Source organism: Balearica regulorum, chromosome 3 (genome assembly GCF_011004875.1).
Source record: "Balearica regulorum gibbericeps isolate bBalReg1 chromosome 3, bBalReg1.pri, whole genome shotgun sequence".
Classification (NCBI taxonomy): domain Eukaryota; kingdom Metazoa; phylum Chordata; class Aves; order Gruiformes; family Gruidae; genus Balearica; species Balearica regulorum.
In genome coordinates, this window is record NC_046186.1 from 48,592,620 (window position 1) to 48,736,798 (window position 144,179).

At 39.2% G+C, this 144,179-nt stretch overlaps 1 protein-coding gene across 3 annotated transcripts; it reads right to left on the minus strand.

Annotated features, from left to right (window-relative positions):
- Positions 1-63,998: 63,998 nt before the first annotated feature.
- On the minus strand, positions 63,999-116,148 carry HACE1 (HECT domain and ankyrin repeat containing E3 ubiquitin protein ligase 1). Of its 3 annotated transcripts, none has more exons than XM_075747794.1 (24): positions 115,967-116,148; positions 111,425-111,479; positions 110,045-110,202; positions 108,229-108,333; positions 106,843-106,918; positions 106,439-106,570; positions 105,512-105,594; positions 103,175-103,271; positions 99,866-99,967; positions 97,310-97,416; positions 93,473-93,719; positions 87,448-87,785; positions 84,561-84,629; positions 83,811-83,898; positions 81,936-82,047; positions 81,750-81,847; positions 81,471-81,558; positions 80,225-80,374; positions 75,177-75,373; positions 71,522-71,653; positions 70,711-70,809; positions 70,354-70,424; positions 65,371-65,484; positions 63,999-64,913 (listed from the first exon to the last, which is right to left on the minus strand). In XM_075747794.1, the coding sequence occupies exons 5-24, from the start codon at positions 106,903-106,905 to the stop codon at positions 64,811-64,813; spliced, it is 2,490 nt and encodes an 829-aa protein (XP_075603909.1). In that variant the 5' UTR covers positions 106,906-106,918; positions 108,229-108,333; positions 110,045-110,202; positions 111,425-111,479; positions 115,967-116,148; the 3' UTR covers positions 63,999-64,810. The 3 variants fall into 3 exon arrangements, with proteins under 3 accessions (XP_075603909.1, XP_075603908.1, XP_075603907.1); XM_075747793.1 differs by having other exon boundaries at positions 93,569-93,719; positions 110,113-110,202; positions 115,967-116,144; XM_075747792.1 differs by having other exon boundaries at positions 110,113-110,202; positions 115,967-116,144.
- Positions 116,149-144,179: the final 28,031 nt, after the last annotated feature.

A 144,179-nucleotide genomic window follows, 5' to 3' on the forward strand; every position in this document is an offset into this window, starting at 1 on the left:
TGCCATGCAAGTCAGACTGTGTGCATTCAGTTCCTGCTGTACCCTCTCTTTCTGCTATCTCCTGCTGCCCGGGGAGAGTGGCCGCAAAGCCCCAGAAGGGCAGACTGGAGCGAGGGGCTGTGGTCAGCACAGAAGTGAAACAGGACAACTGCAGGTTGCCCTGAGTGGCAACCAAAAAGTGAAATGCGGACAATATATGAGGAAATTTTAACTAATCTGTCTGCAAACTGACAGAATATATGTTAATAGGCAAATGCTGAAGACAGATGTCTAAAATTCAGCACCTAGATCCATTTTTAAAAGTATCTATATAAAGCGCTCAAGTATCACAGATGAGGTACAGTGCACCAAAACTTTACAATCTTTCCCTCCTGAAATATATCATTTAACTCAGGAGGTTTCCCATTTCCTTTGGGACCATCCTGTTTGCTTTCCAGATCTCTAAGATTTTATGCTCCAAAACTAGAACAGCTGCTGCTCAGCTCCAGCAACCCAGCACTGCACTACTCTGTCTGCACCTTCTTTCATTTCCTTGAGAATTACTGTGGTGCCAAACTATATGGCTCACACTAACCCCACGGTTCCCCTGTGCTCTTGGACAAGACTGGCACAACAGGCAGAGTAAGGAACTTAATGTTTCACATTTGGGCACTTTGCTATAATTAAAATGACTCTTTTACATGAAATCTAAATACTGGCCATGATTTCTGCTCTGTATCTGTAGAGCATCCTCTAAAAACCCTGAAGTCTTTTTCTCTCTCTCATTACCTTAGGTTAATTTTGGGCTTGTTTCCTTCACATAAAAGGCATTATAGTACCGTCATTACAGAAAAGAGTGCAATGTGCTTCCTATTGTCATCACTAGACAATTAACCTTAGAGCTATTTAAACCTAATTGGGAAATTTTGTTTGAACAGGTGCTTTCATACCACCATCATGGTACAGCACTTCTGGCTACCATAAAAATATCTTTTGATGGCACAACTCACTTCTTTCAAAAATTATTCCAGTTTTATATACAAAATTCAGCACTACCATGTTCTTGTGTTGTAAAAGAATATAATGGGCTACAGGTTTTGCAAGGGCTTCTCTATCCACTTGCAAAAATGTGTGCCAATGTTCCACCACCACCTCAAGTGAATGTACAAATATTGAATGCACTAAGAAGTTGTCACTAGCAGTCCAGTGGAAGTGTCTAATTCTCTATGCAAGACAGTATATACATTTAGGAACCAGATCAATTGTTCTAACTTTTTGCATCTAATCTGAGGAGCGCCATCACTTAACTCTCTAACAAATGGATAAAAATAGGTAATTCCAGAAGGTGACGTGGGCTTTAGACAGCTGGAATTAGTTAGCTGACACCCACATGGGTGACTCTATAACATTGCCTGTTATAAAGAGATTGTGGAGGACTATGGTCTTATATTAAGAACTTTGGCTAAACATCTTGAAAAGATGAGGTAAATACAAACCTTCATGGCAAACAGCAAAATGCTTGTGCCAGCTGAAATTCATCTTACTCTTTGAGAACTACTGAATCAAATAGAGACATCAGCAGAAAATGGCCTATTAAGAGAAGCAGCTAGCCCTGCGAGTAATTCTACCTGTATGGACTCAACATTATTAACAGGTTTATATGCATTAGTATTGATGACATCGAATCCTAAATAATAGTTAACACTGACTTGGTTACCACACTCCAGTTCTTAATGCAATGAAAGAAATAGCCTTTAGCATTAGCCATCTAAGAATTAAAAATACTATTTAAAAATACTTGTATCACATTAAAAAGAATTTTAGGACAGTCTATTCACAAAGCTAATTTTACTTCACAGCTACAACCACCATGAAATGCTAAGTTTAATATATTTAATATCTGATTACAAAATTTTGATTTATGACTATAATTCTATCTGATTAAAAAACTTCAAACAACTGTCAAAATTATGGTTGATTAAGTTTAGATTAACATGGCCTTCTTGCCCCTCACCCAGAGAGTGGAAAAAGCTAAACATCTTCTCTGGATGCCTTTACCAACAAACCCACCCTTTTCTGCCAAACTGTGACATCAAGGGTGGATGATTACATCAGCTGAAACCTGTGAAGCTCCTTTCAGACTCATGGTCTATCTAGCCCCAGACCCAGTGGTTCACTCTTAAGCCTACTGTTTTATGAAACCCTAATTTACATTTTAATAAGGAGTTTCTCTTGTCTGCTTACTTTTTACTAGTATCATTTAGTTAAATAAAAGGTATTATCTCTCCCTACAAACCTTGCCTTTTTTTCAGCCCTTCAACCACAACAACCCTACCATTATCACAGCCCTTTCCTCTCCCAGGGCACTCCAGCCCTTCAGCCATGCAGCAGGGATGACCAGATTTCTATCTGCCTGCATCCAGCATCCCAGGATCCCCGAACTGATACAGTAGGTATCATGCTAAGGAGGCCTCTCTCATTGCCTAATAATCATTACACTGACGCATGCTCCTCCTCCTACCACCATCAGGCCCCAGAGCTGTGTTTCTAAAGACCTGGATGCTGCTCCCACTAAAGCAGTAAGCTTGCACACCAAGCAAACAAAACCTTTAAAAAGTACTTCATTTCCAGTGTATGCATATATGTGTGACATTCCTCTGCACTGACTGATTTTTAAAAGCCCAGTTTCTGACAGATGGAAGTCTTAAGCAGCTACATCCTTCTTATTTATGTGCAAAGATCCTCTGTGGAGATAGATAAAGATTCATTTGTTCTCCTGAAAAAAGTCTTCTAAATAAGGGGTAGGAATGCATTGCATACACTCAACTTTTTTCAAGTTTAATTTGTCTACACATTATCTCAAAGATCTACTCAAGCTGTTGACACAGAAATGCATAGCACTTTAGTGTACTATCACTTCATTTTCAAGAAGCATTATATGAATATTACCTGTGCAATAAACTGTCTGTCTGCTGCATTTTGTAGTTTGGCCTGAATTCCCAGAAACACCCCAGTGATTTAAGGTGCCTTGACTTTATATTTCCAAAAGCAAGCAACTGCAGGTTATTAGGTGTCCTTAACCTTAACAGCACCCATCTGCTATTTTGCCTTCTGTAGTAGAAGCCTGTCCACATCTACTGCTTGTGTGGGTGTTCAACACTTGGAACATCTCTCCCTGGCTCTGGGTCAGGTACGCAAAACCACACAATCCCATTTCTAAGTTGCTTTGTAATTATGGACTCAGAGACTTGTTCAGGCACGGGCAGTGGGGTTCAAAGCAGGAAGGACAATACAATTGAGGGAGTCCTTGTTTAAATCTGTATGCCACATAGCCAACACTCACTTTAACCAAGCTCAACTGAGGTTACGTTAACTCAGCATGTGCTGAGTTAAGAACTCATATCTGAAAATTTTTACAGTAAGTAAACAATAGTAGATATCAATTGTGTCACAAAAACATGATAGTTTGCCTGGAGGTAAAGCTGAAATGTTGATGAGTTGTAAAAGTGCCTGTTTAGTGACACATGCTATTACTTCAGTTATAAGAGGGGTTTTTTTGCTTGAGTAATATGTCATGGTTTAAGCCCAGCCAGCAACGAAGCACCACACAGCACCACACTAACTCCCCCTCAGTGAGATGGGGTAAAGAATTGAAAGGGTAAAAGTTTATCTCAACTCGTGGGTTGAGATAAAAATAACAGGTAAAGCAAAAACCACACAAACCAAAACAACGAATTCATTCCCCACTTCCCGTGGGCAGGCAGGTGTTCAGCCATCTCCAGGAAAGCAGGGGTCCATCACGAGTAACAGTTACTTGGGAAGACAAACACCATCACTCCAAACGTGTGTCTCCCCCCTTCTTCTTTCCCCAGCCTCTTATATGCTGAGCATGACATCATAGGGTATGGTATGTCCCTTTGGTCAGTTGGGGTTGGCTGGTCCGGCTGTGTCCCCTCCCAACTCCTTGTGCACCCCCAACCTCCTCGCTGGTGGGGTGGTGGGAGAAGCAGAAAAGCCTTTGGATCTGTGTGAGTACTGCTCAGCAGCAACTAAAACATCTCTATATTATCAACACTGTTTTCAGCACAAATCCAAAACATTGCCCCATACTAGCTACTATGAAGAAAATTAATTTTATCCCAGCCAAAACCAGTACAAGTAAGTTTGGCAATAAAATTTCCTTTTGTTTTTGTCATCTACAGTTCCATGAGCTGTATCATCTGCTTTCAAGCTTCATTGTTAAACTTATTCTGAAGGCAATTTAAAAATAACTAGATATCTGTTTTTACATCCATAGTTTCTATGATTACATATATGCCAATATACATCTGGATAAAAGGAGGAAGAACATCTGACTGTTGGCCTTTTAAAAAGGAGAGAATTATGTTCCACAGCCAAAAGCATGACTGAAGATCATTTCACCTGCTCTGCTCCAAGTCAGTGGAAGTAGAACTGAACTCCATGCCACCTTCTCTCCATCTCCCATGGACCACTGACCACCCTGCCTGGAAAAGCACCAGTGCTACCTCTGCATGAGTTGTCATGCCCAGCAGGGCAGGCAGGATGCTGCATTCACCAGGTACACGGGATGGACATCATGCCCCAGAGTGGTGCTCTGCACCTTCATGTACAGCACCTCAACCATCATTCCTCTTTCTGCTCCCTATCACACTTTCACTGCACGGTCTTCTGGTCTAAGGTATATGCATTCTGTGTCATCTCCTGTTTTGCTTTATTTTGCAAATAAGGGAGGGTCTATTTGCCCCCCTTTCCTCACACTTCGCTGCTTTTGGTAATTGAGATTTGACCTTATGGTTATTGACTCAGACATGCTTCAGTTTTCAGAAACACACAAGCCAGGTCTAGCAAGCTATCATTTAGTCCGAGGGTCAGCAGTGAATAGCATTTTGTGCTAAAACCGGTCCAGGTTGGCCATAATTTGGAGCAAGCAAGAAAAAAAGATCTAGAGGGATTTTGTGGCATTGTTTCTTTACAGCTGTTGTGGTTTAACTCCACATAGCCACTTGCTCACTCCTCCCCAGTGGGATGGGGAGAGAATCAAAAGAACAAAAGGCAGAAAACTCATGGGTTGAGATAAAGACAGTTCAATAAGAAAAAGAAAGAAAAGAAAAAAGACAAAAAAAAGAAAAAATAGCGATGAAAAAAAACCCAACCAAAAAAACACAATTTCTTACCACCAGCCAATCAATGCCCAGTCAGTCCCCAAGCAGTGGCAGCCCTGATAAACTTCCCCCCAAAGATTTTATTGCTAAGCACCATGTCATATGGTATGGAATATCCCTTTTGTCAGTTGGGGTTGGCTGTCCTGGCTGTGTCCCCTCCCAACTTCTTGTGCACCCCCAGCCTCCTCCCTGGTGGGGTGGGGTGAGAAGCAGAAAAGGCCTTGGTTCTGTGTGAGCATGCTCAGCAGTAACTAAAAGATCTCTGTATTATCAACACTGTTTTCAGTTTGTATGTTTTCCTCTACATAGCACGATACCAGCTACTACGAAGAAAATTAACTCTATCTATCTCAGTCAAAACCAGCGCAACAGTACTTTGCCACTTCCATGTTCCCAAATATCATAGTAATTCAGGTCATTAGTCATTATTTGAAGATTTATATTTTTGTTAATGTGGAGGAAAAGTAGTTACCTCTCAATTACATCTACTTTGAAAGATCAAATTCTGTAGCATTAGCACAAGGCATTGATCCTGGCACAAAGAGCTTAAGTGCATGTGAACTGGCTTCCAAGAGAAAAGGTGATTCCTCTGCTTGTTTTGCAAAATTATAGGACATTTTTTCTTAAATGGGCATAGTTCTTACCAGAGCACAAATCAATCATAAGAAGACTCTAGCTTGAGTGGTTTCAGAGAAAAACCTTACACTATTTTGTGCATCAAAATTATTGAAGCTGCTCCCTATTGCATACACAAGATGTAACCCTGGACAAGCCTCAGAGCAGAGAAGCTCCACAAATAAACTATTTCTCCCCATGAGCCAGAACCCATGGCAAAGCATACAACAGAGCCTTATGAGCTGATCTGACCAGACTGAGCAAGAAAAATTCCTTCTTTCTAACAATTATAGTGACCAGGTGAATTATGAATGTGCATGTGCTACCTCTTTATTATTCTCATCCAGAGTGAGACAGTAAGAGGAACCAAACGTTGAAAATCCCTCTCCTTTGAGAAACCTCCACACTACTTGTGTTTATGTTCTATTCCAGTGCCATGAAAATTAATATTAAAATTACACTGTATTAACACATTTGCACAAAGCCCGAACAAGGAGATAGTCATTACTGATATTAAGCTGCTGATATTTAAATAATTGCTTTCCTTTATGAGCCTTATTATCAAATGATCTTGTTACAGCTGAAGAATTACCTATAATCACTTGCACAGAGAGGATTTTAAGCCTGATCAGAAAAGAATCATTAAACATTAATTAAAATACTGCATGTGCACTCTGTATTTGGCTTGACAGCTTGCAGGAGCAGCCTGTTAAACAATTCCTGCTAAGTGCGGAGATAAAGCAAGGTGTGTCTGTACCAAGTGCACAACTGGGAACTGGAGACATGACTTTAGTCCATTTATAAAGTTTTCTCATTAGGTTTCAATTCAGGAGCAATGCCACAATGGTATTTAAAGGATATTCAATCACTCATGACAGAAAAGCTAGACTGACATTGCACAAATAGCGTTTGATTATTACCAATCTATCATGTCAGTTAGCAGGAGGACAAGATACATTTCAATTGATTTCAAAAGACCGCCGTGACAAATGTGTTCCAGGAAGCTGGGCAGCAACAGATTTCAGATCCTGATTAATCTGGTATACACACAACTGTACACCCTGGCCTTTTTTAAGCACACAACACACTCTTCAACAGAAAATTTGAGCAGCTACATGACCAAACACTGGATTATTTTCTTTCCAGTCTTTTATTTGATTCTTGTGTTTGTAGGCTCAAGCTGACCAGCACATTAGTCTGTTCAGCTCTCCAAGAGGCAGTGGTTGCAACATTCATTAAAAATCTGGACTTCTACTCATTTGTTATATTGTCACCATAAGCAAGAAGTAAAACAATGTCTTTGAGAAAATGACCCAAAATATTCTGGGACCATAAAAGTCAGTTGGATTACATAGGAGAAAGTAATGCAATCAGCCAGGCCATGCTCCAAACATGATGGAAAGGGAATGTTACCACCAGCAATGTGTTGCACGGTCTGCTACCTCCATCTGCTCTGAGGGGTACCAGGGTCTATCGAGGGGTCTTCCACAATAAGCAGGCCTGTTTGTCAAAGAAACATCTCCATTGAGTTATTTTTTCCTTGCTGTGGACACCGCCAGTGAAACCTGGTGTGTAGTATTCTCCAGAAACAACGTGCAGGTTTTCCCATGTCTTCTGTGTGCCCAGGTTTGTTCACCATATAAACACAGAAGAACTATTGACATTCCAAACATGAAGGAAACATGAAGCAAAAACAGTATCTTCAAATCCAACACTGCCCAAGCAGAGAGTATTTATACAGAGGTTACCAGCATATATGATTCCTTACAAAGGGTCCCGTTACAGCAGGGAAAGCCATGGAAGTAAGTTAGATTTATTTGTTAGATTATCTGGTGATTAAGACAAAAAAATTATCCTTGCAGGTATTCCCTTTTCTTTCCATATGGATAAGATAGCCAGACATTTTCCCAGTTGTTCTCCATTGAGGATACCACAGAGATACAGAATCTTTTTTTTTTTTTTTTTTAAAGGTCCCTTGAAAATATATTTTCATGGGTGGAGAAAGGAGGGGACAAGGGAGAATTTCTTCTATGCAGGCTATTGCCTGTCTAGTTAGAACCATGTGATTGGGGAGATGGCTTTGAATATTACTGTATGTCATGGAAGATTAAGTGCAAGAACTCGTAAAAACCACAAGCTCCTTCATCATGTTCCTTTCACATTAACTCTGATGGTCGGGGCAATCAACAGCAAGAGAAGAAGTGTTACCCCTTTTGCTAATGTGACTAATGATTAACTAAGACTATCTAGCACCGAGGGAAATATTCCAACAATTAATGGGGAAAGTGTGAAATGTAATCTGCTGGCTTCTTCGTTAGCTGAGGATCTTGAGAAAAGAAATAAGTTTAACAGTAATTGATGTGGGCTGATGTAGTGAAAAAACAGGAGAATTAATCCTATGGTTCAAAGTCTTGTTCTCTGACGCAGCGATGCAATCGTAGAAAAATATCCTTTGCCTTCACGCTGGGAAAATGAACCAGAATATGAATCAGTGTGAGGCAGTCTTTCATTAGAATGACTGTACATAGAGACCTTTCTGGCACTTCTACCACATTTCCTCCTTCTGGCAACTGGCCAGAAGCACAATACTGTTGGATGACTCCCAATAGATTGATCCATAACAAAGGCTTTGGGAAACTCCCTGAAGTCCAGATAGGGCTCCTGAATTCTGCATCATAAAGCAAAAAAGAAAGCAGGCAGCCCGCTTCCTTCCACACATTCCCATAGTTGCTGTTTTCTCACTGAGACTACCACTATGGCTGAATGTTTGAAAGTCTGATTTCAGATTTTTCTCAAGGCCGATTTCTCAGTACAGACATCTTTATTTCTAGCTGTAATGGCAACAACTTCCAGAAAATAACATCCCCAGTTTCCCTCACAGTGACACTGAGCTACAAGGTTTAATCATGATTAGCTAACAGGATGCTGAACACAGTTTCTCCTGGTCTTCCAAGGCTATAAAATCACAATCAGAAGCACAACAGCCATTTATTTTTCAGAACAAATTTTGCACTTTGATAAGCTTTTACTCATGTTTTCAGTGACACTGACCATAAAGTGAGGGACTGCTCAGTCAGAGTAAAGGAAGCAGAAATGAGATTTGTGATTGGCACCATCCTTGTAGTCATATCAACCACAGAAAGGCATCTCACTCCAACTGGGTCCTATGGGGTGTTCCGAGCGCATGTAAAAACTGAACTGCTGAACTAATTATTTCACATGTCTCATAAGAACAAAAAAACCCAAATCTACTCTTAGGTCTGAAGTCTTGTGTGACAAGTTCTAGTCCATTTACTAAAACCCCTTGATGTATGGAATTCATAACCACACTGACAGCCTTAGTTAAAAGTGTGCCATTTTAACCTGTCACTCAACATAACTATTACCCAAAAATGACGTTCCTGCGTATTCACTTTGTGAAATGTGGGCAGGTAGGGAAAGAGGAAGGGAGCTGGGATAGCATGGCATCTGAAGTGGGCTTCACTGTCTCACACCATTTGTTGAAAAATGCACTTTGAAGTTAATCACATTGCTTTCACCTCAATAACCAATGTAGACCCTGAATGTTTAATTATGCTACTGGTTTTATACCTAATCAATCTTTTTCATTAAAATCCAGTGAAGCAGACAACTGAGATAATTACTGAAGAATCATCTTAATTAAAAAATTTAGCTTCTAATTAAGAGTCATTGTTTACCTCATCAGAAAGCCATTAGGATTCAGGACAAGGTTGCCCTGTTCATTATGTTTTCACCTTTTTTTTTTTTTTTTTTAAAGCTTTGGGCAAAGAGGGTGATACAGGATTTTATGTTAAAAAAAGAATTATTGTAGTCACGAAAAGGGAGAATATGCACAAGCCAGTGTCACCATTTGTCAGAAGCCCCATAGCATATTTACATTCAGAGTAATTGCAGAATATCTTTGCATAGAAATTGACACTGCCTTGGTCCTTGAAGATAAAGCCATGTCTATACTTAAAATGGTCATGATCTCTTAAATGATTTCTTTATTACTTTCCAGCTACAATGAAGATAATTTTGAAATCCCTTAACGCTACTATCCTGCAATCAGGAACTTCTCTCTACTTCTCACTGTTGTTTTCACAAGCGTCTGACACTGACTGAGGTCAACTTCAACTTCAGGAAAGTACAATCAGGCATTTCAACTAGGGAATTAGAAATGCATAGCAATTAAACGACATCACCGAAGACGTGCTGCTTCACTACGCTCACACTCACTGCAAGGTATCAGCACCAGCTATACAGATGCAATGATACTTCAAGTGACAGAATTAATCAGGGAAAATTATTATCCAGTCCTAACCCTTGCAGGTTTCCCCTCTCTATATATTCCAAGGCAGAAGGCAAAAAACAAAGACATCTCCATATGGAAGCAAATTCATAAAAATCATGATGATATCAGACTAAGAAGCTGAGTTCCAAGTTCAGACATTTGGAATGCAAAGCTAAACATGCATAGCTGAAATGGTTGCTAATCAGCACTAAAAAAACCCCAACACAACCTATTTTATAGAAACATCTTGTTCCATGTTTTTATTTCTTTAGTTTCAGTGGCATCCTGCAGGATATGGTGTAAGGAACAATACAAATCTGTGGTTACACTTCTCAGCTGACAAGTATTTCTGACACAAGGAGTTCACACTTTGGAAAACTACTGATCCACGCTACCCGTGACAAATTGAGAAGATAGTATTAAACGTATGAAGAATTTCTTTTTCATGCAACTTCTCTGCAACCATTAAAGTAGGTAAGGGTGGAATGAATAGCTGCCAGGGAATTCCTGTAAAACTTTCAGGCACCGCCTGGGTGTTATTCATTTAAGTAACAATTGCCTCTATCAGTAGGAATTATATTTGCCAATAATAGAAGGTAGCCAGTTATGGTTCAGAAGAAAGTATCAGATTATAGGCTCATTTTAAGAGGGGGGAGAGAGAGAGAGACAGAGAGACAGAGAAAACAGAAGACATTTAAAAGAAATGACACAGAAGAGTAAATAGCAGCAGCTCCTAGCTGGTTTCAGACAAAGAACTCAGTTGTACTAGCTGGTGCCAGCACTTCTTAATCAGTCATACTTGCTCTAATGTTTTAATAAAGTCTGATTGCAGGAGGCTGAAACAGTCCTTGCTCTGCTCAGCAGGTAATTTGAGCATGCACAACTGAGCGGCAGGCAACCAGCTACAGTACAACGAAGTGGCACACCAAAGTGGTTTTAGGGGTCTGAAATGCCAGTAGGCACGCGTTTGCCTGGGAGACTCTCACACAGAGGAAAGACAAGATAAAATGTTCCATTTACAGATGCACCTGGGTGACCTCACTGAAGTTTCAGGTGACCTAATCCAAAACTTAGATGTTCAAGCTATTGTCAAATGCTGACTGTGCAATACCCAATGAACAAACATTTCTATTACACTGTCACTGAACTGACCCAAATGCCTTCTCCAGTAAGAGTCTCAAGCCCTCCTGGGAGGCTGCATTCTGTAAGCATGTTCAGATATCAGATATCAGGTTCAAACCGTGATTTTCTCTGACTTGGATGAGTAAGCAGAGGAAGACCCATACCATAACCTAGCTGTTAAGGAATTCAGACCTAACACAACATTTCACACTTCTGCACCCAAGTAAATATGGGATCTCATCACTGGGATCTTGGATGTAGAGGAAGGACAACCAAGAGCAGGAACAAATCAATCATTTTAAGAACCAATAAAGTCCCCTGGCTTCTGAAACAGGTTCACAACTGCTCATCCAAAAGGAATAGTGAAGCATTTCTTTCCCATCAAGGGTTGAGTGCTTGCCTACCCATGCTAGGGAACAGAAAGCTTTTCAGTACTGTATCTGCAGGAGCTTAGGCACCTCTTCACTCAACTTTCTTGATTCTGAGTTGTCAGCACTTTTACCTCCTCATGCACTACAGGGGAGCCTATCTAGCCTGATTTTACTACAGAAACTTTCTACTTACTAAGTTAACAAGACTTGTCCTTGTAAAGGTAAGCCCTATCCACCATTACAAGGTTGGCTGTGAGTCACTTTTACTGGTTACTTTATACTGTGCTTATATAAAGCTTTTATTGCAGTCACTAATGAAAAACACATGCCAAACTAGTTACTTATTACAGCTGTAAGAAAGCTAGTGACATAAAACAGGCACAGTGCCTTGCCACTGACCCCCTATAAAATTTCAGGCCTGCCATTTTAATTGGTGGAACTAAATCAATTTATCACTTAATTATGTGTCAACTTATGAAGAAAAGTGATTTTTAATTTGCTTGCAATCCTACCGATCAGGGCTGCAGTGGCTAGAAAGTCAGAGATTTAAATGTAAAAAACTCCCTCTTTGCTATACCCATTCACTTTTATGACTCCTTTAACAAAAGAAATTATGTGCTTACCCAAGAAATGAAATTTCAGAGGTTCTGAAATGCAATGGTACTGAAGACCAGTTGTAAGGAGTCATAAGGTAAATATGAAGATTTTCTAGGCTGGGAAAATATATTTACCGTTAGGGTAGATGAGCAAACATTATCCATCTCAGCCTTTTGCTATCTAGGAAGCCCTGAGACAAACAACAGAAGAAAAAACTCAGCCTTTTAAGCATTGGACTTACTTGAGCATAAGCAGCTTCAGACCCTCACATCCACGCCTGTAATCCAAACTTACAGAGGGACTTTGTAAAGTCTGAATAACACTTAACATAATATCCATGTGAGGCACGGGAACTGAAAGCACCCATGCTTGCTCTGTTCCTGGGGCTGGTTTGCTTGGTTGGTTGTAGGTCCTTGTCTCTGGGACAGTGATGGCAGTGCCCACTGCACAAACAGGTAGTTTCCATATATCAACTTGGGTCAGTTTGAGGAAGGAGAATTAGAGAGGCCTCTGACTACAGAAAAAGAGGGCTGTAGTTATCCTTTTGGTGGATGTGGTGGGTTGACCTTGGCTGAGGGCCAGGTGCCCACCAGAGCCGCTCTATCACTCCCCTCATTCACCAGACAGGGGAGAAAAGGTACAATGAAAAGCTTGTGGGTCGAGATAAGGACAGGGAGAGATCACTCACTAATTATCATCACGAGCAAAACAGAGTAGAGGAATGAGAAATAAAATCAACTCTTAAAACACCTCCCCCCACCCCTCCCATCTTCCCGGGCTCAACTTCACTCCCGGCTTCAACCTCCGCCCCCCTCAGCAGCACAGGGGGACGGGGAATGGGGGTTACGGTCAGTTCATCACGCGGTGTTTCTGCCACTTCTTCATCCTCAGGGGGAGGACTCCTCTCATCATTCCCCTGCTCCAGCATGGAGTCCCTCTCATGGGAGACAGTCCTTCACGAACTTCTCCAACGTGAGTCTCTCCCACAAGCTACAGTCCTTCACGAACTGCTCCAGCGTGGGTCTCTCCCATGGGGTGCAGACCTTCAGGACCAAACTGCTCCAGCATGGGGTCCCCCACAGGGTCACAAGTCCTGTGAGCAAACCTGCTCTGGCCTGGGCTCCTCTCTCCACAGGTCCACAGGTCCTGCCAGGAGCTTGCTCCAGCACAAGCTTCCCACAGGGCCACAGCCTCCTTCAGGTGCCTCCACCTGCTCCGGCGTGGGGTCCTCCATGGGCTGCAGGTGGAATCTCTACACCCCCTCATCCTCCCTCCATGGGCTGCAGGGGGACAGCCTGCTTCACCATGGTCTTCACCACGGACTGCAGGGAGATCTCTGCTCCGGCACCTGGAGCACCTCCTGCCCCTCCTTCTGCACTGACCTTGGTGTCTGCAGAGTTTCTTACATCTTCTCACTCCTCTCTCCAGCTGCAAAAAGCTCTCTCTCTAAGTGTTTTTTTTCCCTTCTTAAATATGTTATCACAGAGGGGCTGATTGGCTTGGCCTTGGCCAGCGGCGGGTCCATCTTGGAGCCGGCTGGCATTGGCTCTGTCAGACACAGGGGAAGCTTCTAGCAGCTTCTCACAGAAGCCACCCCTGCAGCCCCCCCGCTACCAAAACCTTGCCACGCAAACCCAACACAGTGGAAAGCTGATGGGATTTCCATTCGAGGGGCAATATCACCTGCCTGCCTGCCAACATCAGCCTGGGGATGGGCAAAGCACATCAAAATTAGTCCATGTGTGCTCACACTTGCCTTCAAGGTTGAGTGGCTACAAAGCTATGAAACGGAGTAAGAAAAGAGATTATAAGGAGCTACAGCTTAACAGGCGTCTTAATAGGTCCAGGAAAGGTCCTACCAACCCTCAAAGCTTCCAGAAAACATTAGTAAACTGTATCCTGGAAAGAGAATGAAAGAAGAGCCAAGTAGACATCTAAACCCAAGCACTGCATGTATGTGAATGACAACAGCAGAATACAGGAGGCATTTACTACACATAGCAGGGAAATACAGTCTTAAAGGAAAATTGTAAAATATCTAGATTTCATTCTGATTAGCACAACAAAAAAAAAAAACCAACAAAACATTTAGCAGTGAGACTGAAAGCTGCAAAAATCATTAATTTTGGCAATATACAGTGGAATCCACAGAAGGCCAGCTCAAGGCAGAGGAAATTAAGAGATTTACTGACGTGTTGGAGGGCATGGGACATCTGCAAAGACAATGAAGAACTCGAGCTATCACTGAGCACAGTGTCAGTGGTGCATGCAGAGTAATGCGCGTCAGTAACATTACGGCCAAAGTGGGAGAGCAGCTCCAGCATACAGCATAATTAAGTGTAATTGGAAAGGTGGAGGAATCCTCGGAATGGGTTGGCTGGATTGCTGCAAGTAATAAAAAAACAAACACATGCTGAGCCAGTCTGAATGTGTAAAGGCCCTTGGGACCCACATACAGCTAAAACGGGGAAAATTGTCCCACAGCCACCCTCACAGATGTAACTTGCAAGGGTTTCACAGAGGCTGGGTTCAGTGCGTAAGAACACATACAGTCTACTCTCATCTGCTGGGGGAAGCAGAGAGGTCATTACTTCCATTACTGCGTTACGAGGAAAGTGCTTCTATACATTAGCGGCACTTTGTATCTTAGAAAAGGCAATGAGATTAGGAGAGGGGAAGTGATCTGATCTAATCCTCAAAGGAGAAAACTTGCAAGGATTTAAAGCACCAACCTCCACAAAAAACTGAACAACACTGAGACTGTGGGCTCCCTGTTATTATTTACACAAAGATTAAGAGAAATGTCAGCACTTCAATGAGGTCTGAGGGATAGAAGAAGAGGGCAACTGGTAACGAAGGAGATGGACAAAAGCCTCAAAAATACAAAGGATGACAATCACACTCAAATGACTCAAATTAAAAGTCAAAAAAAGTGATAAAATCCTGTAGCAGCTGTCCCCTCATGCAGCAGGATGACGGCATACAAAGAGAAGGGACAAATGTTCACTCTCACCTATGATCTGCCAACAGAAGATGGGAAGGGAAGCACAGTGTGTAGATACCATTGATTTCTTTTTAATACATCCAATGAGACCTGGATATCAGGCACACAGCATGGTCACCAGAGATGTCTGGATTAAAAATAGATAAATAAATCAGGCTCTGCATGTGGGATATGAACAAGTCCAAAAGTGGTTTAAATTAAAAAACCAAGGGCTTCCAGAGCATATTTCCTCCAGACATGTGGAAGAAAGTCTGTGAGGGACAGTAAGATGTGGCCCTGTACAAAAGGCAAACGAGTGCACAGGAATTTTCCAGAAAGACTTCACAAGTAACATAAATTCCCCTAGACTGTTTTATTTATATGTAAAGTATCAGAAAAAACAGCAAGGAAGCAATGATAGTTCATGATGCACCTAATAGAGGCTTGGCAGCAATTGGTGCCTGATTTATATGAACATCAGCAGAACCACTACCTGCTGATACTTGATTATTACAGTCGTTTTGTCAAAGTAACTCAACTTAGAAACACATTATACAGCACTGCAATGAGTCAGACCACAGCAATATTCACCGGGCATAGTATTTACAGCAAGCTAATTTGGAATAATGGCTTGCAATACATTCCCAAGGAATTCCAAAAATTTGCAAAGGACAGTATTTCATACATACAACAAGCAGTTTGTATTAGCTGCAGTCCAATGGAATGGCTGAAAATACACATTTGCGTAACTGAGTAGACATTAGTAAAGACAAATGAAGAGGGGTTGAAATCCATACTTCAGTTTAGTACCTCCCCAAATCAAGTTGGGGAGTTTTTTCTGCACTGATGTTAAAAGTGCAAGAAGCGCCCTGTCTAAGAAAAGGTGTATCATCACCCAGAGGTGCAAATTACTGAATACTCTAGACTGTGGTGGACAAAAGATAACGGAAATTTCACTATGAAATGTCAGGCTGCTAAATCCTTTCACAAGCTACATCAGTGTCATAGTATCACATCCAGGCGATAAGGTGCAGTAACAGGAGGATAAGACTATTTCAGGTTCTTCTGTAATATAGAATATTGTAATATATATAGTTATATATACTATAACATAGAATACTACCTTATTTGCAGTTAATAGCAGCTCTTAGTCAGATGCACCCCATAAAGCGTCTACCAAACCCACCAACCCAGCTGATCAGTGAGAAGCTGTCACATTTGCTAATGCACCAGTACTGTTTCCTCGGGTTACATATTTCCCACTTGCAGCTGATGGGTCTTCTGTTATCTGACCAGATCTGCTTTGCAAAGCCTGCTGATAGCGCCGGACAAATGCTGCATCCTCACATATAACTATGGGTTTAATAGAAAATTAAATATAAACCAACACAGGAGTCAATATTAAGAGCATTAGAATACACTAAGATTCAAGCATTTGGTAGTTAGAGAATACCAAGGTAATGTTAATTCATGCACGTTTCATTCTGTCCTGGCAGGTATAAGCACTATGAAAAATTTAAATGTTCCTTTTGTTCCACACAAAAGTGGCAAAACCGGGGCTGCAGAAAGGGATTGGACCCAGAGGTGCTGTGCAAAGCATCCAGTTGTGAGGCATGTCCCACTCAAGTGTTTAGAGTTTAAAGTTACCAAACAAGAGCAGAAGGTAGAACAAAGGCAGAAGAAACTTACTTGGGGTCATGCACCATGTCAGTATTCAAACTGGGACCAACACTAGTCCTCCTGAACCCCAGTTCATAGTTTAGATGTTACATCATAAGAAAAGCCAACCATTGGCCAATAACTTGGGCACACCACAGGATGCCATGAAACCATTGATGTGGTTCCAAGTTTGACTGCAAGAACACCAGCATATTCATAGATAACCAATCCTTCCTCCCAAGGTCACAAGTCTTCCAGACTCAGTGGTAAAGTAAACTAGACCTGCTGGGAGTAAACAAGCCTTGGGCTCATAGCTATCTCACAGAAATTCAAATATTATTCAAATCTGTAAAATAATGAGGACTTAGGTTTTTAATATCTAAATAAAACAGAGAAGCAGACTAGAGGATGATGCCTTTCCCCAGACAGTTATAACCAATGACATATTTCCAGTAATACCCCAACAGCAGCCTGAATATGTAATAGATTAAAAGTACACTGAAAGAGATGATTAACAGACAGTCCATTATGGGCTCCCTAAAGTAACATTTTCTGAAATATTAATATTTAATTATGGAAGTGGCAGCAGGCTGCAGGGTTTCCCTTCTTTCTTTTCAATGTGTTCTCTTTATCTGTCACTAAAATATTAGAGATAATGAGAAATCATGTACCTGTGTAAACTCTAATAGCAGTAATATGGCAAAGCAGAACAGAAAAAGAAAAAAAGAAGATAGGCCTCAAGCTGTTCATGGGGGCTCTGGTAATTGGAAGAGTCAATGGCTATATGATTCAAGAAAATACCTTCCCTGGAGAAGGAGACTGATTGTCCCGCATTTATACAGCAGCTAACCAACACTAAGCAGGCTTTCCTTTGCATATTATTGGTGCCAGCCCAATGAGGCAGAAAATTGCATCGTGTCATTTAATTTCCCAATCTTTGTTTTCATTGTATTAATCTTTTGGCTTTACTTCACTTTATAATTTGAAGGCTCAGCAAGAAGCAAACCAAATGGAAATTCAGCTTACTTTCATGTCTAGCTGAATGTTCATTGCAGTTTTGGAAAGTTTAATTCTGCGTAATCTCACCCATGAATAATAATCATCTGGTTTTGTATGCAGACACATTAGTGGTTATTAAAGACTGCCTTAAAAATTCTTGGGATTGTGCCCAAAAGTCAGTCACCAAAACACGATTAACAAATAGGTTACAGGAAGAGAGCAGATATAGGTTTTTTAAGCAGAACTGTGTGCCCTGTTGTTATAGAAGAAAGTAAAGAAGTTGGCAAACTTCCTGAACTTGACTAATGATTTTAAAGTTTACAATTCCCAAACTGGAAATTCAGATACTGAGGATGTTGAGACAGAGTGGTTATCTTGGAAAAAGCACAGGAAATAATTATGGAGGTTTCACTTAGATATATGGAAGGGGAGGGGAAGGAAAAAAAAAAAAAAAAGAAAAAACCTACTGATTCTCTCCTTGTGCTTAGAGTTAGTTGGCTCAGCGAGGGCTGTGTTGTGCTGGGTACCACTCAGACAGCAAAGCCCTACCAAGGTCTTCTGTTCAGAAGCAGGAACAGATTAGCAGGATCATCTTGCAGAGAAGTTCCTTGCCTCCACCTCGGCCGTCATGTCAGGGCAAAGTGAGGAATAGATCTCAAGTCCAGGCCTCCAGCTCACTCTATTCCCCCCCAAAACCACACTGACTACTCCTAGAAGGTCTGAAGGCTCAATCAATCACCCTTGGGTGCCTTTTGTGTGTTACTCTTGTTTTCATTTATTGAATTATCATGAAGACACACTGCAAATTTATACAACACATCTAATATATATATTTCATGCTGTAGCTATATGATTCTCAGTTCATCCAAATAGGATTCATGAGCCATATCCAATGAACAAAACTATTTTAAAAATGAGATGTCTTTTTCACAATTCTGTCTCTGTTTTGTCAAAAAAGGTGATTTTTCTTTCAACCAGAATCTCTTGTAACCATGATGAAGAAGCTTCCCCTGCTCAGATCTCCAAGGACATGGTTTACCCAGAAAATTTTAGGGTTTTTTCCCTATTATCTTTCAATTGTGGGAAGTTTCAATGCTTGTATGCACTTTACTCATGTAAAAAGAGTGTATAGCAAATATTGCTGTCACTGCCTCAAGATACAATGAGCAATAATGAAGATCTAAACAAAAAGAAGTTTGTGTTTAAAAAAAAACAGGAGAGGGTCCTTTAAACATTCATGACTCGGGAGACAAAGGAAGAGCACTGTCAGTTAGACCCTGCAATTCAGTGCAGCTCTCCACGTCTCAGTAAGAGACATAAAACCTCTGACCTGATGCTAACTAACTGATGGTGAATGGAAGGACCCAAAGGAAACCACTATCTGACATGAGACTCATGAGAGCCAAGCTTCATTACATTAGTTTGGCCAACATATTTTGTCCCTGTCTGGGTGAGTACCCAGTCAGTTTTCTGTTTCCCAAAAAAAGCTGTCCTCATGGGACACCTCAGGAAGCTGGTTGTAATTAAAAGACTCCAAACATGCGCTGCTGCTGTCACTTCCTCTACCTGTGCCCCCTGAATGCACAAATTATGTAGAGGAGCGATTGCTTCTTGCTGCTGGAGCCTATTGCAGGTTTCTACGATTAAACACATGTAGAAGTACAATTAAACACATGTAGAAGTACCTGCTTATCACCACAAAGTAGATAAGATGTTTTAATGCCTCTCGTGAGATGGTCATCATTCAGAGAGATGTGTTTTGGAGTTTAAAATTTGATTCTTAAGCTTTTGATTCTGAAATAGACTGTTGAAAAGTTTAGGAAAACTTTGCTAGAGTCACCTATGCTCCAAATGCACCAGAAGTTACTGGACTTGAGCATAAAATATGTCAGGAAATTCTGTATCTATAGTATTCTAGATGCATAATCAGATAGTCATAATGTTCCCTGTAGCTCCCAGATTTCACAGGAAAAGATGAGCATCAACTCAGAGCCCCATTCGTCTTACTGAAATCCTAGAAACACAGTCCTCTCTCATCTAAGTTAATCTAGCCTCAAGCAAACTCAGAGCATTTGCGGCTGCTTCAGTTTGCACATTGAAATAATCATTCTTCTCCCACTGTAGACTCCCTGTGAGCTCATTTAAAACAGATAACAGGTACCCAAAATAGTTTAATAGACCTCAAAACATGAATTCAAATACTCCACAGAGTCAGTTCAATTAAGTTTCCAAAGTTCATTAACACCAAGAATTTATTTTAATTCCATATATCTGGAATGAAACAAATTCCAGTAACAAAAGGAATTGACATTTTTCAGATTCTGACTTAAATTGTCAAGAAATGTGGCCTGTTTCACCAAATTGTAATTGAGGAGATAGATGGACAATTGTCAGATATGATATGGTACAGATTTAAAGGGTCTTCTTACATAAAGGATGATGTGTCTCTGAAAGTTAATTACTAGTATTTTGTGCAAATTGTCAAGCAGTTTTCATAGCCAGGACCTGTCATGAATATATTGCTGATATTTAATTGCAGAACTGACAGAAGAGGGAACACGTATCAAGACAACTAAATTATGAATGACAGTTACAAGTCCTGAAGTAGGTAATTTCTGTTTTTCTTCTGCACTTGATATTACTTTTTAGTGGACTTCCTGCTTTCTGTAAGAATGTTTTTCTGTTTAACTTGTCTTTTCCAAACACTTGTTTTTCCTTGTTATCATGATTTGATGCAGAAAGGATGACACTTTTCTTTTTTTTCAATCTTTGCTGCAGAAGTAGGATGGGTATTTTGGGGCTGCATTACTGGAGGAGGAAAAATAATGCACACCTTACCCTCTTCTTCCCACTCTACTTGAGAAGACCCCAGGATGAATCCATCAATCTCCAAACACCTCTTTCCCACTCTCCTCATAAAATGTGAGTAAATTACCTCTTTTCAACTCCTTCCTCTAATTTACCCTGTCGACAAACCTGCTGAAAAGCAAGAATTTTAGATACCAGCCTTTTGCAGCACCAGAGAATGCCTGGTGTATCTCCAACCTGGGCACCAGCTGAGGACAAGATGAGCCTGAGCCTTTCCAGCAGCCAAGGAGAGCAGGCACAGGTGTAGGGCAGCAGCACCAGTACATGGGGATGATGAGAGAAAGACGTGGGATAACCCTGGTACAAAAGGTTTTCTGCTATGGCTCAGCTTAGATGTTAAGGATAGAAGTGCAAAAAATGAAGTGTTAGCCTTCCCCAAAAGCCTTTCCCAAAGACTTCACTTGGCAGTTAATTTATAGTTTCATGAAGATCTATATGTGTGTAGATATATTCATCAATAGCTTAAGGCGACCACGAATACATAACTATAACTATATAATAATGAAGCAAACAGAATTACAACATTAAGAAGGTTGTGGACATCTTGGGAAAAGAATAAAAGGACTGTGCAAAATGTTAAATAATCTAAATACACTCACAGACACTGACATGTTGTACAACAGATTAACCTCCATGAGAGATTACGTGTAGTGGTATAGCTTAATAAATGCATTCATTATAATAAAAAAAAAAAAAAGTTGTTGGCAAAAAACTTCATAAGAAGTATCATTACCATTATAATTATGTAGGAATCTTTCTTTTTCATTATGCCAATTATTACCAGATTGCATTAAGTGAAAAAATGGAAGCAGACTTGGTCAGCCAGTCTTCTAATCTAAATGAATTAGTAAAGACTTGTTTGGTATCAGAATTAAGGGGTGCTATCCTTTTTTCAAGCCCAGTTCCCTGAAACACAGGCAAATCATTTAACAGCCATTTAAGTCCTAAACAGTTAACAGATGGTCTTCTTAATGCACCACAAGTCACAGAGCCTTGCTAACAAACCTAACAGCTCATGCCAAAAAAAAAAAAAAAAAAAAAAAACACCCACAAACAAAAAAACCCCCCACCAAGCCATAAACTACAAGGTAGCAAAGCAAGAAAAGAGTGCAGACATCATCACCTTTTTACGTCCCCATAATAACAGGATATTCATTAAGAGGTAAAATCCTATTCGCCCTGGAAAATGAGCAAGCAACAAGGAAGTGTTCACACTGGCAGAGAGCACTCAAAAGAAGTGATGTTAGGAAACTATTTACATGTAAAATTATGGTAGCTTTTTTAATTCTTTTAGTTGGCAGAGTTCAAATTTGGTCTCTAAGACTCACTGACAGTATGCTTTAGCATACATAAATATATACTTGTTCCTCGCTTATCTGGAGATAAAGGTTCAAAGGATCTGATATTAAAGAAACAATTCACAGCTTCAGAAAGCAGCTTTCAAAGTGTTTGCAGTGGAAATTACAGCAGTGTTTCCAGAATTTGTATCTAATTGCTCTTTCAAAGCCAAAACTCTCATACTCTCCCATCTATCTTCTGGATGGACTATAATTTTGTTTTACAATTAAAAACAAAGGGGGAAAGATTATGGGAGCTTTCATTTCTTGAGGGGGGGAGGTGTACCTTCTGTGTAAGCCACAAGAAACAGATGTTATAGCTAACAGCAATGAAAATAGTAGCTTTTGGTTTCCCGTGTTTTCAGAGCTTTGTATGGGTGCATCAGGGACAGTATGCCGCTTCATTTGTTTTTAAATTTCTACAGAATGCAGAATATCTTTGTACTTTTCCACCACTGTAACACTCTGCCTTAAATAGTTAGCATGGCAAAATACCTTCAAGCTTTAAAATATTGAAGAAACTTGAACAGTTTTAGATTGCTCAACGCTGTGCCCTTGAGACCCCTGTAGCCTTGCCATGCCAATAGAAATGATCTTTTGGCTTTTCTGGACTTTCAATCAGAGCCTGAAAGTATAGTTTCAGTTCTGATTAATTGGCTCAGATGAAAGGGAATGATGATAACCATTGCCTGAAGTCTTGGACCCATATGTGCTTCCATGAGGTATAGATATTAGTGCTGAAACCCTGTATACCTTGTGGCTCTGCCCTCTGACACCTCTTTTTTAGGAAGACTGTCACATTCAATAGCACTGGCAAGCTCTAAACCATAAGGGATTCCTGATGGGAATGAGGAAAGATACTGAAGTTACAGCTACAGGCAAGTGCTATTTTATTGCTCCATAAATACCTGAATTTTGGAGCCTCAGTCTGGAGCAGATCCCCTCCCAGAGAGTCTGTCCTTATCGTCCGCCACAGCTTGTAGATGACTGCCGCGGTATTTACGCTGGTGTGCACTGCCGCCCTACCATGTCCCACAACCACCCTGGGACTTGCAGCTTCTTAGTCCTGCTCTATTTGGGAACATCACGTCTCCTACAATGTGAGAAAAGGCCAACAACAACAACAAAAGAGAAGTTCTGCTAATAAGCATTATGGTCTGCATTTCACACAAGGGGAAACTAGAACAGAGAGATTTGTTTGCCTGAAATCACGGAAGAAATCTATGCCAGAACCAAAAACTGGAACCAGGCTCCATGCTTTGCCTGTAACCAACCTATCCTCAGGTAGGTATTACCCACACCCTGCGGGGTGCCTTCAGTCACTAGCCAAATTACCTCTGATACCAGAGAAAACACAGGGAGCGTTGATGGTACTACGTAAAAATCCTCAACCCAGGACTGCCAGGGTGGCTTTTTCCTTCTCCAGAAGATATGTATCACTCCATGGCAGGGTTGGAGTGCGGAGACTAGGACACCACACTCATCCCAACATGGAGGCACTGCGTGGGGACAACGAGGTGGGCGCTTTCAGGGAGATGAGGGAGTGTGTTGGTAGGAACAAGAGGCAGCCCTGCCCTGCCAAGCACTCTGCCAGAGAGCCACATCCCCCAACCAGGGAAGAAAGGAGAAGCAAGAGGTGGGAACCAGCTGGAACTATAAGGAGATTCATGGAAGAAGTGCAATTGAAAAAGTTAACCTCTCAACTAGAAAGAATTTGGTAGTTGGGAAATAGGAAGAGGTCCACCCTCCACATTTTATGCAAAAAATTTGGACCATTTGGAACAAACATTTTGAGTTTGCATTTAAATTTAAATTGGGAGAGACAGCAAATAATAAGAAACAATGCAGACAGATAAAGAAGGTCTTAGAGTAGATATTTTAAATACCAACACAGCTAATAAATGCAAATGAAGTTCAGTGCAGATAAGCACAGAATTATGAGACTGAAAGCAAAGAATAAAAAGGAGGAACTATCTGCTTAGTGGCAATCAGCTGCACTGTAATGACCAAGAATGAGATCTGGGGAATTATTGTGAAAGAAATCCCTAAAGCTTTCAGCCCAGTGAGGAAATGATTGAAATAAACAAGATGATAGGCTTTATTAAACCACCAGAGTATAATGTTCAGCTTCCAAACCCTGCAAAGGGTAGGAGTGAAATGCACCAAAGCGAAAGGATTAAAGCCAAAAAAGTAGCACTAACCTCATAGACTAAGACGGATTTTTTTGCCCTTGGCTTTTGTCTGGAGTCTGAATCTTCTCAATTGCTCTGCTTCTTTGTTACAATAATGTCCTCTTTTATTATTTCTCTTCCTTTTATTATTTTTTAATCTGTCATATAAAACTTTATGAGAACTTAGCCAAGAAAGGACAACATCTCCTTCACAATCACTGTAATCTATTGTTCAGGTCAGGCAGATTCTTAAAACATAAATCCAAATTCCACGTTGGACGCCTGCCTGGGTTACCAGATGACCTCAGAATTATTTGCAGGAACAAAATTAAAAGCAGTATTACTGCCGTATAGCAACGTTCAGAGGAGGTGTCAGCAGAGCCTGGGATGTGGCAAGGAGGAAGGAGGTTGGACAGAAGGAGAGAAGGACTTGCACTGTCAAAGTTCTGGTGTGGAGATTATACAAGAACTATATGCAGAGGAAGCCTATCACTCCAGCAAGACAGTTTGCCCAGCCATCTCTCATCACAGGCCCTCCAGTACTGACTGGGCAGCTCCTGGCAGCCATTGGCATCTTCTGGCACAACCTGATGCCTCTTCATCATCATCCCTCACCCTCATTTGTGGCAGAACAGAAGAATGGACATAGCATGGCAGCCTGAAATTCATTTAGCTCAGACGTGCTAAAGGGTCAAGCACAGAGCAAACATGCAGCAATATTTTCCCAGGACTTTTTCGAGCCACTAAATAAATTACTGTTGTTCAAACAGGACACTTTGTTTCCATTTAGTTTGTCAGGTTAACTTTTAAACTCGTGTAAACTTTTAGCATCCACAAAATCTGGTGGCAAGAAATTCCATGGGTCCACCCAAAATAAGACTATTATTCTAGCTGAGGCCTTTCTAGTGATGAGCAGAACAGAGGATAAAATTTTCCTGCCTTTTTTTATGTTTCTGTACCCTGCCTCAAGAACATTCAGCTTGTGGTCCACAACATCCTAGATTTTTTTCCACAGAACCGGATCCCACACATTTGTTCTTAATCCTGATTTTGGCAGCAGTAAGCAACTGCACTGAGCATGGAGCCCTGCTTTTGTCATTATCTTTTTTGTGTGTTTACACTTTTTCTGCATGTTGCAAACACCATTTAATCTGTTCCTCACATGGCTGCTCTCCCCTCTGCATTTTGCTTCAACTTTAAATATGATAGGATATTTCCTATCCCCCAAGTAGGACATCAATGACAGCATTGACTTGTACCTGAACAAGAACAGGCTCCTGCAGATACATTTCCATTCTGTCAGTGAAATATTGTCTGAGTAGTTTTCTAATGTGTTTTGCATCTACCTTGCAGTAATTTCATCCAGTCCATAATTCCCAGTGTGCTTCCAAGAATGCTGTAAAAACAGACTCAGAAGCCTCACAAACTTCGAGGGGTTTGGTTTTGTTTTGTTTTGGTTTGGTTTGGTTTGGTTGTTTTTTTTCCAGTAGGTACTTGTACGTAGTTCATCTACTCCTGTATTTTCCCGCAGTTGACTTCAGGTTGACTGGCCCTCAGCAGCTCTTCCACCCATTTTATCCTTCATGAAAAAAGACACTCTACCTGCCCTTCTTCCAGAACCTCACCCACACTCCCTGAGCTCTCAGAGACAACTTCCTATAGCTTCAGGATCATTTTGGGCTCTAACCATCCTAATGCTAAACTTCCTACTGCCCACCAGGAGCAGCAAATTCAAAAGCTTGAACTTCACATAACTATTCTCTACCTTCCCAAACTTAATTAGGGTGTACCTGAACCTGCAGTGAAAATGAAAAAGCAAAAGGCTTTGGGCACTCTATTTTGATGACAATTTTTGTCCACAGCCTTCCTGCTCTGTTGAGCAACAAACCAGCCTTTTCCTTGGGCATCATCTCCTGCAGCAAGTATGCCTGAAGAATGATTTCTTGCTGCTTCTTATGTCTCCTACTAGTCAAGTCGATTCTTTTCATGTGGAAGAGTAACAGGCAACTAAAATGACAGTGACACGTCGCTGATGTGATCAGAGTTCAAACTGCTGAGCTACAGGTGCAGCTCCCCCACTGCCTGGTGATGTATTAAAAATGCCTCCTCTGGTCTATTCCTGCAGACAGCTGTTTTCAGATGGATTCCCGCATAATTGCACTTTCCAGGGCATATTGCTTCTCATTCTGTTCTAATCCTTCTATTTTGGTCAGTCCAGTGCACGAAAGCTAAATCGAACATTTTCAGGCTGTCACAAAGGTTAAAAAACCTATTTACCACAAAATTAGACTCTCACTTGCAGAAGATGCCAAGCTCCTCTGGACTCAGCAGGGCTCCAGTCTTTATTAGGACCTCTGAAAAGAGCCATACTCCTAATCAGAAGATCTCAAGGCTGGGTCTTTTTGTCTCAGCAAGGCTACTTTGAGCTCCTCTACTTGAAAAATGAAGCCCAAAACTCAGAATCAGAGCTGCCTGGGCATTTCTAGAGGGCACAAATCCTCTGTAAACATGTCTAGCACTTTGCCTAGGTGTTCCCAAAACAGTAGTACAGAGCTGCTTTCTTTACCCCTTTGAGTCCTTGTGTATTTAGAGGGAGCTCCCAAAGGTCAGAGTGATGCCATAGTAACTTTTGCATCACCACCAAACCACTCAAACGTCTGCAAAATGTGCCTGGGTCAGGGTCAGCTGCGGCTCAGCAGCCCCAAGGGGAGCTGGCACATGTCAGAGCAAACCCAGAGGTGGGAGGAGTGAGCCTTGGAGGGGGCTAATATCCCATCTTTAGCACCTCTTAGGCACAGCTCTGCCTTTGGGTGATTGACTTTGTGACTTTCTTCACACTGGGGGGGGGGGGGGGGGGGGGGAGGAATTAAGGAAGGACATGGTGAAACATAAGCAATTGAAAAGTATACCTTGAATAGCCTCTCCTGGACAGAATCAGCTGAACTCAGACACAAAACTGCTTTTTGCCAAACTGCATGAAAGCATCATAAGATCTCATTTTATCTCTGTTCTCTAGATTTATCTTAGTGATGCCCTCTCATACTTCCACTCCAAAAAGCATTCCCATTATAAACCTCCCTTTTTCAAAGATTTTAACTCATCTCCGTATGTGCATGATGCTGTAGCTTGGCATACAAAGTCCTTAGTCCAGATGTGATATTTTTTTTAAAGAGGCTAAAATGAGTTCTGCAGTTTTTGATTTACAGACCCATAAAAACTATAAGATTTACACTTTAAAGAGCTAGGAAGACTATCTGAAAAACAGAAATGATTGAAACTGGGGGAAAAAATGAACTAGCCAAGATTTTAATCCTGGAATCATCTATTTGAAAGGCAAAATATTTTTTCTCAGACCGCATCTTCTGGGCATCTACTATTTTTAAATATAGCAAAGGCTAAATTGATTCCACCTGCGATAAAGGTGCTGGGGGGTAATATAGTAGGAACAGAGCATTTTGCCTGTGATACATGGTATGAGGGAACAATTTTGGTATTTGTAGTTATGATTCAAGGAGTTACAAGGTATGACCAAAGGAACGAATATCATGTCACCAGACACAGACAACAGCAATATGACATGCTAGCAAAACTGGCACTGTATGCAAAAGGTAACAGCTTCTGAGAAGTAAAATGCATGGTGGCTGATCCCTTAGAAATACAGCTGCTAACAAGATGTCCACACACGCACATTGGGCAGTTTTTTGTGTGTGGTCTGAGCCCAGTTCAGTGTTCCAGGTAGCCCCTATAAAGCCAATTCAGTTTTGCTGAGAAGCAAAATCTGCTACACGCCAGTACTCAAGACACTCCAAAGGGGGCTGTCGGTGCCACAAAGCAAAGAAGGGTCCACCTCTGCTTTCCTGCAGTACTGCCTGAGTCCATCCCCAACTGTTCAAACAAATGGGTATAAAAGTCTTAAAGAGTTAGTTTACAGCAAAAAGGAACAAGATGCAGCTGGTAAAGGACCTAAAAAGCAGTGTTCCCACATTAGCTGTTGAAAACATCTTGCATAATTTTATAACCCACGTGGTGCTTTCCATATTCAGCAAATGAAACTGTCACCGAAATCCGGGCATAAACCTTGTAACACCAATGTAGTGTTAAAAGGCAGGCATTCTTTATTGCAGCGCTGGATGCACGGGGGATAGCTCCACCCAATGTGCATGCCAGGTGATCACCAACACACAGGTTATGTAGGATCAAAACATACATATTCACCGTTTTTCTCAGAAAAGGCAGTCCTATGATAATCATTTCTTAGAATTCATTTCCATATTCTCCTCCCCGTCACGCATGCTCAGTGATTTGAGTCGGTGGTCCTCAAGGGTCTCAGGTGGTCGTCAGTGGTCTTGCACCCCTGTCCGCTGGGTGACCCTCTTCTTGTGTGCATGCGCAGTACCCTTGCTGTGGATGCACCTGTCCATAACGACTTCATAAGATTAATACCTCCAAACCTATTGTTCAGTTTGGTAGGGACTGTACACGGAACATAGCAGCATTGTACCTTGCCATGGTCAGTTAGCTTCATTACCTGTTACCTTCGTTACAAACTAATTATCTCAACCTGATTCTATAGTTTCTGTTTCACGGCCCCTATCCCACGGTTACAAAACCACCAGTGGCAGCATCTTTTATACCAGCCTGCTGATAAGTTAGTGTGGGTAACACAGGAGACCTGCTGGTCACATGTTCAAGACCAGAACAGGCCACTGACATCACTCACCGTCTCCCTCTCAAATGGCTCAGTATACAACATCGCACTCCGTACCTCATGCCTCAGCTCGACAGAAGCTAGCGGAGCCTAAACCCTCCAGTGGGCTGAGCACGTATTTCATTTGCAGCTCAGTGCCATCGCACCGCTGCTGCCACAACCCAGTCTTGCTGCTGCTCTCGCTGTGCAATAACCCATGTACTCCTTGGTCCGGGCAGACACGCTGTTAGGAAAGTGAGCCAACAGCTCAAAAGGTTGCACTGGCTCCTCAGCAGATACATTGCTGGTCTTTCCAAGTAGAAAACATAACCGACTAGTTTTTCTGCTGCTTCACAACAGAAGGAGCCCCTTTGCATGTATTTAGCCTCCGTGTACTTTGAAAGACATCCCAAGCGCTGAGATGCAAGGGGAAACTGAGGCTGTCTCACACCCAGTGCCACGTCCTCTGAATCCCCTTGGCTCTGCTCTTTTTCTCTCTCTTCTCACCACAGCACGTGCATTGAAATGTTCTTTCGGCTATTTCAAGAGCCGTGTCAAAAATTTGGTATTTTACTAAGGCTATGCACTGTAATATTGCTACCATAGGCTTTGCCTCATGCTTGGAAGTGATCCAAGCAAGAGAAAGTAGGAACTTCACGCTTAAATTAGACAAGTTCAAAAGTCAGTTCGCTGAAGGTATTTCGGTAGCAAACCAAAATGGGTCAAGACACTGTTTATGGCCTTATTAATTGTTTCTTGTAAATTGAGTAATAGAAGAGATAAAGTAATGACTGCTTCATTGTGTTCCTTTTTGATACATTGCCTGAAAGACCTGACATATTTTAAAAGGACACTGTAATTGAATATTTTAGATTTCCCCTGGCATTATTTTACTATATGTTCTAGAAAATATTTAGCTTATTGAGACATAAAAGAAGTGCACAAGGAGATGGAAAAATGGAAGTGACATCACAATTTTCTTTTTAAGGTGATTCATAAGCCAATGTATTGGTAACTGCTGACTGAGATATTTCAGTATGAAATTCGAAGTATGCAGTATGAAACTTCCCTGATCTGTTCTGCAATGAGCAAGGAATGTGGGAACAGGATATTAACAAAGGGGCAGCTTTCTGATAATCCATGAAACCAATAACTTACACTGCATTTAAAAAATGAACTGCACTTGCTCTTATATTCTGGTTACATTTTCTCTTTAAATTTAGATGTAAATGCCTTTTAGATACAGTATTCTCACTGCCTATCTCCTGCAGCTGTGAAGGTTTTGGTTTTCTCACTTGATGGTGAGTAAAATAATCCCCCAATATATGCCTTGATGGTAGGACATGAGATTTAAGTGGTTTTTGTTTAAGACAATTCTAGAAAAGAAAATGTCATGTTATTGCAGTGAAAACCAGTAGCCTTTGTTTTGCAGTTTCACTTTTCAAAAAGTAAAAATCAAACCACTTGAAAACAGAATCGTTTAAAACTAAGTTAGGGAGCTCAGTATTTTCTGCTGTGCTTGTTTCACTGAGCAAGCTCAGTTGTGAGCAGGGACTTTTCCTCCAGAGCAATGAATCCTGCAATAACATATAAGCGTAGAGCATTTACTTTCCCTTATAAATTGTCTCACTTGAAAACATCAAAAAAATCTTTCTATACTCTCTTTAATCAAAATCAGTTCTATAAAAGCAGAATACAGGTTTAAAGAAGGCCTCAAATAACACATTACCACGACACTATAAAGCACAGTGTGCATGAGGTATGCTACACTGGCGTTGCTATTGAGCAAGGGAGACCTGCAATGCAGTAAACGTTTGATAGGAAATGAAAGGCTAGGAAGGTTTTCATTTCCCTTACGTGTACTCAAAACATTTCATATTTCAACATATTTATATAAACATGCCCTTGTTTCAGGCTTTTGGGGGGGGGGGGAACACAAGCACAGTTTACTACTAAATGACTACTATCTGCAAGTGGCAGTTCCAGCTAGCAGCCTGTAATTTGTCAAGGACAGATAACAGAACACTGTTATACTGCACCCGGTTAATCCTAGCCCAGTTAACTTGTGTGCATGTCTGCACAGCCCAGAGATGTAAGCGGTAACAAATCTCATGGCATATGTGTACATGCCGTTGCCTTGTTCATCAGATTTTATTGTATTTTTTTAAGCCCCACATAAAATGTTCTTCCAAGGTTTGCTAACTATAGAATGTACCTTTGAACTCCAGGACAACTGAAACTTAATGGGAACCTCAACTCTCATTCAGCTGTTTTGAGAGAGGTAATGAAAGAGGGAGAGAGATTTTTCTAAACAAATGAGTTTTCATATTGGAAATAGTCTACTTTATGTTTTAATGCATCATGGCGGAACATTAAAGTGTGCTGTGCAGGCTTTTAAAAGAGAGAATATTACCCTTTGTGGTTAGTCACCATCCACAGCCCATTATTTGAAGGAAAATATTAGCCACTAATGGCAGCACATAGGAAATTGCTCCCTTGATAGAAATGGTTTACAGCAAGTAGGAAACAACTTTGGAATGGAAATTTGCTAATAGCTTTACCTTGTCTTTGCAACTTTTTATATTCTTCTTTGCCTTCTTTGCAAAGTTGACTCCTTAATAGGATAGAGCCTTTATCGGAGAATATTAGTTATTCGTGTAGCTTCTGTGAGCAGTGGAAATAAATCATCACAAGTTGAAAATGTTTCTCAAAGACCATGAAAAGCACCCCTTTTAAATTGCTCCATTAGGTACAATTATTTTATTTATTTCCAGCTTTAGATTTCCTAGTTAGTATCTTGTTCACTTGTTCTACGGACAAGTTGTAATTCATCTTATCAAAATCACCCAGCCCAGCCTAAGGTTAAATTTAATTGGGAAAACAACTAATAATGATATAGTTCATCTTTAGTAAATATGGGATAAGTGCAGTGTGCCCAGACTCTTACATTAGCAGGCAAATGTTACACAGAAAATCCAACATTAAATCTGGATGCTGCATCTTCCATTCCATCAGTAGACATCGCAAAATGCAGATGTTTCAGTAAAGCTACTTTTCAGAGTAAGATTTAACCGTGTAACTCTCTTACACAGTACAGAACATGCATTAATACCTTTTTTCCATATTGTCTTTCATTCGACAATCTCAAGTGGCTTTTGAGATATTAAGGTATTAACCAAAAAAGGTTAATATGCTACCAAATAAGATTTCTTTCTCTGCTCTTGATCCATTCGAGTTTCTGTTCCCTTTACTGCCAGAATCCAAACAAGGTGGTTTTTTTTCAAGCCAGCCATAGGAGTCTGTTCAAAGGAGTGTTCGCCCTGACTTGTTTTGAACTGCTAACACATAATAATGACCTTTACCATGTGTTGAGATTTGCAGAGAGTGAAGCCCTTTCTGATTTCCACTGCCAGTCCTTTCCCTCAGGAGTTTGGAGGGGCTGGAGAACAACTTGTAGGCAAAAGCACCTGACAGTTGGTTAAATTGTGAGCCTCTGTCTTCTGTCTGCCAAAGATCAAGTAGTCAACACAGGAAGCGGAGGTCAATGGAAATGCCTGCTTACCCATAAAACTCACAGGAGCTGATGTGGGAATCTGAGCAAGTAGCAAGCTTTTTTCTCTCTGGGTGCCCCAAGGTAAAAAGAGATCTTGTTATTCACCCAGTAAGATTAACAATATGCTTAATTCACACTAAGTTCGTGGTCATTTAAATCAGAACATCCAATAGTTTGGGCAGATACCTATAGTCCTCGGGAGCCTTAGTTGCCAGCTTACATTCCAGATGAGTACCTTCTTGAGTATTGAGAAGAGAGGTTTGCAGGTTCAAGCCGTACAAATATCAGACCATGACAGTCTTCATGCTTATATAAATTGACAAGTATTCTGCCAACTCTCTGTATAGCTACTTCATACGTTAGCCAACAGCACAAACAATAGCGGAGCTTGTCTCTTTTAGCTAGCTTGCAGTAATCAAAAAACAAGCTAACTCGCCCGAGCATCACTCCTGGTCAGGAGCACATGCAGGCACAACCATTCTCTCACATCGCAAACCCATTTCTCCAGAAGGCAGTACCTGTAGTCAGCTCAAGGCTGAACCCAAACGGATCAGCTCTGCAGGTGGAGAAACAAGATAATAACCCACAAGTGACAGGAGGAGCAAGATGCTGAGCCCTTCCAATAAATTCTCCCCACCTAGTAGGAACAGGCTGTTAGCTGTCTGCATAAGTTATCCCTACAATCTGTAAAATAAGGAGATTCTACCTGTCCAGCCTTCTCTCCCTGAATATATTGTAACAGTAGGACATAACTCAGCTGCTGCAGATTAAAACTGTAATTCAGATGCCCAAGTACTTTATAGGTGAATTAAACCTGTGTTTGAATTTTGTCTATTAAGCATTTCAGCTGAAAGGGAATGAGAAAGTTGCATAATTTATTATTTAATGTTTTCAATAGACCTCACTATCACACTCAGAAGAAAATAGTTTGCATGAGACGCATATGTAGACAGGAGTTATAAAAAGACTATGCCAAAAAGTTTTATGGTGATGCAGATGCAATAAGAAGATTGCTTTATCAAGATGCTTTCTGTGCAGTAGCTCATTTAAAGACTGGAGAATTCTTTGTTCATTATCACAAATGCATACAAGACAAATTCAGGTTTTTTTAATGACTGTGGAGAGCATGCCTCACTTAGGCTTCCAAATTTTGGTCCTACTCTTTCCTTACCTCTTCTCACAATATGACATTTGCCTGTTTCCTAAGTAAAGGTTAATTTCTTTAACATGCCTCACAAAAGATGAACCAAAACAACACACTCCTTTATGCTTTTCTTTGGAACACCATCGTTGAAAGATACCAGTTCTCACTTTCTGTTAGCTAGATTGCTTACTAGCACCACATTGGGCTCCACCAGGGGCTGTGCAATCTAATAAAACCTCCTCAATTTTTCTTTTGAGATGGTGTTTAAAAATACTAAAATCCCAGGACCCAGCTACTGTCACTACCCAAAACATGAACAGCCATTTCGACCATTAAAAGTCAGGTATTAAACACCAGTGTTGCAACCCAGTAGCATTTCCACCTACTTTTTGCGGTGGTACAGGCATCATTCCCTGGTCAAGATGTGATCATTCTCTCATGCCACCAAGCCCTTTGAGGTGACAGAACCATTACAGGTGCCAGCTCAATGCACTGCGCTAATCGAAAATCAACCACACATTTGGCTTCACAATGCCATGCAACAATAAAAGCATTATTTTCTGTTATTTGACCCAGACATTCTTAACTACAAAACACTCCAATCTGTAACCCAAGACCCTGAGAAGGCCTCCTATTTCAGGGACAAAAGGCAGAAGCTGATACCATCACAGCTGAATTAGTGGGTTGCTTCAACACTTTCTCTGTCATCAGGCACATAACTTTACACATCAGATGTTGCCAGCAGGCTTGTAGGAGGTCAACTTCCTCGGATGTCTAGAGACAACAGCAATGACACGCCAGCTGTTTGAGAGAGAAAGGAAACCAACAATCCTAACCTCGAAGGCCCAGTTCTGTACAGGGTCGTTGGATGACTGGGAAGCAGCAGGGAACCAGATACAAAATTCTGTAGACTCAAGTTCAGTCGAGGGACCCTGTGGGACACCAGTGGTTTGTGACAGAACTGATCATCAGATGGGATGAGGAAAATGCACAGATAATTGATTGAAACAACATTTATGCCCAGATAACCCTCCAATTTTCAACTAATACTTAAAGGAGATGTCAAAGGAGCAATAGAGCTACGAATAATGATTACATCACTTTTCATCCCGTAAGATCTTTGGATGCTTTTCAGACTGCAGGATTGCTCATCCACTGCCGAATTACAGCTGGCTATAACAGCCATTTTGCAGCACTATACAATAGCTATTATGAAGGAAATGAAGAATAAACAACTTCTATTGATCTAGCAATGGGAATCTTCAATAGACAGAGTGTAATTGCCTAAGCTAAAGTAGGTGAAGGTTGCAAAATGGCAGTAACTATAAGTATTAACAAAGCACAAACAAAGTTAGCAAAGTTAGCCTTGAAACAGCTAAAAAATCTTTGTGAAAAGTTACAGAGGACACAGGGGCAATCAACAGCAAGCTTTAACATCACATCAGGGAGCAAGGAAGAAGGGAATCTCAGTTCTGCTCAGCTATCCCACCCTCCTTGCCCCACAAATATAGCATCCTTTCCAGCCAAAACCATCACTCCATATGGTCTTGTCACCTGAGTAAACAATGACTGTGTATGCAACTATAATTCACTTTGAAAAAACAGAGTGAGAAAGGAAGATAAGGAAGGCATCTTTCCAAAACAGTCTCCCTCCCACTGCCTGTGGGGATTTACACTACTTACAGCCTTTTTGGGTGGCAGTCCTCCCTCGTTCTCTGCTCCAACAGAAGCCCTGGCTTTGCTTGCAGGATAGCAACGCATCCTGGGAACACCCAGGACTGTCATTGCACAGTGTGTGCTTTGTTCCAAAACAAAGGATCCAAAAGTAGCTTCTAGAGACCCTCACTCTACAGCCTGAGGGCCCACAAAAACACAAGTGTGATACACTCAGCTATTTTTTGCTCAGATTCTGCCTTACACCTTTGTTGCCTCTAGTTACTGGCTCCTGCAGAGAACGGTTGCTTTCTTCTGGAACAAGGTTTTCATGTTTTCCCACAAAATATGGCTGCTTCAGAGCCCTAAGGAAAAGAGGATCAGCAAATCTCACTGTCCACAAAACCAGCATCATTTTCTGAATTTGCACGTTACTGTGCAAAACTACTCTTTTCTGTATCAAAGTCTGCCTGACACATACAGCATAAGAGAAGAGCAAGGGTGGATCTCAAATTTACCTATAAAAGTAGGGAGCTCATGACTTTTTGTTTTCCCTAGATCACCTCAGATCTTCCTGTCCTCACTAATGTCTTCCTACCCTGTCATCAAACTATCCTTAGGATTGTTTTTCCAGAAATGTGTTGAATTTTTGCATTAATTCAGAACTTAAACACAAAGGACATGAGACTTGAAGAAGTTGATTTGTTTTGTTTTCATTTACTTTTAAGATTATCCAAAACATCTTTACCTTCATACAAGTAAGGAACGTACCTTTTCACCCAATATTCATATATCTGCAGGAGAAACAAAGGCCACACAACACCAGCTCCTGGTAGTTAAGACCACACTTTGGTATGAGCCTTAGGCATCTCAAGGCAGCTTATTTGTTTGAATTGCAAACTCTTGAGTAATGTGCAAAAAAATATAAGGTCATTACAAATGACAAAACTCAGAAAAAACATAAAAATTACTCCTTGACAGGGTGCAATGGTTTACCGACCATTCAGGGATGGACAGTAGTATGACTAGGAAGGTGCAGACCACCTTCCATGGGTACAGAGGAGAGGGGGATGTTGATCACTAGAGTCCTTTAGAGCTTCCATCTATCATTTATCTAACAAAATCCATCAACCTTCAAGGAAAAAAAAAGTCATATAGAAAAGTCCATTTTGAAGAGACTTGTTGGACTGCCTGCCATAATGAATATTACTGCTTGGAAGCTGGCATTTTCTACAGCTTGCAGTAAGTCAGATCAGCAGAGTCAATCTGGAAGGAAGGGGAAAAAAAAAAAAAAAAACAAAAACCACCAAAATCAGCAACTAAAAAAACACCTTTCATGTCCTGTTTGTCAGGAAACTGGCTGTGTCTCAGGTAGATTTAATCCATATTTTATAGTCTTTGTAATATTCTGCTAAAATTCCACTAAATGTTAGTTGTCGTGCTGTGGCATGATGGATTTAAAAAACCTCATGACTTCATTGATTTAAATGGTCTTTGGATAAGACCTAGTCTTGCATCCTTGCCTAGTCTCATATTTGCCAAAACCCAATTTAAAAACCATTAAGTCCTGTGAGGAGGGGATTATCATTAAGAGATTATTTTAATTCAATACCATTTAAGCTTAAACTAATAGCTAATAACAGCAGCCAATGCTTAAAAGAATGTCTATAGTGCTTTGAAGATAGAAAGTGTTACTTAATATTTATGCTAAAAAAGACAGCTGATTTTGAGCAAACTATCTCTTTTTAGGGGAGGGAGAAGAAATAAAGAAAGCCACTATGTGTCAGTCTGTAAATAAATAGCTTTTGTGCCGCTGGAAAAGGCTCAGACAGCCAATAAGACTGACATCTGAACCAGAAGATTTCAAGTGTTTTGGTGCTATTAGGTACTATTTCTTTGAACACTTTCATAAAAATGGCCATCTTCACCAGACAAGTGAAGTGGTAAAAATCAGGTCTCAGCAAGATAGCTTTTCAAGAGCTTACCAAATTACAAAAAAAGGACACACAATTATGGCTTTGATTTAATTAACTTGAGTAAGCTACAAACTAGCTGTTCTAGTTTCATTTTTTCCTCATAATTATACTCAGAGTTACTGTGCTTCGGTGATCAGAGGTGGATGAATCTCACAGGTGAACAGTTCTCCCATGCAACAATAAAAGTCATACATGTGTTGATTCATTTCCACCCCAGAGAGTGGAGGTTGCTGGGAGCTCAGAAAGATAGAGGCAAACCAGCCTGAGTTATATCGCCAGTGTGAAGCTGCAGCACCTAAAAAAAATGTTATTCCAGCACATATTAGCAAGGGTTTAATTTGTAAGATAGCAAATGGGTTTTTCGAGAAAGCCTGAGACTGATGCCTTAATGAAGCAAACATCCAGGACCCTTGCTTCACTGCTCTGCCTTCAACACTGAGAGCAAGATTGAGCAGCAAACAGCTCTACTGTGAACCTGTCACCTTTGTGTGGTCTCTAATTGAATGTCAAATCTGTGATCAGCCCCAGTTTGCCTTACTGTTGTCAAACATCATTGTAAAGTCATCTTCTCTGAGGCCCTTCTTTTGGCTTGGCTACGTGGCAGGGACACGAATGCAGAGCTGCCTCCCTGCCTGGGTCGGGGGTGGGTGGATGGGTGTGAGGCTGCGACGGGGCAAGGACGACACATGGCTCAGTGTGTGAAATGCTCCACTGCTGCTCGTGCCCTGACTTGTTCTCTGTCAGCACTATTGTGTTAAAAAACATAGACTGAAGTTAATTCTGGTTAGCCTCGAATAGTTATCTTCTTCCAGATTCAGCTATGCCAGAAAAAAGGTCAACCATCATAGCTGCTGATCACCCTTCTCCCTTGTTGGAGGCTACTGTCCCTGCCAGTCTGTAAGTTGAGAAATCTGTCCAAACACTCTCATCTTATTGCAAGCCAAGACCTGTGAATTAGCTCCACATAACACCACAGGTGTTTTTTCCCTGATGCGAATAAGGGCAAAAGCTTGCACACAAATCCCCATAGTCTGAACAACACGGGAAGTAACCTCTTCCACCAGCTCAGCTAGAAGATATCTATGGACAGCCTACACTGCTGGTTTCTTACACTACCAACTTCTTGTTTCAATGGACGGATCCTCCAGATCTCAACCACATGATGCCACAAGACAGTTTGTACAAATAGGTTACCTGTCTCCAGATAATGTGGCCAGTTCTCCTCAAGTTTCAGGAGTGCTGTAGAAAGGGTCAGCTAAAGAAGAGGAAGAAGAGTAACATCAACAAAATGACGCCTCTCTGTCAGGGTCTTCCTGAAGCCAGCATGAATAGGCCAAGACAGAGGGACCTCAGGACATCAATGAACAGTCTCAGAAGTCAGATGCTGTTACAAAGCTCTCAGTTCTGCTGAGAAGTGTATCTTGGGAGAAGTGTTTGCTTCTTGGGAAGCAAAGAAAGGAAGGAGATCCCCTTCAGGAACTGGGAGGGAAGGAGATGCCCAGTTTTGAGCACTATTGTGGATCGCATGAATCTGCTGCAGATTCTGTTCTTCACTCCATGGGTGCCTGACTGCCTATGCTAAATGTTATCTGAAGGCACGTTTGCTTTCAGGTGTGTGTTTGCTCAGGGTGACTTTCAGCAGATAAGCGCTATGAAAAATCCTCGTACCTGTGCTAATAGCAAATGCCTTTCTGGATCATGAAATGAAATCAGGACAAGTAAAATGACATTGAAATTGCCCAGAAAATGATAGTAATGAATCAGCAGGAAGACAAACAGTACTTCTGCAATTACATGTGCTACACTGAAAGCTCTCTGTCAACAACAACTGACCTCTTCAAGTTGTCATGCATAATATTTGATTGTACGATTCACCATCTGTAGCACTGAAGGGAGACAGTTGTCAAGCATCATTTTTTTATTATTATCATTTTCCATAGATTCAAATGCTCTTTGAAGTGATCAGAGATTAATAAATAGAAACAATTGGTCTGTTCCATCACTCTGCAAAGATTAACACAATCGTGTCCTTGGCGAAACCTTGCATGCGAAGCTAACCTGAATGCAGCAGTGAGGAAGATGTTCAAAGGACTCTTCCAGACCTTGGAGCAATCTACAGCTGCATCCTCTAGGTGTCAAAATAGGAGTATAAGATGAGGCTTTGTCCCATGAAATTTGAGTCTGGTTTAACATATCTCAGGAAAGGATAAGAAATCAACTGAAATTGGCAGTGTATTTAACAAAAATTAGAAGAAAAAAACAGTAGAACAGGCTCCAATTTTTCTGTTGATACCCTCCTGCTGTTATCACTGATCACCTCATAGACCATACCCACTACACGTCCATGAGCTGGAAAGTAAGGTTATTTGCCTAAGCTTCTCTAGGAAGTCTGCTGAAGAGAAAAAAAAAAAAAAAAAGTTGGAAAAAAAAAAAGTCAACCTGATCATCCAAATCCCAGGCTAGCCTCCCAAGCACTGGAGCATCTTTCCTCTCTCAAGTATTTATCAGACCACTTCATGATTCATTGCCTTTCCAAATAGCTTTTCACTGAGGAACACTGAGTTGCAAAAGGCTTTGTAGATTGAGCTAGAAAGGTCTTCAGAAGGTGAGCCAGGAATGATTTCAGATACAGAAAGCAAAATGCTGTCTTGAAAGAGGTCAGAGAAACAGGTCCACATCACTTCAGTGCTACTGCAAAACTGATATGCTGAACATTTAGCCTCAAACATGAACTGAGGAGCCTCCATCCCCCCTCCCTGCCCCTGCAGCCTATTCCTTGGTTGCCATTTGAGGATTTTTCCACTCTTTCATCTCTTACAACAACTTCTCAGAGCTCTTCTACAATCCGAGGACAGATTCTGTTATAAAAGCAGAATTATGTCTGTTATAGATGTGACTTTTGATAAGTTACCAGCATAACCCTTTATGTAGTCACCAACTGCATCATGATAGTATCATATATGAACATTATTTCTTTTTCCTCCCTATCCAATTACACAACCAGCCTTACTGACCCTGTGAGCAGCATACAAAACTCCTATGGCCAAGAGCCATACAAACAGGTATGTCAGAAAGCCAAGGGGAAAGGAGGGGGCAGGTGACAAGAAAGGCTGGGACATAACAGCTGCTCAGACCCTAGGGCTCCTTTGCAGGATGGGTCTCAGCAAAATATCGGGCTGATGCAAGGGTACCCCAGCAACGTTCAGCCAAACATCATCCAGTGATGGGATCCTGTAGTGACATGCTGCACATGGCTCGGGAGTCACAGGTTGGCCACATGGGAGTCGTTGGTACCACCATCAGACACCTTCATAGTGGTATTCATGGGTCTGTCCTGGATGAGAGGAGGGAAGTTTGTGCCCCTACCATTACCCTGATGCGGTTACAGCAGAACAACTTTTACACTCAGGCAAGATTTCATTCACTTATCTGACACACAAAAAAAACCCCAAAAACCAAAACCAACAACTCCAAGGCAAAACCTTCTCAAGTGGGTTTTGACAAAAAAAACCTACTTGCAGCTCAGCCACTAAGGACAGCCATGCTCTTTCTGTCTGAAACTGTCAGCGGTCCCCTGCTTGGCAGAATATTGACTCCAGCACCACATGGTTTGCGGGCTGCAGGGAGGAAGAAGGTAGATTTTAAACAAGTCCCATCAATAATGTCTTACTGGGTAAAGTGCAAGAGGTTATTACACCTGAGACTTTTCATCAGGACTTTCAGCTTTCTTCTTCTGAAATTCTGCAAACTGAGTTTTCAGATTCACTGAATATTTTCCCCAGTCTGATCATATAAAATACGATTGAGGGATAAACAGAGACCTGGACACTTCACCTGAATACCTGTTTTCAAACAGCATATCCAGTGGTGTTCAGAAGGCAATGCCACATGAAGCGCTCCTCCACATTTTGCTTCAAGCTCTCTATAGCTTGCCAGCATTTTTAAAAAACAAGACAGCATGTCTGTAAAAAGACAGAAACTAAAAAGAGCTGCCAGTTTAGGGCAGCTAGTTGCTGCTTGAAGTCTAGTTGCTGCTGTGCTAGAGGAAGAAGACCACAAACAAGGGGTCTAGTACCAGCAGAAGAATAAGGAGGAATAACTACACAGGTGCTTTTTTCATCCCGTGTGCTCACCTCAACTTGCCTTGGGGAGGGAGGGGAGGAGGGAAGGCGCCTGGCGCAGGGGAGGAACAATTGTTCAGTTGTTCTGAAAAGAGACTGCACAGAAATAAAGTTTAAAGTTCTCCTAGTTCTGGGGAACTGTTACTGACCTCTTTCAGTGAGTTGATACGGGTTTGGGGGGGTGGGGTTGTTTTTTTTCGTTTTAAACTCTGACATGTCACTTCCTAGACTAAACTCAAGTCTCTGCCAGAAATCAGCTGCTACTTCTTTGTCTCACTGTCATCATTAGAAGCAATATGATTTTAAGAAGCAGTTGAGAAAAAAGTGTTTTTATTTACAATTCCAAAATATCTTAATCTAGGGTTTTCTTTAAGGTGATCAGTTTTGAGATCTTAAAAACAAGAGAGTGAAACTTAAAATAATGAAGCATTTGGTTTCTAACTACCATCAGCGCAACGTATACCTGGATTGTGGTTTGGCTTTTTGAGATAGTTTAACTATCTTTAAAGCACATCAGGGTTAGAGAGGCATCAGACATACCCTCTGACTGTTGTGGAATTGGCTGAGAAGTGAAACCAGTAGAAACTGAGCTGACAGCAAATTTGGGGGTGTCATTGTCACCCCCAGAGACAGGTCCTCTGCCAAGTCATGGTTGTCCCCCCCGCACACACATGTTGAAAGCAGAGCTTCAGCTTTCTCCCAAGGGCATGGATTGATTTTACACAACTGACAGAAAAACATATGAGCATCTGTGAAAACAGCAAGTGTAGAGAAGATGTTTACTGTGAATATGCCAGGATATGAAATACTGAAATGTTATATGTTATAAAACATTTTTTTAAAAAAACAACAGAGATGTAAAAGACATCTAAGTAGAATACCTCTTAAAATAATATATTAACAGCTGGGGAGGTATTCATAGTTCATTTCTTGATAAGAATATCTATTTGGAAGCTCTCAGCCACTATTAAAAGACACCATAGGTTGATGTTTCTTTCTTCTAATCAGTATTTTTAGAGAGAGTTTGGGGGTTTATGAATTTACTTGCACCATAATCCAGAGATCTTCGTCATATTTCTTCACTGCTCTATCTCATGATTGGTTTTAGCAATTTATTCCGACAAAAAACAAATACATTCATGCTAAGAGGTTAAATACACACGCACTCTCCCAAGGAATTTCAATCTTGTTTATCACAAATACATCTTTCATTTCTGCTTTTTTTTCTATTCCACAGCAGTAACCAGATGAGCTTTCGCTTGTTCATTTGCATCCAATCCCATCTCCCTTTCAAAAAGCTCAAAAATATACTGCCAGCTAGGTGCACTGTATTTAATTATTACCTGACAGTTCTTACAGGTCGCTTTCACATTTGGAGCTACACGGATAATGCTTTTGCTTTACACCATTAGCAAGCAGGAAGGTTGGGCAGCTCTTTCTTCTGATCCCCACCCACCTATTCCATCTGGATCTCTAAGCACTTTGCACCACAAGGTATCATTATTTGCAATAATCAGCTGCGCTTTATTTGCATAGTACATCTTGATGTGCAGCATCAAAGCAGCGTTGCATTCTGTTGAGATCAGTAGTGCATTAAGTTCAGTGCCAAAGCACAGTGGAAGATTTTCCATACAAAGCATTAAGGTGGGGTGTGTTAAACCAAAATGAAGAGTGAGAAAAAAACTCACAGGTTTACTAAAGTTTTTCCATTCAGTTGCATGGTCTGTTTTGTCTTACATATGCCTTTCAGTTTGTCAAAATGATGTCGAATTCAGAGTTAATCTCTAGAAACTGTAAGAAGGAGACCCACATGATGCCAAGCAGGCATTTATCTGTGCATTTGCCCTGTCTAAAACCAGGGTCTAGGAAAAACCTCTGTGGATAGGAAGGCATTTCAGTTAAAATACAAAAGCCAGGAGAGCTCCATTTCCAAATTAAACACTTTTGACTTCCTTCTGTTCAAAATGGACATATCTCATGTCATTATGCTAACTTGTAAGAAAAGCAACAGCTGAAACAATCATCCCAAGGTCTTTCTCATGGGACAGAAGGGTTGGACTTTTCCTAGAGCACTTCCATACACTTTACGACATTGCTGGGAGTGTTATTAAACCCTCCATATGTTAGAACTACATAAGGAATTTATCAGCTTCTGCGTGCCCATTCAATAACGGCATGGTCTGATGGCCTATTGACAATACCCTTCCGATAAGGTCTTGCTGGTGGCAGAGCTGATAGCTAGGGGCTGGCTTGTTTAACAGCATCTTAACGTTAAAAAACATCTCTTCAAATCTTACAGAAACACTACAACATCCTGCCACAAGCTCAGTGAACTGTTACACTGTCTGAGTTTCCTTGAATTTCTCTGAGAAAAAATAATCTTTATGCTAAAATTTGTTTAATGACTTGCTACAGAGCATCATTTAAAACAGGCTAACTTACTGAGTTGTAGGGGATCATTCTTAGATGTCCATTTTTGCATTCATAGTGCCATAAATAATGGCCTTCATTTATGGCCTTATCATCTTTCCTGTTTTAGTACCTCCCAAAGTGGCGTTTTGTTGGGTGCTCCTGTATCTCAGATGGAGTAACACCACTCATAGGTACTGAACCACATTTATCAGAGAAACATTCTCTGGGTTAATGACTTGTACTCTAACATGGCTCTCCCGTACATTGTCCTTGCAAATTTTAGAACTAGTTGTTTTACAAGTGGTTTCAAAGCAGAGCAGTATAGCTTCTCACATACTTTTCTTTCCTCTTGGAAGCACGCACTTGCATTAGCAAGTTACACTCATGTTTTACTGCTCATAGATTGAATGACATTTATCACTCTGCAAGCAGAAACAGCATGACTGCCCTTCTACATGTAAAACATGCAATTCATTGATTTCTCGAGCCGTAACCACAACTTTACATTTATCATATGTCAGTTCTGGTTTACTTAGCAGTCCCCTGTGCAGGACAACGTAGTTAAAAACATTGCTATTAAAGCCCCCCCCAAAAAAAAAAAAAAAAAAAAAAAAAGAGAGAAACATTTCACATACAACGGTAACATTCATCAAGTGTTCTTTGCAAAGTGATGTAGCACTATTTATCAACTACCAGTTTCAAATCTCTCTAGCAATAACTTTCTTACCTTTATAGACAGCTCAGAGATGTAAGTACAAAAGGACAAAAAGAATAGTTCAAACACGACCCATATAAACCTGTTACTTGTGCTGAACTACATCCCCTTTTTAACAATAGGAAGAAACAATTTTTGATCCCCAAATATTTTGTTTGAAAGTTCAGATCAGCTTCATGACCCTTTGGGAGATTGCCCCCAAAATTAAGAGCTCCACTCCCAATTTTGAATACCCCCATTTGAGTGAACAGCTCCAAACTGAGGCATCCTACTTCAGAAGCCTCTGAATCCCTCAAGCACTCAGCTTTCTGTAGGCAGCCCCTGTTCAAGAGGACTGACTGCTGACCTCATGGATGTGTTACAAACCCAAACAAACCTCGGCACCTGCCATTTGGTTTTCAGATTAAATAAAAGTGAGGGTAAAAGTGACAAAAAGCTCATCCCTATCTCAACCATTCAAGTTAATATCTGCAAATACCTAACAACACCTTTACACAGTTCTGAAGACCTTCCACCCACTTCTCCCTTTTTGTGATTCGTGGCTGTGATCAGCACAAAGGCTCTGACAACTGGTTGAGTGCGCAGGGCCAGTGCCTCTGGTTCCTGGTCAAATAAGCCTATTCTGCTGTCCAGGAAGTCAGGAGAAGGTTTTCCTCCCTTCTCTTCTGGAGGTGTGGCACATCCCTTCCAAATCCCACATAGACAGAGGCTGCAGAAACACACCTAGAATCATCTGCAAAATATTCAGTAAGCAAAATTTCAACAACCTGGAGCTTGTCACATGTCTCTAGACTTTAAGGAACAAAGTATATTTCAGCAAAAGAAGCAAGAAAGTGATGGTTTTGCCAGCTGCTGGAGCTGGAGGCACAGCAGCTGCCTGCCTGATGCTGTGTGAGATGCAGCAACGCAGTCACCCGCTCGCTGCTGCTCAAGGATCTTCTCTTAGTCCTTTGCACTAGAAAGGACAGCTCTTGCCATAAGAATAGCTTGTCTTGGGAGGAACATGGGGGGGAAGAGGGTGGCAACTGTCACCACACCTTGTTCCTCCAACTGAAATAAAACATTTTCAGCCAGCTGAGGGGAAAAGCAGAATTTGTTCTGTCAGATGACCACAGGGACATGTCAGCACGACTGCAGGAACCAGCAGACTTAGACCTCTTATTGAAAATATATTCTCTGAGGCAAATGAAAGCAGAATAGCTTAAACAAAATGATCTCTTCTGATGACACTTAACCTTGAAGATTGTTTCTTTCTATCAGAGGTACTTTCATGCAGTTTATGACATGAATAGCAAAATCACAGACTCCTTAATCATAAAACAGGTCTTATTTTCTCGTTGTTCTCTGTGTGTGAAAATTGCTTTTCTGGTTAGCGTCAAATAGGTCTGAAATGAAAGGCTGTAAAAGAAAATCTCCCCAAAAATTATTGGCTTCCACTACTGTGTAAAAATGTTAGCAAAGAGTAAGTTATGTAATGATTTTATCTGGTTTTATCTGTTTTATCTGCTCAAGAGTAAATGATATTTAGATTAAATAGGTCATAGGAAAAGATAACCCCCAAGAACTCACATTTCCACCTCCTTCAAAACTTGTAGTATGAAAACAAAGTAAGGTCTTTCCAATGTTTCTTATTAAGGAAATGTCACTATTTCCACCCATCAATTAGGACAGTCACTTGAAAAGTGGGAGATCCACATTTGAGATCTTACTGTCAGTTAGGCAATGCAGAGACTTAAGTTTATCTTTCTTAAATCCCAGGTCTGGAAAGGACCTCAAAAGGTCAAGTGATCTGACCTCCTTTTCAAAGTGCATCCACTAGATCAGGTTGCTCATGGCCATGTCCAGCCTAGTTCTAAATGCCTTCAAGAACAGACACCACAACCTCTCTGGGCAGCCTGTTACAGTGTTTGATCACCTTCCTGGCGGCAAAAAATTCCTAATACCTACTTGGAATTTCCCTTGCTGTAGCTAGTCTCTGTTGCCTCTCATTCTTTTCCTGTGCGCCTCAGAAAACATCATTAAAGTATAAACATCACCCATTGCATTCCCTTCATCTGCTCACCACAGAAGGTGGTCAGGCTCGTCAGGCACAATCTGCCCATGGTACCTCCATGCTGGCTGTTCCCTGTCACCTTCCTGTCCTTCGTGTGCTTGGACATGGCTTCCAGGAAAACAGGCTCCGTAATCTTCTTGGGGACTGAGGTTAGGCTGATAGGCCAATACTTCCCTGGGTGGTCCTCCTTGTACTTCTTGAAATGGCCATGACATTGGCCTTTTTCCTCTTCCCTGACTGCCATGACTTTTCCAAGATGATAGAGAGGGGACTTGCAATTGCATCAGCCAGTCCTCAGCACCCTCTGATGCAGACCATGTGGTTCCAGAGTCTTGTGTTTGCCCTGTCAACTTAAGAGGCCACTAACTTAGTTTGGCTTTCCTGCAGGTCAACTATCACTCTCCCAGTCTCTACCACTAGACTCATAGACTTGAGATGCCTCAGGACAAACCTTACCAGTAAAAAAATAAGCAAAGAAGGTATTGAGCATCTCAGGCTTTTTCATGTCCTTTGTCCCTAGGTCCTGTGCCCCACTGAGCCACGGCCTCACAGTTTCCCTGGTCTTCCTTTTGTTGCTGGTGTATTTGTAGAAGTCCTTGTTGCCCTTCACTAGATCCAGGTCCACTCCAGTTATACAAATTACCCCAGCAGATTTATATAATCCCAATGTTATCATAAGTCTTCAACTGCACGTGGACTTCTATTTGTTTCCCACACTGCATATATACCCGCACAAACACTTGACTGATTAAGTCTACCCTTATAGAAAATAAGCAAGCAAGCTTTCCTTCTTTAATACTTCTCATAGGAAGTTCTGTTCATCTATACAGGTATCAATGCTATCATAGTTCTTGGATAGCTAAAACCAGGAATAGTAAGTTAAAAGCTTTCTTTCTGCCTATATATGGGTTTCATATGGTCAATAGTCAAACACTAGCTATAACTCCCATGCCCATATTCTGAAAATAAAACAAACAACAAACCAGATAAACTGTAGAGGGTGAGATAGGGACTGTTATAAGGCAGATAGGAAGAGAGAAGGGATGTATAACTGGGTATTCTTTGGTGTTGATATTCCTCCCCGATAGCGATGAGTATTCCCTGATACTGAGCACAGAGTTCAAATGATTTTAAAGTCTCAAGAATTAGAGGCAAGAAAGATTTTGGCCATGGTATCCAAGTGCCACGGACATGGAAAGCACAACTCACAGAAGTAATATTTAAATAAATGGAATAGAGAAAGCCAAGCTCCAATGAAAGTAAATTTAAGTTATACATAAGCTAAAAGTTCTTAAAATAGTGTGGCAGTTGACTACTAAAACAGATTCATAAAGAAAAAGGTGGAGTCGTCAGCTGTTCAACTCTTTTTGCTGGCAGTCTTTCTGGGAGGTGTATTTTAACAGAGCAGAAATAATTGGCTCCTGAAAGAACATATCTTGTGGCCTCTTACACAAAAGGTCAGATGCGAAAGTACCCACAGACCTGAATGTTCATAGACTGAAACCAGAATAAAGCATGTAGTTTCTTGTTTCTGCTACACAGCAAACAAAATACTCAGCAAGCACCATAGCAAGAGAGGTGTCCCCAACAGCACCACATTCTGTGTAGCTGCAAAGGAGCTTTCTGCCAGGAAAGATTCATTTTCATTTTACTTGCATTAATAAATTCAGACAAAGTTTTAGGCATACGGATGTGAATACAGTAGTAACGCAGTAGGGCAGCAGCCTGTTTATATTCCTGTAGAATGACATTTATTGCAACGATGAACTTTACAAACACTTTGGACCAGATGGTGACTGGTCTCCTTGATGGCACACAGGGGAACGAGAGCCCCTAGGAAATGAGCACAAAGGAAATCTCGGCAGTTCATGGGGTAACACCTCCGCTGACAGTAGCTTTCCCAAAGCAACAGGGCTTTTTCTGTTTGCCCTTTCCATGGGTGTAAGCCTGGCTGGCTATGAGCTCATCAGGAGGAACAGATGTGGCAACCTTGTCAAGACTGACATAGTTGTCACCTGCTCATTGCAGTCTTCAGACTGGGTCCTACTTCAACTGAATTTCTGAAGGTGGCTCAAGCCTATGCTGAAGTGAATCAGAACATTTGGAGAAATCCTCCTAAAGCAAGAACAAACAAGGATAATGTTTTGGCACGTAGCTGTCCTTTTTTGTTCAGGTCTCTAATCAATTTTGCTCACATTCAGCAATCCTTTTTTAGCTTTCTTCTTTTGCCATCTCAGTCAGCCCCTTTCAAACAGCTTGTTGTCCTGACCCCCCAAGCTACAGATTTTGCTAATGGTCTGGTACCCCACCGCAATGGGGTACCAGAACTTCATGCCCATGCTGGGGACATAGAGCAAAGTCCAAAGAGGCCTGGAAGCAGAGAGATCTTTCTCCTTCCCTCTCCCATCCCGAGATGACTCCCATGTCCTGTTCGACTCTCACAAATAGGCTTTGAAAGGTTTGCTGGTAAATGTTAATCTTCTGTCCACACATGCACACTTTTGCCTGCACGCTGCAGATGCGCTCTTTCGGTTTTATGGAATGCAACTGTTCACATCAGCAAAATCTACGTGCCTTACCAGGCTCTTCACCATTAATTCTCATCTGTACCAAAGAAAAAGGACGCTCTTTGAGATACCTGATGAAGGTACTCTTTAAGCACTTGTCATAGCATACATAGTGCATACAAAACACCACTGTGTGTGTATTCCTCTGCAGTGCAGCATTTGAGAATGTACCTTTACTTATTACCATAGCGTAGGCAATGGTAACACAAGCCCAGTGTAACGACGTATCTTTTTCTCAGTCATCCGATATACATATTAGAAGGTCAACTCTGCAGGCTCATTTGCATAGACAGCATAGAAAAAAAAGTTTGAAAGAAAGAGATTTAGAAATAAAACTCTGGATGCTACAATTTCAGAAGAAATAAAAACTAAAAGCTACAAAATCATGCAGACTTCATTTTGGACTAGTTGAATTTCCAAGTGCAGTTGCTTCAGACATTTTCCCCAAGGGAACTGAAAGCCACTGGAGGGAAAAAGCATTTGTGTGTACACGTGCATATCTCGTGCATACACGCAGACACGTACATTATATTTATGCATGCACATGGTGCGGTTTCTCCTTTCCACTGAATGAAGCATGCAGGATCCTAGGAAGTACCAGTCGATTTGGTGGCTGTATCTTCACATATAGAGCACATCTGCCAAATGACAGAGAAATGGATTGATCGCCACAGATTTATTTTTTTTTCTTCCTTATTTGATGCTGATGTAATTTATATCAGAAGCAGAACTGGAATGCCAACCTGGACCAGCAGCCAGCCACAACACCAACGCATTAGCTCCCAGTTTCCTCTGTTAGTTGTGCACATCTGTAGATCTATCAACCCATCAGGCCCAACTTCTGAACCGCTTTAATGTGCTCCAAAGATAAACACTCCTATATTTAGGAAAGGAAATGAGAGGCTTCTTTTGCTGATAAAAATATGATTTACAACTGGCGTTGGGACAGAACCTTTCCAATTAAAAACACCACTCAAGCATTTTCTTGTCCTCAATATCAATGAGATCAGAACATCAGTGTAATTCTGTGTGTTAATTTTAACTTGATTTACTGGGAATAATCCCCCTGCGCCAGTAGCTGACTTCCAAAGCATTCCAGCTTCCTATGGGATAACAAGGAATAATAAGAAACATGCTACTGTGCAGTAAACAAGGCTGGTGTGAAGTTTGTTCCTGTGTTGTCAGATAAACAAGCCTATAGCAAGAACTCAGCAATGATCAAATAAATGTCCAGAGACCTTTTTCTCTAACAGACAACTCAGCAACTTCAAACAGATTTCTTGAGCTAATTCACTTGTGGTACGGGACGATAAAGCGGTATTAATCTCCTGCTCTAAATCAAATTTCTGTCATAGGAATCCATTAATGTCTCCCATGTTATCAGGTGTCTTAGTGGTAGGAAATTATATTTCTAAATTGAATTGTTCTCTTTCATTGTAGTAAGAAATATTTTCCAGACTTCTAATAGGAAGTGTAAAACCTATGACGCAAACAATACATTTGAAGAAACAAAAGCTGTAAATTAAAGCTACTTTCTTCCAAGCCCCAACATTACAGCAAAATAACAAAAACTGGTTACCTAGAAAGGAGAAACTAAATACAAGATTTTAAATGAAAGTGAGGCAACAGATGGTTAACTTTTTTATTTACCATTTTATAGCAATTGGATTTTTTTTAAAAACCTTTATAGTCAAATAATCTCCAGGCACTAATAAAACACTTATTGATTCTTAGTGTATATACTTATTCTACAAGATGTCCTAACCTGCAGCCTCTACTATTTTTTAATGGAAAGATAGTCTCTACGCAAGTGTGCAAAGTTAGTGCCCCTTTGTTTCATGGGAGACAAATTTGCAGTAAGTAAATGTCTCTGCATTAAATTTACTGTGCTAAAGTTAAAATGAATAACCACAGGCGACAAAACAACTTAATTTTATGGCCAGCAATAGAGCTGCAGGGTGGATAGGGGTAGGAGGCAGCAGAATCCACTGCAGCATTGACAAATTTTACAGCCTTTGCTTTTCAAGAAGAACAATACCGCAATCTCAGTGATGTTTAGACAGACTCGTCCCACAGACTTCTTTGAATCCTGTCTACTGCTGACCATCGCCATCTCACCGAGTGCAACAAGCAGCACTGGTCAGGAACTTAGATCAGAGATACCACCCGCACGGTCGCACAGCAGTAAATACGGTGAAGTGTCATATATCAGTATATTGGGATTTGCATCAGGCAGAGCATTCAAAGCTGCGTGCCTGGGCACCACCACTCAATCCACGTCAGCTTTGCAGCCAAACCCCAATCCAGGTGCTACAAAAGGAAGGAATCATCTTAATTTATCTGGCTTTGGATGACTTAGAGGGATTCAGTTGTACTCAGATGCAATTTACATTTAAGAAAATACAAAAAGAGACAACACATGTAGCTATAGATTTATTCCCTTTCTATAATAATTAGACTTGTTTCACAAAGTGAAAGGCAGAACCCTTGCCACAAAACCTGTACTTTGGAGGGGAGTGAGGGTGATGTTAACTTTTAAGTTCAGCTGGGAAACATGATGTAATGACTGAATACAATCAAGAGCACAGCAAGAACTGATTTGCCTTAAATATTCCTGTTTTCACTCCTATGACAATGGTCCCAGAGAGTCGCCTCCAGCATCACCACAATCTTCATTGTCGCATTTTCTAATATGTCCCAAACTTTATCTATCCTCATAATTAGAGATGATCATGAAAACATGAAATAGTTGTGAAAGTTTTATCCATAAGGAAAATTTATTATAAACATTTCTCAAGGCTAATATGGGCATGCGCATGATGTCTTTGCAAGTAGAGCAGTCACATATACACACAAAACAACTAACAACAGTGAGCTGAGGAAGCTATGGTGAAGACCGTCTCTCAGACTACTGGCTACTTTTGGTGACAGGAACTAAACAAGATTTGATGCAGAGCTAAAATATAACTTAAGTGTTTCCACAAAATAGAGCTCTTGATTTTGAGCCAGCTTACTTTGTGGCAAAGGGAAGGATCATTCACGAGAAAAACAGGGGGAGAGAGAGAGAAAAGAAAAAGCAGGAGAGGAAGAGAGAAGAGCGACCACAGCCGCTGAGGCTGGGGAGAAAGGGGGAGCACATCCAAGAGGTGGCCAGCCTGAGGTTAGCGTTGCTGCAGCTGTACTGCACTTTCTGCAAACGATTAGCAATGGAAGGAGCCTGTTTCCTGTCGATGCATCCCAAGGGGTCTCAACACTTTTTATAGTTCCTCTGCTTGCCCATCGGGCTACTCACGATATTAATTTTCTCCTCTTTCAAGTAAAGCTGTTTTACTGCACACATTTGAGAGGCGTTTGCAGCCCCAGCTCCTAAGCAAATAGATGGTGCGTACTGCCGCATTCAGCAGAAATCTGAATCCGCCACATCTCTGCGGAAACTTCTTCCGCAGTTTGCCCTAGGTATCCCTCTGATACGTAGCAGAAGAAATGTCTTCTCAAAACACTGATGTTTTCCCTGTAGACTGCTGATCAGAGTCTTTTTCTGCCATAACCGAGATCCAGCAATAAAGAGGAAATATGGTCTTAGGACAACATAAGCACAACCACACGCCCCTCTAAAATTCAGGATTTTAAGAACTCCTCAAGAGTAGGTGTAAAAATATGTAGTGTAGTGCAGATGTTAGCTCTCATATTTCAAGATGCTCTTCTACATGGAGAAAGAGAATCTAAAGAGAGTAAAAGACTCCTTAAAGTGTCCTTATTCGTATAACCTGAATTCAGTAAAGATTTAGATAAGTCTCTGCTCAGAACATAAATACAGAAGTTCAGCAATAAAAAGAAAAGCCAGTGATCAAAACCAGCAAGAAATAACAAAGCAAGTTATTCAAAGGTCAAACCCACACCTCCCAGACAACAGGCTATTAAAAAAGGGCTAACATACAAACACTAAATTCATTAGACGAAAGAGGAATTAGACTAATTATCATATAATACTCCTCATTAGAGGAATATTATACGATCCTCCCATTCCAGCACTTTCTTATACCAATTTACAAGCAAGAGACCATTTTTTTAAGCAAGCTGTTGATATAAATGATGCCTTTTCCTGAAAGTTAAAAGCCAAGCACCTTTGGAAGCTCAAAGATTTCTGAATAGAGACTTCCCTTTACCCACCAAGTTACACGAGCCTGATGCACAGGATGGCCAACATTTAGCTGGGCCTTTGACAGGTTTAAGGCCTGGCATCCTGCAAAGATAGAAATCAGAGCATTCTACCACTGGCAAGGGAGACTTAGCAGCAAATAATTCAAGATAATTACACTTAAACGCATTCCCATTGCTTGATGATACTGATTCATTCTTTGCATGAAGCATGCAGCAAAACAATACCAGATGTTTACCTCCTGATATAACTTTATATGCCAAAAAAAGCAGCTTAAAGCCCTGAAGTAACAATGCCTTATAATATTTAATGGAACGGCTGGCAAGACGATCTCACTTGTAAAGCTGGGTGCCACCAATATCTCAACTCTCCTGCAGTCAGAAAGAAAACACGAGCATCAGCAAAAGTGGGTGTTCTGCAAGCAGCCCTGTACGCTTTGGTATTCTGACACCATGATCTGAATTTCATGTGCTATAATCAGAGATAAAGAGGTTATGCCACCTACAGACATGGCTTGTATCTTTCATTATGAAATACGTTCAGCGTGTGATTTCTTGCTCCTGATGATGTCGATCTTTGCATTGCACCCAGGGATATACAAATGTCAAAAATCACAAAAAATTAAGTTCCCTTAAGCAGGTTCAGGCATACTGAACTAGCACAGCTTTATGGTCCAGGATCAGGGTAGGTAGTTATCCTAAAGCTGAAAAAGCAATGGAAATGTTGTAGATAGATTTATACTTGGCACTTTTTTTTTAAGGCTGGTAGGAGCTGATGTTTGACATATATCACCACCTGGCTGTATATCACCTTCAGAATTAAAGACCTTCAGACCTTGCAGATTCTTTACTGGTTTACTGCTTTCTATCCTTGCCTTCATCAAGACATGCTCAGAAGCATTCCTGATGCTGTGAAGTTTGATTTGTCTGAAGGGGAGGATGAAATGAAATTTAAAGTTGTAGAAAAATAAGGTACATTTTAAAAAAAACAGTGTCTCTGTAGAGCTGCAGGATAGCGCCCTGGACAAAGAGACTGGCACAGTTCTGGAAAACCAAGAAACTCCCCACCCTTGGTCTTCAACTTCTCTTTTTTCCTTTCTTTTAAGTGCTCCATGCTTCAAATAGAGACTTTTCATGTATGTAACTGTTCATCTTACAAAGATACAAAGCGCAGAGCAGAGCAAAACAGACCAAACAACACTTACTTGTCTTTACACTGTCCAGAAGCTGCTTTCCACTTTGTAGAAAGCACCAACATCCAAATTTTTACAGAAGCAGGAGGCATGTACCTACACCAGTTGCACCAACAGTAGGCTTTAAATCGTGATGCCAGTGCAATACTAGGGAAAAATAACTTAGGGGTTTGTGTTAGACAAAACCTGCTAAAATATAGGCATTGGGCCTTATTTTATTAAACTAAAAAAAAATGTTATTTATAGCAAATATGTATTGAAGGCACATATTAGATTTACTGTCAGAGTCTCTACATAACAGAGAAAGAAATGCAGACTTTTTTAAGCATAGATTGTATTAGTGAGAGCTTGTACATACAGAAAAATGTAGGATTGACACAAGATGGACTGTGGGTTCAACTTTAGGTGGTTAGTCTTGGTACAGAAGTTGACAGGTGACATTGAATAGATGCAGAAAAAGACCCAAGAGGAACGTGACACTGACATCAAGGCCTCTGAAAATGAATTTAATTTCTGCTGCGAGGAGAAAGTAAGATTTCCCATAAGATAACCCCTGTTGCTTACAAGCAACTTTCCAACCATGTCAGAAGCTGGAAAGCAACAACTTGAAACTTATCTGAACATTAAGGAATCAGTGTTAAACCATGGGGATTTCCCACCTTTACCAAATACACCTCTCCATTCAGGCCACCAGTTTCTGGACATAAAAGCCTCCAGTAACAAAGCAATGAAGACTCTTGAGAAGATGATGCCTCTAGGGCAGGTTAAAGCACCTGAGACACATTCTTACGCAGCATCCCCACCAGTTCACTAGTTGTTGAACATGATCGCTTTCCAGACAGATCAGAGGAATGAACCTATCGCCCCACACTTCACCAAGCACATAGTCAAGATGACAGGGAGGACAACACACTGAAGCAGAAGCAAGCCTGGGAGAGCATTTGGCTGATCCTGAGTCCTTCTGTATAACTTTATCACCGTTTTCAAAATTTGTGAGCAGTGAGCACTGAGCAGCATTTTCAAGAGAGAGAGTTTCCTAACTGCATATTTATGACAGCCATCCGCTCTGGTTTGCTCCAGCTGCCAGAAGAGCTCAGCAGGACGGCGAGACAAAAGAGCAGCAAGTAGACTCCTGAGGCCCCACTCAAGGGCGGTCTCCAAGGAATGGTCACCAGAATTAAGCCCTGGGTAAAAATACAGACACTACATCTGGACGCTTCCAGATGTCCCTACCAAACTCATCTGTTCTGCGAGGCGTCACACAGATATACAAAGGGCGTCTCCTTCCCTCAGAAGTTTACGGTCTAACTATAATAGCATGGGCCTACGTACGGAGACATGAAGTGATTTATTAAGGTTGCAAATGAGGTCAGTGGCAGAGGTAGACATCAAATGTGAGCCTCGGCAGTCTCTGTGTAATCTGTCTGTCCATTGAACTTTGCTGGCTGTCAAGCACAAAGATACACGACCAAGCAAAAGCCCCTGGTGAACTCACATCAAACCAGTCAAGACTGAGTAACAAAAAAGCTTGGTGCTGGAGACAAGACAGACACGGAAGCAGAAACAAACCCTACAGTGCAGCAGTGCGAGACATGGCCAAAGGTGGGTTTTTTTTCTGTGAAAGACAGTAAGGAAAAGATTTTCTTCAGGCTTTTCCACACATACACAAAAATAAAGTACACACAGATATAAGATGTAATTAACACACTGGTCTCTTGAACAGTTTTAATCAAAGTATTAATACAACTTCTAGAAAGCATAGCTTTACATTAAATGTTATCACACATTTCCATTATTTCATTTCTCTGGTAATGCTATTAGTGGAAACACAGGAAATCATCACCAAACACGCAGAAAGAAACTTTAATGAATAGCAAAATACTTTTTGTCTGGTCTTTCTAAGACAGTTCTTAAATTGCCACAATCTACTCAAGACTGGAGATGGAGATTCTAATTATGCTAAAATAAAAACACTTCTACAAGAAATCTAAATAAAAAAAGCAACACCTACGTGAATTTCATCCAACTGGATTTTCAACCTTTGTGTGTTAATTACTTCTGAGTAAAGTCAGGGGAACGGCTCTTTTCTAGCAAGGAAGGTAGTAATAAGATGCAGAATATATTTTTTTTAAAAGGTACACACAGAGAGATTATTTCCAAGACAAACAGGCAAAATAACTAAGCTGCATTTGAAAAAGACATCAACAAGCTAAGGATCAAAAGCACAGATATGGTAATTAGCCCCCACGTGTCCTGCCCATGGAGTTTACACTTGGAGTTTTCTTAAATTAGAGACACATTTTAGCAGAGTTACATGCTGTTGCGCTTAATGGGGAGCATCTTGCCTGTACAGAAGAGAGCCCCTTCTCCTATACAATGTGAAGCAACGCCCTTTCGGCAGAACGTTAACTTCTTTTTGCAAATACTGCCAAGGAAATCTACCTTAAGGCAGAGGGGAAAAAATTATCGAAATTATGAGTCAGCAGAAGACTCACTCTGAGCTAGCATCAAACATGAAAGAGACAATTCCCCATCTCCACCAACCCTCCCCGAGACCCGCTGAGCCCAACCAGTCGTCCCAGTCTCTGCGGGAACAGGCTGCAGCCATCAGACCAGGTGGGGAAGGAAAAAGCATCGCGTCCCAAGGAGGCCCAGGCACTTTTCCCACGCGTCAGCTGAATGACATACTTATCTGTGGTCAAAAACACCCCTGTTATTCCACATTTACACTCAGGACACTGCTCACCTCTTTCCTGAAGATACTCTTCACTTTCAGAAGTGCGCTTCTACTATTTCTTTTCTCTTGCTCACGTCTTACACCTAAAGCATCACTAATATGTGCCACAAATCAGGGGTAAAGTGCAGTAGTTGTCTCCGGGCCATCTCACCAGGCCTAATCTATTATGGAATTAAGATTCCCTATAGTACAATCCCTTCCTTTAGGTGACAGGCACCTAAAAGCCATACTGCCATAACATCCACAGGCATCCAAATACCAATCGATAGCATCACTTTATTCCCACAAAGACAGCAATTAGAAGAATTAATCTAAAATAATGCTTATACATAGACTCACCTAAATACATGAGAATAAACTTATTAGCACAGAAAAGATGTATATTAGATACCTGTGAAATCGTTGCGCATGTGCATGTGAACTAGCTCTTCAAGTATTCTGTTTTCTTTCCAATTCATGTAATTTGTAGACCAAGGTGTTTTTATATACTGGTCAGCACTAGGGTTCCATTTCCTTTTACCAGAGGTTATAAATTTGACTAGACAGCAACAATTGCTTTTTAATCTAAGCAAACTGATCTGTCAGAGGCAATCAGTATGGTGAAGCTACCCCAGGAGAATCCTAATAATCCCGATGAATCACTCGGTGCTGTATGAAACTCAATAGTTGAACTCTTGCCACAGAATGTCACAAGCAGTTAATGCAGCAAGTATATACAGCTGCAAACAGCGGGCTCGGGGACGCATGTCTTCACAGTGTTTGCACTCCTGCTGAATTTCTACACCTTTAGCATTCATCAGTTTCTAATCATATTAGCATAACTTTTTTTTTTTAAAAGAATTTCTCATGGAAAAACATTAACACACGTTTACAGATATTATTTGGTATTCCTATCAATGGGTACATGTTACATTCAGATAAAACGGTCCAGAAAAATCTGGGTGAGAAATTGGAAGGGTTCTGTTTAGCAATATACAAGGAAACGAGGAGACCAAAATGGATGGAAGACACTGTTTTCCGAGGAAATATGTCGACGGACCTTAGCAGCCCTTCTCATTGGTGTTTTGAGCCTGTTTCAAACACAAGCTTAATATTTCAAACACATTAAGTGGGCATTTTAAAAATAATGTGCTACAACTAAATTATGTGTCATGTACGGAAAGACATGCAATAACGCCCTTTATAAAACCCAAAATAAAGGTGCATAGGAAGCCCATTCTATTTTAATTCAAATTTTATTAATTTATTCTCTAGAGTTCAAATTACATGCAGATTTTTATAACTGCAGCTAGAAATACTACTTTATATGCATAACTAGAGATGTTTCAATCTACCTAACTGTATAGAGCTATTTTCAAACGAAATGAAGTATAAGAGTTCAGACAGTAACCTTATACTAAGTTTCCTTATGTGGCGTGATTCCTACTGCCTCTAAGCTACAGGTAGTCCCGCAGAAGTACGTGAACTCTGTTATTCTCCTCAGAGAGTAAAAAAAAAAAAAAAAAAAAAAGTTGAATTGATGAGGGTGTCTATAAAATATATATTGCAGTCTCTAGTGTATCAGCTGTATAATTATCTATAGTAAGTCCGGGTACAAACAGATGTTCTGACTTGAAAAGCACTTATCTTTACAAATCAAGAATCCCTGGGGAAGTTTAATCTAGTTGATTTAAAGCTTTGGTTCTTAGCATCAGTTTAGTAGTTGGCCAATTTTACTTCTTAACTGCAAATATATTCTTCTATGGACATGCTAAAAATTCTTAGTAACAACAGCTGCATATACAAACTACTGATTTGCCCACAATTTTAACAGCCTAATTGAATACCCACCCACTATTTCAAAATGAAGGTAAACACATATATGCAAAATCTCCAACCACAAGGCTAAAATTGAAAGCCTGCTTTACTTAATCTATACAAAAATCATCCAGTTAGTAGCATTAATACAGGAAGACAAAATCTCCGCACCCTAAAACACTCTGACATGTAGCATTTTAGTATTAATAATAATATCGTATATATTTCTTGAAATATGTTCTAGTAATTTAAATGCTTTGGATTTATGTAATGTATATATTTAATATATAGTTATTTTATACTTATTTAAATATTTATTGTTCTATATTATATATAATACAGCATGGAAACTACAGAGAAAAAGAAACTAGCCTTAAAAAATCTGAAAAGCTCTCTTGGGAAAACACCTTCTTGTTCTCTACTCATCAACATCTGCATCATGTTCCAAAAGCTTGTGGTGGAGACAAGAGGTGCTAAACACAGATCACTACACCTGCCTGGTAAGAATTAAGACAGGGTCACCCATTCCCTCTTACCATAGTTCATATTTATCAGCCTGTTAATTAACCAGCTGGTTTTCTTCAAGCATTCTTTCTAACAAGGAAGGAAAACTCCCATAGAGATAGTACTACCTTTGTTTTCTGATTTCTGCAAAGGGAACTGATTACTTATTACCTGGGATAGAGGATACCAGAATGGTAGTCAATAAAGCAATATGTTCAATTTAGGAGGCCAAATAGCTGCAGTACTAAAGTACCCACCCCAGAAAGATTTTCTGTAGAAAGCATCTCATAGAAAATAATCTTGCATCAGAAGAGTTTGTAGGGATCGAGTAGTGTAAAGGACCCCAGGCAAACAGCTGTTCGTGCAGATTATACGCTGACATCATCTCAAATTTCTTCTGGAAGCTAACCTGTCCTCTTTTGCTCCTCACATCTCCATTGATTAATCAAAAGACTTGAGGTTGACCTCAATCATGAACCAACAACTTCTGTTTAACACACAAAGAGAAAAGTATGTAAGATGGGGAAGAAAAGAAAAAAAAAAAAGAGAGAAAAAACAAACCTTGAAGAAGTCCTGCTTTCCACTCTGGTCTGCCAGCATCAGGCAGACATCAGACGTTACGGAAGAACCCTTCCTTCTTAAATTACCAGCACCGCTGTATTTGATCTCAACTTTCTCCTCTGCTTCCCCCCATCAATAGGCCATGAACTCCTCTTTCGTTTTTTCTCCCCAGATGAAAACCACTCCGCAAAAACTAAGGTACAGGAACAGAATGGCAACTTGGGGGGAAAAAAAAAAAAAGACAATCACAGCAAAACACCCCTATCTTTACAGATTATAAAGCCTTTAAGGGGACTGTTGTCTCCACTCTGGAGATCGCAGTGGTGTTACAATAGGAAGAAACTATTAAGATAAGGCATTCCTTTAATTCACTTGCTGTCTTCCTTCTTCATAAAGGTGCCCAAAAAAATTTCCTGTGTGAATTTTAATAATTTCTTGAAACATGTATTTAATAGAATATTGTATAATAACTGGTTATTTACAAGATATTTAAAATGGTGACTGGGTGCTCTTAGTGAGATTGCTGATTATGAAGGGCTGCTTTTTTCTTTTCTTTAATTCTAGAAGAAACACAACAAATTTATGAATTGAGAAATTTGCCTTTTGTCAAGATTTGCTGACACAATCATCAGTCATACACTGCAAGGAATTCAAGGTTCCTCTAGATAACAATCAGACATAACCAAATCCAGGGTCTTTACTGAACCAAGAAATCAGAACTCAGCAACTGTAAATAACACAAAGAATGACTTACACAGAACTAAAATAGCATAATTACAAAACCAGTTACTCCTAGTGGGAGCATTCAGCAGCTGCATTCTTTAGATTCAATCAATTAAATTTAAGTCTTGATTATTGAGGGAACGCTGGATTTTGCTTTTGAGCCACAGCCGCTTGGCTGGCACAGGCCACTGGGAGGAACAGCAGCAGACCAGTGCCAGCAAAAGACTTGCGCTGCCTGAGCAGCAAAAGGAACTGCAAAGACTACTTCCCTTCGGAGTGAAAGATGAACCCCACTACGTGTGCAAAAGGAATGACAATGGCTTGATTCAATTTCTACACCTCACTCCTGTGCAATGCCATAGAAGTATTACTGGAAAAATCACCTACACGTTAAGACTTGGAGGAACACCTACAGCATATTGCTTGTCTGCATATCGTGAGGGACAAATAAGGTTTTTTGCTCTTTTAGATCTTTTGAATAAATAATCTGAGCAACCTTCACCCTTCTGCGCTTTATGCACCATACATCCAGGTTGGACATCACTGAAGAGAGCTTCTACTCCTGCTCAGTTCTGAAAGGGGAAGAGCAAGGCTTTTCTGAGGCACTACTGAGCTAAATCAGCTCATTAGACTTCAAGAAGAGTCCAACTAAACTAAAACTACAATTTTGAGTTTATACTCTTAAATAGAGAGTTCATGCGCTTCCAAAGTGGAGGTGGTCCTAATATTTTTCTAGCGTACATGTGGAAGTCTTCAAGTCTCTGGAAGATTCAGGCAAACCACCTTCTCCCTCTCATTCCATTTTCAATCTTATTGACTACGGAACATACAGTAGAAGTCATTAAGCTACATTTCACAGTTTACGGTTTTAACGGTTTTGCAACATTAGATGCACAACACATTTTCAAGCATCAAAAACTAGGCTTTGCTATCTAACATTTCATAAAGATAATAAAAGTTAATGAGTGTTCATGATCTATGATCTGACAAGACATCTGTTCTGTTCTTTCCGAGATAAAACACTCACACTGCCTTGTTCTGGCACAGTGGGAGAGAACAAATATAAACCAATTAATCATTCTAAATGATAAGCTATATTAAGTTATAGTTTCTCAACAGGCTTTTCATACCCCATTGCTAATAGGGCACAGGTGTCCTAAAAACAGTCTTGCAATGCAATAATTAAATCCTGCTAACTTCACATGGTCAACTGTGGCAGACAGTACTGTTTAGCGTTTCAGCAGGAAAACACCTGTTCAAAACGAGCAGTAACAAGGCTGCTGTTATACCAAGAGTCCAGCATCAAGAGCTCTATTCCCATTTTCGACACATATTCATCGTGCTTTTTTTATTACAGGAGCGTTTTAACAAAATTTCATTCTGACCTATCAAGGGAGTATTTGGTGCAAATATTATAGGAAATACTACAAGATATTTCATATGGCACATGATTAACATCAGCATGGGGGAGGAAGGAGTAATCTGCTTCTGAACCGTTCGTAAGGCTGGAGCAGGGAGATCTGTCACAGGAACTGTTGAGAACATTAAAACTCTGCACTCCGTTACATTTCCAAACCACTTTCTGAGCACTTTAATAACATGTTTTGAGAACAAATTCAGTTTGTTGAGACCTATGTCACCTACGGTATAATACAAAAGTTTAAGTGCAAAAAAAAAAAAAGAATCTGATTCTTATGGTATGATATATCTGAGCCTTACGGTATGACATGTTTTGGACACTATGCAGGAGCACGCAAGGTTTCCGTTTCTGCAAAACGCTGTATGTTACCATGAAACAGAACATGTGAAATGAAAAAAAGAAAAAAATAATCACAGATTGTGTAGCAGTTAATGAACAACAGTATTTACAGTAAAACCCTGGGATAAAGAGAAAATCCCAGTTTGCGTAAAGAAAACAGAAATAGGTAATTCCTGACAAATACCTTGCATTGCTCAAAACACTGTCTTGCTAGCAATCTACCTTGCAGAGGCACACAAAGAAACGAGCTATTATATATAGTCAGGGAACAAAGCACTGCCTAACTGGGCAGAAAAGTGAAGTACTTTTGCTAACTGAAGGATCCGAGATATCTGCAATTTAACACTAAACCCCACCCCCACGCCCCCTACCCCCAAACATCTAACCTGTCTTAGCCTAAGCTTCCTAGAGCACACCGGAGATGAACAGCATCTCTCCACCGACTGAAACAACAGTCTAACCAGCTCTCACTGGATTGCCTTCCTGGAAGAGCCTGCTCTTTCTGCCAACTAAAAGCTGTATTTTCCTTAAGTTGCAGTCACAAAGACCATGTAAGAATTGAAACCAACATTTATGCATACATGTGCACAAACAGAACCGGAAGGGAAATAAAGATAAGTCTAGGTATAAGCATAGCATAAAGGACAAATACTGTGGCACCACAGAATCAGATGGTCCACAGATTTCTCGCTCACACCCCCCGAGAGGTTATGTATGCTTTAGATTAAAATAAGTAACATCTGAAAAAAACAGCACCAAGCAGCCTAAACAGATCAGCTGGTCAACTCAGGCTATACCTATATTAAGTACTTGGTATAGGAAAACACAAATGGGTCAGTAGCAAACAGTTTGTGCTGAGGACCTGAACCTTAAAATTTAAGTGTCTGAGGGGTTCGCTGTGCCTGAACTCATTTACTAACTCTTCAGATCAGTTAGGTCTTGCAGACATAATTAGATGTTCCTCCATTAGCATTTGGTACATTTTTGGATCATGTTTTTCTGTTTAGTTTCTCCTGGAAATAATCCAGTTTGCATTCTCTGAAGTAAAAGAGCGACAAGCAGGAATGACCAAATGATTAAAAAAAACCCAAAAAACCAAACCCACAACCCCACCAAAAAACCCCACTTCTAGCCTGAATCAAAACAATAATGTAGACCTACCCTAGGGTACCTAAAAAGCAGTTATGCAAATGCATCCTCTACCCCAACATGTGCAGCTATTTACCATCAAAACCCCATGCTGATAGCCATTGCTGCGTATTTTTACATATTGAGTAATACATTCTAATTTTATACAAATTTGGACATGAGTTTCTAATTATTATAGTCTTGCCAATTAACCTCAAGTTCCTTGTGCATTTGCTTATGTCCATCCATACACTTTGACAATGACTTCTCAAATGCTGCTTCCATGACAATTTAAATTATAGTAAGATGAATAAAATCCAGGGGGGCAGGGGGGAAGAATTAACCACCCACAAATACACACAAACTTGTCACATTCAGATTCTGGTAAAAATATTAAAATTTAATAATACCTTTTGAACATACAATTATGTCAAGGAAAGAGTAAAGGCATTCAAACAAATGGATATAGATCTTAAATAATATTTACAAATTCTAAACTGCAATTTGACTATAAAGTCACAAATACTTTAAATATTTAGTAGAATATAATGTAAATTCTAATATAAATATTAACTTCATCTGTTACTTTTTCCAGTGATAACAGTCTAATCTTTACATACTATATACATTAAAATACTAAAAAGTTATAAAATTTTATTTCTGTTACTATGCAAAGAAATGGAAAATACATCCGATCTGTCTTACTGTACAATATCCAAATTGAACTTTCTATAGCGTTCTCTGCAAAAATAAACGGCACTTTCACATGCAACAAGGCATAAAGTACAAGTCTGTCCATTAGTAGGATGCCATCTGAGTACAAAGTAAACTAAAACACAAATGTTATTCAACCATGTAGTTGAAAATCAAAAGTAAACTGCGGAAAGAGATTTTGACAAAACTTTCTGATTCAGACTGAAGTAATAATGAAAAGCATGTAAACTGAGTTCCATACAGATCTGTCATTTCAAAAAAATGAATACACAACATACTGAGAAGCTTGTCGTGACAGTATCAAAGTTATTTTGACAACATATAATGGAGGACAAGCCGATGATCCTGTACGAATTCTGAAGCCCTGCCCTGCCAATGGGCTGCAGCATCTAAGCTGTTTTTCTATTGACAGTTTCCAAAATTACTTCTGCCACTCTGAATTGCACATCAGTAGTCAGAAGAGTCTTCTAGACTTCATTATGCCATTGTGTAACCATAGCTTCCACAGTGCAATGCCACAAGAAGCCTGTCCTTAAGGATTTCTTTACTTGGGTATTCAGGTAACTTCAGCATGTTGATACTGAAAAGGGGGAAAAAAAAACAAAAAAAGCAAGCACATCACAGTTCAGCAAGAAACCCAACAGTAAAGTTTTCTGATGGAAAACCCTGAAGATGTCACATCTATGGAAGACGACAAACCTATGCTGCTTTACAGTGCCATTGAACATTTGAATATATTGCAGGAAATTACGGGTTTTTTTCACTTCAGTAAATTGTAATACAATAATGTAACTTTAATATTCCCTTATTGATCCCTCTGCCTTAATTAAGCAAAATGAAGTAGTAAATGAGCAAACAGTGTAGCATCATCTGGGTTAAAATCTACCACTTTCATGTTGGCTAGTCAATACGTCACAAATTGTCTAAATTTATTCTTGGCCTTTTAACGAAAATATTCATAAGAATGGTACTTTTGACTGCAACTGACATGAAAAAGGCCCATTTTTAAGATATTTCAATAAGACTAGTTAACGTACCATGTGCTTGATGTTGGTAAAAGATTTGCAGTATACGGCACAGCAGCAATTGTAAAATTTTGCAATCCACTGCCACCCATTATATGGGCAAAGCCACCATGAGGCACCCTGGAACTGAGAAAATTCACAGAAATTAGACCATTACAAGAATGTTATAAGACAAAAACTATATATTCTTTACACTGCAAATACCTCTTACTGCTACATGGGACCAGTTCTGAATACTTTTATCAAGGTTCCCCCTTTTTTACCCATATCAAAGTTCTCATTGCAAAATGCTTTTTATTACAATATTGAATAATGCATTAGTTCATTTACATTAGGCATCAAATTGTTTGAATGGTATTTTAGAGAATTCTGTTTGCAAAGAGGACTCCATTCTACAACCAGTTTTTATAACAGAATGTTTTCTCAGTTTAGGCAAACATCTACAGTTATTTATATTTACAGTTTAAGAAATACTGCATCATAAAAAAGTTTATTCTCCAATTACTATCTGTGGGACAGCTGTCCAAAGTGTCCTTGACATGTCTTTTCATTTACTACTTCAGATCAAATATTTCAACAAATAAAACTATTACATCAGTCACACTATCACCCAATGATGACCTATGGCAAAACTAGAACACACTAAACAAATCACTAAGTGAGAATGCATTCCTGAAGATGCTAATAATATTACTCAATTTTTTTTCCTTTTACCAATATATTATTCAAGGAATACTCAAGGTGTAAATGGACAATAGCCCTGGAAACTTCAGAGTCCCTCCCTATAAACTGAGACAAATAGAATAAAATTCAGATATTTTCAGAACATCAGTTTAAGCTGGTATGCGTTACAAGGTAACATGTTAGCACAGACCTCACAAAATAAAATAATTTTAAAAAATCATAAAAAAATCATAAAACAGTAATGAGAGGACAGGGCCTAAAGAAGTTGAATGCGAGCTAGCAATGCATCCTTGCATCAAAGAAGGCCAGTAGCCTCTTGGGCTGCATCAGGAAGAGTGTCACCAGCAGGCCAAGGGACGTGATCCTTGATCCTTTCCCTGTACTTGGTGAGAAACATTCGGAGTCCAGCTCCTCGCTCCCCACCACGGGGGGACAGGGACATACTGCTGCAAGTTGGGCAAAGGGACACCAAGATGGCGAGGGATTGGAGCACCTGACACAGGAGGAGAGCGAGCTGGGACTGTTCAGCCTGAAGAATAGAGGGCTCAGGGGGTGTATATAAACACCTGAAGGGAGGAATAAATAAGATGGAGCACAACTCTCAAGATGAAGCACCCAGTGGTGCCCAGTGACAGGAGACAATGGGCACAAATTGAAATCCAGGAAATTTCCATTTAAACGTGAGAAAAACTTTTTTACTGTGAGGTCATTAAACACTGGAACAAGTTGCCCAGAGAAGCTGAGGTGTCAGCACCCCTGGAGACAGTCAAAATCTGTCTGGACAAGACCTTGAGTATCCAGCTCTAGCTGACCCTGCTCTGAGCATGGGGTTGGACTAGACAATCTCCAGAGGCCCCTTCCAACCTCAGCTATTCTGCAGTTACGTAGCTAGCAAAGAAAGAATCTGATAAAATAAATATTCCATAAAATATATAACAGCTGTTGGAATTTTGGAATACAGGTACTTACATTAAAAACAATGCTCCTATATACACAAAATCAAAGAGACTGTAAAAACCAGGAGCAAGAATGGAAAAGAATGAAGTAATGTTTCCACTCACAGTAAAACTACTTGGCAAAAATGCAAAAAAGAGTAAAGGTTGCTACTGCCTAACGTTAAAGAGTTAGGACAGAACTCACAGTAATGCTTTTTAAACATACCTTTAAGAGCCAGCTATAGTATCCAACACATAAATCTGTATCATCCAGCTTAATGACAGCAATGTTGGGCACATAGTTCTACCACTGGTATATAAGGCAACCACTATGGAGGGAAGTACTGATTATTTGCAGCGTACTATTTCTGACATACAAATGGAATTGTGCTCACAGCCACAGTTCAGAACAGTTGTAAAGATTTAACGGCAGTACTCTTTTATACTATGTTTTGGCTTGCATTTCTAATTCAGTGCTGCCTCCCCTGCAGTGACTTTTTTTCCCTCCGATGAACCAAGAGAATTCCACATTCAAATCAGCAATAAACCAGACCTAACTGTTGAAAAATTCTCATTCAGCCCGCTATTAGCTTAACATTTTTACAATCTAACTTATTAAAATGTTTTCATACAACAGGTCAAAATCATATAGTATCATCAGGGCTTTGAACATTTAGAAGTAACAGCTGCCAACTTATGCCTCCAAGAACAAGTTTTCTTTCCAAGCAAAACACTGCCAATATAGTAAAGAAAGCCTTCCAAATACGCACAAATAATATCACAATATCTTATCTCTCTTACTGCATGTGCAAACAGCCTTCAGCAAGAGCAAGGATACGATTTCCTAGCTTTGGAAACTTTAATACTATTAAAATGTTTAAGTTTACAACTGAATCCTAACTTTAATATCTATTTTCCCACTAACAGATTTTGCATAAATTTACTTACAGCTTATTACTCAACAGAAACTACAGTCCCCTGAAAAGTTAAACAGCAATCCTGATACTTGCAGAATACCAGTAAAGTCAAATTTATCATGATAAGCTGTCAACATTCCCCTCCAACCGTTAACTAAAAACCTGATCAAAAGTTGCCAATAGATAATTAACAATAATTTAGCCAAATTCTATTACAAACACCAAACAGGAAAAAAAAAAAAGGAAATGCATGTGGAATTGGCAATACGATCTTGAAGCAGCTGTCAACACAGAAAAAGTAGATGGTGCATAAGTGGACTTTCAGATCCCCAACATGATGCACAAGAATATTTAAGCTTTTTCTTGAGTGTGCTAAGACCTCCGAACACACAGAATCTGCTATTCAAGCATGGCTCACGGCAATTACTGTTAAGAGATGTCTCAAAATTGGTATTAACGATGAATGCAATGGTATCTCCACTGAAACTACCATAGCAAGACTTCATTACATCGAAGAGAAAAAGGTGTAAGAATGGGGGAAGAAAACAAAAAGCAAAGTTTAAGAAATAGAGATGTCAGAGAAATACTGAAGACATCGTCATAAATATGTTTTATTTAATTTGCTGAATTTCATAGTCTTTGATTGGAAAGAAAGAATAGTACCACTTCACATACACACAAAAATAAAGTAAGGGAATACACAGAAGAGATTAAAGGCAAATGGAAAAAACAAAATTTTGAATGCAGCCTGCCAACCAGTACACACAGAAATAAATTCTTCGCTAAGGAAATGTGAAGCCAGAAAGAGATCATAGTTTGAAATCGGGTATACTTTTAGTGTATAATTTTACTTCAGATACTGGCCTGTACTAGACTAACAGGTGTACTACACTAACAGCTCACAGACAACTCGGCGTCTAAGTCTTCCATGCACAGAAACTAGGACTCTCTAGGGATTTATGTGCAAAACTTCTAGCTCATACCACTATCAGAGGTAACTTTCAAAAGTTAAATTTTTATGGGAAAAATAAACCTATTGCATTTCAATCACTGAATCGCTAGTTCCTATTAGCTGATACAGAAAAAAACTAAACAATTTGTTTTTAAATTCCAGTCCAGAGTTCTTAAAAGAGATACCAAAAATTTCTTCCCTACTAACAAGAAATGGATAAGAACAAGTCAGTATGTGATTTGTGACCAAAATGAACAGTGCTCAAGCACGTATTAATCAGACAACATAATTGTTTACTTGATAGAAAGCGTCTCTTACAATCCAGTAGATTATCCCAAATGCCATGAAAACACTGAATGCCACTTCAGTATCATCTGGAATGTTTTAAGAAGCATTTGAAACATGACCTTACATCTTAAAGATCCTTATTTGCCATCTAGATTTAGAAATAGACTAGTCCACTAAAAATAAGAGACCAGCAGCTGGCGTGCAACAGTTGTGCAGTTAGAACTGCAGGCATCATTTCTGCAGAGGACAAAAGGTTTGATGTGCAGGGAACTAGCATCTTAAATTGTCTGTGATCCCTAAACCCAATGAAATTCATAATAAATCAAGTGAAACTAATAGAATTTGAAGACCGTGCCATTTGACAATACATCTGTGACTGTGAAATTCCTTAGTATAAAAGACAAGGTTTGATGATCTTAATTTGTATTTTACCATTGCTTAACCACAAAACTTATAAACAAAAAGTCAACTACTCTCCTAATCCTAGAATATGAAGGGAACATCAAATTAAGAAGATGGTTCAATCTCTACCTGCCACCACAAAAAGACACAGCTCAGGTGCCACACGCATGTCTGCAAAACATCTGTATACACAAACATGGCAACTCACCCAGCTCACAGGGACATTTGTTGGTCAAAACCTTCCTCCCACTGCCCTCAAATCACAAAGTAAATAAAAGTGGCTTTCTCTGAAGAACAACTAGAATTTAGGACAGAAACCCTACATAAAGCAAACACAATCTTTCATAAGGTTACATCTTCATTTGATCTTGACATGCTGCACTAATGCTAAATTCAACTCAGATTTAGAAGGATGTTCTGTTTACACTGAGCGAAGTGATACCTAGTTATCTCATATATTAAAGCCTATATTAATTACTGGAGAAGCCAAGAGCCACATAAATATGCAAGAGGAAGAAGAAGATAAAGCACAGTTAAATTCACTACTGCCTTGTTAAAAATTGCCTGGGACAGCAACTTAACTACACAAAGGCCTCTTGCAAAGTAGTCAAGTATAATAAATAAGTAATCTATCATTTCACTGGCAGAACAGGCAGCAAAAATATTAACACACACTTTGTCTACTTTGATCAACATATAGAACACTAAAGTATGCAAACAACTTCTAGTTAGGTGATCTTGTATGGTAATCGGAAGTCTCTTGACTTATTTCAGAGTATCCAGACAATATATTTGTTGTTACAGAAGAGTTTCTCACCTGCCAGTAACGAACTGTAATAGTAATACTCTCTCTTCCTGTGTTAGTTCTTCCACAACATCCCAGAACCACTAAATGAAAAACAAGTTAGCTTGTATTTTCCATTAAATACATGCAGTACTTGAAAAGATAATGGTAAAACAACAATGGAATATTTGTGTGTTTGCTACTTAATGATGGGCATTTTCATATGAAATTCATACATAACTTAGTCACTTAATACAAGAATATAGTATAAAAAACCTCCACAAATTTTAGCCAAAATAAACTTCCATAAACAAAAAGTGACAACAGCAGCAGCAGCAGCTTTTTTGGATTAAAATGCAATAGTCTGCATTATTAAAAAAATATTTTTACCTGAATAACTTGGTCTCCTCTCTCGTAGCCACTGGTGTATTCTGTATTTTTTAACCAATCATTCACATCAATTTCTGGCATACCAGACAACAAAAGCTCCTTCAGAAAAAGCACGCAGATTGTGATTAGTCCTCCTGACTAACCATTAAGTGTTTATGCTATTTTAAAAAGTAATGTTTTAAGCAGCATAGAAATTACAGTGCTTTTCCTGTTTAGTTGCAAACTTATGGAACCTACAACTAAATTTTAACACAAGAAGATTCTTTAATTCAGGTAGCTTCACATGATCTGTTTCATTTAAGCACACAGAGGTGTGCATCAAGAGGCAGAAATTATTGCCAAAGAACCTAAAAGAAAAAAAGCTCTGAGTTTTGGCATGACTTGAAACAAAACTTGAGAGGTCGTGGTTACAGAAGATCAAACCACCACAAAAACTTATCGGAATTTGAATCTGTGTCTCAGAACAAGTAATGACAATAAACAGCACCTCCTTACTTTTAAAGAACTATTTTCCTCCTGAAATAAAATATGAACAGGTTCAAGGCCACAATATCCTGATACCATGTTGAAATTACAATTTCACTGGCACGTGAAGTTATCACATTCCAGGAAGATGGTCATTCTAAGTAATTAGGATAAGCAGGAATACACATATTGAGATCCTCACCGATAGATGCACAGGAAGCAAACCAAAGTGAGAGATACAAAATGCTTAATTTGTGAGTCTTGAGCTTTATGTCTACATCATTACACTACTGATGAAGTATGCTGAACAAAGTATTTAAAAAAAAGTATAGGCATTTATGCTTACCAGTTCGTATTCATCAAAAAGCTGGATCAAAGACGGTGGAATGAACATATGGAAGCCTTGTAAAAAGGCATTTATCTGAGGCTGAATGGCTCTGGTCATTCTAAGCTCTGTGACAAGCTGGACATACTCAGCCTGCAATGCAGAAAACAACATTATGACATACAACAGCAAAAATACACAGTGCTCACACAAACTCACACACACATAAATGCAGTCCTCAATACATCACAAATCTCATCTACTGTAAGATGGTTAAGAGTCCCTATGCACTTTTCCCACACGCAAGCAACCCAAAACAATTCAGCAGGCCCCCCAGAATCCCTTCTGCTCTTCCCCTTTCCTTCCTTCCAAAGACAATTCCCAAACAGAAATGTTTAAATCATAACACAAACCAGACAAAACACAGGGACTTGGACTAAGATAAAGAAAGGGAATAAAACTTAGTTTGTCATGCCTGCACCTAAAACAACCACCATTGTGATCATCTACGCACATAAACAAAGCATTGTTTGTAAAGAAAAATATTCTATTCACCAAACTGACATATCTCAGTAAAAAGAGTAAACTTCTGAAGGAATATTTGTGAGCCAAAAAGCTCAAAAAATATTACAAACACTTATTTTCTGCATTACAAAAATATTTACATTAAAACACTTTCATTATGAGAGAAAAAAGTTGCTGTGCTTTAGGTGTAAGAAGGAATGTTTTAAACAGCCTGGAACAGCTGAGCATCCTGACTATCAGCACTGGCACATGCTGAAAGACCTGTACCACAGAATTTACATAATATATGCCAGTAAAAAAACTGGTCAATTTGTTTTTAACCTCTGTTCACTTCATTTACATTTTATGCCCTCTCAGAAGCCTTAGGAGCACATTATAAAACAGAAGTATCTACATTAATTTCACGTCTACATATGCATTCCTACATAGTGCATAAAAGCTACAATCCAGCTTTCTTTTAAGAGAGATTTGATTGAACAGACATGAGATGGGCATCACAAATATGATGACAAAGTCTGGTTTGGGTGAGGGGTTGTTCTGTATTTTCCTTTGAGGTAAATCAAGCAGAGATCATGCTTCCTCGATTTCACAACCCCATATACTGTGAGACAAGGATCAATGTTCATTATGATGTTCAGATTCAGAGAGCAACTCCATTCCAACGCTGTTTGAAAAAAACTACATAATTTTTTTACTGCCAAACAGCATGGCCAGCTCACAGACAGACAAGTCCTGGGAGGACAGAGAAAGCTACAGGATTGTGGAGATCTGCACCATTTTTCAAAATAGCATATGCCTAGCTCTTTTTTTTTTTTTTCCTAAATAGTAAGTAGAAAGCTGCAAAAATATACACAGCCAAGAACAAAGAGAAATACATGGCATGGACACTGAACAAAGCCTGACTTTTCCCTTTGAAGTCTCCCCATTACCATGACAAAAGGCAGTTGAACCGCCACTATAACCAACACTTCAGTTGGAGCTATACAGACACTTCAATTGCAGGACTGGAACGTTTGCACAGTATGGTTGTATGGTCTCACAACCACTCAACTATTACACAGCTGATGTAAAAAAAGAATGTTCCCTCATTCAAAAAATCCAGCTTTTTATGAACAGCTATTACTACTGCTCCTCAATGGGGCATTTACTCTTTTATTTTGGTTTTCAGTAAGAGGGAGGGAGATTGGTTGGGTGATTGGGAGGGTAGTGGTGTCTGGTTTTGGCATGGGGTTTTTGTGGGTTTGTTGGTTTGGTTGTGGGTGGGGTTTTTTTAAGGAAGATTCATTCATTATTTCATTTTTTAAAAATTATATTCTTTAAACAGGTAATCTGCTAGTGCACATACACAGTAAATTCCTTTAGAAGCTGAATTTTCTTCTCCCAGAGGTATAGCAAATACAATGAGTTTTAAATAGCAATCTTGTATTCCTCAGATAAAGGTAGAAAAAAAGAAAGATATCTCTTGCAGATAAAAAGATGTTTTATAAAGTAGACACTTTCCTGTTTAACCTGTTAGAACTGCTAAGATAAAACATACTGCAAAATGATGTCACAGTAAAGAAATTGGGAAAAATCTCCAAATGCCACTAAAACACAGACCTACAATTTTCAACAACTTGGTTCTCCACTGTCAAAGAAATCAGTGAACAAGAGACAGTGCCATCTTACAGATGTTTGTTGACTTCACATTTTGCAGCTTCAAATTCAAACATCAATTAATATTAACAGTTCCAAAGCTACCACAACAGTCATCTGTTTCTGACCACCTTTCAAATAAAAGCTATACAAACTCTCATCCCCTCCTGCCACAGCTGAGGAAGGCTGATGAGCTAGAATGGATGCATCTGTTCTACACATGTTCAACCACCCTTTTTAATCTGCGCCCCAAGTCAGAAGTTAACGGAGCAATGTAAGCTACTGAGGGTATCCTCATGTGGGCAAACTTCTGATTTCCTGCTAACTGATAACAGTTTTTAAATAGCTGTTATGAAACCACAATTTATGTCAAGTACATCCATTTGATGTTTTGAGAAGCTAAGACTGCCCAGAAACAAGAATCAACATCCGTGCTTTCTCTGATAGGTAATAAAGAAATTAATCATCCACTGCCTTCACAATTAGACTTGTTTTACCATCTGTATTCTTTCATGAATGACTATATTGCAGGCAACAGTGCAGAATCAGGCTAATAATATGTATTCCTGCTATTGGAATGACACTCTGCCTTAATGAAAATGAGGATTAAGCATACAAGAATCCAGTGCCAATTGCTCCAACACAAACTAAAATTTTGCTAGTGTAAATGCTGACACCAAGTGGCCATTTACCAATACAGCAGCTGTCTATGCAACTGGTAGCACTGAATGAATGCTGCGTACACAAAGTTACACTAGCTCAACAGAAATGAAAATCAGAGCACAAAACAGACATAAGGATGAAAAGAGTCAACAATACAAAAAATTGCAGGTCTACCCATAACACTCCTTCAGTTACTCAAGACTATCTAGTGGGTAACTGCAGAATTCAATTAACCTGATGTCCATCCGAATTTCTAGATAATTTTTAAAATCTGGCTGTGTTTTTCCTTATTAGTTTTTGAACTAATGCTGCAGAGAACTCAGGGACTTTCCAAGCTGTTACTATTACAGTAAATTTAAAAGGTAGATTATTTCCATACACACTGACTTGCAAATGGCTGAAAAATCTTCCTGTAGTCTTTTACTCTGTCAATTATTCATGTTACCGTAGAGCAATCCAGTGCCATAGAGTGCTCTAGCAGGCAGCACACTTTGCAACATTACCTACAATTTTACTTTTAGCAATTGCTACTGGTTTACCTTCATGGTATATATACCCATGACTTAACTTTAGGAATATTTGTAACTTTTAAAATAAACCCTTCATTTAAAGTTGATCCTATTTTCCTTCCAAAAGTTCTATCAGAAAGAAGACCCTCAAACCTGAACATTTAGAGATTTTAAATAGCACTATTTCTACAACGTGCAAAGCTAGAAAAAGGCAGAAGAGTGTTGGCAACTTTTTTGTGTATTTCCTTCAAAACTGGTATACCATTTATGCCTGCAGTCATTCAGAAGGTCAGTCCAATTGCTTTTCTTATACTATCAACTTCTGAATAAACCTGTATACTCACCTTGTTTTCCTGTGTAACAAGTATACTTGCACCCCCTGGCTTCAATGGCACTTCTTCCATTGCTCCAAACACGTCAGTCTCAACAGAGAAGGTCAGCTCTAAACCCAGATCACTGATATCATTATCTAAAATCCACTGCAAGTTCTTTGCATATTCTGGATCAATAGATGCTACATCCTGATAATTTACAGGTATACCTAGAAAAAACAAAGAGATAAAACCCCTCAAATAAATAGGATAAAGCAAAAAGGGTTCTAACTTAATATATGGTAGAAGATTGCCCTCTAGAGAGAAATTAGAATAATGCAGTAATAGGAAAAGGGGAAAAAAAGGGATTCACCATTAGTAACTGCAGCAGAACAGTACTTACCACATTTTACAAGTATTAAGGAATCATCTTTCCTACGTTTTTCCTCCCAGGGAAGCAAATGGCTTACCACTTGAGTAACAACAATTTGCACAATTTTAGTTCTCTAATGGATTTCAGTAAAAGCATCTAACGATGCACAATGTTAAATGAGTTTCCTAAAAAAAAAAAATCCTAAAAGTTTTCTACATAGCTTTTAGAAACAGAAATATCATTACCTATAGAATAATTTCTTTCCCCCCCCAGAAAATTATTTAGAACAGGAGAAGGGGAGGGGAAGACAACTTTTCTGTACTTAGAAAACTCTTTTGCTCTTCAGTTTTCTTCCTTTTAACCATGTTTGCTATGAGACTTACTATGCAGCTGAAAAAAATATAGGAATTTTACATTTTCAAACTGAACTTGCAAGTCCTTTAGAAGCATTAAGAACAGAGTTGCTAGAAGTTTGACTTTTATCCAAGTATAGAAACTGCCTATTTACAGCCCCTTCGCAGACATGGCACTCAAACAAATTTGAGCAAATGTGCCCAGAACAAGGTGACCCTGAGTTTGTGCGAGAGAACTACCCTCTTCACTTAACAAGAAAGCAAACTTCAATTGCTTTAACTCTGTCATCATAGATACTTTAACTCTACCAAGACAGAAAAATACCTGGGAAAAGGGGCAGAGGGTGAGGGCAGTAGTAGGTTCAGAGAAAACCAAGTTATTGGGAAGTACTCTCTTTGCTTCACCATCTTCCATGCATTGGGAAGTGTAACAAGGGTGCCCATTAGAAGTAGTCTTAGCATGCTATGGACTGCAGAAGCAGCACCCCAAAAAGAGCAACACAAAATTCAAAGGTTAGCAGACAGTGCAAACATGTAAGTGCAAAAATTGTTACTGTATTTCCCTGGAAGAGCTGACTAGTGCTGAAATGGTGTGTACACAAGCTGTAAGGCATTATTTTTCTAATAAAAATCAAGCAGTGCTCCAGTTTAAGAGAAGGATAGATAATTTACTAATGAATTTTCACTGTTACCTCTCAAAAAAAATTAACAGCTGTCTAGAGACTTTCACTTTTGCCAACTAATAAGTTTATGTGCATTTCACACATGAAATGTGGAAATAATGATGTCTCTGATGTCTCTGAGGGATATAAACAAAACATGTGGGAAAAGGAGACTGAAAAGTAGGAATTGGAGACTCCTTCAGAGAAGAAACTGGAGGGTTATGATGAGACTACACTCATAGTGAGCATGTTGTGAGACCAAAGCACTAAGCCTCACTCATTTGCTTGACAGATATTTTACCAATCAATAGACTCAAGGCAAGGCAGTTATAAAAGAAGCTCTGTCAGATTTATCAGGACAAAATTTGAATCCCAAGAAATACTATGTATATTTATCTTGCTATACCCTTAAGGTACCAGTAGTTTCAAAAGGAAGAGAAATCTTGGCATAATTGTGATAAACAGGTATTTCTGTGCAACACAGAACTTCAAAAAGATGATACAGGTAAGCTCTGAGACAAGTTCAGTTAAGTATTCAAGGATTTAAAGCTTCCAGCTCAAAATACACTGACCTAGAAATTAATTTTTGCTTTTGTTTATGCCATTTCAAGGAGTATTTTCTATTATACCATGAAAGAAGGGGCTTAAATCTAACAGCAGATAGCACAGTTAGGAATTTATCTGCTATGTGTCTTTGTGGGTTGGAGGTGGAAGTTTCCTTTTCCAAACAGAAAAGTAATTGGCTCCTTAGAAAAAATACAAAGTAAATGGACAACAGCACTAGTGAAACTATCTTCTCCTCCCCTGTTTAAGCAGAAGGCAGACAGATAGGAAGTTCGAGAAAAAAAGAATCTAAGATGCCTTATTAATTTCTGACTATATTTCTGCCTCAGTTTTACATCTGTAATAGAATGCAGACCTAATAAACATGAAGATCTATGGAATAGTGTTTGATTTCACAGCACACAAAAAAAAATCATGCAAGCTACATTTCTAATATCTTATAAAGCACATTAGTTGTGTGTTAGCTGGGTCATCACTTATGCTGGTGATCTTTCCATGCCTACCAGATATTGCTGCAGAAAGATCTCAATTCATCACAGTGAAAAAAGGTGGTGCACCCACCTGAGTCTCAAAAAAGTAGTCACGTTGGTTCATACAGGTTTCAGCTTCTAATTAAGGCACTTCCACATCATGTCTGTTGACTAAAGAGAAGAATTCCTTTGAAAGAGGTTCACACTGTTCCTCAGATAAAGGAGGTCTTACCACACAACTGGTGGATTTAGTGCCACCAACAGGGAAGGTGACAGAAAACAAGGATCTCCGTGCAAGGTGAGAAACAACAGGAATGGAAACGGTCTCAGGCTTCGAAAGATTTCATAGTCAATTACTGAAGGCCTGACAAGTAGCTGAAGGGAATCTCTATGTTTGTAACCTGGTAACTTGTATTTGACATGAACAACAGTCAGCATAAGCCACAGCTGAACCTGAAACAAAAATAAACCAAAAACCCCACAGGAGCATCTGCTGCTGTGCAACTCAGGTTCCTTAAGCAAGAAGGGAGGAGGTACACAAAGCTGAGGGAAAAGGCCTTGGAAAGGTTTAAATAAACCACTGTGAGGCAGAAAAAGCAACTACTTTGGGAAGTGAAGGTTTAGGTTTCCTAGTTCTCTGTCTGATAAGTAATAAGAAGTGATAAAAACCTGTGAACCTTTTAAACTTAGAGAAGTTGAGTGTGTACAAACCTCTAGAGAGTTCCAGGATGCCTGTTCAACAGAACAAGACCTTATTAACAGGGACTGGTGAGATCTTATTAACAGAGACTACTCACTGTTGTTTGATTTGCAATAGTTACTCTAGCAAAGTGAGAAAAAAGCAGGGGGGAAAAAACCTCCAAAACAATAGGTCGTCTTGTCACTTCAGTAACCAGCAAATCCAGTATATAGTCACGAGTCAAACTAGTAAAGAACCCAAATTCATTAACAGTCATTTCCAAAAGAGGCGACAAGAGCAACACTTGGCAATTCTCAAAGTGTTGCTGAACTGCAGGAAAAAAAAAGTTTTTCTCATTTGTGAATATATCACATGGAGATCAGCCTGTGAGTGTCATTCTTCTGCTCCAACAGAGCAATCTCTTGATGTCAGAGGCCAACCGTTAAGTCAGTGCCAAATTGTGCAAAAGATATGTCTGCTTTGAAATTGCTTTCCTATGTGAAGATCAATGGCTAGGGAAGCCCAGTGAGGCACTGCCAACACAGTGCTGCTTCAGGTTGGCTGTCCTCCGTTGCCTCTAGCCCAGTACACAGTCACTCTCTTCCCCTCGGTACTGAGGGAGAAAAGTAAAATGCATCCCTTTGTCAAGAACCATCAATGAACTGCAACAGTGTTCCCTGAACACTTTCAAGGAAGAGAAACAGTAAATCTGAAGTTGAGAGTTGATTTGTCCTGGACTCAGCAAACATCACAAGATGACCACAGGTAGAAAGAATGATTACAGAAAAACAGAGTGAGATGCAAACAATTCCTTGAAAACCTTGCTAAGTCTTAAAGGAGTGTTTTTTGAGGAAAAGTAAAACTTCCAACATCAAGCCATCTTATACTTCCAAAGAAGATTAAAGAATAGTGCTTAAACACAAAGGAAATTCTGCACGCAGCAGCAAAGGAATTTATGTACTTAGAGGACCAACAGGAAAGCAAAGGAAATTTACCCTTCCATCACATCGTCATACAAGAGGAAAAGTTTTTCATGACAATGCTGAACAAGGGTGTCATGTTCGACAATCAAGAGGCACAAAGGTTCTCAAAGAAGAGCAGAGAAGAGCCCTAGACCACAGACACCACCAGCTAACAGCAATCCTTCTCTATTAAAAAGAAAAGTTAAATTTTTATAAAGACTTCTGACCAATCCACTTGAATGCTACAGTAAGCATATGCATTAACTTTTAACTTTCCTCAGGAAGAAGACAGGATGAACTTGCATTAGTTCTGAAACACTGTTTCAGGAAATAAGTAGTATTTGTTGGAGTGGGTAGACAGGGAGATTTGCAACAGTACGGATTCACCTTGCTAAAAATATTACACCACTGAGGGACTCCAGGCATAATAAAGAATGCCTGATAGATTATTGCCACAGTTCATAAACATTATTAAGTTTGTAAGTCTGCCCTAAGTAGGGAACAACTCTTTTCATTTCTCAAGAATGACATGACATGGCAGGACAGATGAATTTCACAGCCATAATGCAAAGAATTGCATACACCACAAAAACAATTGGTTGCACTACTCTGCCTTTCAGGCATTCCTAGTCAGCAACATTAAAAGACAACTAAATTATATGGTTATGTTTTAGACAGATTAATGATGCCTTCCTTGTTTTTAATTTAAGATTCATATTTAAATATAAATTGAAAGATTAGCTATTTTATTAAAAGTTGCTAACTGTATAAAATTCCCACATAGTTTTGCTAATGTATTTCTGTATTTTGCAACTATAACAGTTCCTAAGAGAGGCTCAGACTGGAATAGCAATTACTGCCATATCATGTTGTGACTCTCATATACATAAAAGATTAACAAAACATTAATTTCCAAGACTTTTTCACTTTTAACACATACACAAAAGTAAAAAAGGAAAAAGGTTTACTGCTCAGACAACTGCTATGACTAATAAACAGGATTTTAATAAAATCATACCAAGAATATGTTTGTAGAATGACCTCGTGAAGTAGATGTTCACCAACTGCCTGTGATTCAGAGCAAGCCCCAGGATCTGGCCGGCAAAACGGAAGTAGTTCAAATGATCTGGATTTACAGAAGAGTTGCTGTTGGGCTGGAAAGTTGTTCCTATAAAATAAAAAGATTATCAGGTTTCGTGGCTTTTTTTTTCCCCAGTAAAGTTGATATTTATCAAATACACTAAGCATCTGAAACTACTGAAAGAGTTTTATTTTGGGTTTCTGGAAGATTGTTTGGGGTTTTTTGTTTATACCAAAAAGACATCAAAGAAATGTATTAGAATGTAATGAGACATTCCATTATTAGAATTATACTGCTTAGCCACTCTCTGAGGCACCACTCTGAAATAATTATTATCAACATAAGGATAATCTTGATTTGCTAAATTCAGTCCTCCATCTTACTATATTGCCATGTGCATGTTTTGCTCACTCTAATGGGCCATGCTTCCATGAACTTGGGAACATGCTCAAAGAAGTATCAGAATGCATCTACTTCCTTTCATCTGGCTCCAGGAGAGAGTCCAGTCCCGGTCTCTTTGGAAAAGACCGCCTCAAACAGACATACCTGAACTTTTCCTTTTAACTTTCAGGAACTAATCTATATCTCTGCTGTTGACTGAATTCCTTGCCACTTCCCAAGACTTTGTAAGGTAGAAAGCAAAACATTTATCACTGATGATGATGTGAAATCTTTATCAATAACAGTTTTGCTTTATATGAAGCACTCAAAAGACAAAAAGTCAAATACAAGGCAGACGTGTGGAGATCAACATCTGGTTTTACCACAAAAATTAACCGATTGAATGTGTGGATTTACAAAAGGAAATAAAGGAATACCTCCACAGTTCCCTTGCAGATGCAGAAGAAAGGAAATCACTTTCTACACTGCTCAAAGTGTTATATACTTCTACCACTAGGCAGAAATAACATGGACTCATTAAGACGAACAACTCATTCTCCTCTTACAAAAGAGAGAACAAAATCAAGGAAACTTCAAATTAAGAAAAATATTTCATCTGTAGTGATAAAAATGTACAATGAATACATCAGATATATATATATGAGATCAATTCTGTCAGTGTTGCTTTAAAAAGTAACAATCTTATATTCTGAAACCAATTAAGTGACTTTTTGCTTGGATTGTAAAATGCTTTTATAAAAGGTGACACTAAAATCAGGAAAAAAAAAAGGCAGAGACATACCATCAGCTGACTGGGTAAATAAGGCGTAATCTGGGTTAACTATTTCACTGGATAAGATATCAAACCACTCGCGCACCACACCCTGTCCCTGCATGTCAAAAGAATAAAACATATTAGTACATAGAACTTTCACTGCACAGTTATAGGTAACCATGCTTATTTCTTAATAAAGCATAAATTTATTTGAAATTAGGATTTAGTTCAAAACAATACTTGTGAAAGAGAATTAATATTTCCATATATAAATGCCATAAAGGAAAACCATGCAATTGTACCCACCATGCCTTCTTCTCCATGAAATCTCACAGCAATCCCCTGCTTTAGTTTTGCACAATTTGCTTTAGACACAACTTCACAGCTACTCCTAAAAATAGAATCTAAATACAAAGCCCCAATTAATTTATGTTAATTCATTATATTTCAACATATTTCAAAGATATATTCATTCCATTTATAACACAATACCTCTGTGGACCAAAAGGATGTCATTTTCATTGACAGGCCTGTGAACCATGTCCGAATCTGTCTGCCCAGCATGCAGATGTTCATAGAACCATTCACAGCGATCTTTAAATGGCTACAAAACAAGGGGTAAACAATATTACACAGATGCATTCAACTGAGTAATTCCTCTCTCATAAGCATGACTGGAAAATGGTTATGCATACTTCTTGATTCAGTTTTGAGATGTGCAGAGTGACTCAGTGCTACCTCAGTACACTATAGAGTATTTTGGGAAGATGAAAGGACTAGATATGCCTTTGAGTGCTTGCTGAAGTCTGGTATGCAGAAAGACTAAACCACCAAGTTATCCAGAAATAGCTGCCAGAGGTCACCACGCAGGAGAAGAATAGCACCAAACTTCTTTCAGGGCAGGGGCAAAAGGAATCTAGATAAGTCATGAGTCACTGGCTTCTGTAACACTACTGATTATCAACCACAGCTGAGCACAGAAGCACAAATGATATAAACAAGTCATATTTGTAGTACACTTCATTGGCAATAAAAACCAGTTCAAAGGAATCAGAAACCTTCCAAAGCAATTCCTAGGTGAGAAGGTCCTAGCTTGACTCATTATTTAGATTGACATTTTGTAGTTCTGAGACAGAAATTGCACAAGCATGCCTCTCATCTATCATGATTCACGGCATGTACCTTTAGTTGACCTAACAAACAGGGTATCAGTTCTCAGGGTTTCTTCATTATTCATAGGTAATGAATTTCAAAAAACATACATTTCAATCAAACAATGAGTAAACAATACACCTACACCATGCCCTAAAAACAAAACTGGATTACCAAAACCAATGTGCATCTAAAAATAAAGGCACAGTACTGTTCACAACTAAAGAAATAAAGCTTTTGGAACAGACCCTCCACAATTATTTACAGGGAGCGGGAGTTCTCATTGGTTAGAGGAATTTTACCTTTGTTTTGAGCAAATTCTGTCTTTGACCAAGACATTTTAATGTAAGGAAGCTTTCTAATACAGAATAAAGCAAAAGTATAACAGTGTGTGCTAAACGAAGGAGTTCCAAATAGATCATTATTGCCCAAAGATCATCTTAATTTATAATAGAACAAATACGCTGAGCACATCTCTGAGCAACATGTAGACAATCATAATCTTTTAAAAGTGATGAAAATGTGGTAGATGCTTAACACATCTTAAAGTAGCAGACTTCCATACAGGGGTTTGCTTGCTAATTTTTCCACTTAACTACACTAGTCTTCCCTAGAGTAACTCTTCAGTCTTGAATTCATGTCCTGCCTTAAACTGAGAAGTTTAGGTTATGCAAGACATCAGGATTTTACTCAAAAAAAAAAAACCCCAAAAAAAAACAAACCACCCAACAACCAAAGCAAAACCAAAAGGAAATGGTAGGAAACAGAGCAAAGGGTAACAAGACAATATGACATTTCACTGAAGGAGCTGCCACTAGTTAACTATGGCCAAATAACTAATAGTGGTGTATCCTCTGGTTTGCTTCAAAACGTAAGTCAATCAGGGAAAAAGCACAGTAAAGCTCAATCTATTAGATGTGCACAAATAGATTTAATAATAGAAAATTAACTCTGATTAACTGAAAGTTGGACTTGCAAGACATTTAACATTGGTCATCTCAAAAGGACTTACACATGTATTTCAAAGAATTAGAAGTACAGAAATCTGGCTGCCATAATCTGATCTTTCAATATCCCAGATTCACAACAAGCACTGGAGGCCACATTTAGTTCCTCCACAGTCCCCAAATGGATTTTTAAAAAATATTATTATTTTTAAACAAAACACCTCTTTATATTCATAGAAGTTGTAACTAAGCATCTCCTGACATTTACCTGAGCTTTTATGATGTGCATAAATCTGGACATTAGTTCAGGACACTCAAGAAGAAAATGAAAGTGATCAAAAATTATTTTGGGATTTCTGAAAGAAAAATAGGTTAGAAGCCTGTTAGTCAGAGATCTAATACTAATGCTTCATGATACATAAAGTCTACATAAAAAGACAATGCAATTAGTCATATAGAAAAGTTCCAACAGACTATTTCATAATGTTTTCCTAACTCTTGTTGCCAAATGACTTATACTACCTCATCCTTTGAACATGGAGGATTACAAGCAGCTGTCCAGGCGGAAGGTATAAACGGGGCAGTTCCAGAGAAACTCTGGAAATAGGCAAGTGTACAAAGACGGTTTAGAGTCCTTTAAGAAGTCATTAAGTGTAACACATTTGAGGATGAATGAAAGTTTTCATCTGCCTCAAAAGGGAAGGCTTTATTTGGAACAAAGATGAGGAAAGCAGCCGTTAAGGAAATTATTCTGCTACTCTGTGAAAAAGATTTTGTTCACGAAATCTCACACAATCTTATAAAAGGATCGTTTACATATGTGGAAGAGTTCAGGTAAGCCTGAGCACTGAATCATTAATATACACTCCCTTGAATTTGGCAGGACCATTAAAGTGCATATGGTACAAATGTCACAACAATAACTTAAAAATACAACTCAGTAAGAGGAAAAATAGGACTTTGAATTATTTTTGGGGGGAAACAATAAATTAGAAATTCCATATTTCTTGAAGCTTACCGGTTAACAAAACACTTAAGGACATCATCATGTTTACAGACGAATTCTATAAAACGAGGCGATGTCATCCTGTTCAAAGAAAATCATAAGATGCTTTTGGTTAATGAAGTTGAAAAGAATTTGAATTACACAATTTATTTTTTTTAAATAAACTACTATGCAAATAGAAACTGATGTTTAAGTAGTCAATCATGAAATGAAATACTCAGCAGCATTAAGATTTCATAATAAACTAACAAAAAAGGCAAAAATGCCAGTAATCAAGAAGGTCAAGTAACCTGCCCACTAACTGTTATTAACTGTATGAACAAAAAAAGCTCAAACTAATGGCGATACACATTTTTCTACTGAATCCTTCCAGCTTTCAATACAACAATGGAAACACATATATATGGAAGGACTGATATTATAGGCACAATACACTTAAGCACATTGTTCTATATTCTTGTTCATTGTATAAAACTCCCACCATGCACCTTGTGAATTGTAGCAAGTGAGGAAGGGAGCCAGAAGGAAATAACATTACAAGCTGAGCAAACTTAATAATGGGGGGCAAGGTGGTATTTAATGGCTTTATGAAATAACAAAACTACTTGCCAGGCAAGCACCTCATACACTAGTATAGAATTTTCTTTTTTCTCCTATATATCTGGAGAACAAGGGAAGGGTTAACTTGGGTGCAAATTTTACTCCATTTATCTACATCTATGTTCTGCATTGTTTTTAAAATGAGAAATTCTTAATTGTATCTTTTACCTTCAGCAAAAGCTAACGAATACTTGCCATCAAGGATAAAACCCTCTTATCAAGTGCCTCAAAAGACTGTGAAAAATAGTACTTTAAGAAGTCCAGGATAACAATCCTAGAACCATTCCTGTTCCCCACACCAATTTAAAAAAGATCTGCTCATTTTATATAAACTGAGCTATTTTCCTCCTTTCCCTTACTCTGTTTTGAAGAAACAAGTTTCACCATATGGTTCCCCTCATCCGCACAAAAAAACAAAACAAGCACATAAAATCTTCCAGAGACCAAAAATGAACATTTTAAACATGCTTTCTCTTTGAGAGATGATCTGAAAGTATTAGACAACTAAAGGTCTTCCCTGAAAGGAAATGAACTAACTCTACCTGTGAATTGGCACACAAGCTGTAAGATGCAATATACAGAGAAAAAAAACTTAGGATACACTCGTCAGTTTCGATGCTGAAAACTTGGAACTTTGTTTTTCTTCTGCAAATGCTGATATTGAATCTAGACATACTTTGTTAATATACTGAAATAACAATCGTGGGAAGTAAAATAAAATAACTTCAATATTTCAAATGTTAACCAGCTAATTTTCCATTTAAGCATGAAATGCCATCTTTATTGTATGAATATTAGGAACAATGGAAAACTATGAGCTCTGTTTACTCTCCTCCATTAAACATAAAGACACTCAAATCTAAAATTAGAGCCATTTTAAATTCTTTTGTCTGAAAATGTCATTTTTTTATAATTTCAAACGTTATTTCAAGACAGCAGCAGCATTGAGTTACACCGTTGTGCCATTTACTCCTCCTAATATGAGAACTTCAATAAAACAGAGTAAGTCTCAGATCTTTTTACTTCTCTAGGCAGTTCTGAAAAGCCCTAAAGCAACACAGAATTCAAGTGTACTCTGCCTTACTTTCCTGCATCCCAGGGAGTTCTCCCAGTTGTCACTGAAACAGTTGTTACTCTCCCGGCTTCTGTGATAACTCTTGATTTAAACTTATGTAGTATCCATGGGAGTTCTTCCTAATCTGAAGTGTAAATTATGCACAGAGACAGACTCATTGGGCAAGGCCCATCATCAAGTCACCTGGACACAGGGAGACAGTCACCTCTCCAACTGAATCTTGGTATAAAGAGATAAACTTGGCGGGGGGGAAATGTACTTAATCACTTCTACTAACATTCCTGCTTTTCATTTGGCTGCTGTACATAACACTTCACTAGCACTTTATCTTAGCAGGCTTTGATGAAGATTTCAAGGGAAATGGCTAACTAGCAGTTCCTTTTTCAAGGTGGAGTAAAATTAAAAGTACTGAGGTGCTTGTGGAATTTGCTGATCCCCAGATCACCTTCCAAGTGTCCACAGAGGAGCGTGCTCCAAGACAAACAGTACTGGCCGACCTGAAAGCTTTTATTCCACTAGGTTTGGCAGAGAAAGAAAAACCCTTCCAGTGGCTGGGAATAACTAAGAGTTACCACCTAATGGGAACCTTGCTTCCAGATTCCTCAGGGAGCTTGTAATAACCACCATACCTGCCTTATCCTCTACTCAAGGGGGTCAAAGGATCCTCTCCTTGTATGACTTGACTATGTTTGTCAGCCCGGGACAGGATTCCAAGTGAACATTACTTTGAGATTGAAGTCTCCTTGTTACAAACCTCTGCAATGTAGCCAAATAAGTTTTGCCCCAGCTGTCATCTTCATATACAAAGATAATTCACTTTTTTTTTTCCTGAGCTTATAGCTGGTTTTGGATAATCACATTAAATTTAAGGATAATTTCACATCAAGAACAACAGCAGAAACAGCTAAGTTTCAAGAGATCAAAATTACATTTCCTGCAAGCATCTCACATGATAAAAAAGAACCATTAGACATTCAATACAAAAGCTGCCCCAGTGCAGTTACATTCACAAACAGCAGCACTATGGAAAATATGAAATTGCTGTCTGGTGCTATTAAAGCCAGAAAAAAAACCCCATTCAAATAATTGAACCAGTGAAAGCATTAGAAAGCATACCCTTGACTGTCACTAATATAATCTGGTCAGCACCAATGCTCTTCCAAGAAAGCATATATGATTTTAAAACGGTAACAGTTTTGGCAACAAACAGGATCCCCTCCTTACCCCTGAGGCATCTGACAGGAGCAGCACATATAAAAAGCTTGAATGACAGCACTTAGCCTGTTTGCTGTCATGGAGATAACATCCTGGCAATCAGCACAAGCTTCCTGCTTCCCAGCAACATCATATGTTTTCGACTCGCCAGCATCACTGGGTAGCTCTTTTCTGCCCTCAGTTCCTGCAGCAGCAAAGGAAGGCATAGGAGTACCATCCTGGTGATCTGGTCCTTTTTGCTTCAGTAAAATGGAAGTAATGTTGGCAGAGTCCCTTTTGTTTTTCATCAGCTCTGTGGCTATAAGAACAAGCCATTCATCTAGAGAATGCCAGAGCAGTTCCAGCGGCTGCAATAAACATGTGCAAAGACAGACAGAAAAGGGACATGTCAACATTAGATAATATTAATGCTGTGATAATCCTCTTAAGGCAAATAAATATCATGCACATTTAAAAGCTTTAAATGATCCTTTAGAAGTCATGTTAGAGATAAGAGTCAAATCCTCATAAAAAATTCTGTACTTGTAGCCATAGAGCACAAAGAGAAAATTTCACGTAGAAGGAAAATGATCAAGCAGCAGACTGAATAAAGTAATTTAGAAAGAGTGAAACACTGAACTGTTTAACAGAGTTTGGCTTCATGGTTGTTACACAGCACACTACTGCCCAATTGCTGCAGTCAAGCAGAGAGACAGTAATACACACGTTGAGTTTCCAGAATAAGAGCATGTCAGTTCTTTAAGGCCTTGGCCAAAGAAGCTCCCTCTACCAGGTAAATGGAGCAAACCCCAGACAACGCCACTGAGATTCAGACTCATTTAGATATCTAGTAAGATACGCTTTATGCATAGTGTGAGCTCATACAGCTCATTTTGATAGTATCTCAGATGTCTTAGAGTAAGGGTCACAAATACCTAGATGTATGAAATAGAAACTAGTATCAGTAGAATCATGTATCAATTTTTAAAGCTATAAATTTCATTTTAACAAAGTCAGTCTTTATTCACTACCGCCAGCTTAAAACCAATATAATTGAAACATGGTACAATTCCATCATTACACATTTGCTCTGAGGTGCAGGCCTACTACAGAGGACAAAGTGCTGAGACACCTGTGGCTTTCTCATGAGCATTTCAAAAAACAGAAGAGCTGACTGTGCTGTGACTTAATGGTGTTTATGGGGACGTGTCACAAATACGCAGTCTAGTGAGCACAGGAAGGTGTATCCTACAGGGAGGCAATTCTGACTCAAGTCTTTCATAGCATTCCAAAAGTAAGAATGAACTTCTAAATGCACTCCTTTTTCCATACTTTACTGTTACATACACGTTTTTCACCAATTAAAGCATCCAAAGACTTAACAGATACTGAAAATTATGTTCTCATCTTCTAAAGTTGCCTTGATTTTTAAAGGCAACCATTTATGCTTCCATTTTTTTCCCCAGTAAGAAGTCTGGGGAAAGCCAGCCTGATCGCTAAGACTGGTAGGCTTTGCTCAACATACTGTATGATACTCACCTAACCCTTGTACTCCTAGCAACCACACATTTCTCTAGATGGTGACCTGAACACTTCCAGTGTAGGTACCATTTTCTTTGTAAATGTCTGCCATACAGGACCAAGTTAGCTTCTTTCCAAGACCCACCTGGCACACCTTCACCACAAAACGTAATGTAGAAAAACGGAAAATAGGATTCATTGAATACATGGAAGAACAAAAATGCAGCTGTGTTCTTAACACATAACTCACAAGCAACTAGGTAGTTATTACTAAAATGCTAAAATATGGTTTTCTTCTCCCAACTTTTCAATGCTTAGCTTGCCAGACACTGTTTTCCCGCTGATATCTTGTGTTTTGCCTTTTATTTCACACAGACTTAGCAAGCCTTTCAGAACTCTTGCGACTGATTTGTTTTTCCAAAGTTAGTTTTTCAGAGGTTCTGATCACAAACTCATTCAACAGTGTAGTCAAGCATAACAACTTCAACATTCCACTTTCTTTTTTTTGAGTCTAACTTCAGGACATAAAGCACTCCTCTAAATATTGCCTACCACCTCCATATCCATGGCTGTCAGCATTTTATGTTAGCATGCATGACCAGACCTTTTCAAGCTTAATATGGACATGGTCAATCAAACCACTAGCAACACTTTTTCAAAACTACAAGTCAGCATTCTTGAGTCATTTCTTACCATGAATTGCATATTGAACACAAACCTCCACTCAACCCTCAGTTTTCACATCTCACTTTCCAGAAAAGTGACATCTGAGTGTGATCAAGTACCAAGCTTTTACAGCTGCACACCTCATTTCTCAAATGCAAGGATTTAGCTATGCAACACCTTCCTCTTTACCCATCTAGAAAGCAAGACACTAGAAATCAAACTAATATTCAAACTGTGACATTGGAGCAAAAGTCTTTTAAGAGAAAGGGAGCAGGAGATCACTAATCCATGAAGTGACTGTGTCACAGCAGAGAAGTCAATTCAATTCTAGAAATCAATAGTATCTGAAATGAGGGAAAAATGTTACGAGCTTCCCAACTTTGTTCAACTAGACAGGGAGAATTTGCAGCAAGTTTCCCTAAGGTGATCATACTGAACAGCAATTGGAAGAGCAATACATGAAAAAGTAATGAATGTAAACCCAGTCAAAATTACTATTCATAAAGTTTCTCACTGGTAGGATCTCATTTGAGTTAGCAGCAGCTTGTTTCATGACTGGGTGTCAAAATTCAATTACTTTTTTGTTTCTTGCAAGATCAGTACAAGAGTGTGTCTCAATCAGCTAGTGTTTCCACTTTAAAGCATTTGGATAAGCCTGAACTGACCAGACCCGTAATGAATTGTGTACAAGGAACTTCAGTAATACAAAGACGGCCCTGTGATTTTCTTGTCAAGCAATAGCATTCCTCAGTACCCTCAGATCAAGATATATGCACATTTTCAACCCCTTCCAAGCTAGATTAGCGACAATATGTTCAGTTAGTATACTAATACAAAAAACCTTAACATAGCATTAAGAAAAAAGTCAGCAGAAAGTTTTTCATTTCTTATACTGGATAAAATATGCTTTTGCACCAGCTTTTTAAAAGGAGTTATGAATTACATCTTCAAAGGTAATCAGGTACAGATCTATTTGGATCTAATAAGGCCTGATAATGTTCCTCCGCACATCCCACAAGGATCCCCCTCAGACCTCCCCAGATAAAAGTTTCTAGGTCCATTACTGAAAAAAGACAGTATTAAACAACAGATTAGCTTCCTATATAGAAGAAAAGTCAGTATCTGGAGGTCTTCACTCACACAAATAAACAGCATTTGAAAAAAGTGGGTGGTGACCTTTATCACTTTCCTGTGCTCTGGAAAGTACTGAAGACCTTACACGGGACATGAACAAGTAATTTGAGAGACTTGTTTTTCCCCATAAAATCTGTACCAAAATTCAAATTATCTATAACATTTATTCCCACAACTGAACTTTAAGATGAGCAGCAAACTCCAGTTTAAAGCTACTTTCCTCTTAAATTTTCTATATGGATCTCAAATTTAAAATCTTTAAGTTCCATGTTGACTTTTTAAATACAGATTTAGCTCCCGTTTTGGGGCAGCAACCTCTGTGGTTTCTGTACAAAACAGTTACACAGTCTATATCCAAGAAAACTCAAATAAAACAAAAACCAGAAAAGGAGTTCTTTGTCACTGACCTGCATGTCCCACATGCCAGTACTGGTACCAATGAAGACATACAACTGCCAGGTCTTCAAGTAGCCTCCATATCATTGTAATAATCTATAGTGGGCTTTATTCCCTTCTCCCAAAAGGTGAAAAGGATCATCACAACCACGTTTTCAAGGAAAGGACAAAAAAGAAAAAGGAAAGGGAAGGTAGGAATAAGAGAGAATGGGAAGTCATCCAATCGACTCGGAACACTCTCTCACCTCCCACTACACAGTTACTGTAAATTCAGGGAAGAACAGGCTAATCCAACCACAACTAAAGATTAATTTAGCGTTGCCAGACCAGTGTGCCCCACTCCCAAACAAGACTAAGTTCTCATCAGCAGTCTTCTATTTTTGAGTTTGAAATTTAAATCAATCTTAAAAATACCACAAAGACAACAGCAGCCCTACTGAAGGGCTGCCTCAGTTTTAGTACTTCTAAAATAACTAAACTAAAATAGCAGCAACAATAATTTCAAAGTCATCCTGAAATTTTTGTTTTGTTAGCTAATGCAATAGTGGTATATATTTTTCTCATTTATTAAAAACCATAAACGTTGGTTTTACACAGTTAAGAATTACTGCTATTTTTTGGGACAACCATGCCAGTTGTGTAATGTAAGTCTACTGCAAAAGACTCTTAACTCCATACTAAATTGAAAAAACAATTCTTTCAGCATGCTAAGTAGTTTGGGCACACAGATAAGTAATTCTACTGAAATACAATTTCCTTCATAAATTGCAATTGAATGTTTTTGTTTGCTTTATCGTGAATTCTGAAATGACCTGGAGATGAAAAGCATGAAACCTTCCCCCCCCTTTTTTGGGCTATAAGCAAACACAAAATGCAAGGAGATGAGGTCAGCTATTCCTAACACCTTGAAGAAAAAAAATGTAGCAGAATACCTACACAGAAAGGTAACAGAAGATCTCGCTACAGATAGTTCCTCTATTAAATGCATGTAACATCTGCTTGTTATTTAATCTCATATATTTAAACCAATTTTTATTAAAACTGTTACAAAATGGTGTCTTTAATAAAATTATTCCTGTGATTTGGGTAGGGCTTTTGTTTTTTGGAAATGGAAATTTGGTTAAACTCACAGTGTGCCAATCTAGCTCAACATATTTTAGTGAACAACTCTAAAGGACAATTATTGCATTGCATACTGTCCAATGCATTACATTTTGCACACTGTATTTTTCATACTCAAGCACTAGTTTTATATTCATTATATACATTGTTATTAAAACTATTTTGCTACCAGAAAAAAACAAACACTTGTGCTTGTTTTTTAAATAGTCTAATGCTTTTCTTCTTTCTGAGAAGAAAGGGAAAAAAAAAACCAAGCTATGAAACTAAGTGTAGCTGAAATTAGAGTATGATCTTTCATGACCTTATCAATATAGCTGTCTTGAAAGTCATTAGAAGTAACCTGATGAACACATATCATCAAATAAAGGCAGTAGTTTCAAAATATCATTTTCAGAACCCCTCGCAAGAAATGCAAAGGTAGAGGAAAATTCTCATGTAATCACTGGCATCTAAATTTGGTGATACGAACTGTGCTATACAAGAGGATGGAATGAGACAGGAAAAAAAGAGACTGCCCTTCAGTTGTTATCATTTAGGTGGTCTGAATAGTTTGTTGGCTATGTATTCAATGCAGATTAAGTGGCACACAGGAAACTGGAACTGCTTTACAGAAAGGCAAGGTATGATTTCCTACAGAGCGATTTCTCAACCAACAAGTATAAAAAAACCCCACCTTCAGGAATTAAATATCTAAGTGGCAAGCACCTAAAGTAAGTGTTTGAAAACAGCTATAAATCAATAACTTTGTGAGGGTGGTAGTAAGCTGGTATGTTTCAAAGCATGTAATAATAAAATTCAGGAACAACTTGGGAAAAAACTTCATGATCACAGTGAGAACAATGAACATATTACAAACTCAATTATTTCCATTTATCTGGTGAAGCTGGATAAAATTGAATGATCAGAACTCCCAATGATTCTCCAAATACCATTTTGAAATTACATTAATACAATCTATGATATCAATATTATCATATTTTCATATTACTACACTCTTAAACAAAATAATAGCAATAAAAACAAAGTTTACCAAAATCAGCTGGGTAACTAAGCCTTCAACATCTAATAAACAATACATTAAACAAGAAATAAACAGAAATCATAAGATGAGATGTGCATCAGTGGTCAAATGAATCCAGTGGGGAAAAAAATAATTAAGGAGAAAGAAAGAGGAAGGCTTAACTTAAGAAGGGATAGGGACATCAACCAAACTTACTTCCTGTTCATGAGATGTCTGATTAATGAATGCATGCTTTGTGAAATTCATCTCTTTAACGTCTATCTTCCTAACAACATCATATACTTTTCTGACCTTGAACACCTGACTTCTTGGAGTTTTATTTCCATTGTAGCCCATGTCATTTCCATTACTGGGAGAGGATGGGCCAATGCGAAAGACATGGCAAAATATCCTCACGATCCTTAAGAGACTCTTCATTTGAGCTTCATAATTACTTGACAAGCTGGGGGAAAAAATGGAATATTTAAGTTTCTTTTCCTAGATGAAACAATTTAGTATATTAAGGAGTAAGCAATCTAATGGTCGGGTCTTACACACATGCTGAAAAAAACCCTAAGCTTTAAACCCTAATGAATTTTAACTTTTCTTTCCTGCACCAGCCCCAAACATCAAACATAAGCACTATAATTTTTTACCAAGAGGTACTCAAAATTTTAACAACAAGTGAAATAAGAACAGCAAATTCCAGAACTTGCAAAATACTTCATTACTTTTTACGAATATATACACTTCTTATGAACCACTGGTAAGAAATTCAAGTTCCTACAGTAAGGATCTCCGTTTATGAAGTAAGGATCTCAATGTATGAAATAAATTAGGATATCCAGTTGAAAATGTTTTTCAACCCAGAAAATATAGCATCCAATGGTAAAAGTGTACTGACTAATCAGATATGCTGTCACATCCCATCCTCACCTAGCTACTATCCTAAATGCCCATTAACGACTTCAATTAGACAAGGGATCAGGATGGTAAAGAAGGCACTATTTCTGCTCAAGAGAAACATGATCTAAAAAATACTAAAAGCTTTTTATTTATCCAATAAATATATCAGAAGTTTTATGCCTTCTTATCTGAACTGGCCAACACTAAACTCTGTACCAAACAGTGTAGAATCTGAGGTATTCATGAGTTCATGCACAAGCAGAACATTCTCCATCTAATTCAACCTACTTTTCTTTCCTGAAACCCCGAGCAGCTAAAAATTCTTATCGTGAACACATAATAAAAACTGCAAGAAATTGAAGCTGCTTCTACTGAACTCTACTCACTTAGAAATATTATAGAAGTGAGTACATATTCAATTCTATCCTTAAAGTACTTGCAACTTAAAAGCATGCTTTTATATTTTATTTTTTTATAAGATCAGTATACACCAGAAAACTGACACCTTAGAGGATGCTGTTAACCTCTGATGCAATTACTAATCTATTAATTCACAAATCTGAAATGAAAATTCCCTGACTGGTGGGCCATAATTACATTACTAGAAGCTCTGGTCACAGTCACAAATTAACATTTGGAAAAAAAAATCTTTGCTTGTATACCAAAAGAACCTATGAATAGAAGAAGCCAAGTCAAGAAGCTAACTTAAGTTTTGGAAAAAAACATTTCAGTTGAGGTTTATCATCCCTCAGCAGCAGTGTTTTCCTGATGAAATTCCAGTTTAAATTTCCTGGTCTCCAAGAAGAGGACTTACATAAACAGGAAAACAGTGCTTTCAATAGTTTACTGAAGGTTTTACTAGCATATTTGTGAATGTTCAGCTGGGCCCAATCTGCACCAGCAAGACCAAATCACGTCATACTACAATTTTTTCTTGGAAGGAGGAAATATGCGATGGAGGTAACGCTGACTGAACAGGCTCCTTGCTGATATTCAAGGTGGAAGTCCTCAGGCAGAAGCTTGGTGGCACTCCTGGCTACCTGCCAGAACCGTTACAAAAACCAACTTAAGTGACCTTCAAACTTAACAACCAACAAACCCAACAGTAATAGGCTGTGGGATAGCACCCAGGAAAATAACAGTGATAATACTAGTTCAGCCATGCAAGAGTATCATTATTGAAGGGTTTAATGTACAGAGTGCACTTTACATAGTATTTGTTGAAAGGAGGAGAGAGCAGAAAGAGGGCCAAGCTCAGAGGTTTGTATTCACCAAGTACTACCTTCATCCTCATTATGTTAACAATAAAGCAACTGAGAAATGCTTAGTTGATGTAGAGACTGAAGCCTCTGACAGGGAACAGAATTGGAGAAAAGAGAGAGACAGTTTTTGTGAAACTGTTTCTTGTAATAAAAAAAGAAAATAATTCCATTTCCCTCGTGGCATATTACAAAGTACCAAGTACCAAAGAGAAGTGGGCCAGTAAGAGTCCACAGGACATCTTTAGTACGGGCATCTCTGGAAATGCCTGCCTGTCCAACACAATGCAAAGCTTCCAACTTGTCTTCAGCCTCCACTAGTCAATCTCCATGCAGCAGTACAAGAGTACATATCAGCCCAAATCCAGAGACAGTACAGGCACATAGATACTGTTTCTACAGCCATAACGATGCAACATCAGTACAGAAGAGCAGTAATAGTAATAAATCAAATCTAAACACATAATCAGTTTAATTTATTTCTGAAGATACTAAAATAGAAATAAATACTGCTTCATGTGGGCTAATCCAGCTAGCTACCATGACTCCTGACAATGTCTCCATATAACGCAAGTTTGAAACCCTTTCCTGCAGAATGGTTTTACACTTTATCGCGGCTTATTTGTGGGAAATCTATTGGCTCTAATGAAGCCTGGAGACAAAAGGAATGTGTTACAAGCTAGTCTGATTACATGCCAAAGCTCAACAACAGCTAAACTTCAGAAAGTTATGTTTGCAGCAACAAAATGTCATTAATGTGTCTATGCACTTTAACCCCAAACATTTGAGGGCTTTAAGTCTTTTATGCTCATTCATCGAGACGAACACTCATCAGAACAAGACTGTGATGGAGTCATGAATTTCCCAGCATTGTCTAGGAGTTCTGGCCTGCTATCTACAAGCTCCAGCCAAATTTAACATGACTGATGGGGGTGGGGGGGGAGCACCTATAACTAAGAATATATTATTTAGTATCCATCTAACTGATGGGCTTCCTCATGCCCAAGCCTCAGTTGAAAAGAAGTATTCAAAGTCTTACTGCTCTACAATCTATGCTGACAGTCCTCTCCTGTTACCACACATTCTTAAACCTCTCTTTTCCAAAAAGCCAGCCAGAACATGCTAGCAAGAAACTTCCACTCATGCTTTCAAGGCTCTTAACTTCTTTCAGAAAAGATTTTCTTAGCTTCTAGTAAAGCATAAAGGTCAGAGCAAATTCTGCTAGCTACTGAAAACAGTAAAATGTTAGTGGTGTTCCAACAGACTACAGATGAGGCATTCTGCACAAACTCCCTCAAACAAATGCCACAAAAACTAGGAAAGCATACTAGGAAAATCTGCTTGCCTATTTTATGCAATTCCCCAAGTAGCACTCCTCGTGCTGCTGAAACAGCACACTGGTGGATGAAATTTTTAGTCATATATTTTTAGCCACGGAAGGAAATCAGAGCCAGCAAACATGAGACACGTGTCTGAAGTAACAAAACTTCTCAAACATACAAAGAAAGCATGCAGAAAGAAAAGATGTAGAAGAGAAGAAAAAAGGAGAGAGAAAAAAAAGGAATGATTGATAGTTGGCTAAAAAGCTTCCCTACCTAGAGCTGACATAGCCAAACTAACCAAACAAAAATTACACTTCTCTGCAACTCAAACTTCTAGGACTGGCAGCTATACAAGGACATCAACCTTCTCTTGTTGGTGAGAAGAGACCTTTCTCTCCTGAAGTCCTTTATGAATACAGTGATGTAAACAGGTGCTGTCATACAGCATCAGATTTGAGATCCACCTACTCCAGCATGTGCCCAGCATCAGACAGATTATTAGAACTATTAAGTAGCACTAACTACCAGGTAGCTTATCAACCTACTTATGATCCTCTCACACTTACCTAAGCAGTTTGTGACCATTTGTTGTAGCAACCTCAGCAAGACTTGTTAGGATTTTAAGATACTGGCTTTCACTCTGCTGAGACAAGTGTTCCAGAACTTGCCGCAACTGATTAGAACAAAAGAAATTGCATAGTGGCATTGAGCACCAGACCAACATTTAATTTATAACATTACCACCCAAGCATTAACATCCAGCAATATTAACATACATCTATATTGTCCAGTGTCTAATCTAACCTCAGTTAATGTCTCATTATCGTTTACAAAGATTACTGAAAAGATATACATTCTAGTGTCAATGTATGTACTACAAGATATATAATATTATAGAATGCTATGAATGCTGAATGCTTAACCATGTATTATTAATTCATAAGAACAAGTTATTTTCCATCTGAAAAATGAGTGGGATTCACTTCCAACTTCTGAAAGCTAAGAGCATATTTTGAGTTTCATAATTCATAATTTGTCTCCTCAGTTCATTCCTCGGTTTATGACGCAGTATAAAAGAACGTTGGATCCTACAGTTTGCTCTCGTTACCTTCATTTTTGCTCAAGATACTGAATGTCCTTCCTTGGATAAGTCATACCCTGCTAATCAATAATTGTTATGATTACCCTCTTCTCAAAATTGCCCTTTTCTGGCTAATACCATCATTTGGCTCACAAAAACTAGATGCTGCAAATGCCCAGACACTGCCCTGTCTTCAGCTCCTCTGTTCTACACTTTACTCTAGCCTAGACTTTTTTTTTCCCCCCCCTCAGATAAATTAACTCTTCAGTGGCACTGCTCTTCACGTATTCCTATTGTATCCTCATTTACTCCCTTCTCTCTCACTTTCAGAAAGTTCAGTAATACTTCTCACAGAACTGTAGAAAGGTGGAATTTTTGAAAAGGAATCTCACAAAGGTAATCTAGTCCTACATTCTGCCCCAAGGCAAGGCCACTTGTATCTGCGATCCAAATTGGGCAAGCCAATTTGCCTGCCTAGTTTTTAGATGTCTTCTACTCTGGAAGCCCTGCAGCTGCAGCTTCACTAAGTGATCTCTTCTAATACTTCACTGTCTTTGACCATGTGAAAGTTTTTTTTCAGGGTTCAGTTGAATCTCTAGCTACAGTTCTATGGGAATACTCTTCTCCCTGTAGTCTGTCAATAATTTTTCCAGTTTGTCAAGAACATTTAAAATGTAAATCCTGACTTCTAGCATACCTCCAGTCTCTTCACGTCATCACTTTGAGATAACGTGAACTGGTCATTATCTAAGACTTTGGGCAGAACAGCTAAGACCTGGCCATAGAAAACCATATTTAAAATATCCTTCCATTCTGGCAATAAATCATAACTATACCATGTATTATCTAATATATTTTGCACACTCTCTCATTCAGATCTTGGTTTTGCACACACCTCAACAATTACTCAGACAAAACATTCATTCTTCTTGTTTATTGCCTTCACTTCTACAATATACAACAGTATGCTTTGCCATGTAGGTCTTTTTTGTTCCCTGGTTTTAGTTCTTTCTCTTTCATTTGAAAGATCTACACCATCTCCCCATGTTTCTAAAATATACACTTTGAGAATTCTCACCCGTCATTTTATTTTGTAAAACTCAACCTTGTCTCAGAAATTTAAACAGTTTCTGTACAGACTTATAAATCCTCAGTCTTGCAGTGGAAGTAATGGGCTTACAGAGAACAATAAAAACTTCAAAAATCTAGCAAACCAAGTTCAGTGAAGTGGCAGCCAATACCTTACTAAACCTATTCTTTTTCCTTTTTTTTTTCATTTACAGTCTGTAAGATTGTTTGCAGTTACTTTCAAGCAAACACTATATTAAAAAACACACAGCTAGCTGGATTTGGAAGGGGGAAAAGCACCCTATGCTTCCTAACCACTACACAATCAAGAAACAAAAATTATTTTCCTTGCTCTTCCTTTGCTTTAGACTGCACTACCTCACAATAATAAAAGAAACAAGGTCTAGAAGAACCACTGAAAAAGGAACGGAATAGTTTCATCTATAGCAATAATAATCAAATGAAATTGCAGCTGCAATCTTTTACACTCTCATTGTACAAGGTAAATTGATACAGATGAGTGCTCATACTCCAAATGTTCAAGTTCATTCTAGATGATTCAAGCCTCAAGACACATCCTAGAACGGTATCTGGAGATAACCACTAAATGAAGAAAAACAGGCCCCATGACACAAAGTAATTCTATATACAGAATGCTCTACCAGCACCTTCATATTGAAGCTTGCAATGAGTCTGCTCTTTCAATTCTTACACTGTATAGATCACTTTGCCAAATATGCAAAGTTAGAGCAATAAATTAAAATAGAATCTATGTTTAATCCCAAATTCTTGTCTTTAAAACTATGTGAAACTGTACGTTTTCCATGGCAGAAAAAAAATGTACATAGGGGTCAACTACTGTGGCGCTGTCAACTGCTGGTAGTGTCTTCTAAGCAGGACACTCAATATTAAGCAGTCAGATCTCCACAACACAGACAGATCGGTAACTATAAAACACATAATACTGTATTACCATGTTTTCACGTAGATCTTCATTCTGTGTCATTTGGATTATTGTCTGAAAAAGTCGAGGATGATATTGTATTAAGACTTCACAAGTCTCTCCATACCCACCCTAAAAAGCAATAGTTCAAAAAACATTTTAATTAAAAGAAACATTAGAATTGGGTTTTATACTTCTATAGGCATTAAAACCTATTAAAGATTACAAATATATTTTTTTAATGCAGAATGGAGAAATCCAATCCCAAGATAAACTGAAATTCAATAATGTATCAAGGTTAGATACAAAACATTCAGGAGACAATGGAATCAAATTCTTTTGGTATATTGACTCACATATATCTGCTCCCTTTCTTCTTTTTTTTTTTGAAACACTTTCCTATTTAGAAAGACGAAGTTACATTTGAACAACACTTCCCTCAACAATTTAAGAGGGAATTTAAGAGATTAAAACCAGTGCAATATTTAGCTTCTCTTTCTATTGCTGATGGATGACACATGTCTATCTAATTACACCCAGAATCTAATCCTTCAAAACAAATATTTTCCTAAAGGTTCGTTAAAATTGGCAGTCGATGTCAAGGACAACAAGAAAGGCTTTTTCAAATACATCAGCAGCAAAAGGAAGACCAGGGAAAATGTGGGCCCACTGCTGAATGAGGTGGGTGCCTTGGTGATGGAGGATACAAAGAAAGCAGAGGTACTGAATGCCGTCTTTACTTGAGTCTTTACTGCTAAGGTCAGCCCTCAGGAAACCCAGACCCTGGAGACAGGAAAGAAAGTCTTGCAAAAGGAAGATCTTCCCTTGGTCGAGGAGGATTGGGTTAGAGAACATCTAGGCAAGCCCAACATCCACCAATCCATGGGCACTGATGGGATGCACCCACAAGTGCTCAGGGAGCTGACAGATGCTATTGCTAGGCCCCTCTCAACCATCTTTGAAAGGTCATGGAGAACAGGAGAGGTGCCTGAGGACTGGAGGAAAGCCAATGTCACTCTGGTCTTCAAAAAGAAGGATGACCCAGAAAACTACAGGCCAGTCAGCCTCACCTCCATCCCTGGAAAGATGATGGAGCAACTTAATCTGGGAGTCATCAATAAGCATGTGGAGGAGAAGATTTTCAGGAGTGGGCAACATGGATCCACCAAGAGGAAATCAGGCCTGACCAATCCGATAGCCTTCTATGATGGCATGACGAGCCAGGTGGATGAAGGGAGAGCAGCGGATGTTGTATACCTTTACTTCAGCAAGGCTTTTGACACAATCTCTCATAAGGCACAAGCCTGACTTGTTAAAGGAAGAAAGAGGATAAACTCATGAAAGAGTTATTTAAAATTAATACACAAATACGATTCCACTTGTGCCTTAGATCAACAGCTCAGACTTCACAACTCAGAAAAATGGTTTTTGGAAAGAACAAAACTTGAATTTGTGGTTTATTTGTATCAACTCTTATTCAACACAGTTGCATTTTTAAGCAGGCACCTAACACATGAATATACATGAAATTCTACATTGGCAAGATGACCGTGTAACATATTAAATGCTGCAACTCTAGAGGCTCCTTCTCTTTGCATGACAGTTCATAACCTGCTTCAATGATAATAAATTATTTTAATTGTTCCTGCTACCAAGAACTTAAGTATTAAAATTGAAACAACCCAGAATCCACAAGAATTAAAGTCAGCTCTTCAAAATCAAGGTAATACCATGTTGACAAGAACTATACAAATCTATAATTTCAATCTTCTAAAAACACGTACCTACTCTGAAAAGCAAACCTGCAAGCAAAGAATAAAACACTTGATGTAAAAGGAAAGAAAATGTTTTGTTTTCTCCTTTTTTTATTTAGTATCATAAGCTTGTAAACTAGATGATCTTGAACACAGTGCAATCATCGCTACAAAACAGCAAACGCCAGGTGTTACTACTCACACCTAAAAAAAAGTTGACAGAATTTTGATGTATAAAGTGGTGCCCTAGAGATCAGAAAACTGGAGACTGAAGCAGACAATTGAAACAGTAATCATAAAAACAAAGACTCGTACCATGAAGTACACACTGGTATACTTTCTTACAGGCCTGTGGCTACAGGAAGCCTCAAAAGTGAATAGACTTCATGTGGTTTTATGGTAATGGTAAGTCATTCTGCCATAATAAAGAGAAAAATCTAACTCTGAGGTTCGAGTCAGTAGTGAGACAGTATAGTGACCTGGCACTTCTGTGCAACTGGAGCTGAGGACTTATTAGGATTTCTTATATCCAAAAAGAAATGCTGTAAGTAAACTAACTTTGTCAAGACCTTCCACAGGTAGTCTATGAAATAAGTTTTTACAAAGTTAAACATTCCAAAAATATCCCATGGGTACGGAAGACAGCAGTCTCTACCACAAACACACAGCTACTTCAACTGCAAGTCTCAGGCACATGAGGAATCTTCAGAAATCAAATAACTTGATATTATTTTAATCTGTTAGTACAACAAAAGATTTGAACATTTCAACTTTATCCTGTCAAACTAATGACATGTGCCAGGGTACTATGATGTCCACTAAGTGCAGTGATTTTTTTTTTTCAGTCTCCAGTTTATAGTTTTCTAGTCTGCTGATTACTAGAAAAGGTTCAAAAGCTTCCATTCATTCATTACATGTTATTTACACACTGATCTTAAATGCTTTTCTGTAGGATCAATTTAAGCGTTCACAAACCAAGACAAGACACCCGAGCATGCACTACAAACAATATTTGGTATTAAGCAAAAAAGATTGGTTTGCATAGCAGTTGAAAATCTTAAGATTTTTGTTCCTTGTTCATCATCCAGATACAGTATTCGTAATACCTTTGAAAAATAAGAGTCATCACCATGTAAGTTTTGTTTGTTTTATTAGTAATATCTCTTCAAGAGAAAAAAAATATATTAGTTGAGATGAACAAAAATCACTCCTTTCTGTATGCCTTTACCTCTTACTTGTTAAGAGTTAAGCACCTAAACAGAGTCTATTACCATTAGATCAAGGATTCCCAAACTTTCTATTCAAATGTAGTTCTGCAAACTCTTTGTTTCTCATGAGCTCCCGCCTTGCAAAGTCTTTAGTGGGATCTCACTGACATCTTTAAAGACTTTTGCAAAGGGTATAAATTGGGAACCTGCCAAAAAATTATTTGCAATTTAATTGCAAAAAGATTATTTTTGCATTTCTGTTTTGCCAAAGGACTACCATCTTTCGTAGGCCTTAAAACTAAAAAGATAGCACTGATCAGATGACACTGTAATAAGCAATAGAAGTCCACAGAAGAAGAGTGTTGTTAATTCAATACCTGTACACAGAGATCCAGTGGAGTAATACCATTTTTGTCTGGTAAATATTTGGCTCCTCTCATCAAAAGAATTTGTGCAGTGTCTCTCTGACCATGGCTATTCAAAGGAAGAGAAGAGAGTTAATACAGCACTTATGCTCCACTATGAGTGATAGACCTGGCTTTATTGTATCTAACAAACAAAACCAACATAAGCTTGAGAAAACAAATAGCTATGGTATGAAACTAAGCAGAAACACAGGATCAAAGATAATGCCACTTATATTCTTCTACTACCTTTCAAGCCACTGCAGAAGCACAGTGTAAAATTAGGTATGGCCCATTTATCAAGTCAGTCACCCTCATCATTCAACAATAATTCATCTTAGCCTAGCCTCATAAATTATTTATATCCCTCAATACCTAGAGCACGTATTTTCCAAAACCCTTTTTTCTGAAGAAAATGAGAAACTGGGCACTAGTGATTAGATGCAGACTTCATTAAAAACACACGGAAAGACTAGCTGACTATTGCTTTCCTTGATATTTGGTGCATATACCGACAAATGTTAATACAGAAGTATCTAAAGGGTAAAATGAAAGTCTGATACAAAAGACATAGCAATTAAGGTTACAGATACAAGTTTTTCAACAAAGTTTTAGATTGCAAGCTAGTTTGCACTGCGCCCCTTACACAAATTAATATGAATATTTGCTGTCCTGGAACACACCAAGGCTGCCTGCACTAACAGTTCAGGAAGGACAGAGGAAAAGTGACAATTAACAGCTGAGGGGCAAGATGCAGCTTCTGGTCTCTCAATAGTTCCCAGCTGAGTTTTCCTCATCCATGTCCCCCCAGCCCAGGAAACAAACAGTTAATCTAATGTACCAGACTTTGCCCCAATGCAAATTCAGCTACCAGATCTCAGAAAGGAACTGAGACTAAGGTCTACTTGAAGCACCTCTTCACTATAATTCTCTAGACTAAGTGCACAACCCAACGCCTTCAAAAAACAGGTGTTAGACTCAGACTTTGAGCACAGATACCCTGTCTCCAGCCATCATCAGCCACTGCTACCACATCATGCTCTCCCTGTCACCCGGGTCCTAACCCTTTCTTCCCGGGTGGCAGCAGTACCACCAACTGGCACTTCTGAGATGTTAACGTCCACTACGCATCCTGTTCATCCTATCTTTCCCGCTGCTCCAACAGCTCATTTCTAAAAGAACACCACCACTGTACTTGCGATGCATTCCTTTCTCACGAAAACCTCCAAGCCAAGGCAAGTTGCTTACTTCTTTTAAAGTGGATGCCAATGCCAGTCCCTAAATCAAGCGTCAAGGCATTCAATTGGCTAGCCGCTATTTATTCTACACTTCCCTCCTTAAATGCCAAGAGTCAGCGTACACTAACTCTAGAGACTGGGGCTCCCACAACCTAATTCTTGGCAGGTTACCAGGTCAGCCCATTTCTCCTTTTGTTTATATTAACATTTAATCATAGGTGAACTATTTAACCAAAGCACAGGTATTGTAAAATTGTAAATGTTCTAACAAATAGCAGAAATGCTCCAATTAAAATAAAAAGTCATTTATCATATGTGATTAGTTTTGAAGTGAAACTAAACTGAACAGAACTGATCAAAGCAAGAATATAATTTCAATCCAACATTAATGCATACATGCACATTTCACATACACTATAATACCATAATGTACATTAAAGAATAGTCAAAATTGCCTTATAAAAGGCTGCATTTTTAGAAACTGATGAGCGTAGCAGTCACTAGCTTACGCTTACTTCTCAACATACGGATCTTCCCACAAAAGAAAAAAATTTAGATAGTATCTTTAAAATGGCAGGAAAGTGATCTGCCTGGCAGACTTGTATTTACAAATGACCTAGAAAGGAAGAGGCAGGAATGTTACCATTACTTAACCATCCCCAAGAGCTACATGTGAAGAATACTGACTCACTATAAAGAGCCACTCAAATTCTTACCATAAAATACACTGGGTTTAAATAGCCATAGAAGAGAGGAAAATATTACTCAAAATAAACTAAGTTGGTAAGTCTCATTTTTTCAGAAAAAGGTTCAGCAGTCATTGATTTATGACTCATGCTAGAACATGCACGGCTATGTGTTTAACACGTCTGTTAGAAAGAGGTGCATAAGCCTGCAGTACTAAGAAAAGTATTTAGATGAGACGCTAAACTACATTCAAACATGAGGCAAGATTAAATACCAATCAGCTTTTATGTTTCCTAATTTTTATGCTTTCTAGTAATTCTTATTGCGGAAGAAAAAAAAATCCATTTCACTGTTAGCGCAGTATTCAAAAGTTAAGAATAAATACCTGCAAGCAAAATAGAGTGGAGTTGCCCCTGACACATTTGGCCTGTTTATATCTGCACCACTGTCTAGCAAACACTGCACCGTCTAGAATAGAAGAAAATACCAGCATTAGAAAGACAGCAACAAAAAAGTCTATTGGCTTGCAACTATTTAGTGCCATGCATGTCTAATTACACTGAAGGATTTAATTTTCAGTAATGAATCTCAAAACCAGAATTCCTAAACACTAGATGGAAAATCATGGCTGTCAGAGCTCATAAAGCTTCCTTTGAACTTCGCATTTTAATAACAATGCTTTTATTGAACTTCAGCTAATCCCAAAGACCCCTGACCCCTGAAACTACAAGCCATTTAAAAAGGAAAACAACACTTTTTAGAGAAGTAAACTTCAGGTTAGTGACAGCCATGAACAGCCTTATCACAAGCTGAAGTTTTAAACACACACTAAAATAGAAGAAACAAGTAAGCAAATTCTAAAATATTAAAACGAGCAGACTCTCAAACAACTTTGGCTATATTTCAAGCACAAAGTAGGTAAGTCTACAGGTTACAGTTTCCCTCTATTCATTTTTTATTCACAGTAAATTAAGATCATTTCAGATTTAAAAAGCACATAATAGCTGGTACAATTATGAATCAAACACATTCTAAAAAGTAAGGAAGAACATTTTCAAGTGTTTAACATTACATCAAAACCTGTAATCAACAAGCTAATAATAGTATTACAGAACAGCTGAATAGTACACAGTAAGTCACTTAAACTCCCATAAACACCAAGATCAATCATCTCCACAAGAGTAAATTACTTATTCCCGTGGAAGTGTACGCAGTCGATACTAAGACAAGCAACAGAATTCTCCTGAAGTTTATAAAAAACATCACACAATTCTTTACAAATCTAATGTGTTAATAAAATTTAGAAACTTACTGTCTTGTGTCCGTTTTGACAAGCTACATGAAGGGCTGTCTGTCCCATTGCATCTTCAACATCTACATTACTGACATGCTGAACAAGATCATGAAGCAATTCTGTTCGTCCATTGACAGCCAACCAATGAATCTAAGTACAAAATGGTATGTTTCCTTTAGCAATGATTAAAGCATTTCATAAATATGATTTTAAACCTGACTATTGTCAACATTTTCACAAAAAGAAGCTTTGAACAATACTATCAGATGCCTAGGAACTTTGATCACATCTTTCGATCCTTAAGGGCACTAGACATACAGCAGTTTTATTTATTTACATGTAAGATGGCAGAAGCTTCAGAAATGAGAATCTTCAAATTCTTCACTCGTTTTAAGAGCATAATGAGAATCAATAGCACTTACTGCAGTCAAGCCTTCATTATTACAAATGTTGACATCTGCACTGTATTCCAACAGCTTGCTCATACATTTCTTCTGGCTATAAACAAAAGAATACATTAAAACCCAGCCAGGGAAAATCATTTACGAAGATTTATCTTCTTAGAGTTCCACTCACTCTAATTCATCATTGTACAAACCATAGGAGGTAGTTTTACTTTATAAGGAGTATGGTAGTGAGCATGTGAAAAAGAAGTGATCATCAGTAGCACCAGAGATCATACAGTGCAAGTGTAGCATATGACAGCACAGGGCTGAAAACATAGTTGTGTAACTGAATGTTTTTGTGGAAAGCGTAGAAGTATTTAACCACCACTCTAACTGCTTCAGCTCAGCATGAACTACACTGTCAAGACAAGAAGATAGAGTTCAGCTAATGGAAATCCATGAAGTTCATCATTGTCTGTACACTTCAGTGAACACATTTACAGTACACCACTAAATCATTAGTTAATGAGACACTCATTGTAACACTATGTAAATCTTTGGCAAGTATAACAACTGCCTTAACGAAACTAGAGGTGTTTTTCCTACTTCATGTTTTGTTTGGTCTTTTAGCACTCTCTAACACTGTAAGTGCTTTACCCTTAAGAGTTTATTCTTACTTTTCCTTCTTATTTGGTGCCTCTCGCACCTTTCTCATGCCTCCTTTCCACATAACTGTCTCCTGTGTGTATTTCTGCGTTTCATCATGTACCACTTGGCTACTTCTTTCTCTTTTCTCCTACAAATACTCCTTCCACATATCTAAAGGCCACTAAACACTACCCCCTCCTCATTCGAAGTACCAGCTGCAATACAATTCAGTTACTGTAACACATACCTGCTCTAAAAAGACATTATCATTATCAGCTGTGTGTTTCCACATACTACAAATCAAGAAATAAGATCTTAAAAGATCTTAAAGAGGTGCTTGCTCACTGCTTTCATTTTTATTTCCCCCCCCGCAATATTTTGCAGGCAAACTTTGTATTCCCTTCTTTTAGTAAGAATTGAGAAAAATCTGAACCCTTTCAAACCCTCCAGTGTCCTCTTGGAAATCTTTTCTTACTTAGCTAATTGGAAGGCAAATGCATCCCTTCTTCAATCACTGTTGTAAGAATCATTAATCTCCTGCTTAACAGAAAACACTAAAATGACTGGCACTAAAACTGGCACTTCGGACATAACTTCCTATTTATATAAAATTATTTTCTGAATATTCAAAGTATGGATTTAAACCTCCACATTCCCTCTAAGCGTGCCATCCCTATTTTCAAAAGTGAAACTATGCAAAAATATTACAGAACGTGTCAGCTCAAGTGCATTATCACAAAACCTTTTTAAGAGTTTTAGAAACTTTTTTCTTACCCATTCCTTGCTGCTAAATGGAGAGGTGTGCATCCTGAAATGTCCTGATAGTTTGGATTTGCCCCTTTTTTTAATAATAGAACAAGGCATTCAACTGATCCACAGCTAAGAACAAAATAAGGAAGGGAAAAACTGTAACAAAAATATTTACAAATGAAATCTATATTGACATAAAGACAACAGCAATACTATGTACAGATTACATTCAGTAGAAAATCTTAGCACAAAACTGTTTTTACACTCTCATAGTTGAAGCTACACAAAGCTAAAGGAAAGACACTTAAATGCAGTGAGAACTAACTAATGAATAGGTGCTAGCCTTCTACGTGATTATAGTGACTTTAAATCCCAACAGTGAATCTTTACTGCCAATTGTTTAAAATGTTTTGCTTACTATTTCCTCTCACTTCCCTCAGCTTTAATATATTCACAGGACTGAGTTTTCCATTAAATAACAATTCCACTATTTATTTTTTTGTTACACTTCAGTGTCTGGAAGTTACGTTTTAAATTTTAAGTATTAGAAAAATTCTAAAACTCATACAAGTATTTCTTTGCTATTTGTTTTTATTCTAACTCCCTTTTAATTTTCATAATATAGTGGCTTTTGAGGATAATCAATGTCACCAAGAACACAGAAACTGTGCATTGTATGTTTATCTTACTCCTGAACTCTTCAAGAGGAAAAGTTGACTGGGAGGATAAACATATAGTATTTTTGTATCCATCACAACCAGCTTATCCATTGTTACTAGTCTTCATGATGACAGAACTGCTACACAACACCCCAAAGAAACTGAAGGCTAGCTCTACAATAAGTTGGAAAAACAACACCTTGACAACCTCTTAATGACACCACACCTTGCCAAGATAAAAGAGAATCCAGAAATTAAGTGTAACAATTTCATGGGGTTTATGATCAATAAATACAGCTTTTCAAAGATACTTCTAAGAAGTATGCTAAGAATTTGCTTGCATTTTTTTCCTGAAGTAATTTCTTAAGTAAATTTTATATAAGCAGCTTGTAATTCCAAGATGGGATGTTTAGGAAACATATTTCCAAAACAGCCTGCTTAGAAGCTGAAACTTCTACCTTTATTGTGCCCAAATACCTGTTATTTTATGCAATACTTTTTTTTTTTTTTACTTTTTTTAACAGTTTAAATGTAAGAACTTTCAAGATATTTAAAATGGGTCCCAAATATAGAGCATTCATTCATTAGTCTCAAGTTCAGTTTCCTGAAAGGCTACTTTGAAAACTATCTTGTTCATTTCTATTAAGGTTAAGTTAATCTGACTGTTTCTTGGCAATATAGATGTATTCCCCATTGAAGAGCTACATAAATAATAAATAATCTAGGTCACGGATTTGAAATTTGCACTTAACTCCTTTATCCAGGATACAAAAATTTATTAGAAGTGAGCAGCCAAGTTATATCCCCTTCAGTTATGGTCACATGAAGTACTTTGGAACAGCTGCTTCCCAATGAACATCCAAGCGCTTCCCACTGTTTTAGAATACTTCAAAAACAAGCAGCAACTGCAGACAAGGTTTCTCTAACTCTACAAAGGCAAGAGTAACCCAGCAATACCGGATACACATAATGGCTACATTTCTTCACAGACTGAGATTCCACAGAATGGAAAAAAAGTATCCATGAAGACTTCCTTCACTAGAATTTGGAAAGCCATTTGATATGGTGTGTAAAACCCGCCCTGTCAATGAGGCGGGCACATTGCTAAAAGAACAAGCAGAATACAAAAAGGAAGTGTAAAAACAAAATGTTAACTGATACTACAGAGTTTTCCAGCTTACATTGGTGCCTTAGATTTGTGGTAATACTTTCATTGTTAACTTCTGGACTGGACTCAAGTAAGTCTTACTTTGCTGCAATATGAAGCAAACTTCTCTTCACACGTCCAAATGCATAATTCACATCAAATTTTGAATTTGATAGCAGCTCTGAGACAGACCTTCAAACAGAAATATGATTTTAATTAAGACATAGCTCACAATATCCAAGCAAAGTATATACTGCAATTTGCACACAAGTACTCTATTTCTTACTTGACCACTAGTTTTTTTTCCTTCCAACTAATTTCTGAACAAGAGATCCAACAGTTTTTAAGCATCTGTATATTAACAATACTTTTGCTCTTTCACTTCTTGTACATAAAAAAAATGAACTGTGACATTGGGCAACTGTTTCAAACGTCAACTAGTAAGAATTAGACCAGATGACCAAATTACTTCTTTTCAAATAGAAGCATATTCATAGCTTTGGTTTAAAAAAACAATAAATTCACGTTTTCCTCCTTACCTAAACACAGCCATCCTAACCAGATATCCAGCAGCTTTCCCAAACATAGGCAAAGTTTAGTAGGAAGACTGGTATGTGAAATCATTATGATGAAGTAGAAGGATACATGATTTGCCAATAGGATAATAAATTTAAAAAGGATCCTTCAAGCTCTAATGATTTAGTAAAGATAAAATATTAGTTAAAATATTTCAAAATAGCCAAAACTGCAAGTGAACTGGTGATTTCAACTTCCACTAATGAGCTGATCACGTAATTTAAAACCCTTGTACACAATCTCAACAAGATATTACGTAGCACAACAAACATTTATCCTGATTAGATAAACAGTTTACAGTTTCAGTAAGAGTTACTACCTGCTTGCCTACAAAACTCAGAAGGTAGCACCACTTAGCTGGCACCGTACAGCTCCCTCCAGGTCCCAATCGCTTTGAGGACAACTGGGTAAGAGAAACAGCTGCTCATCTGAGGAATCCCAGAAGTATCAATCTCATTGTTCAACTCTTATTCTATGTCTTTCTGAGACATCTAATGAGACTAAGGGCTTCTATGTAATCAATAAATACACACTCAGAGCTACAACCCAGTTACAAAACAATGCTTTTGTTCTTATCCTAGGACCAATTTGTCTACATGCATCAACAAAACAAATCCCTGCTCCAGTCTATGACACAAAATAAACCAGGTTTCTCAGGTAAGAATATGCTGGGATGCACACAGTCAGTAACTAACTTCAGCTACAGAAGATGTCTCAGCAATTCAGCAGCAGAACCCCTGAGAGTGCTCTAGCAGCTACAACTCTAGCAAACGTGCTGGTTTTGCATACCTTAAAAAAAAAAAAAAGAAAAAAAAAGGAAATTTAAAGAAGCTCTCACCTGTGCTGGTCAGCCATAACCATTGGCATTAGTGTATAAACAGCAGTTTCATTGTCTGTGAAGAAATCAAATTACTCCATTATCATAAAGAAATCTTTCATGTAAAATAAATTAATCTAGCAACACTTATTTACCTTTTAAAGTGTCCACTGTTCAAGAAATCATTCTTTTTACACAGGTTATACATACCTGAAGTTTCTTTATAAAAAGAAAAAGCCACTATACTTAGAAAAGGTAATTAACAGGATTGCAATACATGAAGTTTCAATGTGGCTTTTTTCCTTTTACAAAATAATAATTACAGAATTTTCAATGGAGCATCAATTTCTTTAAATTGATGATTCTGTTAATTTTAAGTAAAAGTATTTAAGAAATGTGCACTAACAAAAAAGTAAATAGCTTATTCAAAAAAAAGGAAATTTCCTCTGTTCCAAGGTGACTTTCATAGTCCTGATACCTCTTAGTTTCTAAAAGTCATTTCTTTAAACTAAATTACTCCATAACTATTAATTTTTGTCTCTAAACTTGAATATCTGAATGCAATAAATTTCATTTTACTTTCTAATCAGGTTCATATTCCATGTTTGGAGGCAATGAAAAAAGGCCAGAACACAAAAATGCAGGACAATGGTGGGAACAGACTGACATTCATCTATACAGTCCTCCTCAGTATTACTGCTGCACATACCAGCACACTGTATGGGTATGATATGCCTGTTTAGGCACTTACAGACTTTCTGGAGTAAGATATTGTTTTTATAGGATTAATTTGACAAAACTTTAAAGGCTTTAATGTATAATAATTATTAATAATATCAATGTAAAATAATTGTTATTGATGTGTAATTATTATATTTTCTAGCTTGACACAAACTATCCATTGTTGGGAGTTCAATCTCCACAGACTCCTCAAATAGATGCCAGTTTATGACAGGAGGGACTACACTTCCTGAGGACCCAGGTATATGGTTCCAGGATATGGAAATATAGGACTGTTCTCATAAAGCTTATTTTGACTTTTTTCCTACGCATCTTAATTGATCCAAATACCAAAGTTACAAAGCAAACAGAACAGGGGGAATTAAAACAGACCCAAACAAGTGTAGCTTCTCCTATCTTTTATGTACCACACTTCTATACATTCACTACTTCCACTAGATAGGCAAGTTGACATTTACCAAATATTAAACAAAGAATTCTTCAGAGTTATCAAGTAGAGTCAGAGAAACCCTTATGTTGCAGCTATGCTATTCATTATTACTCTTTCACAGTGTTCCAAGATTAGGGCTGCTACCCACTATTTGAAGCAGTCTGTCTGTAGCTAACAAAAGAAAGAAGCAATGCTAATCTATTACCTTTGAACATTGAAAAGAGATAAGTCGTATTCAAATTCAAATCACATTAATTGTTATTTATAAAAATGTTTTTTAAAAAGATCTCTGCAGATAGTCATTCTAACCATCACCAAGTTCAAGAATTTGAACTGTCTATAGATTGTTCCTTATGGCAGAACTCTGCGAGCATCAGGTAACTCTATCCCCAATATGCACCACTAGAATTTGATTGCTGGGGGGGTGGGAGGGCAGGCCGGCTTGGGAGAGAGTGAGTGGACACACATGGAGGGAGAGTCCTGGAAATGAAATTAAATGGAAACTAAATAAAGATATCAATTGTGGAAAAGATTTGATCACTTTTTAGAAGTGTATCCATGATTAGCTCCCAGTATATACAAACAAACAAAAAAAATCTTGCTTGAGAATTGTTCCACAGATCGCTTGGCTCTCCAACTGAAACAAAAAACAGAATTTGAGAACGCCAACTAAATCCAGGCGTGACACCCTTACGTATTCTCACAATCATGCCCTATTAAAGAGACACCCAAAAAAAAAAGCTTTAACTATACCAGCACACTTAACTGAAATGCTTAATACTGATCCTAATACAATTTAACTATATTTCAAGTATAGTGATCTAGAAAAAGACAGTAGTTAAATATGAGTGTAGCTGGGTCATAAAAGCTGTTTATGGTATAGTTACAAAACTAAGCCCTTTGCTATTCTATTAACAGAATCTACACTGTGGATCATATGCAGATTTTCCCAGAGTTGTTCTGTACAGAAATAATTAAAAAGCTGTGGGATTAAGGAGCTTTTGTGCCTGTTTTTGTTAAATACTATCCCTATTCACAAACTTATATTGACTTAAAGTAAAAGTACATGACACCAGAGAGAGAAAAAGCATTACATGCCTCATGCACTTACAGAACTTATTTGTTATCTAACTTGCTTGCATTTCAAGTCATTAATATCTAAAAACAAACAACAGAAAAAAAGCACACAAAATACAGAGTCAGAGACAAAGGACCTAAAATCTACAGCTTTGGGCTGCAAGACCTAGTTTTCAGGCACTGAGGCTTAACAGTAGAATGCAGAAGATTGTGTCAAGCTCTTAAGTGCCCAGAAAATGCCTGCTGAAGGATACTCCACAAGAGTGATGAAAAAAATCTATAGTATCTCCTATTGGCAACGTCAGCTCAGGGTATTCACTGGCATTGGACTCAGGTGTTAATGTTTGCTTTAAAAAAAAAAATCACTTAAAATTCATCATCTAGAATCCTGCCCTGACAAGATACCCTTATTATTTTATTTCATAAGAGATATTGGCTTGAATCTGGCAGAGATCACAATCTAACAGAAGTTTCAGCACCATCTATACAACACCCTAATGGCTACAGCACATGCAAAGGAAGTTAAATACCTGAATTTAGTGCCTTCTTCAGCATAAGGATGTTCAAACATACACCTCCATTCTTAAGAGGGTACTATGACTCTTAGTTGAAGGATGGAGAGGTAAGCTATATATTTTTCAAATTAAAGATATTAGAATGTACTTGGGAAAAAAAATAAATCATAATTCAAGAGGCCAGACACAGCACACAAGAAGCCACCAAACCACATGCCATACTAGACTTGTGGTGGTATTTTCTAAGCTCATCCTGTCAGTACATGTTTGGAGTAAGACATTACAACCCAAACCTGCTTCTCAAGAAGAGTCTGGACAGGCCTGCATGAATCTAGGGAATGCCAAGGTCAAGAAACAACATGTGATGAGCTAAGATGTACCCAAAGTTAGATGGCTGTTGAACAGAGGTTTTCTTGGAATAAAATTTGAGAATTCAATGCCATTTATCTCCTCATTTCAGTCCTGCTGTGATTTGTTTCATGTAATTCTCAGAGCATACAGAGGATTGACATTCCTTCTGCACTACAGGGCAAGAGAAGTACTTGTTCGGGAGGTCACAGGGCTTACACTTGGCACTACCACAAAAATAATTATCTCTTAAGTGTAAGATAATAACGCCCAAGATAGAAAAAAAACAGCTGAACTCAAATTCAGAATGAATTTGCTTACACTACTACTGGAGTAAATTTAAAGCAGCTCCAACTGGCATATGTTATGCTAAGCATTATTCATATTACCATCATTGATTAAACTGGTGCTACTACTACTTTATTTCTGTAAGTCTGAGCTGACGTTAACAGTATTACATCAGTTTTCACTGCTGCCATTCAAGAGCTTACAAGAAGCAGCAAAATCTGTCTGAAACTTGTCTGTCATTTTGAGAAATTTATGAGCAACTGCACTGGCAGACTCTGAAGCTGTTGACAGGTGACAATAAGGAAAGGGTGTAGCAGCTCAGCATAGGGGGAAAGTCCATACACAGCAGCCAGGAAGTCTGAACAGGAAACGCATAAAGAAAACAGAATATTACTCATTTTCCTCCACCATCGGAGATGAAAGCTGGCAGACATGAAGTCAAAGACTCATCTGTAAAAATAAACCCTGAAGAGCATAAAACGACAGCACACAACTCACAGAAACTTTTGCATATCTAAAAGCTTTTGCAGGGGTAGTCTTCCCCTAGACTGGACCTTGCTGGAACACTAAACGACTTGCCATAAGAAGTTGAAGCTATATTTCTAAGTCCATCCCGATATCGGGTGGCTAGCACCCACGAAAAGTAGTTTAGAGCCAAAAAAAAAAATTAGGCTGTGACCAGTGACTTACAACACCTTTTCAAACAAAATTCAGCACCACTAAAAAGAAACAGAAAAGACAAACCAAAGATTTGCCACCAATAGTGTACCGTCGACGAAGCACCTAACGAAGAATTTAAAACCGGATAAAAATAGAGTCCAGCACCCCAGACCACCCGTTCGCCCAGGCCCAGGCGCGGCAGCCGCGGGCAGAGGCACCCCGAGCCCCGTGACAGACACCGCCGTCCTCCGGCGGCGAGACGCCGGGGAAAGGAAGCGGACGGGGAAGTCGTTGCTGTTGTTGTTATCGCCGTTACAAATAAAAAAAGCCCCTCGGAGGCGGAGGGAGGGAGCGGGTTTCCATTACCCCGAGTCGCCTCGCCGGGCGGGGCTATGCAACGGCCCCCGACCCAGCTCAGCTCACCCCCGCCGGGTCGGGTCGGGCCGGGCCGGGGAGGCCGCCGCGGCCCCGGGGCAGACCGCCACCCTGCCGTCCCTCTCCTACCGTCCGGCAGTTCCACGGTGCGGGCGCGGCGCAGGGATCTCGTCAGCCGATTGAGCTGCTCCATGGCTCTCTCCATCCTCGGGGCGTCCAGCCTGGAGCCGCTGGCACACACCCCCACGCCCCACAGCCGCCCCTCGCCTCAGCCCATCGCGACCGTGGCGGCGCTGAGGCCCCCGAGGCCGCCGCCGGCCCCCCCCGCCGCGCTCTGCACATGCGCAGCAGTGGGGCGGCTGCACGCATGCGCGGCGGGCGGGGGCGTGAGTGGTGTGCTGCCCGTAGGAAGCTCCTGTGGAGGGGTGGTGGGGCTTTGTTCAGCTTAGTTTTTCCCTAGGGGATAAAAGAACGGGGGTAAATTTTCAAAATCTGTGGAACTGCTCGTTACGGGTTTTGGGGAAAAAAAAAGAATTACTGCCTTTTGAAGTCGCCTCTACTGAGTGACCCTGCCAGTGTGGCCTCGGGGCCTGCGTTTCCCCAGAGCTACGGAGGGTAATGGCGCCTGGCAGACGCACCCGGGCAGGATGGGGCACCTCTGCTGCAATCCCTACCCTGAAATTGCAGCCAGGCTGCGGTGTTGATCAGAGAAGCCTCAGGCCAGGGGTAAATGGGTTCCTACCAGCCAAACTCTCAGAGCTTTAAACCCAAGGGGTTCCTGAAAATGAAAAAGGAAGCACATAGCAAGGATGGGAAGTGTGATTGACTTTACTAGCACTTCAGAAGAAATGTGAGAAAAGGAATATTTTGGAGCTGTAGCCTAAAAAAAATGTAAGCATTATTTAATAATAGCAATAATACGTAGAGTAAGACATGAGAAGCAAAGAACAAATATTTGTAAATTATTTGTCTTGTTTTGTTTCAGTCACTCCCAATAGCAACAAAGCAGACAAAGCACTTGAATGTAAGGAGAATTTGTCACACTGAGAATAGACTGAGGAAAGATCAGTTAGGTGCTCTCATGTCAGCTGCGCCTCATGAACTCACTCCTAGGCTTGCCAAGGCCTCATTGAAATGGACAACTGGAGGACACGTGGTGCTCGGAAAGAGCAGGCGTTGTACCTGCCAGTGCGGGCGAGGAAAACCGGGAGATTTGTTGGTAACTGTGTAACTTAAATTCCAGCAAAAGTGCCAGAACAAAAGCTGTAGGTACCTCAAAGTCAACAAGGAAACAACTGCCAGAGTGAGCCTGTCCTTCTAACAGGATAATACGTGTTGTCAAGTGCAAAGAAGCATTCGGTGTCAGGTATTTTGGCCTTAATGATGCTTCACGTGTCATTTACTGTAATCTTGGCAAGCAAGGGAAATATGGATTACATGAAAATGCTGTAAGGTAATGTAAAAATGGTGGAATAATAATACCCCAACACATCGTTATTAACAATCTACATCCAAATGCAAGGAAGTGTGTGGGAGTCCACAGGGATCTGTCATGATCTGATTCTGTGTAATGGTTTCATTGTTTCATGCTGAAAGTGAGATAATGCCGTAACATGTTCCCATGACTCCAACCTGGAAAGATAAATTGGAGAAAAGATTAAGAATTGGAAAAGGTTCAGAAAGGACAATAAGGACAATCAAGAGATGGATTGGCTTCCACGTACATGAGAACAGAGTTGGAACTCTGCTATCTGGAAAAGAAACACTGGAGAGGACATAATAGAAGTAAAAAAAATTATGAGTGGCATGGAGAGAGAAGATGGGATCTATTGTTCACTGTCTTTCTGCAGTGAGGCAAGGGGTCACTGAACGAAGCTGGTAACAATTAATTTCAGAAGCAAACAAAAGGACATAGTACAACTGCAGTTCTTGCCAAATGATGTAGTGATTGCTGAAAACTGACATAGTAACACTGGGGAAGTTCATGGAATCAAAATCCACAGAGGACAACTAAATACATAAAAGTCTTATCTGCCTCAGAAAGCCCCTGTCTTCAAATTGTTTAGCGCTTCGATTTAGCTTTGATACTAGAAAAATACTCCTAATGGCCATAGTGGTAGTAGAACAGGTTGTCTAAGGAGACATACAATTAGATAATTTGCAAGAGGAGCATATGAGAGGAGTGATGTAGATACATCAATCTTGTGTTGGGATGAAGAGATGACTAGATGACCACCTTTAGGAGTCCGTTCCTAAAATTCTGTGGAAAACATTAGATGTTTATTACTTATATCACAGTAACACTGATGTATCTTGAATCAGAATCCCTAATCACAATCACAAAAATAAGCAGTTTACACAATATAAAAAATTCAAAATGTGAGGAGGAGAATTTTAAGTGAAAATACAGAACTGTTGAGGAGTGACCTGGTTTAGCCCCAGCCGGCAGCTCAGCACCACGCGCCGCTCACTCACCCCTCCCCCGGTGGGATGGGGAGAATGGGAAAAACAGAGGCAAAGCCTCGTGGGTTGGGATAAGGACAGCAAGGGAGAGGGAAACAACAACAACAGTACTGATAACAGATATTCACAATGGGTGATAACAGAAAGTAATTTACTATTTTGAAAAAGCAATTTTCTATTTTGAAAATGCTGATAAGCTTAACAACAAATGAAGTTTTATCATTAATATGTAAATGAGAAACCATTCTAAGGCATATACTTACTTATTTGAATGCAATTTTAATACCTGTTTGTTAGATGTGTCTTTCCACTAGTTAACATTACATGGAATATTGTAGTAGACTAGAAATGATCAGGTGAACCACAATATCTAGTTCATGTGCCAAATTCAAATATGTAACTGCTTAATGTTTACTTTTTTGATCAATCAAAAAAGAGGGAAAAGAAAGACTAGTGTCATGCATCGATAAGATCCTGTCTCAAACTAATACCTACAAGACATGCGGTGGCTAGACTCTAGTCTACTCTAGGAAATTATCAGATGGCTTCCAGTCCATTTATCAGATTAATTTTTCGCAGTGCTGTTTAGATGATAATTGGGATGTTGATTATGCAGGTGAGACCTGTGAATTTAACACACCCCGATGATGAATGAAAGGAATTTGTGCTTCCTAGGGATCAGTCTTAGCTTACAGATAGCAGATAAAAACAGGGTTGTTGTTTAAATTCTAGGACAGCCTTTAGCAAAGAAGAAGGAAAAAAAAAAAAACCTCAGAAATCAAATGAGAGTCAGACTTGAGAAAACAGGTTGCTAACTTGCCCACATATCTTAAAAAAACCCAACATATTATAACACTGCCTGATATTCAGAAAGCCCCTAGGTACCTAGATGACAGCCTGAACTCCTCTGGTAGATGATAGCAGCTGAGGTATTCCATCTAAAAGTCAGTTGATTAAAATATCTGGAGAATGCTAGGAGGGCATGGACAGTGAAAGACCTTCGGCACTGGAATTCGTTGTTTCCATTGGTCTGATAGTCTGAATATCAACTTTCAAGAATGTTGCAAAACCCATCTGTTTTCTCAAACCTTTGTTTTATTGGTGCTTGAAAAGTATTTTTTAGTTTTAATAATGAATGACAGTATTAAAAGCTGTTGGGTTTATAGCTCTGTAACATGTAAAAGGAATTAAGAGCAGAAAAAAAATTACAGATTTTTAATATTATGGGCACATGTCTGGTCAACCTGGCTCAGAAGAAAAGGTTTTATTAACTCTGAAAAGTTACAAAGAGAAGCAAGAAGAATGGTCAGTGATGTGGAATGGCTTGTCTATGAGATAAAGCAAACAAGACTAGGACTCCAGTGGGTGGATTCCAGTGGACATGATAAAGATTTTTAAATGCTTAAAGTCTTGTCAATGTGGAGAAGTCAACTAGGAAATTAAGTTAACAGGCAACAAGCTTAAAACAAATGTGTTGCAGAGGCCAGGGTGCAAAGTGTGTTCCAGTGAAAAGTGAACAGTTCATGGAGTACTGGGTCATCAGCAGATTTTAAGCGTGATGGGTGTAGGTGCAATCTGACTCAGTTGCTGAACTACAGACTTCCACAACCGGGTGTGGAAACCAGGTAAAGAATCACACTCCGCACACCTTGTTCCATAAACTCTGCAAAACATAAGAGGACGTATTCATCGCTCGTCACAGTCAGACACAAGAAGCCAGAGTGGCCTTACGTGGCATGACAGTTCTTGCCTGGAACAGCACGTGCTCTGGCATTTGTAAATCCATGCAGATGCCCTTGCTAATCTCTGCAGATGAGCAAATGTGCCTGTCCCTAGCCGTGTTGCCAAAACAATGCTTTCTCCTTCCCTTGTCCACAGGGTTCTGCTACCAGGACCTTGCTACACTTTCCTCCTTCCTTTCCAGACCTGCATGATATTGTTGCCAGGACAATATTCAGCTGCAGCGCTTGTACAGAACACTTTCTCTTAAGTGTGGAGGCTTGGGTGTAAGATGAAAAATGGGTTCTATACATGCTTTTTAGAGCACAAAACGTAAATACTTTTTAAAATATTATGTGAAAAATGTGATTGATTTTGCTGCAAATACTTGATGGAGTAGAGGAGCCCTTTTAACAAGAATGTTAGCAAAACTGGAGTTTATCACGTGCTTCTGGCAGATAATGGAACAAGGAATAGGATATAAATGAGGTGTCATCATGTTATTCATGGTTTTGAAATCCATCCTATGTCACAGTCTAACTCTGCTGGTCCAAACCATTCTATAGTTGTCTTTTTCTTATTTCATTGGTATTAAGAAAGAAAAAGGACCAACTACAGAATATCTCCATACTTAAGTGTTCCTTAGAAAAAAATAGTATGTGAGTTCTATTTAAGTAAAAATAAACAGTATAATGCAATTCTCCCCTCCTCGGTCTACTTCTGTAGGCGTGTCTGCAACACTTCACACTCGGCTTCACCAAAGGCTGCTGATGGTGCTAATAGAAACAAACAGTATTAGCATGCTATTAAACAGTGACAATCTGTGAGCATATCCAGAGCTTTTTCCTTTTATTCCAAATTTCAAAGGACTGAGGTTGTTCAGGGGCTAAGATTACAGTTTACTCCAGTTTCCAGGGGGTACCTTACTAGGGTAGAGGATGAATTAAATGACCTCTTGAGGTCCCTTTCTGTATGTGTGTGTATGATTCTGGATACACCTGATAGTAGAAGCTCAACATGTGTGAATAACAACCGTTGTTTGCCTTTGCTCATCACAGCAATCAAAGAGAAAAAAAAGAAAACAAAAATAAATGTCTTTTCGAAATGAATGGATTTTGAGACCCTCTGTGAGGCAGTGGTATTTTAAGGGACCTATTTAGTGGCATCTTTTAAAAGCATCAAAATAAAGGGTGGAAACAAAGCAACAGCATTAAGGGTATGCAATCAATAGCAAAATCGTATAAATTCTTACGTATTTAGCTTGCAGTTCACTGCTAAACACAAAATATATACAGGGATGCATGTTCAAAAGTTAAAGGATTGTTAAGACAGCAATATAAAATCCTTACTAAATTTCATTTTAAATAGAGAATGTTTTACAGTCAAACATTGGATGCACTGTGATCTGCAGTCAGCAGGTAGACAGTGAAGAGATAACAACATAAGCTCTTGCTCATCAGGGAAGATTGTCAGCCAAGCCCCTTGACTAATTTTGCTCCTGCATTTTTTGACCCTATTTCATCTTTTCTTGCATAAACTCATTCTACTTGCCAAGACGTTCCCAAACAGATAGGACATATTGATGGACATTTGCAGCTTTGAAGCCATATTCTTTCCAATGTAGGAGGAAGAAGTATACAAGGAAAAGCATCTCCTGAAGTCTAACAACTCCTTTGACTGATGACTGTAGAAGAATTCAAGGAAGGAAAAATCCAGTGGAGGCCCAAAAGCAAACTGGGTAGTGGTATCATGATGGTGGTGTCAGTGATCACATGTTTCAGTATCACTGTCAGAGGCTGACTTATACTCTAGATCCACCCAGCTGGTTTGAGAGTTGCATAAATGGCTAAGGCTCTTTCTTTTTAGTAGACTATAGTAGACTTCATCACCCAAAAAAAAATCAGCTCAACCCTATGAGCTGTTAGTATGTCCTGGGAAATTCTTACTTAAACAGTGTGCTTTTCCAGTGATATTGCTGCTGTCCATGCCTATATTGACTGCTGTGGAGAATTAGGCACTCCAGGTGGTAATTAATTCCATCTAGTTTAGAAATTGGCATTGCACAGGGATGAAACACCTTCTGAGGTGTCTGTAAGACACCTGTAGTAAGACTAGATCGCAAACTGAAAACTTTTAAGTAACTAAAATTAGCTGAAAGTAGTAAAATTAGCTAAAATTAGTTACACCGTGCCGGGTATCATCAAAATACTTCCAAATTGTATTAACTTCCTTCGTGTCAAGGAAAAAAATATCATCCCAAGGAAGGACTAAGATTCCCAGCTTACCACTTGGAGCTTCTAAGTCATTTGCTGATTGAATGCAGTCAGCAGGGTTGTCTTCAGTACTGAGATAAGGAGACACTAATATGTCTGTCCATTGTGCTCGTGTATCTAAGGATGTCATGTTCCACTGCCTAAGAGCAGTTGGTCAAATTTGTCTTTCACAGTGAATGAAATCAAATCAGTTATCAGTTGTGTTGGGTTTGCATGGCAAGGTTTTGGTAGCCGGGGGGGCTACAGGGGTGGCTTCTGTGAGAAGCTGCTGGAAGCTTCCCCTGTGTCTGATAGAGCCAATGCCAGCCGGCTCCAAGACGGACCCGCCGCTGGCCAAGGCCAAGCCAATCAGCGCCTCTGTGATAACATATTTAAGAAGGAAAAAAAACACTTAGAGAGAGAGCTTTTTGCAGCTGGAGAGAGGAGTGAGAAGATGTAAGAAACTCTGCAGACACCAAGGTCAGTGCAGAAGGAGGGGGAGGAGGTGCTCCAGGCGCCGGAGCAGAGATCCCCCTGCAGCCTGTGGTGAAGACCATGGTGAAGCAGGCTGTCCCCCTGCAGCCCATGGAGGGAGGATGAGGGGGTGTAGAGATTCCCCCTGCAGCCCGTGGAGGACCCCACACCGGAGCAGGTGGAGACACCTGAAGGAGGCTGTGACCCCGTGGGAAGCCCGCGCTGGAGCAAGCTCCTGGCAGGACCTGTGGACCCGTGGAGAGAGGAGCCCACGCCAGAGCAGGTTTGCTGGCAGGACTTGTGACCCCGTGGGGGACCCCATGCTGGAGCAGTCTGTTCCTGAAGGTCTGCACCCCATGGAAGAGACTCACATTGGAGAAGGTCGTGAAGGACTGTCTCCCGTGAGAGGGACCCCACGCTGGAGCAGGGGAACGATGAGAGGAGTCCTCCCCCTGAGGATGAAGAAGTGGCAGAAACACCGTGTGAGGAACTGACCGTAACCCCCACTCCCCGTCCCCCTGTGCCGCTGGGGGGGGCGGAGGTTGAAGCCGGGAATGAAGTTGAGCCCGGGAAAATGGGAGGGGTGGGGGGAGGTGGTTTAAGATTTGATTTTATTTCTCATTCCTCTACTCTGTTTTGCTTAGTAATAAATCAGATGAATTCCCTCTCTTAAGTTCAGTCTGTTTTGCTCGTGACGATAATTAGTGAGTGATCTCTCCCTGTCCTTATCTCGACCCACAAGCTTTTCGTTATACCTTTTCTCCCCTGTCTGGTGAACGAGAGGAGTGATAGAGCAGCTCTGGTGGGCACCTGGCCCCCAGCCAGGGTCAACCCACCACAGCAGTCCTGCAAGAGAAACACTGTCCCTGGATTTTACAGGAAGTTCATTGCCGTGAGCATTCTCAGGGGAGACCAGAGATAGACTGTGTTTCTTTTCAATATGATAATGCCATCAAAACAATTAAAAATGTGGAGCTCATGGCATTTATTTTGCTATGAGCAAAGTCTTCAGAGATAAAAATTATTTTCAGGATTTGGAGGAATGCAGATTGTTGTCAGAAAAGGAATGCAGTACTAAGTAAAAATAAAAGCCTTCAGCTCTTTCACTCTCTTTTTCCTCTGTACATTCTTCACACAGACATACAAAATTATAAGGACTTCAAGCTAGTTAGCCTATAGCATAGAAGAAAGAGAGAAATTAATATTGATAGTTCTGGTTTTAAATCCGCAGAGAAATTTGTGGTATAAAGACTTCATTGAACTTTGGATCTCATTTTTTGTTGCATCTTGTCTGTCATTAGATTGCTAGGTCTTCACAAAGTGTCTTCTCTGGACAGTGCTGATCCAAGCATCCAGTCCTAAATTGGACTTTTTTGGCATCACTGGCTGCCAAAATATAGGAATGGATTCAATGTGTGGGAAAGCACATTTCAGCTATATTCTGTTTTCTCCTTTTACCAAAAAATGAGATTCTGCTAAAGTTCAGATTCACTTTAGCAGGTCCTATTCAGTTACTGGCAAACTATGAGTCAGGACTACTTGAAAAAAAGATCAGATCTCTTCAGAAAGGAAAAATATCATTAAATATTTACAAATAGGTAAAAGAGGTTTTTGTTTGGGTTTTTTTTTTGTCTGCCACTCATACTGAAGGGACAGATAGCATGGTAGCTCATGTTTCATCAAGGAATAAACTAAAAATCTGACAGAGTATGATATTCTTATGGGATACTCCAGATAGGCAGGCATGATGCGATGTGCTTCCCCCTGCAATCCCATTAGCCTTCATTCCCTTCCCTAGCACTGGACTCACGAGTACAATTTGAGTCCTCTCTGGATGCTGCTCTGCCAGCAGAGATTTTCTTCTCTGCTGCATTGCAGTGTTACAAGTCAGCACATCTTCGAAGTGTGGCTTCGAGCCATTTTTCCCGACAGCCATGTGCTCCTTGTGAGCTGAGCTGGCTTCTTCTGGACATACCAGCAGCCTGAGGTTGGAAACTGCCTGCATCTTCTGTGCAGGAACTTGCCTGTGCTGAAGATGAGGCTGTGTAACAGAGGACCTTTGCAGAATTATGGTAGGGATCAACTTAATTCACAGAGACCTACTTCAGCTACCTTCCTCTTTCCTATGTTACCATCAAAGAACATAAGACATTCACAGAAAACAAGTCCACACTGCTTTCCCTCTGCTCCTGAGAGGACTGCTCTTATTGCTGGATAGATGTCCTGGACAAGGACTGAGGAAATCAGATCAAGCCACTCCAGACAGAGAAACGTGCATAATGCCAGTGAAAACAATGATGAAGGACCTATACATGTCTCTGTGAATTCCACTACTAATACAGCTGCCTGTCTCCACTATACACTAATTCATACAGCTGTATTTTAGTATGTCTGACCATGTAAAATGCTACTGCATGTAGACTTACAGTAACCTTTTCAGGATATATTAGCTGTGTATCATTGGACAGATAGGCTACATATATAAATACACGAATCCTTGCTTTTCCAGATGCTTTTCAGATTCAAAAATCTATCTTTAGCCTTGTTGTCAATGGTATTGAGAGTAAAAAAAAATGTAGCATTAAGCTGTTTCACTCTTATCTGTTATCTGGACTGAAAATCAATTGTTTCATTTGCATATCCATCTTAAAAACAATCAATGCAACCTTACTTTGTTGTCAATGGGATTTATAAGACAATAATAATAATATGGATTATGTCCACATTTATTTCTACTGCAAAATGAAATGTGAACTTGGTTGTGTTCACATATGAGTTCTGAGCCTCGTTATTTGTGCTAGAGGTGGCAAAGCAATACTAATAGAAGCTGTAAGAATAATAACAACAATAATAATAATTCTCACCAAATAAGTTCTATTATTTCTTTGTCTTGTCTTATTTTTGAGGAATATTATCCTATGTAAAAAGATATTGGTTTTATATTTGCTTAATGGGATTTCTTAAAACCATTTTAATATCTTTTAATGGACAAACTTCGTTCCCTAAATAATGCTGAAAACCGTGTTCTAGAAAAGTGCAAATTGTGTATACTTTGAGTGGGTTTCTTTTCATTTTACTGTGACGAGATTTCATCAGGGGAGGAAATTAACTCAGGGAAGGCTCTGAATGCACTGCAGTTGCTTTGATCCTGCCAACTAGCAGGTGAGTAGTTGTGGGTCAGGACGTCAGAGAAACTCCCTGTCACTTTTTCTGGTTTTATTTTATCTGCATTGTCAAACTATTGAATTCTTCCCTTCTATTTCTTTTCTGCTTTGCTATATGAATGATACTAAATACTCATTTGTCTTTCTGAGACTTATGGCAGTGCTGCAAAATAGGTACAGATCTTTATTTAATTTGTTTTAATTCTAATTAGAACTTAAAATAAGGTTAAAAATGTTATTGTCTATTTTTATGACCCACATGATTTACATTGACTCTCAACAACATTTCTAAACTAAAGGACCATCAGTTACAGTTTGTGCAGCATCCATTTCTATTCTCTGTGGAGCAGTCAGTGCTACTTGACGCCTACCTACATTTCCTTAAAGCTGAGTTGCTGAATTTTCTCAGTAATAAAGCATCCAGGCTTGCAGATCTATTTTTTAACTCTCTCTCTAATACATCCATGCTCCTGGTCTGAAGCAACTCTGTTAGTTCTATTATATTTCTGCTATATTTCTGCTACATTTCTGTTACATTATTTTTTTGAAAGGAAGTTTTACTGTGCTTCAAAACAAATCCACAGTGCTCAAGGATTAGAGCGGAGATACTTTGAACTATTTTCATAATGTCATAGCCCTTAACTTTGCAATATCTTTACCAAGGCTTGAAAAGCTTACAACTATGTCTCATATTTAAAAACCAGCATCACTCTTCTTTTAGTAAAACCCATCTTCTGCACAAAGCATTTTTGAGCAGGAAATACCAAGGGATGAGTAAGACATAGACACAAGCCTTTGTTCTGCTAATCCTTATGCTCCTCTTGGTGTTAGTCTAGGTGGAATCAGCGAAGAGCCAACTATTTAAACATCTGCTTGGGCAATAAGAAGTCGATAATCATTCTGTCCTTGTCTGTCTGACTTTGATGGTGCTGTTCTTGTAAGATTCTTGCTGGCTGTCATGTTTTCCGTACTACTTCTTTGGTTAGTTGTGTTTGCAACTTTATTCTGTGCAGCTGCAGCTCTCTACAGATGTGAGGGGTTTTTTCCACCAGATAAGTATGGAAATTTCTTTATATTTCTAGAACATGCATATTTACATTTCTGCAACAGTAATTATGACTTAAGGTACTGTAATTCATTATCTCTGTAATCAAGCAGAAGTCACAATAAGGAAACCTGCAAGGTGAACAATGCTGATATATACTACATTACATCCTGAACAACAACTTAAACATATTCAGTGAACAGAGGAACTAATAATTTTGTTGCATTTGTTGCAAATTTAGAGTTTACAATATACCAAGATTTTCATTATCTATCCCTGTTTCAGGTCCTTGTTAACTCTGTAAAAATTGCATGTGGGCTGACACTATTTGCCATCATTCTAGAATTGATTCTATTTTGAAGGACAAGCAAAAAAATCTATTACTTTGTTCCTGATCAATGAATTTCCTTCTTGGAAGCGTATTAAAACTGGGCTAATTTTAGTTGTTGGAAGACAAGGGAGGGTTCTGTCACTCAGAAATGTTCAAAGGAAGGCAATCTTCTTTCTTTTCTCAAGCAAATAAATGAATGAATTATATACACGTGAGAAAACACATGAGAAAACATCTATCCTTACATAACACAATAATAACTGAAGATAATTGATGTGCTGTTTGTCTGTTACTTGCTGCTGATGCTGTCCAGGTGGAACTCCCCTTGGTATCCCAACCCTCCTGTAACGTATTGCTGCAGAAGCTGTTGGTGCCTGTGAACAAGCTAATAAAGTACCAAGAGAACATCAGAAAGTTTCAGATAAGTGTCCAAATTACTTTCCAGCTTTGCATCAACATGTTGGAAGTTGCAAATTGCTGTCTAAGAAAGAAACTTCTACCTTTAAATTCAGAAGAATATGAAGGTGTAGCCTCATACTATAACACCATCCCTGAGATTAAGAAAATAATGTAGCAATTGCTATACTGTTTGGACTGGCAATAATAATATTTCATGCTCTGAAATGGATTCTATTTTGCAGACATTGGTGGTGTGTCTTTTACGCTTGCACCACAATAAAAAAACCATGGTGAAACCTCAGGGAGCACTACTGTGCTCCCTGTAACTATCTTGGCCTGTAAAAAGCAGGCCTCACTACACGCATTCTGCTGGACGCTGGTAGGTTTTAACTCATAAAAGACAGACCACCATTAGAGAGATTTTCCAACTGAAGTATACTCCCTTGTTACTCTAGCCAATGCCTTTAAGTTTGTTTAGTGTTCTAGGGTTGGATTACTAACAGTTTTGAAAATGTTTAAGCTGATAAAGATCAGGATGTAAACAGAGACATGTTAAAGAGGACTGTGATTGCAGTGGTAAGAATGCTTTCGTACATTAGCAATTCAAAACCATAAAGCTCTGAAAAAAATGGAAGTAAATTTTGATACCAGCATTACTTCTTTTCTCAGCTCCCTCTGGGGGTTGCTGAATAATTTTTCAGCATCTTGTAGCTAATATACAATCAGTGACATAGAGAAGATGTACAAGAGCTATTTAAGCCAAGGGAGAAATTCAGTCTTTTCTAAGAAACTGGAGCAGAAGGCAGCATACAAAAACCAACCACAAGATGTCAGCCTTAATGAATTACAGTAGATTATTCTGATGGGCTCCTTCCTGATAAGTAACTAGATAGGGAAAAACTACTTATCGTGTTGAAAATTTTGTGGAGAAATTAATCTAGGAATAATATTCCTAGTCATAAACATATTCAGAAAAACGAATTATCAGCTCTAATATTGTCCCTATGCACATTTGTTTCTAATAGAAAAAAAGGTGGAGATGGATCCCTTCTGGTTGAGACTCACAGGAAGGACATAGCAGGGATTTGTCACTCCCCACTTGCCTTTTTTCACGCTCCTTCTCTAAGCCTCTGCTGTCAGAGCTGGGGTATCAGACTAGATGGACTTTTGGCTTCTTCCTGTACAGCTATTTCTATTTTCCTAATATTCTTGACCTTGTTCTCATCCTACAGTTCTGAATGCTTGTAAGATAATAAGAAAGTCCAATTTCCAGTCCAGGTTTGGAGACATCCAAGTGACAGATATTGATCATCGTTCCTGGAATACTTTGCAAGCTATTCCCCTGTAGTTCGCCGTTTGAAAGCTGACAAAGGAGTTGTGCTCTCAATTGCTTTTTTTGAGGGATGCTCTGCTTGCCTCTAGCTACTCACACCAGCAGTGTTCTTGTGTTTGGTACTGGTTGCTCGCACTAGCCGGGTTTACCATTAGCTACTGCCATCAGTCACAACCTCCTGTTGTTGTTTGTGCTGGTTGTTCACGCTGTGCTGCTTTGCTCTGCTCTGTTCTGCAGCTAAGCTGCTGACTGCTTCTGTGTCTCTGCTCGACCCTTTCTTCCTGCAGTCCATGCAGTCTTTTCAGCCATGCTTAAAAAGTTGAAGTGATACCCAGGATCTGCACAGAGACCTTGCTACAGTGGGCAAATTTCCCAAGAGGAGCTTACCCCTGCTTTTATGAAACAGGCAAAACACCAAAAGATGCTTTGACCCAGATTTGCTTTTGGTTCCTTCCTTTGTGAGATGCAACAACAAGCTACAGCATTTGCTCCATCCGCAGTCACAGACAGGTTGCCCAGAACACAATTAAAACCCTTACACAGCAACTTGTAGCTGAAATACCCGGAGGCACCACAAGACTTATCAGGAAATTAAGCCCTGAACCTCAAGTTCCCTCACGGGGTCTCAGCTCTCTGCAGGCAGGCAGTCTCTAGCCTCCCATCTCACAGGGTGTCATCTTGCCCTGCACCTCACACCTCCAGCCTTACAAACCACTTAACTGAAGTTGACCGAGTCCTGTCATTCAGTTATTAAGTAACTTTTGCTAAAACTACTTTGGCCTTAACATTTAATTCACCTGCTGTATCTTCAGGTCTCATGCAGCATTTGATGATTGCCAGTCTCCCTTGGGACATTTGCTGCTGCTTTATGAAGAGAGCAGGCATCCTGATATGCAGATAGAAGATGGTGTGGTAAAAAAGGTAAAGGATGAAAAGCTGTTGTTTCTTGTTTCTCTCAACTTCTATCTTGTAACTTGTCTGGAATCTACCTGGGTTTTGGTACAAAATCTCTTCCTTCCTGTTTGGTTTCTTCTCTGTGAAGCAACTAGACATATTGACCACAGTCACTCAGGATATAGAATCATAGACTCAGGAGTTAACATACATTGATTTAGTACTCATCAATTATTTTGTAATGAGTACCACTGGAGAAATATAAAATGTCAGCAAGACAATGAAATACCAGAACTTATCTAAAATATATATCTGACATTGATACTTTCTGCAGAAAGTCCAATGCTTCCAACCTACAAAAATCAAATTTTCAATCACTTAATTGTATTTTTATTTTTCAACATTTCTAAACACAGTCTATTAGAATTTGCCATTTAAAGAGCTTGTTCACGTCACAAAATTGATTTAGTGTAGTGCATCCCCAGCTCTTACGCCAGAAGCTCCTAGAGCACTTGGTTTCATGGGTAACTTTACATTAGTCAGCTCAAGTTTCATTGAAGACAGCTAACAGTTACTGTATTCCATTAAAGAGAGTTTTCTTTCCTTGCCTGATGCTTAATCAGCTTCTTAAATGTTATTCACTTGTTCACCTGTTCTCAGTATGTGATTTTCTAGTTTTAGCATTTTAAGACAAAGTTATAGATCGATGTTTCTTTCAACATCAGTTTTAACCAGTGACAGTGATGATGATAGACGATGTATACCTTCCCCCCATGGCGAGACGCTAATTCACAATCCATTTCCTGCCCTGCATTCCTAACCTCACCCGTTGCATTCCTTATCTTCCTATTCTGCCACTTTATTTTGATTTTAAGAACATGCCCACCCACAACCACTACCCTCATCCTTCTCCTCTGCATCAGCTTCCAGCATCATTTTGGGCCTTCGGAACACGCACTTATGGGCAGAAAACAAACCAACCCAAGCCCAGTGAGACATGCAGAGTTACCAGTCCTCTGTTGCAGTCTCATTTTCCTCCTTGCACTGGTGTTTCCCAGGGGGCAGGATGTGGCTTAGTACTGTGTCTGAAGAGCTAGCCAGGCAAATGGGGATGATGTGTACTGTAAGATAAAGTTTCTTTTTAACAGCTCCTTCCATGGCAAGGCCAGGGAAGGATAGGATTCTTGGCATTATCCTGGTTTCAGCTTCCAAAACACAATAAAAAAGCTGTTTTTCCAGATTTCTTTTTTATTTTCTCCTGTACTACATGAAACCCACATTTGGATGTTGAAATTTTCAGACCTCTTGACATTTTCATCACCCACTTCTTTCTCTCTGAATTTGGACATGTGACAAGGTTCCTGTGGCTCGCTCCCTCCGTGAAGCACTGAATCATGCAACAAGGGATGTGCTGAGGTGCCAAAATGTACCTGTGGACTCTGTTTTCCAGCACTTACTGCTGGTTGCTCCTCAACCTTATGGCCTCCCTTATCCTCCTTGTCCCTGCCAAATGCAGCTGGTTGATTGGTCTTTGAGCTGCAAGGGGCTTCTGGGTCCCCGGAGCCAGAAAACAGATGCTGGTTAACTTGAGGATACATCCTGGAGGTAGCTGATTGTTTGGTATGGTAGCTTGGGAACATGGGACCGGGGGAGGTTGAGCGGGCGTCAGTTTGAAAGAGTGATTTGACATATCTAGATTTGAGAGGAAATGTCATTCACTCTCTGTTACACCTGACAAACTTTGAGCACTAAAACACAAGTAATACTGATAATAAATGGTAACTTTATTATTATTTCTTATTATATTATTTTTTCTTTCTTATAGTATCTATTGTTATTCAGAGAGGTTTGTCATTGGGTTGCATCTGTTGCCAAAGAATTCAACCTTATGAGTGAAAGCAGCTTTGTAAATGAAGAGTTAATTATCTAAAACATACATATAGTTGGGAGAAATAGCTGTATAGAATACCCAGTCTTGTCACCCTTGTTTATGTCATCATCTCATTAACTTCCTCAGAGCAAGGAGGGGGTGTGGATCCTGGGAAGACAGGAAGGGGTGTGCAGGACGAGAAGCAGAATGTTTTACATCACTCTGAGCTATTATTTTAGGCTTAGTCATTTCCCTCTTTGGGCTCTTTGGGGCCACCTAAGAGAAATCAGTGAGATGAATGGTCTACTTCGTACACTTTGGGAAAAAACCTCACTATTTATAGGTCAGTTCTTCTGAAGACAATGTATGCATTAAAAGATTAACCCGTGGAAAAAGAAGCTATGATAAAAGCAGCTATGGTAAAGTGCTAGAAGATATAGCCATAGCCAAAAAGTGGCACAGAGCCAACAGACCATTTGGCAAAGTTTTCTCATACGTTGGTTATTTGTAACTTGAGTTACAGAAGTGAGGAAAAGTGACACTCTCCAGCAAGCTGCTGCCTGTAATATGCATGGGGTGCCAGGGAGCACCTGAGAGCAAAGAGCAAGGGCACAGTATGCCTGTGGTGTTAGTGGCCAGGTGGGACAAGAAGACAGGAATGCACAGGAAACAGCAGCAGGAGAAGGCTGCAGGGAGATAAGTGCTGCAGAGGAGTTTAATTTATTGCCTACCGCTGTCTTCCAGGGACTGGAATGAGTTTCCCACGAACAAACCACTACCAGCAGAGCCCCGTGCTCAGGCCACACGTCCCGGCTGCGTTACAGGGCTGCAGGGAGCACCAGGACCGTGCTCTGTGGAGGTCGCCCAGAGGGACAGAGCAGAAACCTTGAGTTTTGAAACTTTCGTGTGCATATGCGAGGAGGTTTAGGGCATGAGGTCGAGAGCCTTCTGAGCTGTCACATAAAAATTACTAAGGCAGCCTAGCACCCACAGGCTGTGCTTGGCTTCTACTTCCCCTTCTGACTCCCCTGTCAGCTGACACAACTTAAATTAGGCTGTGCTAGAATAAGACATGCCAGATCTCACGTTAACAATATACTGTGTTACCTACACATAAAAATATAGACTATGACAGACCACTAGGATTTTTTAAGTTCTTGCAATGACCTAGTTTCTGACTGTTCATAAAAGTAGACAATAGCTATTTTAATCTGAAACTTTGATTTTCATACCATATCTAAATAATTAATCAAGCAACAAAAATTATCATCTGAACATATTCATCTACAAAGGTACATGCAGCCATATATATACAAGAGAAATATGTTATTTTTTGTCCCTGTCCTTAAAAAAATCCCCTCAATAAAACTGGAACAGAGGGCTTAATAATATTTTTTATCAGTGTTCTATTTATAGCAAGAGCATCAGATAATAAGCAGAATATTGTTCTTTGTAAGGGAATCAGAATCCAGCCATAAAGAAAATAATATCTATTTACATATACGTTGTGCCCTTACATAAATATTTAAATAGAGCATTAGGGAGATAGCTATTCCCATGCAAGGCCAGATTTGTCTATGGGTATGTATGTTAAAAATTCTTTAATGTGTTAATAAGCAAAATCTGATTTCTGGATATGCTAACTCTGCAGAACTTGTGTACTCAAACAGTTTAATGTCTGTATCTAATCCTGATTATTCCTAATCTTAAATCAGAGGAAATCCTCCCCTCCCCTCTGCAATCACCTGATCTTGGCTCCTGGATTACCTTATAAATACGTAATTGCTTATTAACATGAATCATCTCCTTCTTTAAATATATATTCTATACAAATAGGGCATGTCTTTCATTTTCTCGATCCTAAGGGTTGCTCTCTCATGCTGTTATGTATCCTAGGTCTTCTAGGTATACTGTAGAAGAAAACAGCTGGGCTCATCTAATTTCCAAACATTTTTCTCCTGCTCCAAATACAGAGTAAATGCAATGTCCCGGATTTGGGAGGACCTGCACCCACTCAGTATGCACACCGCTGTGCCGATCTTACCCACACCTCACAAGGTGTGATCTCCAGGCAGGCACCCTCTCTTCCAAGGGCAGGCAGCAATGATGCCCCATGGTATTTGCATGGGACAATGATCCATTTTCCTGGATAAATTGACAGAGAAGAAAAAAACGAATAGAAAATGTCATTGCATCGCTGAATACTGTGGGCAATTCTGCCCCCTCACCCATCTCAGAAAGGATATAAAAGGATGTCAGGGGTGGTCAAAGTTATGCAACTGCTCCCATCTGATGAGTTTCTAAATACTCAAAGACAAATCTGAGGGTGAGAAGGAAGGTATAATAGAGCTCTGTAAAGGCAGGAATAGCACAGAAGAGGTGCACATAACGAGATTATGGAGCATCAAGTGAAATTTTCCAGGCGCCGTTCTGAATATGCACAAAAGGAAGGATTATTTCAGGCAGCCCACAGGAACCTGGAACTCATTGCCACAGGACACCGTGGTGACCCAAAGTATAGATGGGTTCATAAAGCAGCTGGAGAAATTCATAGAGAAAAGTTCATCAAAGCCTGTTAAACACCAAGTCCTGGTTACAACTCTGACTCTAAAATGCCAGTGGACAAGACCACAAGAAGATACTAAGTATCACTATATCCTCTACGTGCTTTAGTGAATCACGCTGATCATTGCTTGAGATTAGGATATTGGGCTTTACATTTAAATTAGTAAAATCATTTTTATTTTCTATTTCCCAATAGAGTTAATTACTTAGTTAATTACAGAGTTAATTGTTAATTACTGCCAGGTCACAATTTGCATTACCCATTATATAATGACTGTCCACGGGCAGTTTCATAAACTGTTGGTCTGTTTTAATGTGTGTTAATTAATGCAGTTAGAAATTACAGTGCAAACATTATTTACATATCTGTCCCATGACTCAAATATTTGCTCCTTAAACATAGTTAACCAGAAATGTATGTGTCCAATCTATAATAATCATCTTAGTCAATTAATGTTCATTAACTAGAGCTTAAAGGCAAATGAAAATTCAAGTTGGCCTTATCAAAAAAAAAAAATCTTTGGTTTGAATCTTTGCCTTATTTAAACTACTAGATAACTTTGAGGAAGAATTACAACACCCCATCAGATACTAGCCTGCCATCTATCCAAGATGAGCAATTGAATACGTGCTAGGAACAGTTTTAAAAGAACAGAGTAAAGCTTCCATGCCTGTTGTTAAAGGGATATATCATCATTACTGTAGCTCAGAGCTGGATTAACTTTGGATATACAAAAATAGCTCCAGCGGCTGTGTAAGGTGAGTTTTGACTTTAGAGATTAGCGTTTCACAGGAAGAAAAGATATTCTAACAAAGTCTCTACTCACAACCATGTGTCAGGAATTAATAGTTCTGAAGTCAGGCCAGCTAAGCTGATGAATCACTTCAGTAACAACACTGAAAAAGCTTGACTTTATGTGGCTGTGGACCCTATTTCTGCTAAATTAGACCTCTAGTAAGCTAGTTACAGAAGAATGGGCATCAACATAGCAAGTTCTGGGCAGTCACACAAATTATGTGCCCACAGGCACTGAGGGCAATGCAGTTTGCCATCAGTGAGGTGGAAATGCTGGCTAATTCAGAGGTGGAGAGAAAACAGCGGAACTGGCAGAGTTGCCTGAGAGGACAGCTAGCACGGAGTTACAAGAGGGCGGCAAGACAAGCACTGGGTCTTGCAAACATGTGCAGACCTCCAGGCATATTGCCTTGACATCCTAAAGGCATTAAGCTTTCAATTCCCTTGCATCTCTCTAGAGCACATGCTGTTTTCTCCTCCCTTCGTGTTCCGTGGTGCGTAAATCAGTAGCCGCTCCTAAGTGCTTGTGTGTACGCGAGCCCATGCAGCTGGTGTGCTCAACAGCACAACTGAATCTTCTCAAATATCCAGTCAGGGAAGAGCTGTCTGTGAATAGTTTTTCATATCCTTTTTGGATCTCAAAGACCTTTCAGGTGGCATCTTGTAGACATACAAGTTTCTTTGAGGGGACTGAGGTGAGACACAGTTTAGCTGAGGAAGAAAACTCATCCTGTACTTGGTATTTAAGTTAAGTTGCATGGTTTTCAACATTTGCCCACGTAAGTCCAGATAATTGATAGGCATAAGTGCAGACATAATAGAGGTTAAAATATTTTTTGCTTTTCTGGCTGATTTTATGGTCTCACCTTTCAGCCAGGTCCGTTAATGAAAGTTTCACTGGCTGACTGCACAAGCATAGTCACTGCTGTAATGCAGGGGATATAAGCAGGAAATAGGAGTTTTGCTAATGAGAATTTGAAAGTGACTTTCCATAGAAATTTTTTTTTTTTGAAAAAGGAGAATTATCAGTAAATTTCACCAAACCTCCAACCTTTGTAAATTCAAAAAAATTTTGAAGAGGGGTTTTCTATTTGTTTTTTATGAAGGAAAGCTGATGGCCAGCTTCAAAAATATGCAAAAATCTGATGCTATAGAAAGGGCAAGAAAGCAATTTCACAGTTATGAAACATATTATTGCTTACCAATTCCTTTCCTGTTAAAATTAACAATTTGGTAGTGGGAAAACCTAATTCCTGTAGTATTTTATTGCTAGGTAAAACAGTTATCAGGCAACAGCAGAACAAAAAGTTCTTTAGCACTCTCTTTGAAGAAAAATTAATTGAAGTTAGCATTGATCAGTGTCACAAACAATGGCAAGATGTCTTTAAAAGAGAAGGCTTGGTGGCATTTCCTACCTGGATCATCCTCTTCTCCAGAAGTTTGCTCTATCTCTGTACCTCTTTGACAGAGAAAGTTTTGTCTCCAGCCCGTCCTTCCTTCAACCTGAGCTTTGAATTGTCCAAGAAGAGCACAGCTGTGATGACACTTCAAAGGTCAGGACATAATCTGTAATGTAGATCACATTTGATAGATGAATTTATTCAGAAGTCAGTGGAACAATGGTACTTTACTCCATGAAAGTTTGCCTCTAAGTACTTTGGTGTCTTTCATACACTTAGCAAATGGTTGTCCCAAGTTTCATTTACTTCATGCTCTGCTATGGTTTTGTTTGAGGTTCCAAGAGGACAGGAGAGTAGGTCTGCTGCTAGACCCCTCCTGGTTAGGTAGAGTTTTTTGGACAAAAGTGAATTGATTAGCAGCCGTTACGTAGTTTGCACATCACTTGCATGATGGCCTGCTGGTTTTTCAAAGAATGGACTTATTTGGTGAAAGTCAGTAGAAGGAGTGTCCAATTTCATTTAACACAAAATGTAAGTAGCAAAGGGATAAAAGATTATTTAGTTTCTTCAAAGTATATTGAAGAAAGGCTCTTCACTTGCCGAGTCCTGGGGTAGACATTGGAAGGCTGAGACAATAGCAGCATTGTTTGATGGAGTCCCTGGAGGGAAGGGACAATTAGCTTTACACAAAATTTGGAGGATGTCAGGAGTGCCTTGGGGTGGGGGAGGAAGGGGGAATGAGAGAGCAGCTTCATTTCAAAGAGTTTGATTTGCTCCCAATCTACTTTCTTCTGTGTCAGCAGGGATTCAGCAGGAGCATTCATGCAGGAGAGAGCAGGTGACAGGACTGCTGGCTCTGGGAGAGGGCAGTCCTGTCACATCTCCACTGCCATTCCGCTTACCGCCCCCCACTGAACTCAATTTGTGGTGATGAAGTAATTTCTTAGTAAGATGTCAGTTCCTGTCTCAGGTCAGTCTCTACATTGCCTATTTGTTAAAATAATTAAAAACCAAACAAACCCCTTTGTGATTGTTCCCATGCTGTTTCTCACACTTAGTGAGAAACTGCAAGGCCATTTCATTGTCCTTTTTCAGATAGGTCCCTTATACTTCTTCCATAATGCCTGCAGAAAATATGAAAACAATTAGATTATTGGTGTGCTATGATCGCTGTTATCTCATTGTCTCCTGACATCTTCCTGTCAGTCTTCATTCTTACTTTGAGCTTGTCAACTCTTTACTAAACATATTGTCTTTTTTTTTTCCTCTATTTGCATAAACCCTTACACAAATAGTCTTGGCACTTAGATGTCAGGTAGCAAAAGAGCAAGGAAGAAAAAGAAGAAATCACCCCATGTGATCTAATTTACCTATTCTCTGCCTGGTCCACTCACTTTTTAAGCTCTAGGTCCCCTTGAATAAATGAAAATTGTAGAAGACTTGCATGGCTACAGTTCAGCTTTCATGAGCAGAGCCTGAAGGAAGAATCAGTGCAGGAGGATGGAGGCTCAGTTGAAAATCTCTTCTGTTTCTAACGGACTCCTTTTTATCTCTGACTGTAGAGATAATGAAGGGATAAAGCCTTTATCTCCTCCTTTCCTTATTTTTGCTATTTCCCCCCTCATAGCTGCTGACTGGTTAGTTAAACAAAAGAAAAGGAAAAAAAAAGGAATCCTTTTTTCTTCAGACTTCCAGCTGTGTTAGCATATCTGTTATTTAGATGTTCCTGGGTCTGGCACAGCACAATAGGATGGCTCTGCAGAGCTGTATGAGACTTGTCTCCCCCTATTATGTGTCAGTTTATGGTTGAATGGCAGAGGAATTTATAAGCAGAGTTAAATATCCAGACCTAGGGACAGCTATTTGGAAGGGTAGGAAGTGTTCTGTATCTATATCTATTAAGGAGTTACAGAAAACTCCTTGTTGTGGTTTGGTTCCATTTAATGTTCCTCTGAGGGTTCCACTATTAGCTGTTAAGTAGCATACACAGCGTGTCGTCAAGCTGAAGTATGTGAATCCCAGTATTTGTTACCTATACTAAGAAACTGGCACGCTGAGGGAGACAGTGCTCTAGCCTTTCTTGACTCTTCCTCAGATTGGCAATTATTTTTTTTAGAAAGGCAGTGAGAGTTGTGGTTAACAAACTTTGTGAAAATGTCTTTTCTCTAAAGCCTTTCATTACGGGATGTTTTTATGCCCATGCTATGAAAAGGGAACAGTGAGGGAATCCGATTCCCATGGGAGAGAGAATTCTTAACAGGCAGAATGGATTCCCCAAATTCCATTTGGTTCTACATTTAGTATTGTCACTGATTCACTGAGTGATGCTGCACAATTTACTCCTTTATGTCTTAATTTCTTTATCCCTAGAGTGAGGCTAATATTTCTGTAAGTACCAGAAGTAACTCACAAAAAGGATGCTAAATGACAAGTAGCACTGCTACATAGTGTAGCACGTACAATTAGGAGAACACTGATCTTATCTGATTATCATCTTAAACCAGTAAGCAATAAATAAAAACCAACTTCTTAAGCCATCAAAAGAATTCTTTGATCATTTCAGGACTGTTGAACTCCTCTCATGAGGCACTCTAAATGAATGCTTAATTGTGATGAACTTAGGGTAGTGAATTTAATTACTTTTAGTAAGTCAAAGTAAGTGTATCTATTATGTTACACATAATCTATAACTCTGGAATACTTTCCCTTTTATAAATTGACATTTTTCTTGAAAACTCAGCAAATTTTCACCCCAATTTTCTTGACATAGGATACTTATTTCATCTAATTACAGTGGTATTTACTCCTGTTCACTTAAAGCTTGTGTTTGATATGTTTATGTTTAGTGCACTGTGAATTTTACAAGTTTTTTTTTAAATTTATATCATACTGTTGGGGGTTTTACCTCAAATCAGATCATAATCTAATGTTACAATATCCCTATAGAGAACCCAAAGAACTAGCCTATGATGAATTAGTATATCAGTGGTGTAGAACTTGTAACAAAATCTGTAAATATATGTACACATATATTTTTTTAACTGGAAGGTGATGAAAGCTGCAGAAACTTGTGCTTATTTTATCAGGTCAAATCTGTGATTCCCCTTGGCTTAATGCAAAGCCAAACACTTTCTTAAACATAAAATTCTACACATGATGTGCTCAGATGTTCTCTCAGAGCAGCACTCAAAGCCGATGTTTTATTTATTCAGATCTCTGTGATCTATAGTAAATCTTTAAATGTTCAGTTGTTTCAGCTTTGCTAATGACCTAATTAACCTCTAAATTTGTGTAATAAAATTTAGTTTGCTTAACTTTTTCAACTTAAAAGAAAAAATACTCTAGTGAATAGGCTACTAGGCTAAAAATTAAGTGATGGGAGTTCACTTTCCAACTGAGGCATATAGCCATCAGCAACAACAAGAAAATACATTTTTTTAGCATACATCTCCTATCTGTAACATTAGTAAATACTTCTTTTTCTTTCATGTCTGTCATAAGAAATAAAATCCATTAATGGCTATGAGGCATTCAGATATTGTGATGAGAAACATATGGATACACATACAGTGGCAAACTAAACAGTGCCAGAAGATGAGTCTGAAGACAGGAACTTACTCATCTGTCACAAACACTGAACCAGTTAGCTCTTTCCCCAGCAATTTTAGGGCAGAGCTCAGTGAGGAGGAGGGGGACACCATTTCCAGTTACGAGGTTGTATCTGGCTGCTGTTTGAAACCTGGAGAGTTTAATAATACAGATCTTGGCTTGGCTACCTCAAACCAACCGACCAAGAGGCAGGGAAAGGTCTTCATCCATGAGAAGACATGCAGCCTGTTGGTCCCAAGATAGACTGTTTTCTGTGTTCCAGTAGGACTTATATGATGAATGTATTTCCTGGTGAAAAAATTAGATCTACATACCTCAATAGATGGTATGTCACGGGTTTATGTGAGCAGATTTGAAGAAGGAAACGGTTTCCTGTTTCATGACAACAAATTTTTGAAACCTTTCTGCTCTGCACTGTGCAGAAAACAAAGATCTTTCCAATTTTCCTTTATTTTTTTTAATTGAAAGAGAACCAGATAGCCACACTGGTTGTGTCTGGTCTCAAAAATATGTTTGAGAGACCAGTTTAAAACTATGGCCTGAATTCAGGAGACAATTTTTACTTACTTATCAAATCCATTTTGCACAATGCACTTTAATTGTACTAATTCTGTATCATATTCCACCATTACAAACTCTACTTGGACAGCATGGAGTTACCCAAGTGACTTGGCCAGATGAGTTCTTAACCTAAGTTATGAAGAACTTAAGTTTTTCTCACTTTTCTTAATTTTGACACAGCCTTACCTGAGCACTGATCTTGCAAGCTGTTCCACCCAGATGAGCCCATGCAGCTCCACACAGCTCCAACTGAGCTACAGATACCTGCCCTCAGGGCAGAGTTTGGGTTTATGTTTCATTTTTAATGTTGAATGATTTATACCATTTATGCTGGCTCTGATTACATTTGTGCTTAGCTCCATTTTCTAGGTTGCAGTCCATTTTTTGTTTATGTATTATTTCCAGCACTAAAACTGGTCTGTAACAGAGCTTCCTTTAGAAAAATGCTGTTTCTGCATCAAGCCTCTTCCCTCCCAGCTGTGTGTTTATGCTTGGGTTTTGTTTCTGTGAAAGTGCCTGGACACCTATGGAAGACAGGCACCATTAAGACAGTGAAGTACTTTCATTACTATTTCATTATTATTAAACTCTTACCTTGCAAGGATGATTATATATTTCTGGGTTTGTAACATACATTCTTCTGCTGTCCCTCCTCTGCAGGACCCCTTTACTTAGTGTTTATTACACCCCACATTTATTACAGAACAGTCTCATTTCTACTACATTGCCTTACTAGTTGTTTCCACCTTGATACATTTCCCTCTTTCCCTCCATATGCTAACATTTTCCTTTCCATTCTCTGTCATGTTAAATTAATCCATGAATCTTTTCTGAGTCAAACAAATTTCTTTTAATATCCTGTCTTTCACTTAGGTTACCATTTTTACCATAACTACTGATACCTTGTACATGGCTTGCCTCCTTTCATAGATCACAGAATCACAGAATCGCTGAGGTGGGAAGGGATCTCTGGAGATCAACTAGTTCAACTCCTCTGCTCAAAACAAGGTCACCTACAGCAGGGTGTTCAGGCCTGGATCCAGTCAAATTTTGACAGTCTCCAAGGATGGAAACTCCACAAGCTCTCTGGCTCGATCATCTTCAGTGTTTAAACGGAATCTCTGATATTTCTGCCTGTGCCCATTGCCTCTTGTCCTTTCACTGGGCACCACTGAGAAAAGCCTGGTTCTGCCTTCTTTCCTCCTCCCCATCAGGTATTTATACTCATTGATCAGATCTCCTTGAGCTTTCTCTTTTGCAGGCTGAACAGTCCCAGCTCTCTCAGCCTCTCCTCCTATGGCAAATGCTCCAATCCCTTAATCATCTTTGTGGCCCTTTGCTGGACTTCGTCCAGCATGTCTCTCTTGTACTGGGAAGCCCAGAACTGGACCCAGTACTCCAGATGCTGTTCCTAATGCAGCCCAGGATACTGTTGCCCCTGAGCAAGGGCTCATGTTCAACTTGGTGTCCACCAGGACTCTCAGCTCATTTACTGCCAAACTGCTTTCCAGCTGGTCAGCCCCCAGCCTGTGCTGGTGCATGGGGTTGTTCCTCCCCAGGTGCAGGACTTGTCACTTCTCTTTGTGGAACTTAGAGGATGCCTCTTGGCCCATTTCTTCAGCCCATCCAGGTTTCTCTGAATGGCAGTGTAACTATCATCTGATCTATCAAGCGCTTCCCCCAGTTTTGCACTAAGAGCAAAGAAAAAGCTCTTACAACATTCTCATATCTGAAATTCATCTTTATGAAGACTCTTCTTTCTCTAGGACAATTTTTAGTCTTTGTGCAGGCTCTTTCTGGGGTTTGTCTCATAGAAAGAATAAAGCAACCCAGGTGTCTCCCTGTGAAAACCCATATCAAAGCTAGCATGACTTTTAAGGAGAAAAGGGATAGACATTTTTGTTGGTTTTTTCTTTATGTCTGTCCCCTTTTGCAGAATGCATCTCAAGTTTACAACTCAAACCAGTCCTGGGATACACTCCTAGAATGAACCGTTCTTCAAACAAGACTGTTGCAGGCTATAAATCTGCCTTAAAGGGTCTTTTGTTGCACAGAGGAGCTAACTGATGCCAGGAAATCAAGTATTTTCTCTTAGTTACTCTCCTTTTAAAAGTAAAACTGAATCTTTGATAAAATCCTGCAGGCTCAAAGGAACACAGTAGAGCCCAAGATCTTGGAAGAGATATTTACAGTGTTTTTTAGTTTTTCCTAGAAACAATCAGTGTTGGAAGACAAGCTGGAAAAGGCAATACTACAGTTAACTTCTACATATGTCAGGCTCTGAAGCAATGAAGGTGATCAGTACATTTGAAAGGGTAAGAAGGGCACTGCAAGCTGCTAAACAATGTCCAATATTTGAAGTAGGCACGTAGACCGGGTGATTGTCACCTCGGAAAGGTATATGTTTCTAAAAAGTACTTGTCAGCTGATTCACGGTGATGTTATAGTCCTATATATCTATATAATAAGTTGAGCAGGTCCAGCAAAGGGTTACTAAGATGATTAAGGGATTGCAGCACCTATCATACAGGGAGAGGCTGAGAGTGGGGGTTGTTTAGCTTGGAGAAGGTTCTTCTCAGTGGTATCCAGTGACAGCACAAGAAGCAACGAGCACAGATTGAAATACAACAGATTACACTTAAACATAAAAAAAAGTTTTTACTGTGAGGGTGGTTGAATGCTGGCACAGGTTGCCTGATGATATTGCAGAGTTTCCATCCTTGGAGACATCAAAACGCAACTGGACATGGCCCTGAGCACCCTGCTTTGAGTGGAGGAGCTGAATTAGATGATTTCCTGAGGTCCTTTCTGAACTCAACCATTCTGTGATGCTGTTTGGGGACTGTTTTGTTGAATGAGCACTGATGCACAGTTTGAAGGTATCCTAAAGACTCTTCTCTTTAAGCTACAGAGCTATACCGTCTTACTTGAAAGGGAAACTGAGCAGCAGCTGCATCATCACAGAATTAGTAAGAGATCTGTGATACTCTCTCACCCAAAACTTTGTCTCATCATTCTATTGTCACAGCCCAGAGCCTGCCATGTCTACAGCAACCTTCAATAGCTCTGTTCCTGCCTTATGAACATGCCAAGTCAGGGACTAAATCAGATATGGCAGGTGGGGTTGTTTTCCCCCTCTTCCGGCCCAACTCACTCTCACTCACTTGCACAGTGAACCACAACCATGGGATTTATCTAGCTGAAAAAATCACCTCTCTGTAAAAAGTATCTAGCTGAAAAATAATGTACTTCAGCCATGCCCATTCCCCAGGCCAGATCCCAGTGAGGGAAGGCACCATTTGCACCAGAATCAGCTTGAGGCAGAATACTTTTTTTCAGTGGCACTTCAGTGGCTTAGTGAATGATTCAAATTGTGATGCATGAGAAACTGTCCCTATGAAAAGAGAAAACACTTGGGAAAAGAACAAAGACCTACCTCTGAGACAGGTATCGTGTCATCTAGGCTA

What these genes read in the sequence shown, in the direction of transcription:
- HACE1 (XM_075747792.1), bottom strand. Translation starts at nt 116,042, where the DNA reads ATGGAGAGAGCCATGGAGCAGCTCAATCGGCTGACGAGATCCCTGCGC. An exon ending in AATGGTCACAAACTGCTTAG is followed by an intron (nt 93,720 to 97,309) that starts GTAAGTGTGAGA and finishes TTTTTCCCCCAG; the next exon opens with CTTGTCAAGTAATTATGAAG. An exon ending in AGACATCTCATGAACAGGAA is followed by an intron (nt 87,786 to 93,472) that starts GTAAGTTTGGTT and finishes TGTTTATTGCAG; the next exon opens with CCGCTGGAACTGCTCTGGCA.